The 144,179-nt window shown below is 30.3% G+C and overlaps 1 protein-coding gene across 1 annotated transcript; it reads left to right on the plus strand.

The window, feature by feature from the left end:
- Nucleotides 1-25,770: 25,770 nt before the first annotated feature.
- LOC124361206 lies at nucleotides 25,771-104,893 on the plus strand. Its single transcript, XM_046815247.1, has 2 exons — nucleotides 25,771-25,898; nucleotides 104,416-104,893. The coding sequence occupies exons 1-2, from the start codon at nucleotides 25,771-25,773 to the stop codon at nucleotides 104,891-104,893; spliced, it is 606 nt and encodes a 201-aa protein (XP_046671203.1).
- Nucleotides 104,894-144,179: the final 39,286 nt, after the last annotated feature.

Genomic DNA, 144,179 nt, shown 5'->3' on the forward strand with positions numbered 1-144,179 from the left:
GGAAATAAATTACACACATTAAACAAATACAAAATATAAATAAATTATACGCCACAATACATAGACAAAAATAATTACCAATAAATACTAATAAATATCAATACATTACCATGAAACAATATTAAGAAGCAATATATAATGTATACATAGACATTGAAACTATATAAAAATACTTTACACCTTATGACATCACGGTACTCAAGTAGCCAATGTTTTGCTGCAAAGTGAGCCAAACAATTACTTGTTGACAACATTTTCTCAATTTGGAATATTTTTAATGTGTAAAGGAATCTGGTTTAAAAAACTTTGGTCTTAAATACTGAAAAGAATAGCGAAAAATGGATGTATTTACTTTAAGTAGTCTAAAATTATTTCTATTTACATATCTAGTATAATAAAATATATCATCATTGCCTATATTCTCACTTCTAATTAAAAACAATCTTAGGACTTTGCACACAAAAATATGTTGAAGAGGTTTAATACGTATTTTTTGTAGAGGGGAAAGGAACTTTCCCTTTTTAGTTCTTAAACATGACACGTAAAATGTAGTTTTGGGTGGGTCTTAATTTGCCTATCCGATACTTATAATATGTCCCGCCCCAACATATTATACCATATTGCAATCTAGAGTTTATTAAGCCAAAATAGAGGGAATGTAGAAAATCACTATTACAAAAATTTCTTAAAAAGTAAAAAGTTCTAATAGAAGATTTTAATTTTTATTCAAACTATTATTATGTTGTTCAAAATGCATTCTTTCATCCAAAAATAATGGTGTAGATACCGAATTATTTCTTTATTATTCCGATGATTAGAAATATATTACTAAAAATTTGTTAAAACAACGCTAGAGTATTCTGCTAAAATTGTAATAACCACAAAAACGTGTCTATAAATTAAAGGAATCTTTCTACAAAGTGAGGGGTTTTCTCCTAAAAAGCACTTTAACGTCCATTATTCGAACCTGTCTGTAACGCTGAGGCTCTTTCATTCATGACAGAGAACAAAGGCTTGCAGGTCCACCTCTATTCTCTCGGTTGATTCAATTTCAGATGCCATTGTGATGTTATTGGCCTTAACTTTATTGCTTTAACTTTCGAAAGTTAAAACAAAATATAATTTATAAAAATTTGATATTGGTGGTGTGAAAAATATAACAATGATTTTACACTTGACTGTATTTTGAAAAGCCAGTAATTTTTTGCTACGTTTCATCTTGGAATTATCTAAATTTTATTCTTTTTTACAGTTACATAGAAAATAAAATAGACTTTTACTTTTTTCTAAAATTATTTTTTAATAAATTATTATTTATTTCTTAAGGAAATATTTTAGAAATATTTACATACAATAAGAAGCCTATTGGTACCAAATTTATATAAGTAATAATATATCATCTCTATATTATTCATTTGAAATATAAATAAACATATTCTCTATACAAAACAGATTTGGAATTTTTTCTTATTTTGCCTTTATTGTGTGCGTGATTTATCTCAAGGTTTATGTATAGGGGTATGATTTTGTTTCTTGTTACCTACACTTTACTCGATTTATATGAGGCTAATAGCTTAAAAACTTATACACTTCATTATTATAGTCATCATTACTTTCTGTTTATGAATATCATTAGTTTACTGCGTTGTACTGCGTTGTAAAAATATGAAGAATAATTGAAACATATATTTATACTTAAATTTGCTTTCAATTTTTAAATGTATGAAAATTTTAGTAAGTCATATACAAAAAAAACTAGTTTTCTAATTAAAATAACATTAATGTAACACAAAATTGTAACCAAGGTTCAATCTTGTGGAACAGTTTTCACCAGTACATATTCTCACTACTCTGGTAAGCTGATGAAGGGCACAGATCAATTACATCGGGGAGTTGTCGAGCTACTTGAGGGTGAAATACCATGAGCCTAAATAAATCCTGAATTATAGTAGGTATACAATTTATTTTTTAGCTATAACTCATAATATAATATTATCGTTCTTCTTAGGCTATACTTTATTATCTGACTAGTATTTCTGTATAGGTAAAATGCAACTTGGTTTAACAAAAGGTTATGTCGACTAAGCGAAAAGTCAGAAAGTCTTACTTTACTAGTAAATGTTTTTTTAAGAATAATATTTTATACTTCACTTAGATACAAATTGCAAATGTTATTATGGGCTAAGCGTTAGCGAAGCTTATCAAATTAATGGCTGGAAAGTTTTAATTTATGTATGTCTGTCTGCTTTATATCTCGAGAACTAATTAACCCTTTTGATTCCAGGCCGTTTTTCGCAATATAATATGTAAAGTGCCAGAGCCATTTTGCTATGTACAACTCAGTAGTGCCAAGCCATAAAACAGCTTTTTGACATACATTAGAGAAAACATGCATAACCAACTCTCTTATGGCAAATCATAGACTAACACTTTTTGTTTCGTTTTTAGGTAACATTATGGGTAATAATATGATATAAAATAATAACACAATTGTTTTACATAAAAATAATTGTTATAAAAAATTTAAAAAACAATCTCACATTTTTTTGTTACTTTGAATTTTAAAACTTAACTTTTATTTCATTTTTTGTCAGGTAAAATTTTTGTTTTGTGTTTAGTAATATGTTGTTAGTAAGAACACCAAATTTCAAACCAAAATATTCACGGATAATAAAAAAAATCTTTTGGACTATCAATGTTTTTTTTTGTAAATAGGCCAATGATGTCGGTTTCCGCTCATGGCCTTATTAGTCAACCGTTTGACAATATGTTTGGTAGCAAAAAAATATCTGAAACAGGTTTCTATCAAAGCAAATCAAATTAATTTAGTGCCCATTTTATAATTGTTTTATATAGGTACTATAAAATATTTATATAAGTTCAATTGTTTCTAACGAACTGTTGCCAGGATAAATGAATAAAGAAGTTCTGTAAAATTGCTTCATAACTTTGAAAATAATTTGTCCATATGTAACTATTAATAATAAAATATTGTCTTGTTATAAAACAACACAATAAAGTCTATACACATATGTAGAATATAATTAGTTTTATTTCATTGACACATTCAAATATTGTAGAGGCATCGACGTTGGGGAAAGCAGTCCAAGTGACACCCTTGTTTGCACTGTCCATGAGAGATTCGGAGAACAATAAATATGATAACAAACTGAGTACAGTACAAAATGTGACTTAGTAACACATGTAGCCTAACAATCTATTAAAAATATCTCCAGGTTAGACTTAAATATTTGAATTAATGTTAATTTTTAAATTGCAAGTATAAATTATATGATGTTGCATGTCCAGCCATAGCAATTGGCTAAGCGTTTATTAAATCTATCACTAAATATACAGGCACAGTTTGTTTATCTTATGTCTGACTGGGGTATGTTACAATGTTATATTTATTGTCTGTGTGTGTTTCTGCCTGTCCAGATGACTTATAAGAATGAAATGAGAATTGAATTTAAAGTATTGTATTTTTATGTGTAAACATGCTTAAACGTTTATTTCAAAATGTAGTGTCTTGCGTTCACGTAACTGTGTGAAATCGGAACAGGAGTATACAAAAATCTAAAAATCGTGAATATATTCTATTAATTGCTAAAGACTTATTTCTATAAAGTGGACTGATACTATCGTGAGTACATAACTGTATAAATAATTCAATCCTTATTTTATTAGATTTTTAACACGTAAAGTGGGAAGAGTAATTAATTAGAACAAAGATAGCGTGGTGCGATTAAAAGGCGAGAGTTTGGTAAATTGAATTTCTCTTAGATAGGAACATTGATGAATCAAGTCTCTGAAAACTATTTCCTACTGTTTCAACAAAATCAAAAATACTTTATAAGTACACTTAGACACAAGTAATGCATTACTACTTATGATTAAACTATTTAAAAATACACTGACTATAAATTTAGGAATAGGTGTAATTTTTTATTTTGTACATTAATGTATAACTTTGCCAACTCCCTTACTGATCCTAATAGAATCTCACTCATTCCTGTAATTTTGAGGCAGAATTACAGTAATGGTTAAATAAGTAAAATAATGCAATTATTATAAAACTATTTTCTATATTAGCATAGCCAGTCGTGAATACTGATTGACTACTTATTTCATCAATCACATTATGTTTTGGTAAATCTAGCTACATATTATACATAGACATATTCGTTTTAAGAAGAAAGAAAATTATTTTTTATATTATAAATGTCTAATTATAATTTTAATTACATAAGAAAAGCTAAAATTTTCAAGACTTTTTTTAACAATGTATTATTTAGGTGTAATTTGAATGAACTATAATGGCATTTATCAATGTTTCTTAATAATTGTGCTATGTTTTAGATCCCGTAAATATTTATAGCTTTTATATTGACTCTCCTTTGATTGAAATCATAGTTAGAAACTCTTAAAAGCGTTTCTTTTAACTTCTTTGACTTCTCTCAGGCAAGTCGACGAGGCCGTTCTAAAGGACATGCGGGCTTTCTGGACCTCTGCAAAATCAAGTAAATCTTCTGCCGATACCACCAGATCTATGCACTTGGACGACAGAGTTTCTGAGATCTCTTCTGAGAAATGTGCTCTTTTTGCAAGATTTTTTATCGGTTTATGCTCTACCATTCTTGACTGCACGGAGACGTGTATACAGTTGGACAGTTTATACTCTGATAAATCATGTGGATTGGATGGAATCTCACCCATGGTCCTTCGATATTGCAGTGATCTACTTGCGTTTTCTTTATCTGAGCTCTACAATGCGTCCATTGCGCCGGGAGTTTTTAGTTACGCCTATACACAAGACGGGCGATCGGAACGACATAAAAAATTACAGAACTGTTACTATACTTTCCAGCATAGCTAAACTATATGAAAGTCTCCTTTTGAAAAAATTTGAGTTTTCTTCAGTTCAATAATCCCAAATAGTCAACACGGCTATTTCCTGGGTTATCTGTTTCGACCAATCTTGTGCTATTTCAGGAAAACTTACAAGAAGCTTTTGCTATGGCTAAACAAGTTAGTTTTCGGAGGCATTCGACACGATAGACCACACAGTTTTCCTAAACAAATTAAGAAGCTACGGAGTGTAAGGGAGACTTTTGGGTGGTATTCCTCGTACCTAAACAACAGGGAGCTCTTTGTTGGCTACGATTCGGCTCTTTCGGAGGAATTCATTCCTTCTTCTGGAGTACCCCAGGGCTCCCATTTGGGGCCTTATGTATTTAACGTATACATGTCCGATTTTGTTGACCACTTGTCCTCCATGGTCCTACTTTTGCAGACGACTTGAAGATATTTAGAGAGATCGAAAATGATTGACCTTATTGCTCTTTAGGAGACATAATAAGTTAGTTGCATGGTGCCAGGATAAATCTATGACGGTAAATTCCGGAGATGTGTAAGTGAGCACTTTGTCTTCAAGTTGACCAGCTTGCTAGAGATCTTCTAGACTAATTTTTCCCAATGGGTCCTTCTGACTACGCTTGTTTTGCATCTCTTCAAGCGCCTTATCAACTGTGTAAATCCTTAAGTCACACTTTTTCATCGCCCGAACACAAGTCAATTCTACTTTGAAACAAAGTTCACATAAAATAAAACATTTGATGATATGCTATGTTTGCAACTAGTGATGGCTTCATACCATTATACATATTTGGACTTGCATACCACTATGCAACCTCCTTTGTAAATTTTTCATTCAGACAAATATGGAGAAATTGATTTGATTTCCTCCAGTATAATAATTAGTGTGTTAGTTATGATTGGAGCTAAGATCGTGCACTGGTTCATCATTGCAAGTAATGTAATAAATTAAAGTATTACACCCATTTTGCTCTTTTTTTGTTCATGTGTTTTAGTATTTTTTATTATTTCAAGTAAGTATTTAAACTATTATTGTGTTGATATTAGCCTCAGTATGGTAGCCCTGACAATTGAACAAATTTTGTATTTGCAAGTTTGGTTTACCAATTTTAGTATTCAGATCCCTCATTTGGTTACCCGTCCTCTTCTAAACATGGCCTACACAGTCAAGCTTTTATCTTAAAAGTCTGGGCCATATAGTGTAATTCAGTAATGGTTGGAAAGGCTTCAGGTTCTTCATCTCCACAACAATATTTGTAACATACATTAAGAAGTTCCTGTGCTCTTTGAATAAAATCAACTAAACTTTTTTCCCCCACTATAGTGCCCTTATAGTTTGTTGTATAGTCCTCAGAGTGTTAATTTTCACTATTTTCTTACACCTGCAGTACTTAAAAGAAAACTTCGGATTCATAACTTTTCCTGTACTAAGACTGGTGACAGTAACAACACCATTCTAGGATGATATTCATCTACTTGCCATTGACTTGAGGCGTAATGTTCATGTTCCCACCAGTGTTATGAACATCCTGCCCAAACAATTTCCTTAGCATATTCAGGTAAATATTTATTATGGAATCTCTACAACGGGCACTGTATAGGTTCCTTAAACCACATAATGTTTTAGTGTAATTTTCTCCTATTCCAATGCTATGTAATGTTTGTATCAAATGAGTGTCCTACCAAGACTTATAATTATTCACATTCCATTGAAAACCAGTCTATACACTTAAACCTAACATTTGGTGAGTTTCTATTACACTTATTTCAAACTGCTTTATCTGAAAGCGTTTATTAAATTTTATTTACTCGTATTATTATATAAACCTCTGTTTCATGAAGGTTCGCTAAAACCACTTCTTAAACCACTAAAATCATATAGATGTAAATTTTGCTTACCACTATTTATCTGTGAAGAATTCACTACAAAAACAATTCACTGTAATAAAGCGTATAAAACAATGATTGTACCAAGTTAGTGAGAATCATGCATGCCACAGAAATGACGGTTGTTTCTTTGTTTACACTATTGTCTTACTAAAATACAGCTAACATGCAGCAATACCAACTAATCAAACCAAATATATACTCTTAAGACTATGTAATACAATATAAAATAAGTATTTTCTCACTGAAATTAGAGTACTGTACACAAGATAAGCTAGTTTAGCACAGATTTCAAGCAAATATGCGTGTTCATAATTTCATAAAAGTCTAATTACGTTTCTTCTGAACATGTTTTAATAGTGCCAATACCAAAATAATCATAATACATATGGTAATAAAGACAAATAATAAGTAACAAATATATTTTTTGATACTTGTTGTCGAACGACTCCATAAATATAAAAATGAGATATTCTAACTAGCTTTGTACAGAAAAGTCTTTGTATGGTTATATACTTTTAGAACAATACTCGATTGAATTATAAAGACTCAAGAACAATCTTTCCTTTACTACATACTTTACATTTTGACCTTATATTTACTTTAACTTATCTATTTTGACACATATTGTTTATATATGGCAATATATAATACTAGTATAAATATTGCTGGAGTAAGAGTGTGTTTATTTTCTAATAAATTCATGAGGCATTCCATTAATACTAGTAGCAAACTCACCCCACAGGTCGTATACGCAGTGTTGAATCTCATAAGCCGTATAGATGTTGCTTTGACGATTCCTACACTGCGTGCGCTACAGTTAGTATTAATAATAGTTATGGTTAAGCTTTAATGTTATACTCGTATGACATTTCTCAGGAATCCGAATAGCTCGTCTACAAATTTAATTAGAGCCGAAGGTTTACAAACATATTAAGTCTTATTGTGATTTAATATTGTATTTACCAGTGTTCAGTGTTAAACAATGATTTATATGTAACACATTTCTCCATTCCCGCTGTTTTCGTTAAATATTCTTCATACGACAGTTCGTGTCATAATCTCCCCCCCCCTTGCTTTGAATTATGACCAATATAATATAGCATATTGCCCTCAGCAATAATGTGGACGGATATCACTCAGATTTGGGTCAAAAGGTGGATCGGACCACTTCGCGTAAATCAGAAATTAGGAGATGACGTAGCTATGTTGTAAGGGTCTCAACAAATCAAGGTACATTCCAATAATTTTAAAGCTGTGAAAAAGCATATCTATTGGCATCGGTGAAGAGTCTGATTTACAGTCTCCTCGATACAATCTCCGACCAAGGGTTGAAATGAACTATAAATGGACTTGATTTAAGGACTACAATTATGCAATTTATTATTGTATTTAGTTTAGATAAGACGCCTGAAATCTTGCGACAGATATTCTCCAAGTGGATCGAAAACTCCAGCCTATCATGCTCTCTTATGGCAGTAGATAACAGAACCTCGTTGTAATGACAAATCCGAAGACCATGCCACCCATGAGTCTTCCGACTGTACTTAAATAATGGAGTTTTTTAATATTGCATAACAATAATAAATAATTATGACAATAATAGAGAAACTAAACAGTTTTTTTGGAAAGGGAATGAAAATTCTCATAATAAATATTTATGTAATATCGTTAGCGATTTAAAACTGATAGGACTGGACAACGTAAAGGAAAAATATATAATCTCTAGTCTCCTTGATTTGTATAAATATGCCCCTCAGTTCCGACAAAACCACTGTACTAACAGCAGTCCACTCTGCATTTTGAAAATAGTGTGAAATTCAATGCTCATTTTTGCCTCGCTCTCAGGCTCAGCTACATCACAACTGTTGTGTCAAAATTGGCCATGGGAAACAGATCAAGTTGTAGTTGCGTGAATGTTTACACTAACATTCTGTTTGTTACATCCCCAGGATAAGTAAAATACCAGTTTATTACCTTATTATATTAAATAATGATAAACCTTATAAGACAATAATTAATCATCAAAAATTAAGAAAAAATATTTTTTACGTAATAAAAAAGACGTTTTGAATCTTTTTTGGAATAGTACGAGTGTTGTTTTTCTATTTCATATATGCATTTATCATGTTCCATTTGTTCCTTATCTACTCTCTATAACTATTTAAAAACATCTTCAAAATATATTAATTATTGTAGTTTGAATATTTGTGTTTTTATGTTTCTTGGTAAAATTAAACTAAATTTGTATGTGTCAAGTATGTTAAATAAATAAAATTACTCTTACGATCAAATCAATTTACCCATGATTTCAGGAAGTGTTTAAAAAATAGTGTATCATCTTTGCAACTAAATCAGACAAATTAGACTGCTTAGCACAAACAATAAACTAGTTACTTTTATCATAGAATAATTTCGACTTAATCATGTTAGTTCGTATTCGAGATAACGTGCGGAAAATAATTTCCAGTCCGTCGAATAATAATTTATGAAATTTCAGCCAAATGTAATTAAATTCAAGACCACCCAATGATCAACAAGTTAAAAAATTTCTTTAATCAATTAACACTTTTATATCTGAAAAATTGTATAGAATAATATATACAACATTCTTACCGTTCGTCGATTACTTCATGTTCGTTTGGGGCAGTTCCTATTTACGTATAAACCCACGCAGGCATATTTAGATGAGCAGAAAGTGGCCAGCGATATCTAGTTGAATATTATGAGGTTTTGAATACTATAGCTATCGAAACAAAAATGAGAGGTAGACAGTATTTATAAAAGTATTACTACTTTTATTACGTTACGTAGTATTACCTTCATAACAATTTAACCTAACATTCTGCATGAAAACTCTGAGTAGCCTAACCATATGGCACCCCAGTTCTCACATATTTGACAAAAACTTTTAAGTGATACATTTAATCTATTCCCTGGAAATTTTGCGTATTTTACAGATAATACAGGGCTTACAGCGTACTTTTTTGAGGTGGAACCGCTCTTGTACCACAATCCAACCAACATCACATAGACCGCAGCTACCGTGTCACAGCATCTGAACGATTGGTGTGACCCCAAAGTTTGGTACCTGTGTGTCACGTGTCGGCCGTCTCTGATATTTTACAATCGGATTTGGTAATCGTTTTGAAATACTTGTATTTTTTTAATATCAAATTTGCAGGTTAAATATTTTGCCAATGTTTTAAATATATAGTTACTAAGCTCTGAAATTAATGGATTTCGATTGACATTGAAAGAAATAAATAGCATAACTGATTAGAACCGAAATGTAAACTAAAACATTGAAAGCATTAAACGACAATTTTCATCAATTTATCATGACGCAGCACACAGTCATCACTGAGGTTTTTAAACTTCGAATAATAATATCTCTTTTTTGTATATAAGCAATTCTAAATCATTAGATATTAAGTAGATTTGAACATTATAATAGGCTGTTTGGCTGTCTCCCTAAAAGTTTTCATTTTTCACCCGTGTTTCAGATATTATATATATATATATATATATATATATATATATATATACCTATATATACTGTATATATACAATTTTTTCAATAAACATTGAATCACAAAAATTACTTGCTCCGCCGTACTTTTATCTTGAACACTTAAATGTTTTCCTATTTAAACACAGTGACACTGTTTTACATATACTGATAATCACAATGCGTTCAACAAAGTTGTAGTATAGTGATAAACACATATAAATAAGAGTTTCAACTTTCAGTTTGTGTTCTTAGTCACACAAGGAGTAGTAGAATGGAAAATCAATAGTTAAAACTTACTCTCTATGCTACTTCATTGCAGTAGATATATATATATTTCGCCTTCGCCTCTTTTACGAACGTTTAATTTTGTGCCTTTGGATAGTCTGCTTTTAACTGTATAAGATAACCTATCACTGATACAAATACTTTGACTTCAAACAGCTTTCTTCTTTGGGTTCAATTAGTTTTATTTGTAAAATATACTAATAAAAAGGTAAACTAGTACATTAGTATACAAAATATTCTACTACGTGTGTCTGGTTTTTTTTCAATAACATTATCCTACCTAGTTTTAAGTTTAGTATTATATAAAAAGTTTTAAATTTAAGTAAAAAATATTAGATAAGTAACTAAATAAATGTTGTTTACATAAATATTATTTTGTTACCAATAAATTTCAGTTATGTCAACTAACCAGACGTATCATCCTGTATTAGATTTCTAGTTATCTATTACTAATACACCGACGCCCAGTGTTCCGATAGCAAAGCAATCTATCAAGCATTGTTCCCCTGTCAATCACAGAGTGAAACTATTACATTAGCTCGAGCAATCAATTTAATAGATGCCTTATATTGAATCATTCATAATGGGAATGGTTCAAATATAAGCCCAATAAAACCGAAAACTGATAATTATTTGTATTTAATGAGCAAATTTTCAAAGAATGTACAACATTTGCTCAGAGAAAATTTATTTATTTATGCTTAAAATTCTCTAAGCAAACATTATTGCTTAGAGAATGAATTACTGTATTTTAATGAATGATTATGAACTGTTATATTATTATATATTGAAATATTACGATTTTGACCATTAATAAGCGTGTAATTTTAATAACACTTAAAACACACTCGTAAGACACACGATATCTTGCTGTAGCTGTTAGCACATTGAAGCAATGGTGTGAAGGAAATTTTTTTATCGATTTTTTTCTAATACCAAATTAGTTTTAATCTAACGTTACCGAACATATTCTTACGAGGTAAACATTTAATTTGACATTTTATCCTAATTAATCTTAATTTGGTTAAAACGATTCCAAATTCTCTTAGGTCACCGGCACACTATCAAACGTGTATGTATACACATATATATGTATATATGAATTTTCGTGTATCTAATTACAAGAAATTACAACACAATATAAATAAATACAATAGATTAACAACTGATGGTTCATGACACTGACGTGTGTTGATAAGTAGACTAAGATTAAAATGATCTTATATTAAGACCCCTCTAACGTCCTGTTTGAAGTACCTATTAATATGCTGTTTAATCTTTTTTTTTTACTTTCTATCTATTAATGTTTTGGTAAAAACTTTTAGGGATCTCGTTTATACCTTTGATGGTAAAACAAAATTATTATTGATTTTATTAGTGTACATGGATAGCGTAACTGGCTAATGGTTTTCTACGTCACTATTGAAAATGTCAAATCGATGGTCATATATTTTATATGCATGTAACCTAACTATAGTATGTTATTTATAGTATATTATTATTGTACTATTTGTCCATGAATTTAATAAAGTTCTAATATGCATAAGTACTCCAGTTCTCAAAGAAGGCACTTCAGGTGCCGTGTCAGTTTTCTGTGGATTTCCCCACAAAAACCATTAATTGAGTATCATTAGAGTAGATAAACTAATCGACCTAAGTGAAAATATTACTTTGCTTCAACCCTTTCAAGAATGACACTTCTACAAATTAATGTGACTCTATCGATAAAATCTCCATGCCACCATAACAATACAACTTAGTTAGTATATCTCTTAGTTGTATATAAGTCTAAAATGTTTAGTAAAGATACAATATTATCTACGACGATTGGGGCAGTAATGTTCAAAATTATAGGTATACCAGTTATTTTAGATGACACAAAAATATTCTCTAAGTTTCAAATGGCGTATTCGTGGTATTGTTTCATTGTGAGAATGATAATTGTGTTGTTTAGTTTACTAGTCTTCCTCAGTGGAGATATTCAAAAGCTCACACTTGAGGAGTTGTACACTAACGTGATGTTACTTGTGGTAGGTTGGCTGATCTACGTTACATCGTGTCTCATGTACTTTCGAAGGATGTGCCTCTCTAACATATTAGGGATGATGGGAAACATCAATAAAATGCTGAAGAATGTGAGTTCCCAAAAAAGGGGTAAAGGTATGGACATCCTAATTGTATTCATTTTTCTGGTGTTCATCCCTGGAATGATTATCAGTATTATAGGTGACAGCTCGATGATCCTGCTTGCTATGGGAGTTTCTAACCTGGCACTTCAATTTAGGTGTCTTGCAACATTAACCTTTTTGCCATTTGTGTTGGTGTACTGGACAATGATCTATAACATATCTCTGGTGTATTCCAAGGGAGTTTACTTTATCGGAAGATTATCAGAAAGTGTTTCTGAAGAGCAAGACAGATGTGAGATGATTCCAGTGTTACCTTTAGTTGAAAGAGACAGATCAGTTATCTACTCGATATCCGAACAAGAAAGTCCAAATTCCATTTACCCCTGCAGCACTCGGTACAAATATGTTTATCATTATCGAAACTTGCTTAAGATATTGTCGTTAATAAAAGACTATCATCTAAAAATCAATATATGTTATAATGCTAAGATAGTCTTGACGATATCTGCAGTTGTTTTCCTTTTGCCACTAATGTTTCTAGCGGTATACTACCCAAATGAAGAGTTAGCAAAACATACGAAGTATGTGTTTAGTCCATTAGCAAACTGTTTCTGGATCACTGTAAATTTTGCCCCACTTCTTTTCTATGAGTGGTACAGATATAAGAATGAATATTTGGCGTTGAAGACAACTAAAGTGATATACTCAGCAGATAAATTATGTTTTGGCAATTTACTTTCAAGACTGTCTTTGACCGCTCGAGACCAGTTCCCTGAGAGTCCTTGGAAGTTCATCAGTTTGGAATATAATCTCTTACCAATTGTAGTAGACTTTGTGGTTTTGATGGCCACAAACTTTATTATTCCCTAAATAAAAAAAAACTTAAAATACGAATAACTTGCTGCTAGTTTCAAACTTTATTACCTAACTCGTTTGGCTTACTTTAAGACAAAAATATATAATCTTAAAGTAGCCTAGTGATAGTAACTGTTTCTAATGAAAATTGGTTGATTATTTTTAAATTCACAAGTGCTTGTATCAGTCTAAAATTAACGCATTAAATTGCACACACACACACACACACACACACACACACACACACACACACACACACACACACACACACACACACACACACACACACACACATATATATATATATATATATATATAAAATGGTTTAAAAAATATAAATCAATTATAAAAGTGCATAAAAACGTTTAACCATAGAATTAAAAAAAGTATTCTAATCTATATTTGGAATGTTATTATAGAAATATCCGGCAATGTACATTGTAATTGTGTAAATTGGTTTATTCCAAAATTGTTCATTCTTTATCTAAAACAAATCTCATCCCGACCATCTATTATTATCATCGCTGAATAAATATAAAAATATAAAAGAGTTTTACACAGTATACTGAGGGCTGTAGAAATATTATAATAACATGTACTATTATAGAATTTTTCACATCAAATTACATTTATTTTTTTTTATTAAGAATCATTTAATGTTTTAAATTATAAGGTTAAAAAATTTCTTCTAATTTACCACTTAATTCAAACAAACGTTAATAAAACAAATAAATTATAATAATTATCGGTGGTCAGGTCTTATTCAGACTTAGGCTATTAAGCAACACACAATGGACTACAACATTACTATTGTGCTGTACCGTAATCATTACTGCTAAGTATACAACTGACTGTACTTAATGGTTTAACATAAAATATACTATTAATATACAAGGACAATTTTAATTTTGACTATTAATAAGGCTTCACAATTATCAAATCTTAATAACATACTCATCAGTCACTCATGATCTCAACTGAGCTATTAGTACATTTAAAAAAACATAATAAAAATTCCTAAGACTGGAGTAAAATAAAATCGCTATACTGTAAATGTTAATGTTTTTAAATATTTTCTTGATCGTAGCCACGAGCTAAAGTTAACGTAGTATTAATATAATTTATTTAACAACAACAAATTGCAAGGTCTACAATAACAGCTATTAGCAATTTTTCTTAAAATCTGAAGCTATCTTTGTAAATAAACGTAATATTTACTTAAAATGTGACTATTTTGTTTCTTAAAGATACAGAAAATCATAATTTATTACATCGAATATGTATTAACTGAAAAGCTAAGAACTTCGACTTTAAGACTCATCCACACTATTCTATATTAGTTCAATAATCACTTAAACCGCTCGATCTATTCAATACAATACAATGTTGGTTTGGTGAGAGATTCGAGATATTTCCTATGTACTTATTCAAACGCTTCATTCTTTGATATTAGGGTCCCAAATCTGAAACATTTTACCTAAAATGGATAAGAATATAGAAAAATATTCTAATGCACTATAATTTTCTCAGGACTATAATGTCATTTATAAAGAATATGCGGATGATTCCCTACTTTTCAAACCTAAATTACGAGTGAAAGCAAAGAACAACATGTATTATACTATAAATAAACCCTTTTAAAAGTGAAATAAGTGATATATTTACTAACAGGTTATAGAGAGAGTGTTAGCCTAAGAGATGAGCCAGCTGTCCTGCATTTATACATGGGGTAGCAGGATAACACTTGTTAGGAAGAAGCACGTAGCTCTCTGATAACATAGAGCCCTTTGAATAAGGCATATACTTAGCTCTCTCTTATTTCACTTGCATCTTCATGTAATGTAACTATTCTTGGTTTTATCCATAATAATGGAAACATAAGGTTCTCCTTTGGAGAATGTTGTAGGAGAAATTTTATCAGGATTTTACTTTGAAGATGCTTGTTTAAAAACTGATAAAATCCCGTACAGGAAAAAAGCCAGCGTGAGATGTAGCGGGCAAGTCTTTTATGCTCGAGGCTTGTGATTTTTCATTCATGGAACTTAATCCTACTTATGCCTTATGCAAATGCTGTATCTTCCAGCTCTAATTCTGCATTTTTCTTCCTTTATTTTTTATTTTTTTATGTAGTATGTAAAATTGGTCACATTAAAACAGACCCAGGATGATTTATCTAATGGATATATGCTAAGTATAGAGTAAAAGTTTTAAATGGAATTAATTTACCAGTTTCTAAGGTCAGATTATCTTAATATATTAGTGATCGTAAGTCACTAATATATGTTTAAATAAAACAATTAAATATTTTTGTTTAAAAATGTAATTTTTAATAGAGATATCATTCATATGTCTTATGTTTAAAAAATCTCTTTCAAGTGTAAGTCTAGTTCTAAGTAATATATTGTTTACATCTGCTTAAATCTAGATTCATGTTTATTACGTACCATAGTATATATAAGTATGAATAAATATTTCACTATGTTTAAGTTTTATAGATGTATAACAGGGGGAATTGACAGAGAATAATGTTTCTTAAAATCACATCTGAAATTTTAAAAAAAATTCTTTTAAAAGTTTTAAAAAAACGTGGTATACTACATGTCCTTTTTGTAATATAAATACATAAATATATATACATATATATATATATATATATAATATATATATATAATATATATATATATATATATATATATATATTTATATATATACAGGGTGAATTCAAAACTAAACGGCAATCTCTCGGGAGCTTATTCTATAGCTAAAAACAAGTAAAAAAGTTCATATAACCATATGCCCGGAACGCTTCGTTAAGCGAGTTTTACGCCTAGCGAAAGATTTCGCCCGGATTTCAGAACCCTTTGTGAAGTCAGGCCGTATAAAAAATGGTAAAGGTACAAAGATACAAATACGATTGTTTTTTTATGTGTTTATATCTGAAAAATCTATTAAAATTCGTCCCAGAGCTGTAAATGCAATACTTTTCAGAGATATATTACGTAAAACACAAGAATTGGTGCAAAGAAATAACACATTTTTGTGTTTAACGTAAGATTACTACTTCCCTCCATAAATGTTAAATAAAGGTAATTTTTTTCTTAAACAGATTTTTAGAAAATTTAATTCTGAAAAGATTCATGTGAATTACTTAGGAATAAAAATTAATAATAGGTATTGAAATTTAGCTTTAATTTAAAAATAAAACAGACGCACAAAAATGCATATTCTTATCTGCATAAAATATTAACTAATGTTTAGGTTGTGACTAACAGCTGATCATTTATTCTAGACTGAACATTAACATAAAATCTATTTACCTTTATAAAACTGTAATAATCACCTATAATAGTTGCTCAAAGTGTCCTCCGTTGTTAGCAATGCACGTTTTCGCACGACGAATCCACTCTTTTCTAGCGCGTTTTCATAACGTTTGGAGCATTCTTGATAGTTCTGTCTGCCGCCTCTGTAATGCGATTACGTAACTCCTCTATGGTGGTTAATTCCGTTTTGAATAAACAATTGACTTCCATCAAACCCCATAAGAAAAAGTCTGCTGCTGGCGTGAGGTCAGGAGAACGTGGTGGCCATTTACTGGTCCCATTTCGACCAATCCATTGTCTACCGTATGTATCATTTAAAATAGTTTTTCACATCATTAGAAAAATGTGGAGGTTGCTCCGTCGTGCATACACCATGCATTTATCTGTTTTGAACAGGAATATCTTCCAAGAGGGTAGGCAGGTTTGTTCTTAAAAAATTTAAGTACGCTACTCCATTAAGTCGATTAGCGAGGAAAAAATGGACCAATCAAATTATCACCCAGAACACCAAGCCATACATTGACTGAAAATGTAATGTTGAAAATGCCTCGTCGCAGTTTTTCATGTGGGTTGTCGTACGCCCAAGTAAGGGTATTACGAAAATTTACAATTCCATTTCTAGTAAAACAGGATTCATCAGTAACGAGAATACGCCGAAGAAAATACTGATGTCGTAAACAATTTCTTCTTAACCAGCGGCAGAACATCTTCCGTTTATTAAGATCTTGCGGTAATAAGTCTTGAACACGTGTTTATATGGAATGGGTACAACTGTGCTTCATGAAGTGTCCCGCCATACGCTTGACTGGCAAATATTTAACTGACGTGTTAATCGTCTGGTGTTGTGGTTGGTGTTAATTCTACAGCATTTATTATTGCTTGTTCATTATTATAGTTCCTTGCCGCTACGTTTGACGACCAGTATCTATTCGCTTCGGTTTTAAAGCTACCAGTTTCTCTAAGTCGTCTCTCCACAGCTTCAAATGTTTTGCGATCAGGTGTTTCTTCGATGAGGAAAAGTATCACAATATTCCCTGAAACTGCAGCTCAACCATTCTTGTTAACTTTGCCGTAAATCATTATCATGTCCGTATACTCTTCAAACTAATACATACCATTTACATTTATCTGCCATTATTTACTAAGATAAATTACATACACTTTTTATAAAAATATTTAATAAAATATTTTTAAAAATAAATATTTATATAAAATATTTTATACACTTGTATAAAATATTTCCAAATAATCACAGGATCTCACAAAATACAATCTTCACACGCGACAATACAAAAACCTCCATAAAGGTTATTTCAAATATTACTTCATGAACTTAATTGTTGATCAGCTGATATTGCCAACCTTGCAAAGAAAATATGACGATAAAAAGTGTTGAATAAATGATCAGCTGTTACTCACTCACAACCTAAACATTAGTTAATATTTTTATGCAGATAAGAATATGCATTTTTGTGCGTCTGTTTTATTTTTAAATAAAGCTAAATTTCAATACCTATTATTAATTTTTTTCCTAAGTAATTCACATGAATCTTTTCGAATTAAATGTTCTACAAATATGTTTAAGAAAAAAATGACCTTTATTTAACAATTTATGGAAGTAATCTTACGTTAAACACAAAAATTTGTTATTTCTTTGCACCAATTCTTGTGTTTTTACGTAATATAATCTCTGAAAGTTATTGCATTTACAGCTCTGGGAACGAAAATTTTTAAATAGATTTTTCAGATATAAAAACATAAAAAACTATCGTATTTGTATCTTTGTAACTACCTTTACCATTTTTATACGGCCTGACTTCACCAAGGGTTCTGAAATCCGGGCGAAATCTTTCGCTAGGCGTAACTCGCTAACGAAGCGTTTCCGGGAATATGGTTATATGAACTTTTTTACTTGTTTTTAGCTTATAGAATAAGCTCTCGAGAGATTGCCGTTTAGTTTTTGAATCACCCTGTATATATATATATGTTTTGTTATTTTATTCTTTATACGTGGTAAAATGCTTGTTTAGTTTAATTTAATTTGGCTTTTGAGAGAAATATACTTCAAGTATCTAAATATAAAACCTCCACTGCAACTCTTTACAAAGTAAGTAGTTTAACACCACAGCATTGCTTTCTTATATAAACTTGGCTTTTGTTTAAACATAACTTCTGAAGATTCGTTATTTGTGTTAAATTGGAATATTAAGTTTTGTTGATTTAATTTGCAGAGTTTCGCATCTCTGCCATTTAATGCGTTTGGATTTTCACGTTACTCTATATTTTACATGAAAACTATGTTCAGATCATATACTAGTTTTCTAAAAAAAGAGAAACCTCTATGGAGCATCCATTAAAGTTTTTTCAATATTACATAATTTTTGGTTTGGTAGTTGTAGAAAATCTTATCAAAAATGTATAATACATATTTATACATTGAAATTTTAACTAGTTTCCCCTTTTTAAAAACAATTAATACACTGCGGCCTGTCTATAGTTTAGGGCAACTATAACATGTGGATGTTTTAAACTGTAAAAGGAGTAGCAATGATAATGATCAGTTTCCTATGCATCATTTCGCAATGGTAATTTTATCAAAGGGGTACCTATTTGCAATATATATACCAAGGAGAAACTCATAGTTACAGACCAAGTGACCATTCAGAATATATGTTGCTGATTTAGGTCTAAAATTGTGAAATATACGAGATGGTATTTTATTGTATCTCGTACATTGATTTTATTGAGATGGCCTCTATATATTATCTGAAGAATGGTGCAAAGTAAGGCAATCCATAACCTGCGGAATCTTGTGTTCTTCAATCTGCATTTTTGCTCAGTAATCATAAGTGCCTTTAATTATAGACCTATAACAATTATGTACATAAATCTAATTACTTTCAATTAGAAGGTAACATTCCCTTCAAGAAGAAGAAGAGTAAAGAGTTCCTAACTGTCCTTTTTTCACCAATATATTCATGGAAAAAGTCAAGAAAAATGCTTTGGATTTAGCTCAGTTCAAACCGATTATCTGGTGGTTGTATGTGGATACTACCTATGTTGTAATCCTTCATGAAGACAATAAATTTAATAATTTCAAATCATATTAATATTATTTTCTTTCTAGCTTTACCACAATGAATTGGAAGTCCAAAGCAAGTTTAGGCTTTCTTTATGGACATGTATGTATTAAGAGATAAGACTACGATTTTCAGAAGTATCTATCAAAGGAGGAGTGGCATACTCTTTATTTTATGGAGCAAAGAGTTTATTATCATATAAATATGTATTAAAAGAGAAATTAGAAAAATTTAAATCGGATCGTACATGCAATGGATACCCTCAAGTGCAAACTAACCAGTAGAATAACCTTAATACGTCAATGACAATAGTCCTTATGCTCCAGAAGTATCGGAGAAAATTAGAAGATTAAGTAGAAAATACAATTTTAGAACTGTGTTTAAAACTCGCAATACTGTCACACAGTATAAAAAATAGTTGTGTCGTAAAAACAGCCTAACAATAGCACACAACATTCCACAACTGTATTTCCGTATTAGATGTACAGTATATATTATGTAGTTCCAATATGTAGGCTAATACATGGGCTAGACAAAAATACCATTAGACTTAATAATAAAATAAAATTATGGTTGCCTGTAAAGTCGGTTTTACGGGCGAAGATTTTACGTGACAACGTCTTTTTCTCGGTAGAATATTTATTGATATGAATATTATTAAATTGCACAATAGGAACACGGAATTGAATGAAAATAAGAATTGCACAAATTTTAACTATAGAAATATATTTTGTTTACTAAAACATTGTACATAATTTGAAATTAATTAAAATTTGTTATTGTAAATGGTAAAGTTGAAAAAAACATTTACTAAAATTGGAATTTGAAAATTCTTCCTAAACACAGTTAAATTCTAACTTCGCGCGTGGTGATTGGTCGGTTTAGTTCGTTTGTTTGGTCGCACTGTTATGACAGGTTAGAGGTTATAATTTGTTATTTTAAATGTTTGACTAGCAATACGCGCTGTTTCTTCTCAATCGACAGAATTACGATTGATTGCAGAGTGATTTAAACTAATAATTTACTTAACACTATCAACATTTGTCAATAGTATGACATAACCTATAAACTCAGTTTCTCAACTTTTGTGTCAATCTAACAATTAATCAATCAATCATAGTTTACGATAATGAAATATCAGTGTACAATTATTTACCTTTATTGTTGTAGTTTGTTGTAAATGACGAATCTAAGCACTCCACATTTTCACGAATAAACATAGTTATCTGCTTTATCCCGTGCGGCGGACCCATGGTTATCTGCTTTATCCCGTGCGGATCCCGTGCGGCGGGACCCACTGGACGGGCATCGTAACGTTACCGGGCGTTACACTTTTTCATGAGTGACTCCGAGCCGCAACCTAATTTAAGACGTTGTCACGTCAAAACGGAAAAAGCACGAGAAAAGTGCTAAAATATAGTCAAACATTGTACATAATTGTTGGTCCGAAGCCCATCATATGAATGGGGATGAAACTGACATAACCTCAATTTTAAAATGAAGTTATTTGAGGCTTCACATATTGACATGCCAAACTAACGAATTAGTCAACTTTCAGTAAAAAATGGTCTCTTTGGTTGCCAATTAAGAAAAATTAGATAACAATAAACCCAAAAATATCAAACAGATTAGTTATTTGTAATAAATCAATGCGGAGTTACGGTATGGTTTTAAGAAGTTAATCTAGAATGAACCAATAGAAAAGGTCTACTCCTAACCCGTTTCTACCGTTATTTTATTTATGCCGTAACTATCTTCTTTACTATTGGCCAGTTTTCTTTGGTTGGCTGGCGAGTCCAGACCTATTGTGATCTATAATTCTTAGTTCAATTTTAATAAAAAGTATTTTGTTTTTATTAAGTGCATATTTCAGAGTTTGTAAGCATAGAAGAGACACACACAACATCGCTGTTATGGATCCTGAAGTATGTGTTTTAAATTGTTCCAGTACGTATTGTTAACTTTAACCCAGATTTTAAGTTATTCGATAACGTGAGAAAGATATTAGATTGCAGACTTAGAAAAGTAGATGTAAATGTGCAATATCTTTATATAACCTCAAGATCTATTTGCTAATCTATTTGCTTAGTGGTATTGATAATCTCTTTACTTTGAATTCTATTAGGATCTTCATTGATGTTTGGTCAGTACAGATATAACAACTTGCCCTGCTTGTCTAGTCCAGGTACTGGTTTCGGTAGACGGACTTGGAGTTGATGATTTATATAAAGGCTGGTTTCATATCGAATGTGTTCGAATAATAGAAACAGAATATTCTAAATATGCAAATTATAATAATGAAAAAATGGCCTTACAGCCGTTTGCTTGAGAGATGAGCTCCAGGCAAAATCTACAACGGGGGAGGTCGACTTAACAGTTCAATATGTACATGGTGTTCCAGCAATCTTCAATACACAGGAAAAAACATGAATAGTTTCCAACGGTTAATTGTTTAAGTGTATAAGTTTTAGAGTAAAATTTAAAATTAAATCTTGTTATATTGGTGAGTTATTATGTCTCATTATGCATTTTTATTTTAAATTAGGTAGTTAGTGTCCATTGAATTGTTTATTTTATTCTCTTCCCGCACAAATTTATTTCTTACAAAATATTTTATCATTGCCATAGTGCTTGCTCCTAAAAATAATGTAAACTTATTCACAAACGCTTAGCCAGATTTCCTAGAGTGATTTGAACCATCAGCGAACCCGATGTGGGATATATAGAAATTACTTTTCATGCAAAATAAAGTTTTAAAATGATGCCAGTTCGTTTCTGAGATATCATACGGGAACTGTTGTAGCTATGCAAGTGAGAGGCATCACAAACGCTCAGCCAATCAATGAGTATCAATTGTCTTATAGAAGATTTGAATGCAATTTTTAAAAGACGCCCAAAAACGTCCCAGTTTTCCTGCTGAAAATACGTATCAAGCAGGTAGCATTAGTTAATTGAATATTAAAGTCATTTTTAGTTATTTCTTGCATATTTTATTTAGTTAATTAACGCTTTCTATAGAACTGTTAAGCCCATAACACCATTGCAAGTAATTAAAATATATAAAATGTCAGTTCTTCAAGTAATTATTAATAAAACTTCTCTTATTACAGTGTAATAATTTTGCATGCGGTGGATATATTGTAACTTTACAGACATGCCTACTATGTTCTGTAGGGTCACATTACAGACTGAGCCGGTTTAATTAAAAAGTCTGGTTCGTTTTCCTACCCATAAAGGAGTTTGCGGGCGTGTGTTCACTACCGTATGTTTACAATATTGAAGGCCATGCTGTGAAGTACGTGTTATGAGCTTTGGTCTCGGTTAGATTTTTCTGTTACCGATTTCAACATTATTAAATAAAAAAATTATTATTTGTTTAAACACTTTTAGTCATAACAACGATACCATACTTTTAATGATAATGAGATTGACATGTTTATTTATGACAATGTTTATAAATAAAATTTCAATTCCCAAAAAAGTTTTTTATAAGAGTGGTACGATATTTTAATATTGCATTATTTGCTTAGGCTGCAGAAGTAATGTAAGATTCAGATTTTGTAATAACGTGTGTAAATATAATATTTAAACACGAGATCCTTGGATATTTTAAACAGGCATAGTTGGAAGAATATTACACGTTCGAATGCTTTATCTTCTAGAGAGTTACACCGCATACGTTCGAGGATCTTTGCGTGCGGTCACTAACTTCAGACGTGATAGTTGGTGTCGATTCGATTGAATCGTTGGGGTTGCTGACATGATTTCTCTCCCTAGGACCCGAACCGAACGTAATCCCTTCTTAAAGAAGAGTGATGTAGTGGATGTTTGCGGATTGCATCAGCTATCAGAAAACAAAAAAAAGAGATCTTAGAAAACTTTCTAAGAGAGGAGTTGCCTAAATTCGAGGCTGTTAGGGGTACAACAACAGTAGTCGAACACAAGATTCGTTTGATCGATAATACACCTATTAAACAAAGATACTATAAGAGAAATCTGGCAATGCAGGCTGTACTGGAAAAAGAGTTAGAGCGTATGATCGAAGCTGAAATCGTCGAAGCGTCTTCGAGTCCGTGGAGCTCACCGATCGTAATTACCAAAAAACCATCTTGGTGCATGCAGAGTTTGTATCGATTTTTGGCGTCTAAATGCAGTCATGATGAAGGATGCTTACCCCTAGCCAAAATTAACCCAATTCTAGAGAAACTCAAGGAAGTCCGCTTATTTCCACTATGAAACTCAAAGATGGATATTGGTAGGTTCCTTTCTCGGAGCAAAGTCGGCCGCTGGCAGCCTTCACGCAAGCTATGCTTAACTTAGGACGCGAGCTGAGACTACCTAAAGTTATATGTGGACTTGTAATTTGAGTATTCCGGCGACCAGGAAAATAATACACCGAAAGAACGGCACGCAAAACGAATGGAAGAATTTAAAAGGATTTATCAAAGCTGTCACCTCAACTTAGCCGGTGCTTTCCAGACGCAGTCTCGATATTATGACCTCAGACGACGAGATCATAACTTCCACGTTGGACAGTTGACCTGGTAAAGATATCATACCCTGTCTTCTGCTTCTGACGCGTATGCATCAAAGCTAGCGCCTTGTTTTGTAGGCCCGTTTGAAATAATTAGGTTTGAAGGTCCAAATATCGTAGAGTTGAAAGACCGTTTGACGAACAAGACCCAAACGGCTCACGTAAAACTTATATGGGGTCCGACTATCAATCTGTAAATTTAAGTTACCATTTTTCGAAAAAGTCCTTTAGTTTGTACCGAATGGACGAACACATAGGGTCGGATACCACCAAGGTCGTAATAATGAATACTAGATTTTCTAAGTTTACTTATATGTTTAATTGTGGCAAATAAACATAAAAGCACCACTTCTAGACGTTAAATATAAAATAATGTACTGCCACGTCGCTGCCAAATAAAGTGATTATTAACTAAAGGATATAATAGGGGTGTGCCTAATAGTTCCATTCACGTTGATGTCGACTCACAAGCGCTGGCGTCAGCATCTTGTCTCGACAATTGCAGCTGTAGTTGGAAAAAGTGAAGATTAGTATGTTAAAACTCTAAAAGCACTCGAAGTTGTAATCAGGGATTCAAAATTAAAATCAGAGACTCGGTTGAACTCACCTAAAACAAAATCATGACCGTATTAGCCATTTATTGGGACAACTGAAGATTCATGACATCGTGGTCTCGTCAGAAGGGCATCACCACATTATTATCAGTATTACTCGGTCAAGTAAAACATAAATCGAGGTAAGTTACTTTACTATTTATAACATTACTTTATATTAAGCTACATTCGAAATTATACGTCTCGCATGAAAGGGCTAATTTATAATAAGAAATATAAATTTTACTTACGGACAAGGCGCGCGTGATCTTACTCGGCAGCAAGAACGGAGGTACAAAGTTCACTAGAGAAAACATTAATACGAGTGCCAATTAGGTTATTAATCCGCCATGAATTAAAAAACATGGGATGTAACTTATGTTAAGCAGTAACGAGTAACAGGGTTGCGAAAATATTTATTATATAAAATACAACTAAATAACGGTACAAGTTTAAGCTTATTTCTCTGAATTTGTTTCCCAAAAGTGAGTAGGGGATGTAACTTGTACATTTTTGTACAGGGGCTTAAATAGGAATAAGTTTTTTATTTTGAAAGGAAAATATTTTTAGTTTAATGACGTGTTACGATCTGTATTTCTTTTACCTTCACTTAATCTCTGGTAACACAACTTAAACGCAGAAGACGCCAGCTCGCGCGGTCCAGCTCGACCAGGTAATAAACACCACGGAGTTTCAGAATGGGTCCGCTGGAGATCGCTTCAAAGGCGGAGCGCCCTCTGCGGAGGGCTAAGGTCCTACAGTATGTAAGTACGCTGTGCCTGACTCGGGCAGTGTCCACCGCACCGTACGACGCGCGAAAGTGCACGTAAGTCCCAGCCGTATTTGGTATTCATTTTGCTTGTCTATGCTCGGTTTTTCTTGTACGTTCCTAGGCACTAACGATACGGTAAATAAATGAAATTCTGTACTTAAACCGCTAATAAAATATATCAAAACGTAAATCAGCACACGAATAGGGTACAATTGTATTGAAAGTGACGAGGATTTTTAATAAAGTGGCTTGTTGAACTAGTGTTCGCGTTTAATTTTTATATCGTTTATCGTATCATTTTGAGTACCTGGGTCGCTTGACGTAAGTTTCCACCAGCGTCCCTTAGTTTCGAGCTTGAGTTGAACTAGCAGCTGTAATTTAAGGGAACTTTTAGGTAGGGGGACAGTCATCTTAAAGCAAATGAGGACGCCTTCCCTTTATGTCCTTTTGTTTCCGAGTCGGCGATGATGAACGACTGTTGGCCCGTCGATCATTGGTGCTGCATTTGCTTCTGAATTTGCTTTTACGTTGGCTCGGGTCTAAGCTGAACTTGTAAACTACATCTCCCTTCCGAACCCGGGATTTTACCACTCTCGACTGTTCTATCCGGTGGCTTAGGGTTATATCGTATTAAAAAAACTGTTCCTCTCCAAATCTAACCGTTTTAATTGTTTTGACATTGTAAAACACAATAAAATATACTATGTGTGTTATCTAGTTTTTCAAAATGGTAGTTTAAGTTATATGAAAGTTGCATAAAACCCTTTGTATTAATCTGCTATATCTTCATTTAAATGTAGCTAATTTAACGAGATACGTATAACATTTTATAGAATAATATGATGTAGTAAAGGTGATAATGTAGCATGTACCTGTAACATACGACCAGGTTGATAGAACGTGCAGTCACGTACTCAGGTAATAGCTCAGCACACTTGGGACTGAAGGTGCTCACCGGGAAATTTCTTACAAGTTGCACTTATAAGTATTATGTCGTATATATGATTTAATTTAATTAAAGTCTGAAAATCACACTCATTAACTATTTGTTTTAAATATATTCAGTTCTAATAGAACAACTATAGCAAATTTTATCTTGAAATAGAATAAATCAAAATACCAAAGTTAGTGATGCGAGTGTTGTGTGGCAATTAATAAGTCTTGCTCTTATCGCTTTGTGCCATAATTTAATTACCTTACCTTTACATCCCTATATTAATGTGTACATGGAAAACGAATACAATTAATAATTTTTTAATAATTTTACTATTTTTATGCTACTGAAACAGTTAGTTATAAGTTAATTACAGTTTAATTTCACTAAAAATATTGTAAATTATATTTTATAATACATAAATGAAGTCTTCTTTTATTTCTTTTCACCCGAATCCATAGCTTTCTGGTTTGCTTCTACAGACAATCACCTACACGCAAACACACACACACACACACACACACACACACACACACAAACATATATTTATATATAACTGAAATATATATTCCATTATATCATTATTATTCGGTTTTAATAGTAGTATACTATGAATGAAGTTATTGCAAAACCATATGTGATTGGTATGTATGGAAATAAATTGTATTAACATGGGTTTTTGATCTTCAGCAGCAGTCATATCATAACAGATTTGTACTAGTGTTTCGTACACACTGCGGCTATAAAAATTCGTATATAAAAAGGTTAGTAACATATATTTACGAAGATGTTTGTTAGGTACAAGAAAACCGATCTATTTTCATTGACATGGATTACTCATCTTTCCCTAATTGTCGTGAATCGACTGCTATAAGAAAATATCTGGGTTATTATCTGAGATAAGGTATAAGACAACATCACCTATAATATTTTGGATGTAGGCATAGCTTTACTAATTTCTTTAAGGTCTGAAGATGGTATAAACAATATCTAGTAAAACAAATAATGGTTTCCAAGTTGAAATTACAATTTTGGTGCTCAAAGACGTGCCTGGAGCGCTTTGGAAGCTTCCGCGATGCCACCTAGCATGACCACTACCATCATAAACTATCTTTTTCCGAAATAGTATGTATGAATTATTGTAATTACTAGGGAATATAAACATTTTACATATATTTATAGCATATTGCTAGTTTATAATAATCAAATGATTAACAATAAAAGTGCGGTTTAAATCTATTATCTATAGCAATAAGAATAAAGGGTAGGAAGTATGCAGCTCTTGATTTAATATTACATAGCGTAATGGCATACCGTATGAAAAAAAATTTAAAAAAATGGAAAGCATTCAAAACGATTTTTGTGTTGAAAATTAATATGATGATTGTCTTTTTTATACAAATATTATGTTATAACGTAAACGCACATCAAATAAGCTTTACCATAATTTACTTATGTTCAGCTTACTTTTACTTTTGTACATTTACTTATGTAAAGAATTTAATATGTTCATAAATATTCTTTCAAAGTTTTATACTATAGTTGCAATTAAAACCCCCCATATCTTGAAAACGTGCGTGATATAGGGAAACTCATACAACTAAAATAGTATACATATATTGTTGCTATGGAGAAAAACTTATATAAAACTATTCTTTTACCAATTATTTAATTGGTGTAGCCTTCAAATCTTAAGACATAAAAAAGTAAAATGGATTATTTTCCTTAATTACCTATCCTAATAAAATCATAAATGCGAAAGTTTGTTTCTTTAAGTTTCACGTGTTAACAATTTAAACGAATTTAACTTGGACATATTTACGGTCCCTAAGACGAATAAAGGAATAATATTATTTCAAAAAATCCCTCCGAACCACTCAACCACTGCTCTCTAAAGTAGCGAAAATCCCGTCTTGGTGTCTTAAGATGAAAAATATTAATTACAAGAGTTATAGTTATAAATATAATATTATAATGTAGTATAAGAATTAGATACAAATATCTACTGTAATAACCTGTTTTATGTAAACATTGTTCATTAATGTAATTTTTTTTACATTTCTAGGGAATACATTCTTCAAGGAATAACAATTAGGTTTCAAGACGTTTTAGATTTCCTTAATAAATGCACATAAGACGGTCATAAGTTTACAGCAAAGACTACCTTTGAAACAGTCGGTAAGAACTATGCAATATGAAAGTTCGCTGGACTGTGATTTAAAAATAATGTACTAATTCCATCTCAAAATTTTCTTTAAATATTAAGAATATTTTTCGGTAACAGAGAAACGAACGCATAGTTCCATGTTTAATGCACTTTTTAACTGAAAATTTTAATTTAATATTTAGTATTACAACTAAAAAAAACTTTAGCCATTTAAAGTTTACTATAAATAGGAAAAACTGATATGAAATCAATATTAGTTCACTTTATTCATTTAAAGAACAAAATCAAGTATGGAAAAAAGCATACTAAGAAGAAATTCATTTACAATGGGCATAGACAAAAACTATTTGATGTGTTTTCTTCATCATGGCAACTAGTAAATTTCAACATTGGTGACTGAAGTATAATTACTCGAAAACGAGTGGTCATATACGTTCAAAGCCTACTAAATTGCGTGTAAAACGGAAGGTTACCGCTACCTGTGCAGATATGAGACCTTTACTTAACATTAAAAAACTGGATTAGTCTTTTGACAAAAGATGCCTTCTCAGATTTGTGTATGTATTCCTCCTTCTATATCTATATATTTTCTTGATCGGCAAATTAAGCTAATGAACAATAATTACTAGCATCGAAGTACATTACAGTTACAGTGCACAATGTAACTTCTTAATGCACATTCTTAAAGATATTTTATTGCTCGTGGGAAGAAGGAAAACTGAACACTTGGCGTCGGAAATATAATTTACTTCAATCAGAAGTGCTCATACAGGAGCAAAACATGCGAAAATGTGTACGAGACCGCGTTTTCTATTGGGAAATATTTAAGTTAAATTTTTAGCTCGATATGAATGCATGCCACCTGTCTAAGCTACTTTCAGTAAAGTGCCTTTGAAACAAATTACATTTGCATGAAAAAATACACTGATAACATAAACTCATAATTACAGTAGATATGATAAAATCACTCCTGGCGCACTTTTTTGACAGTCCATAAATAAATAAAAAATAAAAAAATTGCAAAATATAACACAAACCACTGGAGTTAAAAAATAAAGAAAGTTTAGCCAAAAGTCCAACGTTATGTTCTATAAATAACAAAAATTTAGAAACACATATCCTGCAGAATTTTACTGAAAAATGTTAACATCTAAACTAGTAACAAAGCTGTATGATAATGCTACATTGCATGATAAAAATCACAATATGCAACTTTTTATATTAATAATGAAACAATTATATTAAGAAAGGTGAAAAACTTTCTATTTATCTAATTATCTTATATATATATATATATATATATATATATAAAAGTAGTATGCTAAACAAAACAAGATAGTAAAGTTAGTATTTATGCTATTTTCAACTAATTAGGTCAAGAAATATGTTCTGAACGGTAGAATTTGTCATGATTAAAAATACTAACAGCTTACCACAGGTGAGCTAACTAAGAATTGTATACTCCACTCACGTAGCGTCACCACCCACTCTACTTTTCCAGATACACTTCACCAACTTTACAGCATTTTATTTGTGTCACGTAGGCGTTAACATGACATTTTCATTGTAAAACGCAACTCTAAGCATCATACCTCAGCTTAATTTTTTCTAATCTTTGATAAATTTTAGTGTTAGATTTAAGTATTCAGATAAACAAAATCTTAAAGAAAAATATACCTTATTAAATTACAATTCTTACCCATCTATTTTTTTATCAGACTAAAAATGGTAAATGATCTTTTTTTTTAAGTTTATTACTGAATATAAAAGGATTTTAAGGATGACACAAATTCAGATATTTGCTATGGTAATGTGTTATACTAACAAAACCCTGTGTTTTAAGAGCTTGAATACATCTTGTACAATTGCTACATACGTAAATACGATCTTAAAAAAAAAAAACATTTATGAGAAATATATAAGAACATATTTTATAATTTTAGTAGACTTATTGAACCATAAGTAATATTAAAAATATAATCTCAAGAAAGGCTCCGTGATGGTAGGAATGGTATAGAAAATAGCAATGTAGATAGAAATCAACCACGATAACTGATTAAAATAGGGTATGAACAGTTTACAATTCATTTCTAAAGCCTTGGTAATCAGAGGTGAATCAAGAGCGTCAGTGATAAGGTAGTTTTTGTTATTTTATCAGTATAAAAACTCCTACTCGTAAATCTCGGTGTGTAAAGGAAGAGATTTTAAAGGGAATTAAGAAGATAAGGAAAAGACTAAATAATTAACGCCACATAGCAAGAGCGTATGAGTTGTAGTAAGATTTGTTCAAATAAAATTTACAACTTAATTATTAGTTAAATGTTACTTAAAATAGTAAAAAAACCATATCTAAATTCAATAGAGAACAAGTAATGTTATTAGAAGAGCGAAGCATTATCTTAACGTTGTTCCAGTTCATTGCAGGCAATAGTTATTGTAGTGATTTCATTAAAAACTTAGTTGGAACTGGTAGGAAAACATAATGGCTTTACTAACAATATATTACAATATTAGTTGAGAATTGAGCATTTTCATAATTTTAAAATATTCTGTTTACGCCAAATATGCTAATGTTATTGTAATTTGTTATTTATGCAACTTTTAAGGTTTATTGAATAATAGTCATTCTGTAAGGAAAAAAACGTGAACTCTATAAGCAGTTGCAATTATCCACAAGCTTTGTGTTTTCACAGTCATCGAAATAAAACCTTGTATTTGTATTACAAACACTTTACATGCGCATTTATGAAATTTTATGGATAGCTCATTCACATACTTTTGCTCAAGTCCATAATAATAGACATAGATTTTTCTGAATTATAATATTAATTATTAGCAAAAAATATGTCATAGTTGTGGAAGCGGCTTTTGGAAGGATACCTGAAAGTGTCGTGCTTGCTTATACGTTGTCAATTTCAATGAAAAAAAAAAAAAATTTTCTGAAATTGTATAGCATTAAGAAAATTGTTTATATGTAATAAATTAGAAATTATTACACTTGGTTTTTTATTTGACTTCATACATTTTTAACACTCACTGCTTATGTGAGTATTAAAGCAAACCTTCATAAAAATTAATTATTACTGCATATGTGCAAAGTTTTAAATTACTAGTAGTGATGTATGAATACAAAGTTATGCCTCAGACAAATTTAGAACAATGTATGCCTGTGGCGGCGTGGGTTTACTGAGTATATTAAGCCTCCCACGTTCCCACCCGATTATACTTGAGATGGAACAATGTATGCCTGTGGCGGGGTGGGTTTACTGAGTATATTGAGCCTCCCACGTTCCCACCCGATTATACTTGAGATGGAAGAATGTATGTCTGTGGCGGCGTGGGTTTACTAAGTATATTAATCCTCCCACTTTCCCACCCGATTATACTTGAGATGGAACAATGTATGTCTGTGGCGGCGTGGGTTTACTGAGTATATTAAGCCTCCCACGTTCCCACCCGATTATACTTGACATGGAACAATATATGCCTGTGGCGGGGTGGGTTTACTGAGTATATTGAGCTGCCCACGTTCCCACCCGATTATACTTGAGATGGAACAATGTATGCCTGTGGCGGGGTGGGTTTACTGAGTATATTGAGCCTCCCACGTTCCCACCCGATTATACTTGAGATGGAACAATGAACTCTAAAATAATTAGGCAGAGATGAATTTGTGGTTTTAATGATTCTGCGTGGTTGAAAAGGTCAGACATTTTCTAGAAACCAGCTTTGCAGTTATATTAGCCAGTTTGCTTTTTCTTTCTACTACTCTCCACCCGTTACAGATTGTTGGATGACTAGACTTAGACAAATTAAATAGAATACGGGATACTGTACAAAACATTTTTAGATAAACATTATTTATTTTAAAGAAACTTATGCATATATATATATATATATATATATATATATATATAATAAAATAACAATATAATTTTTATTATTACATTATAGTATTGCATTAACGTGAAAATTTATTTTAAACGAATAATTGTATGTTTGTCAATAAAGTACATTGGTAAGCTAATAAATAAAAATACTATTGCAATATTTTAAAACATCTAAAACTTTTCGTAAGTAAATAAATTTGTTAAAAAAATTTGTGTGGTAGATATTGAAGCATTTATATTAAGTTATACTTACGTATGTGCAGTTTTAATGCAAATCTTAAATGGCCTAATCTTAACTTTTGTTAAATTGTCTAGTTGGTATGTTCTTATTAGGCATGTTTATGGGTACAACTTTTTATATTATTATTCTTAAATACAACTTTTTCTTTGGGATGGTTGGATTGGCTATAAATAGTACATGCTACTGTGCTTTGTATTTATAAGACAACAGACTGGAAGAAGTAAAAGTTTATCGAATAATGTATAGTATTATAAATTTTTATGTTACGGTCTATTCTATCTAAAGCAATTTTGTGGTTAAGTGTCATTTTTACACCTCGACAAGGAAAGAATATACACATAACATTATTTCAACATCATATTTAGAATAAAATCATATCTCAGTGAGTAATTTTGTAAATTAGAGTGAGGAATAAAGTTTGACTTGTGGATACCGGGTGTGGGTATTTCGTAGCGTTGGGACCAGGATATTACTTGATAAAAAATACATGTTTAATCCCCAGAGGATTACTTATTTTACATTCATGAATGAAAAATAAATTGTAAGAAAAGTTTTCTGATAAAGGCTATTAGGTAAATAAACAAATGCAACAGAGAATACTAAATACATCTAAAATGTTAAGGTAATTGTAACATATTATACCCATGAGTATAAATATGGATTTTATCTCGTTTGTTTTTATAATAGATGTTCATTGTTATTACAAAATGTCTAATTACAAAAATTTTGTGCATATGGAATATTGCATATGTATACACCACTTTTATATTGAATGAGGGTTTAGCCAATTATCTCCCACCAGTTTTGGTGTACGAAATACGATTTTCGCCTGTCTTTAGTTACGATAACTATAGTACGATAAATAGTATTAAAAATCATGGTGGTATTCTACATCTACCAAGTTTACATCAGTATGGAAAATTGTATATATTTGTTGTTTTTGGGTAATATGTTGTGATCCAGAACATATAGGATAAATTTGTTAATAGAGAATTGTATATTGTAAAGAATAATGGAATGAAATTTTCAAGCAAATAGGCAACACACGTGAAGAAATAAATTAATTGAGTACGTTTATCTTATACAAGCTTGGAAATATTTGGCTTATCCTGTAATGTTTTCTTCAATGAAAATTAAAGAACAAGAGATTTATACAGTCAACAAAATGGGATTATCAATGAAATATTGGCTGGATGGAGAAAGTATCTTATATGTTGTGGCTCAAAAGTTTCTATAATTTACTTTCTTGCATAAACTTTGTATAACTTACTTTCAAAAAAGAATGTTTGATCGATTTAAAAGTCACCCTCCAAAAATGCTGTAAACTTTCAAACAGTACAATAATATACAATTTACTGCTTTACAAAATAAAAACTCATATATGTGTTTGCACATGTTTGGAAAGCAAACAGAGTGAAAGTCTGTGTGGATTAAAAATTCATATATCTTTATCACTGAACGTATAATATAAACTAAAGATATCGATGCATTTTAAGGAAAGTTACTATAGATATGTATCTTTTAACAAATTTATTATTGAAATTGTTTATATATTACAGGCATTATGGATAGTTTGTAGAAGAAAGTACTTAATTTTAATACTACGGAAATATTGAATATTTTAGATAATTAAACCAGATATAGCTCGTGAGTAACATAATGGAAATGTAAAAATATAATTTAAAAACTCCATAAACCTGCTTTCCAATAAACCTGCATTAATTATAACAATGGGTTTAACATGACTGTTATTTTCTGCATTGCTCCCAGTATCTGAAACATCACTACTGTTGTGTCAGTATTGACCAATGACCATCGGAAACTGATCAGGATGAAGTTGCATGTACGTTTACACAAACATCTCCCTCATTACATCCCAAGGCTGAGTACAGAAACCCTTTATATAATACCTATTATTCACACATGATAAGAGATTATTAAATATGAGTGACTATACAAAAGAATATAAAAACACTTCTCAATGTTTCGACATTGTTTATTTTTATTAAATATACAGTGTATGAATTGAATATAAATTGATGTATTTCTCTTTATTGAATAGTTTTTATAACTACGTAATTCTTATCTACCATCTATAAAAACTTGTTTTAAATTATAATATTTATTTGTAGTTTTCCTGAAAAGAATGAACAATAGTATTAATATTTAAAGTATGTAAAAGTGTATTAATCTTAACATTATTTAGATGCCAAGTACTCAAAAGTTATAGAAAATATTGTGATAGTTATGGGAAATATATCCAAGTACACGATTAAGGCTAAACATATTATGAATTAATTTAGGATTTGATCAAAGAAAGTCTCACGTTTAAGATTCTTACAACTGGACTATCACACAAAGGGGTTAATTCCGGCTTAGCGCCTTCAACTTTACTCGGGGAAAAAATAGGTCACTGCAGGTGCTACATGTGTTTACAATTTAGTAAATGACCACTAACGGAACCACCTAATGTAATACGTTTATAAAGATTGAATGCCAAACCCAGAATCTTATTGTATAAGAGCAACAGGAAACGGTAAAATATAAATAAAATTAGAACAATATATACATTCTAAGTAGATAATACATATAATCTATTTGGTATGGGTTTATACATCTCTCATTTCTTTTCACTCTAATTTTTTCAACAGAGCCAAGGTAGATGTACGCAAAAGCTAGTTTTGCCTAAAAGTTTAGCTGAGGGTGCGTAACATTTTTAAAGAGTGCAGCCCCTTTTATTACGTTATATTACTTAGTATGCGAAATGTTAATATTACAAATTTTTCTTCACTTCCTCTAAAAATGTATTAACCTAACAATCGCTTTGCTATCATAATAATTAGTAATATAACTAATGTAACAATTTTCACTAACACTCAGGCAAATCCCATTGATTGATATTATGGGTCACAAATCTTGTATAATATATTGCTTTTAAACCAATGAAGCTGTATGAGTTAATTTATGTACATATTATCGTACTGACAGACATACATAAACGAAATTTAGCAGGCGACTCAACTTATGGGATTTTCATATGTCCAGGTAACTGTATTAGGGGCCTTTTTTGACTTTATAGAAGAGATAATTTATGATTTATTTAATGAAAGAAGGCAGCATTTTACAAATGTTCTAAACTACTCGTAAATGAGATTAAGCAATATGTGAATCATTTTACCAGTTTAAGGATATCTTATATTTTTTATAATTATTTGTTACGATTTTTTATCGAGGTGTGATTGGCACATGTGGTTTTGGAAAATAGTTGACAACCATGTAACACTCTCGCTATGTAATTGCACTTTTGTGGTATACCTGTATTATAGAAATCATGCAAATAGAAATAAAATACTTTTATTGCTATTATTTGACACTGTCTAAGATACTAAAAGGCACAACGTTATTCCTATATTGTGATGAATTTAAGACTATAAAAAAATATATAATTTGAATTTTTAATAATGGGTTTATTAAAAGAACATTTTTACTTCAGAATAATGTGATAGACGCCAATTCCATACTTTTTAATACATGGACATACTTAAAAGACCTTAATATACTTTGGAGATTCTTATCAAGAAGTTATCCAGCGTACGTCAATGTGATATGGGATACGGTATAAACCTTTAAAGATATATTAATTAGGTACATGTGGGCTATGACTAAGTGAACATGATGACTCAGGTACGGCCTTTTATGATAAGTTTAACATTTTCGTTAGTAATTTACACACATTTTTAATTGGTCTTTAATTATGTTGATTAGATAGAGTTTCATAGTTGTAACTTTAAATTGTTGTATTGTTATATATATATATACTCGAACGCCGGTTTGCTATCCGATAGAATTTGTTTGCATAATGTTCATTGAAGTTAAATATAAGATTAAAATCCTAAAACACACATTTAGAAAACTTTAAGTGCACACTAGATAAAGTTGAAGAATTAGGTTTTATCCACACACTCCAGCAAGATTGCCGGTTTGAGAGATGAGCCAGCCTTCCTGCATATATACATATGGTAGCAGGATAAAACATGTTAGGAAACAAGACACAGTTCTTTGAATAAAACCTTGGAATAAAGCATTGGCAAACATATTTAAGGTCGGATCAAACCTCAAGAGGATGGTATTTTATTCACAAGTACACGATAATGACTTATTGCAATTTCTCTATTCATGTATAATTTTTAACAATATAAAGGTTTTTGAACATATTTCTAAATCCAGCGACATTTTTTTAAATCCTAGTTTTGTTCTATATTTTTGTTAGTTAACAGCTTCCTTTACCAGCGTTAAACAGTATTAAACCATTCCAATTTTACCTACAATGGTAGTTTTGCTTCCTTTCAAATTTTTGTTTTATTTCTTTCATGTTTTAAACCCAGTATTCCTAACATTTTCATTCTTTCACTACGTTAAGTTCTAAAAATAAGTTTTTATTCTATAATATATAACGTTTGTTATCATGTCCACTTTTAATTAAATTGATACAATATAGTATAAAGAGAATCCATTAATGCACATCTAGGTTCATTTGAATACATTTTACAAAAGCAAATAAAATTTATGTTTTGCTAGATAAACATCGTAAAAAATCTGTTTCCAATATCTTTTAAGTATAATGATTATGATTTTTACATCGCTACATATATTAGGTAATTTAATCAACCATTTACCAAGGTTAAAAAGCACTCTATCAAACATTTTATTTTTCCGTATATTGCACTAAAATTTTTTCTACGTATCGTTGTTAAACGCGTGGCATGGGTTATACATACTTTAAAGATGAATATGTTAAATTAATCATTAATATTTGTTTACTAAATTTTAAATGTCAACGTTAGAGACACGGCATATTGCCAGCATTTGAGTTTTCATAGTAAGTATATCACAAAGATGTTACATTTTAGTCATGCTGTTTACCTGATTGTACACAAAGCTATAATTTGTGTCAATGTGAATCATCTGGTAAGGTGCATCAATAAAAAACTAAATAAAACAGGCAACAAATATTGGAGAGTTAAATATCTCTCAATATTTAATACCTTCATACGCTGGATACAGGGCGTGACATTGTAGTATAGTATGTAGTATGAATAGTAGTTTTTGTTTAGTATTTGTTTATGTTTTGTAGATACATATTTCAATACAAATTTACTTGAAATAAGTTTTTTACTGTTTACAAGAAACCTTTGCTCTCTTATGATTTTACAAAGCATACATAATGCAAATAATTTACTATTATATTTTACTCCTTTAATTTTAATTAAAAGTATTTCGTGGCGTACCGGCAATGTTTTAAAAATACATAATTAATATTTAGTACTAAATATTAATTAATATAATTAAACTAGTTAACGTGATTTTTTCAATATAATGTATATTACTACATTATAACCCTAACCCTACGATAATAATAAAATTATTTTAAGGGTAGGAGCCTGGTAAAAAATTTAAAGATAGGAATATAATTAAAAAAATGTTATTTACTGGATTGCTTTATATACCATCTCACGTTTTAAATTAACCAATAATTTAATGTTTTCTAAAAGAATATACCAGTAAAGAGACTGGTTAGCATAACTTTAGAATTACCCTAATGAACGGTATATTGTATCAATGGCATAACAAATGTATATTTGATATATCCTAATGTTGTGATGGAGACTAATAGACAGAATTAAAATGGTAGAAAAGTGTTTTTGAAACTGTTTTCAGATTTGCACAAACCAATCACCACAGCACCACGACTTGTGATACTCCAGATATCCTGGCATACATTCTGACAGTTGTTCAGCTGATTATTAACTAGTCTCAATTTGCTTAAAAGAATCTAAGGCCGTATAAAGTGTTGGTTAATCCGTCTAAGTGATCATTATTCGCAGCATAAATATTAAATAGAACTAATATAAGGTGATGAAAATGATGTAATAATTAATAAACGTAAAGTGGCTCTAAAATCAAGAAAATTGCCAAATAAATCAAAACCTTTTTTATTGCAGCGACAATATGTACATTGTATGGAAATCGTCAATACGGGGTTTCTAAAATTCCATGTATTTACACACACAATACACATTTATAAATACAGTTTTACAATCACGCCCGTTTCATTCATCGCCAATGCAACACACTTAGTACAGCAGAGTCAGTCTTCTAATTGGGCGGTTTTCTAGTCGAATGCCAAAACCTCGCCCGCATTATAGACTGCTTGAGACACCAAGAAGCGTTTGAGGCGAGCCTTTAACGCCTTAAGCCTTGGAGGATCTTTATTTGAATTAGGCTGTCTGTTGACGAAATGCACACCCGCTAGCGAGGGTAGACGTTCGTAAACCACCGTTCTGTGCCTCCCAGTCCAGTAGTTTGCTCTGTCACTTTTCTCATATATGTGTATTGATTTACATATAAAGAGTATGTATTGATAAATCATACAATGTAATGGCCTCTGGTTAAGTCACATTTACTCATACAAAATAAAGTTGTTTCCAAAATGTAGAGGCACAGCCGAGTAAACAGCTGCAATTTCTTTAAAGCTTCCCTGACGAATCTCTAAATTTGATTTTGGCGATTACTGGAACTGATTTTCTTTAGTCTGAATGCTCTGTGAAATTGAGTGTTTGCGCAAGCTCCCCAAAAGGACCACTCTGTAGGCCAGATGGGCGTAAATATAGCCGTAATACGTCATAATCAGTACCTGACTCGGACTGTATTGGGCTAAATATCTCAAAGCAGAAAAGCCTGAGCAGACTTTTGCGCACCAAGTCAGCCTTCGATTAAGGTGCATTCCCAGGAATTGTGAAGAGCTGAATTCTTCCAGTGTGGGTCACCCAACAAGATGACAGGCCCACACTGGTTGCCTGCAGTGCGTAAGAGAAATTTTGAAACGTTTGTTTTTGAAGATTTTGTTGTTATATTGAGGTTGTGGAAGTATTGGACACACTTGCTGATGTCAAAAAAACCTGTTGTTCCATAACTTCGTTTCAATCATTGCAATGAAAAAGAGAGTCGTATGCACCAATTTTCCATGACAAAGTAATGATTTTATATCGTTCACGTAAAGCAGGAATATCACAGGACTGAGAATACACCCTTGAGGGTCTCTTCGAGTTATTTGGAGATAAGTTATTTGACGCATATTAAAATTTAAATTATATCTATGCTCATGAGAGATTATCTTGCAGTGCAAATACACAGAGGTAAATTTATATATGAAAATATACGATGTATTATAGTTAAATGAAATTGCACTATATAAGAATAATTGTGGTATACTAAAAAATTGGCACTTGTGAAATACTCACTACAAAAAGAGGCTCATTCAATGTGAAATATTAAGCAAGGCTATTAGATTAAGAAAACATTGATGTATTTATATAATAAACTATATATGCTTTTCTGCAATTATTATTAAATGCACTGTATCTCTGTTCCAAAAAGTTTCCTTTACTAAAAATTTAAAGGTATTGAAGCGGTTTGTCTTACTTGAGTGAGTGAAAGTTGAGGACGGCTTATAATGTAAATCAATGGTAACTGATCTCATGTTTTCTGTGGTATATTTATGCAGAAATATTAAAAAAAATACCTAATGGTCGAAAACCAAAATCTAATGATTGAATATCCAACACATTCTTCTTTCACCGTCACCGACAAGATTTATTTCAATGATGATAATGTTTTTGGAACACGTTCGGTTATTTTAGTCTGCATCACATGAAAATAATTTTATGTAATATTTTCATTGTGTTTATTTTATGATTTTAGTTTGGTAATTGCTATTCATAGATATTTTTATTAGTTCATAACATGTCAATACAATTTAGATTCTGCGAAAAAGGTAGCGTGAAAATATAAAAAAATATATGGCTATTACCTAAAAGTTTGAACATGTTTAAAATCTCATAAGTGTTATTGTGCTAAATAAGATACGAAATATACAGGACAGTCTTTAAGAGTTCAATGATAAAACCAACATAATAATACATACGAGGCTACTTTGAGGATAACTGTAGTATTACGGTAATGATTTTAATAAAGTGAAAAAATATGAAAGATCTAAATTATCAAAATTTTAATGAAACTATGAAATAAAAAGAAAAATGAATTTTCTATAAATAGTTTATTGTACCAAGCAATAACAAAAACTATAATTCGCAAATGATATTGATAATTGACTACATAACTGTTAGATAATAACGAAAATAGAGTGACTATAGCTTTGTGCAAATCTTAAAACCTTACGTCAATAAATTAGTGTTTCTAATCAGCATGTAATCTGCCGACAGCGGTCCGATCAGGCCATGTCACTGATTAACATTCCCAAAGGAGTAACATCGTCTTGTAACTGATGTTTAACTATTGATATTGTATTGATTTAACTATATTAATGCATTAAAGACGACAAGAACATCAAATAAAATAATTCTGTTTAATATTATACTATTCGTACACTAATACGAACAAACTTAAAGACTAAATATATTCTTAGACTTATAAAATCTATGAAGAAGGCCGTTACAAAAGATTGAAATATCAGTAATAACAGTAATAACTGTACTAGAAATGTTCGCTTTCTCAGGAGAGAAGAGATTTTATATTTATTGTTTTATAATTTCTATTGCACCATTTGTATTGTAATATTTTTTCAAGAATTATATTGAACCAGACAAATTGACCGGAGATGGTTGTTCATATATTTTATACATCACGTGCAAAGATTAAATATATAATAAATGTTATAAATCTTTTTATATTAGAATATTACGTATTTATATTAGAATTATTATGACATTATTACTCATGTATTAGAGCAATACTCAAATGATGATTTATATTGTATATTATTAAGAAGTTATTTGGAAGAATAAAATAATCAAATTGTCATTATACAATGAAGGTGACACTATGAAAGTGAGTTAACTCATGTTCTTTTTTTCAATGAAAGTAAATAAATGAAACTTATTCTCTCCAACTGAGAGCGATTTTAGTAGAATATAAGGGTAGAGATAGAAAATGTTCCATCCACAGTCAAGAACTAAACAACATACTTCGGGCAGCTTACATGTCTGCTTCTCATACATTAAATTCTTTTGGTAATATTCTTTACTTTTATGAAATGAGTTAGAGACGATGTTCTTTTTAATAATATACATCAATATTTTCATTCTGAAATGTATCGCATTATTAAAATATATATACATGAATATAAAGTAGTGTTCGTATTAAAAAATAAATAATGCATTTATTATATACTAATTGATGTGATTACTGGTATACTATATACACTTACTGCTTTTAAATCTGATAGGATTAAGATGTAAATAGATAGTCGGGAATATTATTTTCTCATTCACTTGTTAGTAGTTTAAACTCATATTCTAATATATTCGTATATTTTTATAAAGATGACAACATAAATCATATAATTTTATATCTATCTGTGAGCACAAATTATTATATTTGTATTTATCCCACCATCAGAGTTTCAGTGTTAATTCATTTTGTTCTGTAATTATGCATAGTTAAATTTAAGATTAACCTTATTAAATCTGCTTTAACAAATACTTTTTATAACTACTCTCGTGAATACATTCAGTTGTGTGAGTGCAAAGATGAACTCATTGAGTACGAAAGGCCTCACAAAAAAAAACTTTATATTATTGGAGAGTTTTTTTAAATTAATATACTCTCGTGAAATTCGTTTTCGTGGAACTAAGAGAGATTATATCGCAGACAAACGAAATATACTTCTTGATTATAAGTTTGAAGTATATAGAACCAATTCGCTTATATTGGACTCGCAGTATCCATAAGTAAATACTCACTGTCTACATTTAACTAACTCTACCATTCTTTAGTGTCATTGGCTTAAAGTAAGCGAAAATTAAAAGTTGAGAGGTGGAGAAAATTTCGTTTGTTCTGTCTATTTGAATTCCTGTCCACGCGATATCGTTCTTGGTACATAGAATTGTATGGAATTCATATCATATCGTTGAGCGTTAGCAATGGTACAATGATCTAGAGACATAAAGTTTTAGTGTAAAATTACAGAAACCTGTAAAGCTACATGAGTGGCATAGTGTACCTCAAACATTGTAGGTAATGGAACATTAACGTTAAAGAGAAATCATCAATTTTATTCACGTACATACATAATCACAAAAAAGCAAAGTCAATGTATTACGCAGGTACATCTAGCACTCAGTTACACAGTGAGCTTGTTGGACAGGATGTATCACTCTAAACCCTAGCATTTGTCTCTACTACGTGCCTTGGTTAGTGATATATACCCTCCTCTGCAACATACATTACCATGTCATAATGTTCCGTGACGTAGTCAACTTTATGTAATTTTTTTCCGGCTTAGGCAAATAGTCATTCAGATACATTAGTGTTAAAAACCACATTCGAGCATTAGTCACATGTTAAAAAACACTTGATACAATAATTTATCACTTTCTCCAAATTAGTAGAATATATAAATACTATGTGTTTGTTACGAGAAATGTTTATCGACGCAAAAATGTACTCACCTACCATGTGTATTTCTATAAAAATTATATATAACTAATATATTTACTAAAGTTGTAAAATTGCAAAGAAATTAAGTCTGTTTTTGAATGTAACGAATATTGTATTTAAAATTTGGTCCCCACATAACATAATTGTTTATATGGTAAATCAAGTTATTTTTTATCGTGCCAAATGAAAAAAGAAACCTAGGAAATGTAGAAATCATATAAAATATTCAGTCACGACTTTTCCAAGTATTCGTATATTTTTACTGAACTTAACGAGCGATTGTTAATAGTTTATGAGATGAGTTGGTAACATACCCGTGGTAATATAACAGTAAAAAATAAATGGTAGACTGAAGGTGTAGTCAGGTCATCAGGTAATAGCTGCGTACAATTGGAATTCAAGGTGGTTACAAGAACATTCATTATCACTTGCAGGTATATGCACTATTGTTGGATATATATCTCCTTTTATTGAACGATTTTTTATCTATTAATTGTCAGTCATTTGCACAATTATCATTCACTATCAGTCAATTTATACAACTTTTTCAAACGTGTATGATACTAGGTACCTCTACAATAAATGACATCGTGGTACTCAAACTAGAATTGATCAAAAGGCCAAGGTTAACTGATGTCAGTGCGAAACGGGTGAGAGTGGGCTACCAGTAATTGCGCACCCTAACCTCCGTAATTACTGAGTCTGGCTCTCAACGCGTTGTGCCGGACAACCTTCAATATTGTGGTATATGAAGTAATTGCTAGACCTTCGAGTAAATACCACGTCATAGAATTGTCCTACCTCTAACTCTATATTTTATTCGGTCTGTGGAAGTGGATTAATATATCACTTATGTCGATTTCCGTAAAACATAATGGTTACTAGTATAGGTATTTGTAATCGTTAAATTTCTGTTATTATTTATTATATTTCCTAATTATTAAATGTAATATACTTTCTATTCTTGCTATCCGAATTATTAGCACTATAATATGTTTCCTATTTACACCGTTTAAAGTTTGACGAAGATTTTTTATTGTAATTTCTCAGCAAAAGTCTTAATGATAATAAAGAGGCATTTCGTATTAATGCATTAATATGCGGAATTTTTATTTTAATTTTATTAATAATATAAATTTATAGCAATTATGACTATCATGTATTATTGTAATAGTATTAAAACAGAGACTACATAACAATCTATCATAAAAATCTAGTCAACAAAAACATTGTATTGCCTGATCTATTGCATTCAACCGGCATATTAAAAAATTTACTTGCATCGTAAGATATAAAAAAGTATTCTTATACTTATATTTTTGAAAGGAATATCGTAATAAAATAAAATAAAATTAATTTTAATGTTAATTTTAAATTTTAAAATAAAGAAACTTTACAATTATAGCAATATTATGTATGGATTTAAATGTCAGACTCACATAACACTTGATACAGATTAACATACACATAAAATGGTAATAAAATAAAATTTAAAACTTTTTCAATGTTCGCTTATTCATCTAAAGTGAGGAAACTAAATTTGCTCGTTACCACATGTGAGTGGTTGGGAATAGATACAACGTATAAAGTCAATGTAATGTTTGATCCAATATGCAAACAAATCCTGCATGCGTTAGTCTAATTGGGGTTGCACAAGAGTTGTGTAATATATAACAATGTACCCTTATGTTTTACGTATTGTCAGATTTTCATTAATAAATCTAAATGCCGTGTTGTGTAATGCGTGTTTTCATTTCCATGTTAATGCTAGTAATTAAATTATTAGTTTTTTTAATATTTTGGGGTGTTTATATACATGGGTGTCTTACATATTGTAAATTTTTATTTTTAAACTAAATAGATTTAAGCTACAGATGTAACCCCGTGTGTATATTTTTTGCCATATAGTAAATGTGATTAATGAACGTAATTTTAAGAAGAGTGCTGAAAGGGGAAACATCCTCGTATCATTAGTGATTTTATTCCAGATCGATGCGATATGAAATATATTATTTAAATCCTTGAGTGGAAGATTATATTATGAAGGACATAATCAATCATAGGTGGGGGTATTTTAGTTACTCAATATAAATTATACAGACAGTAAAATATATTATATGCAATATTGCCGACCCTCTTAATGATAACGGTTTGCTATATTTTGGATAAATTGTAAAGCAGTGTCGAATATTCGTGTTCTTTCAAAAGAAAATATCCATTTACACAAAAATCCGCACATAGGCTACATTTAGTATATTAGTTTTTATGCATAGTACCTACTGAGAATTCAATCACGAGATTATCGATGTAATGGTCACAGCCCAAAGAGAGTTTGAATGTCATAGTCGTCAGAGATTTAAAAGACTTTTACGAGGTCCGCAGTATTTCGTTCAATAATATGTACCTTTATATACTCTTTTTGACCTACCAATATCTTTGAAACTCTTGATGGGCTATTCCTATCACCAATTCCTCTTTTTCATATACACAGACTTTTCAAGTGACCTGTTTAGTTTCTTCTCTTGTGTTCTTTACAGTCAACTATGGGGCTTACGTCAATTTTTTCTGTCAAACCGCTTTTGGACGACAATTCCAACCGCCATCAGTTAGACCGCAGCCACCGTTACATAGCATCGTGCCGTTTGATGACACAACATAATAAAGATAGCTATATGTTACTTGAACAGCTGTATTTGACGTTTGACAGTTGGGTTGGGCCAATTGTTTTCTAAATACTCGTACTTAGAGCGTTAGACTGAAATATGTTTTAACGTGTTTCGCAAAAAAGTTGCTAGAGTTTGTCCAACGTTTAAGGTAGATAATTAATTACTAAGTACCTATGTATTCACATTATAGGGAAGATATTCCTCATATATATATATATATATATATATATATATATATATATATGTGTGTGTGTGTGTGTGTGTGTGTGTGTGTGTGTGTGTGTGTGTGTGTGTGTGTGTGTGTGTGTGTGTGTGTGTGTGTGTGTGTGTGTGTGTGTGTGTGTGTGTGTGTGTGTGTGTACTGTATGCAGAAAATAAATGCGGAGAGGCTTTTTAAACAATAAAGGAAAGATTTTAAACATTTATCGAAATATTAAAAGATTATATTTAGTCTCTTTTATTGTATATATGTTAGTCAATTCTCATTACACTAAACTCTCTGTTTAAATTAAGGCTTCAATATTTAAAAATGCTTTAATATTGAACATTTTTCAAATTTCTTGAGTGTTAATTTTCCAAATAAGATACCTAATGTTGTTGATATGTTTTAGAGCTAAGGGTAATGCGGAAATAATGGCACATCTTAGAAATTGCCGCTTCTTTAAGTATTAATAATTTTAATATAGTGAAAGGTAAAAGGTATTAACGTAAACAAATATCACCCTACTAACGAAACTAGGAAATAAAAGGAAAATTAAGTGTCCATAAACAATATGATTTACCCAAAAAGATATTAAATTTTAAATATAAACAAAAGTGTTATGCTTTAAAATTTTAAGAAATGTAAATGTTAAAGTTATTAGTAATCGACTATATAACTGTTATATAAGAAGTAAAATAGAGTGACCATTGTCTGGTGCACATTTTACACCTTACATCGATAAATAAGCGTTTCTAATCAGCAACTAATCTGCCGGCAGCGATCTGATCAGGCCATGTCACTGATTAACGCTCCCAACGGAGTAACAGAACCTTGTAATTGCTGTTTAACCACTGATGCATTGAAGACAAATGGAACATCAAATACGATAATTTAGTTTTCATTCGTTAGATATTATATTATCCATACGCTAATACGAGCAAACAAGGTCTAAATCTACGGTTAGATATATAAAATATATAAAGAAGACCGGTGCAAGAGATTGTTATTACTAAAAATGCTAGCTTTCTCAGTTAATAAAGGATTTTATCTTTATTGTTATATTATTTTTATTTTACCATTTATATTTTAATATAGTATTTAGAAATATACTGAACCAGATTCATTGACCCTATGTGGTAGTTTATATAATTTATACATGACCTATATGAATTAAACATACAACAAACTAAAAATGTATATTATATTAGAATCGCTTAACTTATTAATTAACTCGGTGTTTTCGAGTAGTACTCAAATGACGATTTATCGCGTAATACTTAGATGGAAGAAGCAAATAATGAAATTGGCATCATCTGTGACAATCTGAAGGTAAGCTAACACATGTTCTCTTTCTAATAAACTAAGCATAAATAAAACTTATTATCTACAAGTATAAACAATTTGAGCTAAATATTTTGGTAGAAATAAAAATTTTCCTTCCCAAATTGAAGAAAAAAAACATTATACTGGCTGCTTACATGTATGCTTCTCAGGAATTAAATGTTCCTTTTGTAATATTCAGTAATTTTAACTAATAGGTTAGAAACGGTTTTTTTATTACTATACGTAAGTAATTTAACTCTAAAATTTTTCAAGTTACCAAACATATAAAAACACAGAGTATTAGTAATATTAAAAATGTATCATGTTGATGTTGTTATGAATACGCTACACACACTTCCTGATCTTAAATCAATAATAAGATGAGAGTGTTATTTTTTAATGACGTGGTTTACCTGTTTCAAACGCTTATATTTTAGAAACTCCATATTCAAATATGTACTTGTGTTTCGTATATTTTTATAAAGGTCGACAACAAAACATCAATCATAGACTGTAGTGTATATCTGTGAGCAATTGCGATTTTCTTTGTATTTACCTCACTTTAAGGGTTTTGCAGATAAATAATTTACTTCTGAAATCAGTCATAGTTCAATTTAAGATTAACCTTCTTTAATTTTTGTGTTTAATGTACATTTAATTACAGTATTATAAGCAGTTCGATTGTACTTTATTAAGTATAGATAGTTGCCAGAAATTGATGGGCGATGACTCCATACAGTCACTCTTGGAGTAAAATTTAATTACATAAGAGTCATTTATGTTTATGCTTACACTCACACATAGAAAATGTGTGCAACTTGTTTTTAATATATTGTATGATTTTGAAAGTAGTTTTTTTTGTTTTTTAAGAAGTTGCGAAACTAAACAATATGCGTTAATATAATAACTATCTAAAAATTTACGCCTAAAGTATTTAAATTTATTGTACCTGTATATTCAGAAATTGTTTCGACATAATGTGAAAAATTAATTTTGCATGATAATTAGGGTTTAAGCCTACGTACTACGAATACTCGTACCTAAAAAGGCAATATTCATTTAAACTCCAGCTCAAATATTTCTTTGCGTTTAGTTCACTTTAAACCCGCTGACATTCCCTGGTGTGTTCATGTGGGATTGGACGAAAATTTACCCATACTTGTGTAGAAACATAACTGTATTAAAAATGTCATTCATTTATAAGGTATATGGATTGCAAAAGGAATTTAAGTAGTATTTCTTCCTTTCAAGTACTGGAGATTATATTTTATCTCCTTTAAATTTATATTTTCATGTAAAGAAACTAGATTAGGTGGTTGTACTTTTGAAATAGTGGATATAACATTTTAATTTCAAAGCAATGATTACCAATAGTACAGTAACCTTGTTTCCATGTGCATACAGCATCAGAAATATTAAATTAATTGTATTACGGAGGCACACTCTTACCTTAATTACGCAGTAACCTTGCTGGATAGAAGGTATTACCTTAAACTCTAACATTTGTTTGTATGACATGACTTGGTTAGTGATATATATATATATATATATATATATATATATATATATATATATATATATATATATATATATATATATATATATATATGTAACCAATATATATATATATATATATATATATATATATATATATATATATATATATATATATATATATTGTTAAAGGATATATATATATAAAATACTTATATCATAATGTTACATGTTCCGTAATGTTGTCAACTCCTTGTAAAACTATTCTACTTGGGCAATTAGTTTTTCTAAGCGAATTATACATTGCATAGTATATTATGATCCAAAATACAAATGAGCATTGATTATACGTGTAAAAACACACAATACATTAATTTGTCACCATATATAAATTGGTTGAATGTATAAAAATTACTTATTTCTAACAGCAAATATTTGTGTGTACATACAGGGTTAGCCAGTGAAACGGGAAGATTGGAGATGGCCTTAACAGTTGGAATGTGAGTGGTGGGGGTAATAGTGGCCGGCTCCTTTCTACCTGCGTGTCCCGCCATTTAGTTGAGATGGATCGTTGGACGGGTGAACATCGCGGCTACGCAGTTAAAGCGTATTATACGACTGGTGAGAGTTTGGTGAAAACGCGACGTGCTTTTCTACGCCATTTCAACATACCACGCTACAGGCCTGTTCCTTCGGATAACGCAATTCGTTCGTGGATAAACAACCATGAACAAACTGGATCAACGTTTAAAAAACGAGGTGGGAGTGCAAAAACCATTCGAACCCCTCAAAATATCGCTACTGTTCAACAGGCAATGCTCAGAAGTCCACGCCGATCTGCCAAACAACATGCTCTACGCCTTGGAATAAGTAACACTTCGGTGAGATGGATTCTTTCATCAAGATTTAAATTTTTACCCATACAAAATACAGATTGTGCAATCTCTCAAATCAACTGACCATCAGAAACGATTACAGTTTTGTGAGGAAATGGCCAGAAGACTTGAAGAAAATGTCGACCAAGTAAACAACTTTTGGATGAGCAATGAAGCGCATTTCCACCTCTATGGTTTTGTTAATAAAAAAAAAATTCAGATACTGGTCTGAGGAAAACCCTGGTGCACTTCATGAAACGCCTCTTCATTCTGAAAAAGTGACGGTTTGGTGCACAATGTCAGCAAGAGGAATCATAGGCCCATTTTTCTTTGAGGATAGCAATGGAAGTGCTGTGACTGTTAACTCTGTGCGTTACGTTGCAGTGATCCAGAACTTTCTTACGCCACAACTCTCCCGTTTTCCAGTAAATGAACACACAATGTTCCAACAAGATGGGGTAACAAGCCACACTGCAAGAGTTGCTATGAATGCTGTGAATGCTTTGTTTCCAGATGGCGTCATTTCCCGAAACGGGGATATCCCTTGGCCCCCTCGCTCTCCAGATTTGACAGCCTGTGCCTTTTTTCTATGGGGTTATTTAAAAACAAGAGTGTTTCAGAAAGATCCACCTAGAACTATCCCTGCCCTAAAAAAACGAATTCCGGACGAAATCGAAGGAATACCAGTCAATATGCTGCAAAATGTCATGAGAAACTTCCAGGCCCGGCTGCAGCAGTGCATAGATTCCAATGGAGGACATATAACAAGTGTTATATTCGAAAAATATTTTTTTCACTTATTGTACAGTAAATGGCTACCTTTTTTCTTTGTATTTATAACCATTAAACAACAAAATTAATTTTCTTAAAGAATTAGTTACTTATTTAAATCTTCCCGTTTCACTGGCTAACCCGTTAGATAAAGGTTTAAAATTGCAATGAATTATATCTGTTTTCAAAACTACTCAAGGTGATAAGTATTTAGTTCGGATTAAGTTCCCCAAAGAACATATATAATCAGTGGTTAATTATTTAGTATAATTTTTAAAACGTTTTGTCTATGTCTATCTGTGATTCATTTAAACAGACACTTTTCATAACAAATATAAAGAATACCAATTGTTTTTCATAAATAATAACGAGAATAATTTACGTCATTATTTCACAAATTTCACAACACTCCTAGGTTGAAAACAATATCAATATTTACCATATCACAAGAAAGAAGAAAAATTAAATTAATGATTCTCGATATTGATACTGTTAACAAAAAATAAAAAAACAATAAGTGCACAACCTGTTTTGTGTTTAAATTTCAAAACTATAAAACCGCCCTAAACTAGATGTTTATAAGAAGAATAATTGTGAAGTAAAATTTAAAGCTTTGGAATAAATACATCTGTTGAAATGTTTTATTACATAAGATCGCTATAACGTAATATTATAACTAGATATTTTAAAACGAGTTAGTCTCCCATTATTACAAAATAGTTATCTATGCATATTAAGAAGTGGCATTACATATGTTATTTATTGAGTCGCATTTGATTCAAGAAACCTGTATAAAACATATCATATCCATGTATAAAACATATAATAACATATCAGCTTAAAAATATTTAACCTCAATATGTATTTATTACATTAACCTCATTTGTTTCTTCTGCGTAAGACTTGGCAAATAAATACATAATTTCGTTTCAAAAATATTATATTTGTGAAAATTACATGATAAAAATAAAACATTTATTATGTTTTAAAATTATTTCAGTAACGTAGTGAAGTCTAAAAGAAATAAAAACACAACCATCTTACCTGCCCAGAACCCACAGATTAATGCAAACTTTTATTTTAATTTGATGCAAAATTTTCCTTTAAATTGTAAAAGAACTTGAAGTACTGTATATAATAGTATGGAAAGTATTATTGAAGATTATTATTAACAAGTCACAAAAGTACTAAATGGCAAGGTAACATATGTTCCAGCAATGTAGACGATACAAATGGGAAAATTCAAAACATTTGCATGTCTTATTATGTTTTATATACTTTTTGTATAATATGGTCCATCATGCTATAGTATTATGTGGAACATAAACGGAATTAAATAATATTTAAAGATTTTCTATGCGTTAATATATTCTTACCTATTGTTACGAACGACTGAAAATAGTTTAGGAAATAAAATAACCTTGCTAACTTGATACTGCAACATTAAAATACGACTGTTGGATAGAAACTTGTGGTCACGTCTTTCGGTAATAGCTGAATAACACTTGGAACTTAAGGTGCTTACGAGAACTTAGCAGTAGCAGGTATATGTACTCCAAGTTGGATATCTGACTCCATTTATTGTAAGCTTTTTTAGACCACTGATTAGTAAAAATTATTTACAATTTATGAAATGTACTGTATAAAAAACTAACACCACAATATATGACAAAACTATATTGAAATATAATTTATCAAAAGGCCAGAATACCTAACGACAGTGAGAAGCGGGTGGGAGAAGCCTGCCAGTAATTGCGCATCCTAACCACTGCAATTACTGGGTCTTACCCACATCACGTTGTGTCGGACAACATGCAAACACGTGGTATAACAAATTACACTACACCTAAGAGTAAATACAACTTACTGAATTATGTTAGATTTTTTTTATTCACATCGTTTAAAGATATATATTTGTGATTTCACACAAAAATTTATAAATATGGCGAAGAGGCATTCTGTATTAATACATTGATACACAAATTCACTGTTATAATACAACATACAATAAGCTCTAAATTAACAATGCAAAATTTAATGTCAAGAAGAAATTGCCGAAGATAGTGTTCTGCATTTGTTTTAAACCTATTGCATAAAATACATAATGATTAACAGATTCCCTTCACATACAACAATACATTGAATAAATTACCTATAACAAGATATACCCTGTGATTAAGATACCTAATTGAGATGTTAAAAATGTACTACTGAAAGAAAAATGTCAGAATATTTTTTAGTTGCATTCTGAAAATAGAAAAAGTTTTATCACCTGTGCACCTTACTACAGTGGCATTATCTAGTGTATTTAGTGTTCGTTTTGTTTGAATGTTTTTCAAGCAACCACACACACACACACACACACACACACACACACACACACACACACACACACACACACACACACACACACAACACACACACACATACTCGTATTATTATCAAATAAACACCCCTTTATATATTTAAAAACAACCATTTAATCACTAGCATTAAAATTGGAACGATAACACGCATTGCAAAACATTGCTTTTAGGCTTGGTAATGAATATCAGGTAATAGGGCAAACATAATGGTACATTGTTATATATATTAGACAACTCTTGTTCAACCACAATTAGGCCAATGCATATTGCATACGGGATTGTTCGTATTGAAACAGTACAATGGCCGTATACGATGTACTTATTCCCTACCGATTACATGTGGTAACGAGCAAGTTCTGTTTTCTTATTGTAGATATCCAAGTGAATATTGAATAACTATGAAATTTTATTATATTACCATTTTAGGCTCAGACGTTTCTTCATTATAGTACTGACCTGCATACTTAATATTTCCTAAATTTTATAGTTAGAAGTATATTACTACTACAACTGAAATTTTCTTATATGCATATTTTCTTGCTCTATGCTTATCAGCGATTGCAGAAAAGCTACAAATACGTTGATTTGTTACTAACAAGCTTACTATATACTCTCAAGACTATAAATAAAAACAATTTGGAAAAGTGGTTCAATTAAATTAACATATGCATGTCGTGTATTAAAATAATATGTGCACATAACATTTGTTTATATTTATTGTGTATTTCATGTAATAATATTAGTTTGCTCTAATGCAAATTTAGAGGGCATGATGATATCTTTGAAATTTTAGGAATATTGGTTGAATAGTTTAAGAGTGAAAAAAAAACAAAAAAAAACAAAGGAACTTTCGTACTTATAATATATTGGTACATTTAGGACACGTAGAATATATTTGTGGCTGGTATCGAATTTTTATCATGCATACAAAAACAACAAACAAAAGTATTACTTTATATACTGTGCTCAACTAAGTGGATGAAGAATAATATGAACGGTAAAGGCGTTATGATTGAAAGAACTAACAGCTTGTCCTGGTGACTTAAATAACGGTCACACATTCTTCACACGTTGCCACACTGCCAACTCTACTTTGCCAGACACACTTTCGCAACCTGACAATGTTTTATTTGTTTCACGTATTTGACAATGTGGCATTTTATTGTTAAAAAACAACAATTGCTGTTAGTGGTTGCTGTTAGAATGGAGTACATGACAAATTTACAATATGTTCAGTAAATCTTAATATGGTAAAAGTTTATTTTTCGTATATTAATTTCGGTGAATGATTTAAAAAGATGACTTTGATGCTTGCCATGATTAAATGTTAAAAAAGTAAATAAAATGTAAGATTCCCATTTTAACCCTATACGTTCTTGAAAACATATTGGTATTAAAAGCAAAAAACGATTATGTTTAAAAACTACAGAATAAATCAATAAAAAACGGATTACAATCGAATGAAATTCAAACGTGTAGTGAATGCAATTCCTAGTCGTGTATATATTTGTAGTTATATATGTTTATGGTAACTGTATAGTAACCATTAAATAAGCTATACTATACATGAAATTCTGTGTGCAAAATCGGTAAAGCCTGTTACGCGATAAGATGTGCCCGTAATATTTCCATGTAATTTATTTAGACAAAAGATTTAATTTAATACTTTTTTTGTTACAATAAAATCAATAGAAAATGATATTGTCAACGAGATAAAATTATTCAAAAGACGGGGATTGAATATCTTTTGTATAAGGGTATATACTTTATATATTGTAGATAACTGTGACTTCACATATTGATTAAAAACAAAAGTTTTAAAATACGCTGGGAGACTAAACCCTATCGTCAAAAATTTATTCCTATGTATTTAGATTGATGTGGTATTTAGCTGGATTCTAATTAAAGAATCAACAAGCAAATAAATTAAGCGATTTCAATTAATATATCTATAAATATAATGGATATAAATTGTATAAATGGCAATAGCCTTATTTAATGTCAATAAACATTGAATCGCAAAAAGTACTTGCTCCGCCGGGACTCGAACCCGGATCTCTCACTTGCCGGGTGAATGTGCGGGTGAATGTGGGGAAATGTGCACCACAGAGCGCTTACTTTTTCCGATTCAATTGTTTTGTATTTGTATTTTAAATGGTAGCACATTCACCCGGCAAGTGAGAGATCCGGGTTCGAGTCCCGGCGGAGCAAGTACTTTTTGCGATTTAATGTTTATTGAAATTAATATAATGGATATAAAATATATGTAAAAATTATTATTATAACATCTCAAAATGATAAGCATTACCTACCAGCCATAGTATAATTTATATGTACAAGAATTTAGTTTACACTTTGCCGCAATGTATAACAGCAGCATCACTGAGCCGCATAAATGACCATTTCAATCGTCAAATCATATTTACTATTGTACGTATGTATACGTACGTCTCACTAACTAAAGTAAACACATACTTTTTCATATTAAAAGTTTCTGTATAAACTGCAATGTATGCATATCAGTAGTCTTAACCCCCTATCCTCGAGGTAAAGGTTTGTTTTCAAAATCACAATCATTAGAATGAAGCCAGAAAAAGATCTTGTGATCACTAACATGTAACACAATATTATATTATTGGATATATGAATTATATTAATGGATTTCGTTTGAAATTAGTACCCAAATTTGTCTTTCAGATATCACAGAAAGATTTATAAGGCAAACAGTATTAATATACGTCGGCTATAAAATGTTTACAATTTAATATAACCAGTTATATATCCAGATTATTATGTTTTAACTCCTTCAATTGTCAAAGGATAAAAACGTAGTTAACTACAATAACTTTTAACTAAAATTTCGTGTAATGAAGCCGTCAAAGTTAAACCTAACTTCTTTTAGTTACTAGGTGAGGCACGAGGAAATATTTTGGGTATTTTAAAACTTAGTCATTTATATGATTTATGTACGAGAAGTATCCATTACCATTTACTATACATGATTTACATTCGTTATAATATTAACATGTGGCTTGTTTTTTATTATTTATACTAAATTATATACCTACATAAATGATCAAAATATGAACGTATATTATTCATCTTTAGCTGCAGTGTTTTACAAATTGGATGTATCCATAAAAAATGTTAGTGCTCTATTTTTATATGTGTTTTTTGTTTATTATATTTGAAGAGTATTATCTAGTAATTTTTACATGTAGAATACAATGAAGAAGCAGGAATTCAAAGTAGTGAATGTTGCACATAAACGGTAACTGACCATAGTATATACTGGTCGTATAAGTTACAGTTATATCAGTGCTAGAAATATACCTCTTTGATCTCGTAATTAGAAGTAATATGATTACCTGCACAGCTTTTTCCTATGTTAAAAGACTTATTATTTAATATATAATATAAAACACATTTTTTCTGTATTAACATGCAGACCAAATAGAGTATATACTATACCAGACTAAATAACATAATGCGTTTATAAATAAAACTCTATATAACATCAATTATTTTTATTTCAGTAAATGCTACAAAAATGTTAAAAACCTAAACATTAGGTTTGAAACTATCCTTTATATTTATTTACCCCAAAACAAACTGATTTAAAGAATTGTTATAAATAAAATAAATATCCACTAAAAACTTTCTCGCATAGTTAAAATTGAAAAATAAGTTTAAATTACAATTTTTTGAACCTTTCACCAGTTATTTGTATTGTATTTTACCTCTAATTTAGATTAAGCTTTGAAAGACATTTTTATTGTCATATAGTACGTTAGGAGTATAGTAAAAAATAATATTAAAATCTTATTGGTGCATTTTAATTAAATGTTCTAACAATTTCCTGTTTATTACATTTAAAGGTATTACCCTGCATAGAAACAAATAACTAGATGACTAGGGTAAGCCAGTAGATTTAAATAACGTAGAGTTGTTTACATATTTAAGTTATAGATTCATGTTTGCATTATTTTTCAGATTTACATTTGCAAAATAAAAGCAATTTATCTATACTACAAAATGTAATAAATTGCATTAGTATAGATTGATATTTAATTATGTATACATCTAATCCAAGTTGGTAATAAACATAAACTAATTTTTTAAACGGAAAAAGTAATGTTTGACACTAGATAGGTATTAAAAGAGCAAAGCATTATCTTAGTTGTGCCAGTACAGAAAAGCCAATAGTTGCAGTAGTAATTCCAATAAGAGCTCAGTTGGCACAGGCAGGGAATTACAATGACTATCTTCACAATATTTACAATCGTACTTCTAGATTGTTCCATTTTGTAGAATATATAAATATTCCGTTTCTGCCAAATATGCAAATGTTAGTACCTACACTACTTTTCATGCCATTAACAAAAGAAAAATCTAGATGAAAATCCTTTACATTTGCATAAAAATAATTTCGTATAAAAAAATTTTACACCATTAGTGCTTCACTTGAATGATTAGCTGAACGTCAACGAAGCCTATTACTTGGGATGTTGTAAGAGTTTTATATCTATCTTCCTCTGTATCCGAATGGTATTTTGCCGATTAACACAAATACATTTTTCCTATAGCTACATTTTTATATAGAAGACATAAATTTGGATGAAAGAATATTTCTAGGTGTATTAATGACCATGTTTTCACCGAAAATATCAGTAGAGTTATGTGATATTTAAACTGTGAAGATAATGTATTTACTGGATTTTACTGGGAATCATTGAAGTCTATCCGTCAGTAGGCTGCTCTATTTTCTATTCCACTTGCTTGAAAACTATAATGAATTATTTTGTGTCTGAATATATGTCTGACCACAGTGTGTCTCGAAAATGAAATGATCTTTAGTAATAAAATTGCACGAATACTTAGCTAATTCTGTTACGTGTGGTTAGCCGTAGTACTTCCCACACTGTAATTATATATAAATAACTAGTACTTCTCTCATAACTTAAGATCACAGAATAAATTAAGCCTATGTCATGTCTTTGTTTGTAAGTTATTAGATTCACAGGAGATAATCATTCATACGAATAAGGTATATAAGCCACTCACTCCACAAATGGCATTTCCAGTTCTCACTTCATTCTGTACCTCAATTTATAGCATTTCATAGGTAATATCTTGTGAGAATAATATAATCAATGTTTAATAGTTTCAATAATATTATAATTTTATAATAGTAAAAATAATTATTTACAGAAATCTGTGTTCATTTCCTTCATTACTTCCGTCCTCTCGTAATAGTTCACACTGAAATGGCTCATAAACATTCCGATGTAATTGAATTGAATTGTTTACTGTTGAGGCGAAAGATTCTATGTCGTATTATTACATCTTTACAAGAATTACTTGTTTTCTGGTTTAAAACGTATGATTTATGTTACAGTGACCGATAGGTAAAGTTCTATCAGGAAACTTACGCTTTTTATGTATTGAGAAGTTTGGTTTTATATGTGGAAGATTTCTAGGTTGAGATATCAGAAAATGTTAATCGCATTGTTAGTACATGATTAACATTAACAATCTTAGTAATTGTGGTTAATTGCATACCAACACTACAGTATGCCTTAGGTAACATCCGATTACAAATCTGCTGGGAGTTCAATAATGGTATAATGGAATTTTACTGTTACCATTTAATTAATTGTAAAGGCCTAGTATTAAAATCTCACATAGATATAAATACCAACCTTACATAATAATAACATAAACCGTCTGAGAAATTGTAATATGACTGTAATTATCAGATAATGCTCTGTTCGAGTCAATAGAAAATATAAGTAATCGGAAGTTTCGCTGATTGATAGAAATACTGCAGTTAGGTATTATACTATTTTTAAAATCATACTAAAGGTAAACGAAAATAATTATATCGTAACAACGATTCTATATAGCATATAAACTATATAAAGAATATCTAAGCCATTTACTCACCGTTAGGAGTCCATTTAATATTTTTCATATGTAGACTATTTTAATAAGTCATCATTAGTTTCTTCGATTTGTCCAAGACGTGGAATCTGGCAAAACTACGGATATATTCCAACATTTTCAATTGAAATAAATATTATGGCGTATGAAGAAAAAAGACATGATAATAAATCAGCCATATAATATCAACTACACTGGCACAGGATGTACTCATACATGTACTCTATATCTGGCACCACATTTTTTATCAAATTATCTTTTTGGAAATGAAACCTGTCAACTGAAACTTCAGTCGCAGACTCTATCTTAGAATCTTTAATAGTAATTTGTTAGCCATTGGAGATTCCAATTATTATATTTTCCTGTTAAACATTCCAGGCAAACAATTCATATTATACTACCAGTTTCCCGCGGCTTTGAACGCATTTTCATGTTGTTAAACAGTACACTATACTCACTTATTCTTTTTCTATCACATACTAAACATTCCTGACATAACTAATAGTCTTTTCTTCGTGAGCCTCAAGGGGGCATTATGATGGTATGTAACATATATTTTCCTGTCTCCATCTTTCGTGGTTTTTGCTAGGTATTTTTGAGATATTTGGTACAATTACTTTATATGGATGAATCTCGATAAACTAACTAGGTTATAAAGAATAAAATTCGGTCTGTTAACATTAATTTTCTGTCTACGATATTTACGGTATTATTGAGGAATTTACCTTGTGCTCCGATCTGAAGAAAGACCAATTTCGATCATAAAGCATCCTTTTTAGACTCTTTTCATTTACCTATGATCCAAACAAACTCGATTACCTTATGTGCAAACATTCACGGCTTTATAAAATGAGGTGGTTTTTATAACAGCGTTTAATAGTATTTTCAATGCATTAGATATTTTATTGACCATTGGTGCAATGTAAATTTAAAATTAGGCAATAACGTCTTCTAGGAAATCTGCAATACACTACTGATAAATCATTTTAAAAGAATAATTTTCTAAATTTTAAAACGTAAACAAATGTTTCTGCCTCTTTGATGAACTTCAGCTGAAAGTATTAACAGATGTTAAGTATCAGTTCACTTTGTATTACGTGTTGTAGTGCGGTCTGCCGGATTGAAGGTAAAACGTTCCAAAATCAACAAAAATTTCTAAATAAAACATTAATTACATAAACTATTTAAATTTGACAGAATTTTCAAACACACACAACATTTCGTCAAAATCGGTCCAGTCTTTTAGGAGTTCAGTTCAGTAAACATTAACACTGATATTAGTTAAAAGTGCAATATTGAGGGAAACGTAAAAATATTGTTGCTGTGGTTGATCGTTTGGCGAAATATTAAATATTACTCGGAGAACAGATATATGGGAAAGATTTACTTATATTAACTTTTCGGCTGCTGAAAGATGTATGAATTATAAATTTATCTTTTTAAATTCAAAAAACAAACACAATTAATTCTAAAGATTTAATAGATGTATGAAGTCGGCACAACTTTATCTCCCACATGTGGTATTTCTATAAACAAAACCGGGCTCAGTAATACGAACACATCGTATTGTTTCTCTGTTGTTGTTACCTTTACTACACTCGTATACTTTTTTTCTGCCACGTAGGACGAGTGTGCTTGTGGTTACCTGGGTTTAACTGAGGATATTTTATGCCTCTCACATTCGTCACTTGAGAACCCTCTGTGTGAGAACAAAGAAATGCGGCTTAATTAGGCAGAGGTTTGTAGAGAGTATGATGCAGATTGTTCTGGTTGAAAAGGTCAGGTATGTTCAAGGACATTCAACGTGCATTCAGTTGTCCGTAGAATATAACTGGATAATTTTACGATGAATTATAAAATAATAGGTGAAAAACCGCATTATCAGATGTTTTGTATTGATATAATTCTGAAAGTGTTTAATTGGAGTTATTTATAAATTAAAAGTATTCAGTATAACTGCATTAACAATTTTCAGTATTTTAGTATTGTGCTATGTAATAAATGTATTTTTATGTATGTATTGTTATGAATGTAATAAATATGTATCTGTTTCTAAATGATCATGTATATCAAAGACATAATCAAAATAGTAATCTTAATGTAGGTATAACTGTCTATTTAATTTTATATAATGTAAACGCAATTATGCTTACAATATTCCAGTTTTTTCAGACATCTGATTGTAGAGTGTGGACTGTTTCATACAAAATAATAAATATTATATTTTATGGAAATAAATTATTGCTTACTTCAACATTATTTACTGGTAGGTATTATTTATCTAGCCTACTGTTTATTAAAGCATTAACTTATATAATCATACGTACGAGCAAACTAAATCGCAAATATCAACTTTTTTATCTAGTGTATCTAGAGTTTCTATGTTAAATAAAGACCGTTTACATAACAGATAGTAAAATACAGAATTTAGTATTTTAATTCAATGGTCATATAAATTGAAAAATTGTACACTATAAGTATATGCACGATTGCGTAATAGTGAGAATGATACTTTTATAAATAATAACACTAGGATTTTGTTAAGAACCCATTATCCTAATATAAATGTATTGAGACAAAACAGTAAATAATTGCATTTATATCCTTAATTACTGATACGTTTACAAAGCGTAGTCTATATTGTTTCTATACGATATTTACCGAAAATCAAAATTCTGGTAAAGTACGATATACACTCTTAAAACCAAAATATTAAACTTACCTTGAGGTATACGCCTAGGTAAAAATGGAATATTTCCGACAAAGTTTACGATCAACACCATTCCCACGACTTGAGATATCGCATAACTCGTCTTACCTGAATTTACCTGTGCCATACACTCCAATGCTATTTTATAGCTATCTATATTATCAACATTGTCGTCCGCTATTTTGCAATACTTTGCTGACAAAATAAATATGACTCTTACTATCTTTTACGAAATACTATGTATACCCCGTATTTATTTAAGAGACATGACTAATTGAAAGTCTGCCTGCGATAAGTGAGTTCAGGATCCAATTTCACACTCCATAAAAACTTTTGAATCCTTATGACAAAAATCTACTTTTTGATTTTAAAGCCTTCATATCCAATGACCGGATCCAAAATAATTAGCAAGGAACATTTCGGGACATCTAGATTTATATCCCTTTAATAGAAGAAAACAAAGAAAACTATCTCGCATTTTCACTTCTTTAGCCTTTTACTTCAACTATATCCATAAACACTCACTCCACTTACGAATGTAACTTATTGAAACAAAAACAAAACTAATACATCAGTGCAATTTATTTTTTCATTACAGATAACCATATTAAACATGTCATATTAAGATGTTTTGTGATAAAATATCTGAAAGCACTGTATCCTGTCTCAGATGCTATTATATATAGTCCTTTAAATACAATAGGAGAAAAATATTACCTATAATTTTGACAACAAATTAAAAAGAAAGGGTTTTTTCAGCCTTTATATGATTTTTTTTTGCTGAAGTTAATTATGTAACTCTTCGTGGTCACTAGATATATTTCAAAGCCAAAATAATAGTTTGTACGTTACAAATCAGAGTGAAAACTGGAGTATCCATTTATTCACAACAGACAAACACGTGGGCCTCAATAAGGATCCTTAAAGCACTTATTAATATAAAACGATCCTATAAGGATAATATTTTGTCAGAAGGCTTAGGCGAAAGAAAGAAGTATTGTACTATGTACATTACTATATTTTCAGAAATAAGAGCGAAGAGTTCTTTATTTTTTTAATGTTATGCTATACTTTCTCAACTCATAAATAATAGAAAAACATAAAAAAGAGTTCCACAGTTAAGTCCGTTTTTAATGTATCGTGCGTACAGATAAACACAATTTTTAGTGCCTTGAGTGATAAGAACCGCTAACGATTACACAATAAACCAAAATTTACTGGAGGTATGAAACACAATAATATTTTGTAGGATGACAATTTATAAAATATGATTCTTTCAGGAATTATGCCAATGTCTACAATGTTATATAATGTTGAGGTGAATGTTAGATAATGTATGTAAATATTTTTTATTTTAAAAGTTGTGTCTAAAATTGAGAACACACCTTGTATTTTCATTGATCTATACAATTCAAATAAAATACAGATTATTGGAAATTGTTATGAGACATGAAATGAATAATTAAATAAAATATTTTTGACTTTCAAGAGCAAATAAGAGTTCATCATAAAGCTAGTAGTATCATACTGCTTAGCAAAAGACCCTCGAGGCTTTGTAACTTAAAATATAAACTGCCTTAGGTAATATTCTCGAGAGGCTACAACTGTTTTTTTTTTTTTTTTTTTTTTTTTTTTTTTTTTTTTTTTTTTTTTTTTTTTTTTTTTTTTTTTTTTTTACTAAAATTTTGTCACTGTAAGTGAAGAGAGCTGTAACTATATAAATAAACTAGCTATTAAATTAGGTTAATTTTAATTAGGTAAACTGTTAATTTTGGTTATTGTTACGCTACCATACAGATCATGAATGTTAATTAAATATAGTTATAATTTTTGTAAGTGTCATAAAATATAAAGCAGATTATAATATGAATAAAAGTAATTACTTCATTTGCATTCATCTAATTAAACAATAATAATATTCATTAACATGTTGAAATAATTAGAATGTTAATATAACTGATTTTTTCAAATACGAAAATTGGAGTCAAATATTTAATAGTAAATGACCATTTTGATTTTTATCTGTAAACTATTAACGAAATGTACACCTTACATTAAGTTAAACTTTAACAAATTTAACTTCTTCTTTCCATTCTAAAGTGCCATTAATCTGAAGCCCGTTTAGAAACCATGTGCGTAAAATACATTGGAGAGAGTTACTGGAAAAATTAGAGATGTTTGAGTACACCTTTATTTCTCCCGTATGTATAAATGTATATAATTAACAACGGGTTAAATCAAACCTAATTAGTTGACCGAGGTGATAAGCTAGATTTCGTAATTCTACACACACACACACACACACACACACACACTCACTCACTCACTCACTCACTCACTCACTCACATGTGTTTATATATATATATATATATATATATATATATATATATATATATATATATATATATATAATATATATATATATATATATATATATATATATATAAAGATCATTCAAGTTAAAATTAAATAAATGTAACGTATTATTGTTTAGGTATTTTTTATAAATTATTTTTGTTTTTAATTTTGTATTGTTTCAAGTGCAACCATATGAGTTTATCAATTAACAATTTGTTGCATTTAATGATTTCGATTTTCATGGCTTCAAGGATCATATAACTTAAGGTAATGGCATTGTAATATCACAATACTAATTGATATAGATTAAAATAAAACTGAAAATAATATATTCTTATTAAACACTAATATAAAGTCTAATTTTGTAAAAAAATCATTTAGTTTAATACATTTCATAACAATGCAGTAAAACAACTGTACTCAATAATTTGATATTAAATGCAAATACTTAAATTAAAGTCGATTGATATATATATATATATATATATATATATATATATATATATATATATATATATATATATATATATATATATATATATATATATATATATATATATATATATATATATATAATTTTTTTTTGCAATAGATAAGCTGAAACTTCAAATTACTGTAAATAACATAAAACAGGTTTTTATTAGTTTATTATGTAATGGCATTAAATTATCAGAAAACAAAATTATGTTTAAAAAATCAAAACAAGTTAAAATAATATTTTCTTCATGGAATAAGTTGGAAAGGTCAATATTTTATGTAAAACATTTCGTCGAGTCAATTTCACATAAATAAATAAATAAATTCAATCTATACAACATGCATAGTTTGATAGTAAATTAAAAGAATGAACGCTATCAAATTATTAAAGTGTATAGGCGTATAACGTTTTTTAAGATGGATAAACCAAAAAATCCAATAAATTTAGAATCCTAAATTGGTCTTAGTTTATAATAAAATGTATTTAAAATAATTCTATTTTTACATTAAATCTAAATTCCAAATATTCAAATTTCGGCTAGATAAATATAAAAGAAATAACATTCCCTGTATAAAATGAATATATCTGATCAACTGTGTCAGGATACTTCTGTTCCTGTTATATCCCTCTGAAATACATTTATTTTACTATTTTAATATTAAAACAAAATTGGAATGAAATTCTAATGTGGCTTTAGCTTTTTCAGTAAAATAAATTTTGAAAATTTCACCAAACTATTGCTGTATGGAAGTTTAATAAGTATAAATCTTATTATATTAGCCATTATTCTGTTATTCAGATATTAGCACATTTCTGCAAACATTTATGTTAAATATCATGTGCAGAACAGTTATCCTCTTTACGTCTACGTTATTAACCCTACATCGGGCGATAAACGGAGTTTTCCTCCGTGTATTTTTATTATTAAAAATAGTACTACTTTTCTGATGTTGGCAGTCGTTTCCCGCAGTGTATTTCACGAGCATCTTTCGGGGAAGCGAAACAATAGCCTCCCGATTATCTTTGTCAAAATCTGTCAGTATGAGGTCTACTTCCGTGCGAGACTGGACGATTCCTCCGTGAGCGCCCGATGTTGTGTTTGTAGTGCTTGGACGAAATCTCTGTGAGCGCCTTATAGTGTTTAGATTTTATGGAGTAATAATCCGTGTGCGCCTAAATGTGTGACCTGTGATGGTTTCTTTTTAAGTTTTACAATATATTTTATTTGAATTTTGTGAAATGGAGAATGAAGACGAGAGACTTGTCAGTACAGTACCCGTGTGCTAGGGAACATTTCAGTACTGTTTATGGAGTGAACATTGTCGTTATAAGAACCAGAAGGAAAATGTTTTGAAACTTTGTGTAGTGTTTAAAAAAAATTTTGAGTAAAGAATAAATTTTGATTTTAGAGTAATAATTGACATTACAATTTATTGTATAATATCTCAAGAATTGAAATAAGTTGTTTTTGTAAGAAGTTAAAAACTAAGTTAATTTCCATATATTATTACAGTAGGTTAAACATTTTTACAATTAATTGCATTATTCCTTAAAATAAATCATCTTGTTATTATACAATAAAATGTTTTTAAATTTTGAATTTATTTTTTGGAAAATTCATTACATAAGAGAGTAATTTTTATTTAATTTCTAAAAACGAATATATTACATTGTAATTAAATCAGTATGAATATTTAAACAAATAAAAACAGTTTAAACAACTATGATATCCATTATTTGCTAACCTGGAGGAAACCTCCGTGAGCGCCTGATGGTGTTTCTAATTTTAAGCGCCTGATGGAGGGTTAAAGCCTTTATACTGAATATAATTTATAACAACAAATACCTTAAAGCTCAATAATGTTTGTTATTCATTAAAAAAGATTAAGTGATTTGAAAAGTAACTAACCATTTTATAAATATTTAAAACGCCGATTAAGGTACTCACTAAAAGTCAATTGTAAACCTCGCTTATTATAGAATGATGACTACTTATGAATCATTCACGAAGGCAATAAATGAGACCAAAAATTTCAATTCAAACCTTTAAAATAAAACCTCTTTTTTATGACGTTAATATCAAACCAACGGTTACGTTAGTTTGCCCTAACAGAGTGTAAATAGCCATAATAATGATGGCTTAAATAGTTCGCCTTCTTTTATGCTAAAAAAAGCACAAATCTTTTTTAATAAAGCTAAGACTGAAAAAACAAGTGTATAAATAGTTCATTGAAAATAGTAGAAAAACTCTGTTTTATAGCCACTTACATTGGTGGAGATAATCATTCGTCTCCCATTGTTAATAGTTAGGACCAGGATTATTTGTGCTCTGATAGTTTACTCACAGAAGCTGGAGATGATGTGACCCAGTACCTTCCTCTTGTTAGCATTTGACGTAGATTGATGAACCTCTACCCATTAATCATCTTTTGCACACACACAAGTACTATCTGAATTTTATAATAGGTAGTAAGAAAGTACATACTTCATGTCGGTTCTGACATACATTTAAAATATAAATATATCAGCATGAGGATACGCTTATTAGAGGATACTACACCGCATATTGACTTTTGTATCGTTTTTAAAGCTACATTGATTTATTTTTTTGAATTAAAACTTAAATTAAATAAAAAATTTTGGATCGAAATATTGGGATTTAATTTTAGATTAGATTGTGAAATGTCAGGGTAAAAACGAACATGTAATCCTTTGGCAAGTTACTACTGGTAGTTTTAAATGGTTAGGAAGGCAGGTTGACTGCCTTGAATTGATTAGAACTTGTCTTGTTGCGAGTATTGTTCTCCTTGTTTGATACAGCTGGACCAATGAGAGAACACCGCGGATGTCCTGTAAAGTTGCTTGGAAAGGGAAGTATTTAAGCGCCCGCTCATAATTTTCGCCCTTCTTTTGGTTATTTTCGTGAGTAAAGTTAATTACAGTGCGCCGTGTTTCTTAAATTTTTTCCGCGAGTGATTTTGAGGTAAGCAACAAATTTATTGTACGTTTTATTGAAATAGTCTTCCTGATTTGATATTAAATTAATTTTGATGTCTTTTTTATAGGAAAAAAATTAAATTCATAGAAACTACAGAGCAATCCGAATAACTTATTCTCGAGGAACAATAGAGCATAATAGAATCATACAAGTTACATTTGGTTCATGCTTGCAAGAGAAGTGAATTAAAATTGAACTTTGTTAATAACTTTAATTGAGATTTGGAAAAGTAGTAATTTATTAATATTTAACTGGAACTGTTTTATTGTGAATTATTAATTGGAGATTAATTGAACATTAATAATTGTTTGAGAGAATTGTAATCTGGATTGTAGAGACTTGAAAGTTAAGGTTCAACTAGTGTAAAGAGAAGTTTAAATTTTTATTTTTAGAATTGTGAGTGTACTTAGAAGTGAACATTTTTATTTTAGGTTTGAACATTTCCAAGTGGTATTTTATTTTTGTTTTAAAACTTTATTATTTAATTTTAGAAGAGAGATCTGATTTTTAGTTTGATATATTTGATTAATATTTTTATTTCTTGCCAAAGGAATTTTTAAATTTACTAAAAGGTTTGTCAATTCCTTGTGGAAAATAGAGTGATAAAATTCTGAAACGTTGAACTTATTAGTTTTCCAGTTTAAAATAAATCCATTATTTTATTTAGAACTGTGATTTTTATTTTAGACAAACCAGATAGTATTTAAAAGTTAACAAATTTAGTAATACATTGTACTTAATATTCACTAGGAGCTTACTAATCAAAAAATATTTTATATCGTCATGGATATCTTATTGATAATTTAAATATTAATACTCTGTAATATTAATATCTACAATCCAAGTCGTTATAACTTTCTACTGTATTATTTTTCTGTTAGAATAAGCTACATGTATTAATATGGCACATTATAAAGGGATATATGTCTGTACTCCGTTTGTTTACAAATTTATGTTCTGATATTTATAATTTTGTTGTCATCCATAATTAATTATCCATATTTAGATATATTGGATATGGATGGATTGACATGGACCGTCATCAAACTCAGTTTTGTATGTACATAAATGACGCCTAATGCAAAATTTCATGTGTGGATATTAACTTTTTTCCGAGATATCTTATATACAGACTACTACGAGTGTAGTATTTTCCATTCTCTTAGTTTTCCCGTTGGCTTCGCTAACGCTTCTAAAAAATATAACAATTTCACAAATATTATGCCAAATTGGATATTTTATAAATAATAAAGTCTTGCAAAAAACGGACTTTTTAAATCTAAAAAATGTGTCTATTGTGAGCATTTAATAGTGAACATGTGAACTTGTATTTGTAAACTTCTAACAATTGCCAAGTTAAAAAGTAATCATTACCGTCTAGAAGATTGACACCGGAAGAAAATTTAAAGTTTTCCAAACTTACCATTATTAAGCAGAGGATTGTGATTAGATTATACTTTCTTCTACAAATACATTTTGTAAAATTTTTGTATATTATACGAGTATACTATTTTTAATAATATGTTAAGTGACGTTATTAGTTACTGAAATTATATTGTAATCAACTTTATGCTTGCATTAAATGCAAAAGTAGTCGGTAATACATGTTTGATATAAATGAGAAAATATGTTCCTTAATAACTGATACAGACAATTTGAATGCACTATTGGAGGCAAACCACATGCATTAACCTAATTTCGTTACCACAACAGAATTCAAATCTAGTTTCTCAGTTAGTCTGCACCAATTAGAGTAAACGTTGTAACGGTCTCTTAGCACTTTACAGCTAGGTTTTTACAACTAAGCTTAAAGGTTTTCATGATATTGGTTTTTATTCGACCGTAAATTAACATATCACAGCTTGTTTGATAGACTAAGCGTTTGCGAAACGTATCGCTCGAGAGGCTAGTGAAATTTAATTTCTGACTGTGTGTTTAGCTGTATATCTGCTTACACGATGTCTCGGAAACAAAATAAGTTATAGTCTTGAAGTTTGGCATGAAGTTTAGTTTCTATATTATGAAACGTAAACTGGATTGTAGTGCATGTCACCCTATACAACTTTGTTGGACATTAAGACACTTTTTTGCATTTCACTTATGATTAACAGTGATAGCAACAAGATATTAATATATAATATTAATATAATGTAATTATCTAAGTATTAGTGAAGGCCCTCACTTGAGAGTCTGAAAAAAAATAATTGGTCATAAGTTATGTCTAAAAGTAATTGACCTCAAACATCCCAACTGACTGTATTTTTGACTGACCATAAATTTTGCCTAAGGCTTCTATTCTCTATGACCACGGTAGAGTTTAATGATGATACCTGCCACTTTAAAAGATTTACCTAATAGTTAGCTAATACTTTACAAATTGGTCTGAACGGAAACTTAAGATGTGATCGAAAAATCGGAAAAAGTAAGTTTTTAAAGAATTGAGTACTATCATGTCAGATTGTAACATATGGCATAGTAACCATTATAACATAATATAATCATAATAATATTATAAGTGTGAATGTGTCTCTCTTTGTGAATGTGAATGTTGACTGATTTGATTTCATACGTAAACTATTAAACCGATTGCACTGAAAATTTACTTGAATACTTTTACGGCCCTGTGGATATAGGCTTATTATTATTTCTAAAATCCCTCCGAGATACGGCCCAATGGTCTTTAAACCAACAAAAAATCCCATCGTGGTATCTACAATTGTAGAATATTAATTTAAACTGCTCAGATGTAATGAAGTTTTCTGTGTGAACATTATATTCTAACAGCACAAGCATATGTTTCAACAGTTAACCATTATTTTCTGTTTTTTTTTATACATTTGTTACTTTTATTTCACCTTTAAGTAACACTTCAATATATTTCTAACTTTTAACCTACAATTTAATATGTTTATATATTTCAGATTAGTTGTCAAAATCTGTATATTTATTTTACTTCTCACGAAGTTTTCTGTTTAATTTTAATTCTTTTATTGCCTTGGAAGCGTAAATCTAACATGTCTAGGAACTTATTATAGGCCCGGGCAGCGAAGATTACTCTTTCAGAAGAATCCGTTGATCGTGAAGAAAGAAGAAGATAACATCAAGCAGGGTGTCAATCTCCTATGAGAGCTGAGATAATAGCTGTAATAGTGAACTCATAATAGTGAATCAACTTCTCGGAGGCAAGAAAGGTTAGATACGCAAGCACAACGCCAAGGTACGTTAAGAGCATCAGAAAATATCCCTCAAACTCATAATTTAAGAAGAGGAAAGCACTCAGCCATTGATCCGAGACAATCTGCAAAATATTTGCAGGTGATAGGAATCGGTGATATAGGAATATCACCCTTCGTCGTAATTTAATGGATAGCAATTGATAATTCAGGATTTCCATATGGTATCATTTTCACTGCACTTTCATATATTAATCAGCCTTTGATATTTATTGTAAAAATTCAAAAATTTCAGTTCGCGATGTTTTTAAATGGAAAGACGAAATCCCCGGAATATGCTGCGCTAATAATAAAGTTTAACTTTATATACTTTTTGAACTAAACGAGCTTCTATGAACTTTTTATTTATATGGTACAAACGACTCGATGTGAGTCTTTTAAAAATCTGAAAATATAACTGTTTCTCCCAAATGACGTCATTTAGTGTCGACAAAGTGATAGCCCAGATAGAATACCCAGGTACATGCAATAACTGCATGTTGAATTAAAAAATAATTAATTAAAATAAACTCTTTAATGCGACATCATTAATCTATATAAATTGAGTAATAAGTATAAAAGAATAATTATTACGTGAATAATAATCATATGAGCCTAGAATATCGTATTCTATTTTGAAAGGAGCAGGAGAAAATATTATATTCAAAAGCGTTGTGATTGAAAGAAATAACAGCTTGTCGCAGGTGAGATAACTGAGAGTTATACATTCTTTACACGTAGCCACAAGGCCCACTCTACTTTGCCAGACACACTTTACCAACTTAATAATATTTTATTTGTGCCACGTAGTCGAAAAAGTGGCATTTTCTTCCTAAACTAAACTACCATTACACACGACCCATTTTGTTCTTTTATCCGATCATCTAAGTAACGAAGTAACATTACCATATAATGGTATTTTTTTAATATTAAATTAATAATATTCTTAATCTCATGTATTTTTGAGAAATTTCTTTTAATATTCAGCGAATATAAAAAATAAAAGGGACTTTAAATTATAGCTATTCTGTTCAAAAACCAAAGGTAGTAACAGTCTGAAATTCTCTTTATTTATGCAAGTTTTCTTTTACCAATATTTTTAAGACGTCCATTTATAATTTCCTTTGTAGATTTTAGCTGTAGGTCGTACTAAATTTAGCTTATGACCAAATCAATACTATAAAACTATATATGACTATATATTGTAAAAGTACATCCAGCCTAGTTTTCTGCCACTATATTACAGAAAGTTACGGTAGTAGCCGCAGTAAGAGCTCAGTTGGCGCGCAGAAATACAATGATAATGTTTTAATAAAAAGTGCAAATGCATTTTTCCCTTCCTTACAAGTCACACTTTCTAAAATGTATTATTTAATACAGTTCTTATAACTTCCTCAAGAAAAAAGTATTTTGATGTTATGAATTATGTTCAGAAGAGTTATTAGTTTAGTACCAATATAATCCAGTAGAAACATTCCTATTCTGCAAATCTAACGGATCACCCTATTACCAAAATCGTAATTGTAATTATTCTCTCTCCTTTAGGATCATGCTAAGCAGTAGTCATACATTTTGTTTTTGTTTAATCTATCGATGTAATAAGTTATTACGTATAATGCATAACATTTCTCGTCTATTAGCCCGCTTTATTATGTATCTTATGGATATTCTGAAGACTCTAGAATTAACCCTTTTAAAGCAAAATTTTATAACTGCTCTTGCACAGAAACTTCTCCAAGTTGTTGCTTACAAAAGTGTTGATACTTTATGTTTATATCCCTATATAAAGCAGACATACATTAAAAATCAAACGCGAAAAGTTATACCTGATATACAATTTAGAAAAATTTAACTTATTATCACTAGGCATAACCTACAATGCAATCGAGTTTTGGGAAATTATTTTGTCCAGTGAGTACAGTTGTTCCGTAAGATGTGTAAGATCGTTTTTCAATTTGCATGCACTAAAGATTATGTAAAACGCACTTTATAACTTGATGCGACGAGGACTAGTGACAGTTTTTTCGTTCTTATCAAGTTCGTAAATACGTTATTTTTCGCTACTATTACGGCTTTAATAAATAATATAATATTTTATACTAAATTAGTGATGCAATGTTGTTACCTTTTATGATATCTGTTGGAAATAATTTGTATATACTAATAAAAAGCTATAAATGCATTTTTCAAAAATATTTTTTTCGTTTATTAATAAATAGCTTTATTAATAGACAATTCTTAACAAATTATGAGATACTAAACAAAAGAGTACTTTATTAAAGTAGTAAAAATTACTTCGCGTGATGTTGTTAGTTAATCTTTGGTCGTATGAATGAATGAATGAATGAATGAATGAAATCGTTTTATTCGCAACCACAAGTATAGTCTATACATGGTGCATACCTAGAGAAAGAAAAGAAAAAAAAAATAAGTATATTGTTGATTAATTTTTTAAATTAATAATCTTAAAATAAGTGTAACTAATTATAACTAAAAACACCTTGATATAATAAAAAAAAAAGGAAATAGTCTACATGGGCAAGAGCCTGTGCGTAGACTAAGTTGCAGTGTGAGCTAAGGTAATAATATGGGAAATGATAATGAAGAAGTTAAAAGAAAGTTTAACTAACATATTACGATTAAAAAAAAGAAAGAAACAATAAAAAAATAAATAAAATAACAATGATAAACATAGTTTATTATAATTTAGAAAAATTAAGTCTGGGTTTCAGCTTGGAACTGTCTAATATGTAATATATAACTATCTCATTCTAATTATGTCTGAAGAACTTGTGCCTATTAATAGTATTTGATTGGTGATGGTATGTGGGGGAGGGGTACAGTAAGTGAGTCGGTGAGAGTGTATTGTATTGTGTTATGTTATGTTGTGAGGTCAACGGTCAGGCCGGCCCAGAGAGATAACAGCCTCGGTGTCCTCCGAACTCAGCCCAATAAGCCACTCTGTCACTTGCTTTTTGAAAATAAAGAGAGAGGGTAAATTGAGCAAATCAACGTTTCTGGTATTTTTGACACATATTACGATAAATAATTTGAGATAAGTAAAAGCAGTTTGTTTTGGAAAAGGTTTTAACATATTGCGGAACAACTATACCAACATTCTCAGAGAAGCGGGTGTTATGAGGATGTGATACTCTTTCGAAAATGTTTTCTGAGTGTTTATACATTATAAACTAAAATACATTTTACAAACAACTGACGAATTGTTAGGACACCAATTTCTGAGAAAAGATTATCAGTTGGATATCTCCGATGTTTTTTAAAGGCTACTTTAAGAATAGATTTTTGAATTACACAAAGCGGTTTGTAAAATTGTTTTATAAGCTCCTCCAAAAATGCAATAATACCAAACGATAACAAAGACTGAATATAAGCATGATAGGCCATTTTAATTTCTTTTTCTTCTAATATTGCACTAAGCTGATTAAAAGCAAAGATATATTTCCGTAATTTATTTTTTAAGAATTGTACATGTTCAGTCCACTTCATATTTGAATCAAATAAAATACCTAGGTATTTATACGAATACACTTTGTTTATTTCACTGCAAAAGCACGCGTTATTAAAGGGACTTCCACAGACATGAATTTTTAAAATTATCGAGTTGGTAATCAGTTGTTTTTACGTAACGAAATAGGCATGAATTTGGTTTTTGATATATTTAAGGATAAAATATTTTGGTGTCAAGCCAATTTTTTAGTAAGAAAAGGTCTGATTCTGCCTTGTTTTTTACCTCCTTCCACGTTGAACCAGTAATGAAAATAAGAGTGTCGTCTGCAAATAAAGTTAATTTACCATTGGTTTTGAAGCTTTGAAATATTATTAAAATAATTAAGAAAAGAACAGGGCCAAGATTCGAACCCTGGACTACGCCGTAGTCCACTGGCAGAACATCGCTTGGACACCTCGCCTAGCGAGACAATCTGTAGCCTATCTGTGAGATAGCTACGGAACCACGCGAGGGCGCCACCCCGCACCCCGATGAACTCAAGCTTTCGTAACAAACAGTTCCTATCAACTGAATCAAAAGCATTTTTTTTAAATCTAAAAAAATTAGCATACTACGTTTATTATTCGATATTGCCTCATTTATACCTTTGTTAATGTGAAATAAAGCATCAGATATGTCTTTGTCATTTCTAAAACCCATATTGAGAATTGCAAATAATTTGAAACTGTTGGAGATAGAAAACCAGTTGGTCTTTGACAATTTTTTCTATGATCTTAGCTACAACACTTAACAAAGAAATTGGACGGTAATTATTCATGTCTGTGAAGTCATTGGATTTATGCAGTGGAATAATTTTTGCTAATTTTAAATTATCCGGAAAAAACACCGAAGTCAAGCTCAGGTTTACAATGTGCAAGAGAGGTATATTATATTGTTATCCGTAGGTTATGCTGGTTCGAGCATTAAACAGTCATTATAGTCATAAATATTACAAGTACAATACAATTTTCATACAAAATAACCTTTTACTTATACACATATAAATACAAGGTGGGAGGACATCACACTACGTGTCAAGTAACAAGCTTTCCTAAGGTTTTCTTTAATTTTTTTGTCACTATGATAAGACAAAAGGCCAAAATTTTAACTAAATTTCTTCAATTCCCTAACATTGAACTTAATGTTTGCTGCATAAAAATTAATCTTATTGCTAAATTTAAAGTTTACAGGTTAGTTGGTACTCCATATAGATATAGATAGACAAGTAGACAGCAATTAAAAGTATCCAGCCTCTTGAATGGTAAGCTTTGGTAATGCTCAGCAGCCAGTATTCTAAGTTAAAAGGCAAAATAAAATTTAAAACATATAAAACATAGATAAGGTCTCAATTTCATTTTCAAAATTCTATTACTTGAGAATTAAAAATTAATCTATACAATTAAACTTTAATAAATTTCAAGTTAAATCTACGTTTCATTTAAGGCACGAAACGTTGCAATGACATCTGAAATTGAATCAAACGGTTGATGAATCGGCCTTTGTTCTATATCATGAATGAAAGAGCTTTCTGTTACAGACAGGAACGAACAATGATTTGTTAAATGTGCTTCGCTGGATCACACACTACAGTTGGAAACGTCTTATTTAATATAGAGAAAACATTTTCATAAATCCATAGCAATTTATTAAAATACTATGAATTGTGTAATATTATGATTCTCTTTCTGAGTTTATTGAATTCCCCCCACTATATAATTGCTGATAAACAAATTAAAATGTCTGCACGCACGAAAAATTTCAATCAAATTGACCTATTTAGGCAGTTACATTGTAGTGCAGGGGTCTTTTAATCCTGCCGCCACATCAATACTGAATATTGTAAACTTCGCTGTATTGGGAGTATAATTTTCTCTCTGTAAAAAAATGACTGGTGACATTGCACTTATTTAAAACTATGGCGGGTTACATAGATTGTCGAATATGGAAAATTATAAAAGCTAACATTTAACACATTTTTTTTACACTTACTTGATATTATAAGGCCTATTAAGATCAGTTACCCGTACATTGTAATAATACTAATTAGCTACTATATTATTCACTACTGTATTTAAATATTTAACAGTTAAATACAAACAAAAACACATGTATAATTTACTTTTGGGAAGTATCTGATGAGAACAGCTTTGATTTCGAAAGACACCCCAAATAAATAGGGTAGAGTAGTTGTTTTTTTTTTTTAACTATTTAGTTTTGAAAAGATTACACTGTATTAGCTCAATTCTTTTAAAACTATTTTAATTCAAAATATTTAAAAAAATATTTAATGTTTTATATACATATAAAAGGCTTGATGCGTCTCAGTGAATGTTGGTTGTAGAAGCGGGCAACAGAGAATGTTGAAAAAGAAGAAAGGACTTAATATTGCACAATAATTTAAATAAGATTAGAATTCAGAAAAAGAAGTGGTACGAATTAATATTTTAAATTATTAATTTAAAACACAAACAAATAATACATTTAAGAGGAATCAAAATTTGATAGTGCTTATATTCGGAATTATTTCAAGAATATGTCCGAGCTACCGTGGCTACTAATCGAAAAGTGGTAAAAGACCTTTATACTTAGAGGAAGTACCATGAGAAAGGGAGGTTCATAAATATATTAATTTAATGGCTGGTTTTATATTATTAATGATTATTAAATTATTTATATTTGTTTGCAGTTCTTTTTGCAACGAATCTACATTTAATGCAATAAATTATATTTATTGATAAGTCAAATATATAATATATAACCATTTAAATTTGCTTTAGGCAATGAAGGAAATAAATTATTATCTCAGATCTATATGAAAAGGTAACCGCAAGGTGTGTTCTTTACACTTATAAATTAGGAATGAATATGAAATATGAAATAAATAAATCATATTTCGGTTTTGCTAGATATTTTGTTTAGATGGATAAGTTAAAAATAACACTATAAAGACTGTATCCTTGTTAATTTTTATTACTTTTGTTGGACGTTTTAACAAATCATTGACCTTTTCTTAATTGGGTCACTACTGCGACCAGGACAAATATTTTATGTAGATAATCACTGTGTTTGTGTTGTAAACATGTGCTTGTAGTAAACGCCATTCATGCAGTCAACGATGTTGACGTTTCATCACCGTGTACCTTTTCACACCCTTAAGCTGTTATAACCTCCTCTCGTTTCACAAAACAAAACATAGCCAACGACCCGTCCGCTTAGTCTTTGTTTACCCGTCGGGATTTAATAATGTACTTCATAACCAAAGCCATTCCCCATACTTATATACTTAATGTTCTTAATACATTCTCAAACCTCTTTTCCATACTAATAATTCTTTACCAATATAATTTCCATTAATTTTTTAACTTTAATGATTTCAAAATAATCCTCATGTAATATTAACAAAAAATAGCGCTAGTGCACTGATATAGGTATCAAGTCAAAAGTGTTATGCACAATATGTTTTACAAAATACAGAATAGTTACGTAGTGACAATATCCATTAAAAAGCTTGTCCAATGATATAAGGAAGTTGACATGTAATGTGTAAAAAAATATTAAAATTTACTACATCATTGTCACTACGATAATCGAGTAGAGTGGTCTTGGACCAAGAACCCCGGCATATAGCATAGTGTTGAATAAATTTAACATATGATGAAACAACTTTATTTTTGGAGTTCGGTTCATAAGACAAATATTCTTAAATAAATAATGGTATAAATTTTATGAACAATCCTTCTAAAACTGGAAAAGTTTCCTAGTATATTTGTATACATATTTATACATATGACACAAATTTTATTTTCCATTAAGTAGGTTTATTACAGCAGTTTATAATCGCGAGAGACGTAACATGGATAAACCTGGTTGTACAAGTGGTATTCTTAAACTTTTTACGATCTATTGTATTTTTAAACGTATTTGGAAAACCAATGTATAGGTAGCCATGCATTAAAATGTAAAGTTGCGAAAACAATTACATTTATTAAAAAGAATAGTGTAAATTTTCCAGAACTCATCCTACAGCGGTGTAATAAAATAAATAATGAGTATTCCAGTTCCAAAGTTCTTTGTTTATTAAAAGAAAGTCCTCTATTTGGTTGCAGAAAGGTAATAATTAAATATGTTTTTGTATTATAAACCTATTTTTTTTACTTTTTTATGTTTTTGTTAAGTCTCTAAGTAAACGAATGTCCAATATTAAATGATGATAACTGAGTTATAAAAAACATTGCATCTTATTAGCTATTGCAGGAGTTAATTGTTGAGTTTAATAAAGTGGTAAACATACTAATAAAACTGTACTCTTAAACTTATATGATTACTTTCTATTTTCGCTTAGTAGCTACTGTTCGTAGTACCTACTGTGTACAGTTGTACAGTTTTAAAACATTAATTCTGGTACAGTATTAATTTTGACTCTGTTATAGTAACTTTAAGAATCTGTACAAAATATATTAGGCAGTTTAATTGTACAATAAATATTAACGCCTCATAGTTATATCAAATATCTATATGTTTTCAACTACCTTGAATATAGATTCTATCACGTACGAGATAATTGTAGGAATTATCTGACTAAAAGGAAACAGCTCTCTGAGGATAGTTATAATCAACTGAGTGGTTTATTTTAAGCCTGCACTTGAGATTGAATGTAGTTTCTCAAGTAGGATTGACTTCCATGACTAGCATAATTAAATTAATAATGTCAACTACTATTGCTCCAAACACATCGAATGAAACAGAGAAAGTAGCCATGTCAGTTAAAGACCAAACACATCTAATACAAGTAACCTTTAATACTTCAATAAAGAATTTGTAACTGAAAGTAAAATAATCTTGATTATTTTATACAACCGAATAACTTTTTAAAGATGTACATCAGATAATAACCACATTATTCAATGTAATCAATTTATTTTAAACATAACATTATGTATTTGTAAATATATTTCAACGAATATTATAATCTAAGCCAATATAAATAAACTACCCATATATCAGACACTAACTTTTGCAGTGAGACATATACAGGGTGATTCAAAACTAAACGGCAATCTCTCGGGAGCTTATTCTATAGCTAAAAACAAGTAAAAAAGTTCATATAACCATATGCCCGGAAACGCTTCGTTAGTGAGTTACGCCTAGCGAAAGATTTCGCCCGGATTTCAGAACCCTTGGTGAAGTCAGGCCGTATAAAAATGGTAAAGGTAGTTACAAAGATACAAATACGATTGTTTTTTATGTTTTTATATCTGAAAAATTTATTAAAATTCGTCCCAGAGCTGTAAATGCAATACTTTCAGAGATATCTTACGTAAAACACAAGAATTGGTGCAAAGAAATAACACATTTTTGTGTTTAACGTAAGATTACTTCCATAAATGTTAATTAAAGGTCATTTTTTTCTTAAACAGATTTGTAGAACATTTAATTCTGAAAAGATTCATGTGAATTACTTAGGAAAAATATTAATAATAGGTATTGAAATTTAGCTTTATTTAAAAATAAAACAGACGCACAAAAATGCATATTCTTATCTGCATAAAATATTAACTAATGTTTAGGTTGTGAGTAACAGCTGATCATTTATTCTAGACTGAACATTAACATAAAATGTATTTACCTTTATAAAACTGTAATAATCACCTATAATGAGTTGCTCAAAGTGTCCTCCGTTGTTAGCAATGCACGTTTTCGCACGTAACCGAATCCACTCTTTTCTAGCGAGCGCGTTTCATAATGACGTTTGGAGCATTCTTGATAGTTTCTGCCCCCCCCCGACCCCCCTCTGTTAAATGCGATTACGTAACTCCTCTATGGTGTTAATCCGTTTTGAATAAACAATGACTTCATCCAACCCCATAAGAAAAATGTCTGCTGGTGTGAGGTCAGGAGAACCGTGGTGGCCACTGGTGGTGTGTTGTGGTGGGGGTCGGTACTGGGGCGTCCCTGTGGTCCCGGTCCATTTCGACCTGGTTTTGGAACATTCCCATTGTCATATGTTTAGGTGATGGTGCCGTATGTATCACCTGGTGTGGTCTGTTTTGAGTAATGGGTCAGTTTTTCGGTATCATCATTACACAACAATATGTATTCATTTAAATAGTTTTTCAACATCATTAAGAAAATGTGGAGGTGCTCCGTCGTGCATAAACCATGCATTTATTCTGTTTTGAACATGAATATCTTTCCAAGAGGGTAGGCAGGTTTGTTCTTAAAAAATTTAAGTACGCTACTCCATTAAGTCGATTAGGGAGGAAAAATGGACCAATCAAATTATCACCCAGAACACCAAGCCATACATTTGACTGAAAAGTATGTTGAAAATGCCTCGTCGCAGTTTCATGTGGGTTTGTCGTACGCTCACAAGTATGGGTATTACGAAAATTACAATTCCATTTCTTGTAAAACAGGATTCATCAGGTAACGAGAATAAGCCGAAGAAAATACTGATGTCGTAAACAATTTCTTCTTAACCACGGCAGAACATCTTCCGTTTATTAAGATCTTGCGGTAATAAGTCTTGAACACGTGTTATATGGAATGGGTACAACTGTGCTTCATGAAGTGTCCGCCATACGCTTTGACTGGCAAATATTGTAACTGACGGTGATAATCGTCGTTCTGGTGCTTGTGGTTGGTGATAATTCTACAGCATTTATTATTGCTTGTTCATTATTATAGTTCCTTGCCGCTACGTTGACGCACCAGTATCTATTCGCTTCGGTTTAAAGCTACCAAGTTTTCTCTAAGTCGTTTCTCCACAGCTTCAAATGTTTTTTGCGATCAGGTGTTCTTCGATGTGGAAAAGTATCACGATATTCCTGAACTGCAGCTAAACCATTTTTGTTAACTTTGCCGTAAAATCAGTATCATGTCCGTAATACTCTTCACAAACGAATACATACCATTTACATTATTCTGCCATTATTTACTAAGATAATTACATTACACTTTTATAAAAATATTTAATAAAATATTTTAAAAATAAATATTTTTATAAAATATTTTTATACACTTGTATAAAATATTTCCAAATAATCACAGGATCTCACAAAATACAATCTTCACACGCCACAATACAAAAACCTCCATAAAGGTTATTCAATATTACTTCATGAACTTAATTGATGATCAGCTGATATTGCCAACCTTTGCAAAGAAAATATGAACGATAAAAAGTGTTGAATAAATGATCAGCTGTTACTCACAACCTAAACATTAGTTAATATTTTATGCAGATAAGAATATGCATTTTTGTGCGTCTGTTTATTTTTAAATAAAGCTAAATTTCAATACCTATTATTAATTTTTTTTCCTAAGTAATTCACATGAATCTTAAATTTTACTTAAATTTTTTAAGAACAAACCTGCCTACCCTCTTGGAGAGATATTCATGTTCAAAACAGAATAAATGCATGGTTTATGCACCGAACGGAGCACCTCCACATTTTCTAATGATGTGAAAAAACTATTTAAATGATACATACGGTTAGACAATGGATTGGTTTCGAAATGGACCAGTAAAATGGCCACCACGTTCTCCTGACCGTCAAAACACCAGCAGCACTTTTCTTATGGGGTTGGATGAAGTCAATTGTTTATTCAAAACGGATTAAACACCATAGCGGAGTGGAAGTTACGTAATCGCATTACAGAGGCGACAGAAACTATCAAGAATTCTCCAAAACTTATGAAACGCGCTAGAAAAGAGTGGATTCGTCGTGCGAAAACAACGGAGGACACTTTGGCAACTATTATAGGTGATTATTACAGTTTTATAAGGTAAATACATTTTATTGTTAATGTTCAGTCTAGAATAAATGATCAGCTTTACTCACAACCTAAGACACATTAGTTAATATTTTATGCAGATAAGAATATGCATTTTTGTGCGTCTGTTTTATTTTTAAATAAAGCTAAATTTTCAATACCTATTATTAATATTGTTTTTCCTAAGTAATTCACATAAATCTTTCAGAATTAAATGTTATACATATCTCTTTAAGAAAACAATGGGCCTTTTATGTTAACATTTATGGAAGTAATCTTACGTTAAAAACACAAAAATGTGTTATTTCTTTGCACCAATTCTTGTGTTTTTACGTAAGATATCTCTGAAAGTATTGCATGTTACAGCTCTGGGAGGACGAATTTTAATAAATTTGTCGAGAGAGATTCGCACTGGATATAAAAACATAAAAAACAATCGTATTTTGTATCTTTTGTAAACTACCTTTACCATTTTTATACGGCCTGACTTCACCCAAGGGTTCTGAAATCCGGGCGAAATCTTTCGCTAGGCGTAACTCACTAACGAAGCGTTTCCGGCATATGGTTACTATATGAACTTTTTTTACTTTTTTTTAGCTATAGAAATAAGCTCTCGAGAGATTGCCGTTTAGTTTTGAATCACCCTGTATAACTACAACACTCTTATTGCAATTTATCAATTATGTTCCTTTCAGATTTGTATCCAAGTATGGTCTCACATACTTAGACGACTAGCCGCTCCTATAGTCTATTGCAGTGCGTAGGGGCTCCCATAATAAGGGCTGTTGTTAGCCTAAAACCGAGGGGTTACTGTTCCTTACCGAGCAAGAGAAACGTTTTTAACTAACCTTAAATTACGCTACAATTTAGATAATAAAACGGGGATTTTTAAATAAAATGCATCAATTCAGGTGTAAAATAAAAAGTAATAAGCCGGAAAAAACATAATTATACACCTTATTAGTGTGTTCAGCAGTAAGAGGCCATTGAGATGTGGGCATCAGTGTTCGTGTGGTTTTGATTTCACTTGGAAACACGCAAACGTCGTCACGCAAACTGAGGGACATGCCAGTCTTAGAGTCTTTCTATAAAACCTTCAATAAAAACGTACCCATCAAAACACAGTTTGTACGAAAAAGGATATAAATTGAGGTAGTCATGGTTGAAACATTAGTGTTTCTATTCAAAATAAACACGGTGAAAAGGTATTAAAAATTTCTAATACACCACATTATATGGAGGACATAATATTTAATCCTTTACAATATTCCTTGCGCTATATTTAAATCAAAAGAGAGTGGATAAGAATGGAATGAATATGAATGACATGATTTCGTCTGGTACCAACATTCTGTTTAATTCATCCAAACCACACACGTGAATGGAGCGAGTAAATACCTTCACAAAGCTTCTGTTATTATAACCTTAGTTATTTATCCCCTAAATGGCAGTTTTACAGTCGTCTTGTTATGGCCACTCTGACATAGTAGATATTCAGCCTAATCTTAAATATAGTCCAGCTTTAAAACGAGTTTATTACGAGCTAACTGATCATTTTCACTCAATTACATTGTTACATTTCACTTTATATAATTATTAGTGTAATATACCAAAAATAGTGTTAAAATATAAATTAAACCTACTGGTACAGTACTTCAATCAATAAGTTGTTTGATAAGTTAGAAGCCATATACTAAATTCTTTTAAATATATAGTGTCTTTGTACTCCAAAATCTCTATAAATAAAAAATATTATTTTATTTTAAATTAAACTACAATGATTATATAGTTTGACATATGGTACATCTACTTCTTTCCATTTCGTTACTTGTCATGAATATATTAGTTAAGTGTATTAAATCGAACTTTCATTACTAAGCACGTTTATACAATATTTTACAACTAGCAGAATTGTTGAATAACGTGTATAAAATGAAAAAGGTACAACCAAAAAACCAATACCGGCTGATTGCAAAATATTTACAGTTTACTAATGAGGTTACTATTGAATAGACGACTTAGTGCAATGTAATTCAATCTCTTTAACACTAAAAAAGCAGATTTTTTTAGTTTATTCACTTTAAGCATAGTACGGAAATATTCTTGGTTAAATATTTTTAATAGTCCTCAATCAGTGACACTAACAATTGTAGCAAGGTCATATCTCATTTAATACAGGTTATATACTACACGTATCTTTGTTTAAATGCCTAAATCATTAAATTATACCTAATACATTTTAGTGCCAATACGTGCTATTTAAAATAATCTGTAATCTGCATGTTTTGTGTAAATCGGCTTCTCTGTTCCGAGAAACCAATGCTTTTACGGTCCACTCTTTATTCCACCAACAGGACTAGGTTAACTGTTCATTTCTGCCTCGCTCAAAGGCTCAGGTATATAGGAAATGTATCAATACTGACAGTCGAATACAGATCAGGATGAAGTTGCATATGTATGTTTACACAAGCATCAGCATTATTACATCATCAGACTAAATACAACACGCATTTATATTGTGCTTTATTACTCATACATTATCTTTTGAAAACTATCAAAGATGTGACCATTGCAATAACTAACCCGACCTTTTATACACTTATATAATAGTTTTATTTTTCAAATCGATTGAAATATCAAATATCGTGTCCTTATTTTTTTAAAGTCAGTCATGTTCTGTGTATTTTCTTAACTAGCCTACTTAATAAAGTTAGTTTTCAAAAAATTTCAAAATATATTTAATGAAGGTGTTAATATCTTATTGCTACCTTTCTTGATAAGATGAAACTTTTTAGGCATGTTAGAAATATTAGATTATTATTACAGTAAATAATGCAATTTGCATATAGTGTTTAAAAAAATAGTGTAATAATTTCGAAAACTGTACTCAAGAAAACAAGTCTGTATGACAAAAGTGTACAAATAAATTATTAATTTGAGAACAGGATATTGTACGTTTCTGGGATAATACTTTTTATTTAAAGTTACAGTTTTTACAATTGGACTGTCATACAAATATAACTATCTCTATAACTAACTCAAACTCGGGACAAAACTAGGTCACTGTGGGAGCTGCATAAGTTTACAATTTAGTTAAGGAGTAGTTAGCTCCTTGAATGTTGTTGATTATACTTATTTTCACGTAAATAATGGACATTGATCACTGCATCGATATTTTTCACTGCTTATTTAATTTTTCTTCATGTACATATTTCTGTTCTTTTGGCACATCAAAACGTTTTTGCTTAAAAAGATATTTTATGCGTTATATGATACTATTTGAATATGACTAGACGATTTAAGTTTATAAAACACTTTGTTAAACAAACATATTTTTCCCATCATCGTTATTGCATATTAATTTCCAATCATATGGAGTAATACCCCCCAGTATACTATTTTAAACCTATACGTTTAAAATCAATACTCAATACTGCTTCAAAGTCTGCTTTAGTCAGTACCTTTATATTTTATAGAGGTAATGGCGTAACGACTGAACTCAAATTTGATGTTAGGCTTTTTATTGAAATGAGGTATCTGCTATCTAGAGCAATAAACCATTTAGTTAAAAAATTGAAGAATTTACTAACCGATTCCGCTAATATAAATCCAAAACACAACGTAACGATGGAGCTATTATCGTTTTCATGTTATAAGTAATTCGCGTAAAATAATAAAAAAGTCTAATCAGTATCCTAGCCAATTCAAACTATTACTTTATATTCTGATCAAATAACCCTTATTAATAAATAAATGTTGTTTAACTATTTTGATAAAATGATGTGCAACAATGTCGAAACTTAGCATTTAATTTATAACTTTAAGAAGTTAACGTTATAGAATTATAAGTGTTTTATAATATTCGCTATTATAAATATGTAAATAAAAGTTGAATAGGCAGGTAAAAGCGACAGCCATAACATAAAGCTGGAATGGGACTTCAGGCGATATCTCTGGTCGTGTGAGCGGTGTTGCTCGTAAACTGCGACTCTTCTGTGCCAGTTTTTAACCGGAATGATCTTTCGAGAGAGGGATACAGTTTTGGGTCTATGACTACGACAATAAGTCACAGATATTCTGTTTGATTGAAAAATTTTACAAAACTATTTGTTTAAATGATATAAATATGTTTGTATAATACAAACAAAACACCGATTCAAAGATACCAAGTATTAAAACCTACTATAATTTAATGCTATTAACAACCGTATATTGTTATATATATACAGGGTGTAACTGAAATACACCGACAAACTTCAGGAGGTTGTTCCTGAGGTCAAAACGAACCAAAAAGTTCCTATAAATGTATGTCCTAAAATGCATCGTTTTCCGTCTGTCCGTCTGTTTGTGTTTATTACATTAAATTTTTTTCTAAACAACCATTAAAGGTACAAAGTTAAACTTTTCAACATATGTTAATCTAGTAAAGATTGTCAATTTAAAAAAAAAATTGAAAATTTGTACTCAACAAAATTCAAAATGGCGGCTAGTTAAAATCTTTGATGGTGAATTTCTCAAAAACTACTTCCTGTATAAAAAATTTACTAGAATATAAAAAAAATATAAATTTATTTATAAAACGAACGGTACCTCATTTTTTGAAATCGCTCAATAAAAAAAAGTTATGGCATTTTTCTTAACCTAGTAACATATCACATTTACAAGTTTTTTTCTTGTTTCAAAAAAGCTATTATTGTTTAGAACATTCAACAAAAATATCTCACATTAAACAAAAATATCTCACATTAAACAAAAGAGTTTTAAGCTGTCATTATTAAGAAATACGGAATAACTTAACAGAGCAACATTTATTTCAAAATATTAGGGATCACTTTACAACAAATGTTCAATATGCCTTCCATTTGATGCGATGCATGCATTAACACGTCTGGTCATTGATTGCCGAGTTCTTTCAAGTATTCCTGGTGTATTCCTTACAGTGTTACAGGCTGCAGTGATACGCTGTAAAAGGTCATCCCTGGTATTAATTGGTCTTTCATAAACTAGAGTTTTCAAATGGCCCCAAAGGAAAAAATCGATTGGATTTAGATCTGGCGACCGAGGCGGCCATGATACAGGTCCCCCTCTGCCTATTCATCTTTCCCCATAAGTTTGGTCCAGAAATTGCCTGACATCTAGTCTGAAATGCGCGGGAGCTCCATCATGCATGAACCAACAGTGCTCTCTCACACCCAAGGGAACATCATCTAAAATTTCAGGAAATTCGTGTTGTAAGAAATGTCTGTAGTTTTCACCATTTAGTATGTCAGGTAATACAAAAGGACCTAATAAACAGTCTCCAATGATGCCTGCCCAAACATTTATTTTAAACTGCTGTTGATGTCTCCCTTCATGAATGGCTTGTGGGTTTTCATCAGCCCATTGATGCATATTGTGGTAGTTGGTTATTCCATCTCGATTAAAACAAGCTTCATCTGTATACACAACTAATGATGTAAAACCAGGGTTGTTAGCTTGCTGATAAAACCATTGGCAAAACTGTAAACGTAATGGAAAGTCAGCTGGACCAAGGGCTTGTACACGCTGATAATGGTACGGATATAACATCTGCTCATGTAGAACTCGCCATACTGTCATGTGATCTACGTTGATTATTGCTCCTAACTGCCTAGTACTTACGCCTGGATCTTCCTCTACTCGCTGTAAGATGTTTTCTTCCAAATCAGGAGTTCTACGCTGTCTCTGTACACCTCGGTCTGCAGTAGAAGGTAACAAAGTGCCAGTCTCATGAAGTCGGTTGAAAACAGCAGCAAATGTTGAATGAGTAGGTTGTTGTCGATTTGGAAATGATTCGTAATACAGGCGGGATGCTAGGCGACTATTACCGTTAGCTTTTCCATACATAAATATCATGTCAGCTTGATGGCTAAATGGGTAACCTACCATCTTCAATAGAATAAGAGCACTATCGACTAATAATGTTTCTACAAGTGAAAGTAACAGATCATATCTTGTCAAAAATAAACAAGGAAATGACTTACTTATCTGAATTCATTGTTGTTCTAATCAGCTGTGTCTCAACATGAAAACATATTCAGCTGTTTAAACCATGAAAGTTGAGTCATGTAGATTTCTTGTTACAATGTCGTTTTTAAAATTTAATACTAATTATCATGTTTAAAGTTTTTTAACCCAAAATATCGTTTTATTTTTATACTGCCTAAATACTTACATTAACTTTTGAAACAAGAAAAAAAACTTGTAAATGTGATATGTTACTAGGTTAAGAAAAATGCCATAACTTTTTTATTTCTTGAGCGATTTCAAAAAATGAGGTACCGTTCGTTTTACAAATAAATTTATATTTTTGTTATATTCTAGTAAATTTTTTATACAGGAAGTAGTTTTTGAGAAATTCACCATCAAAGATTTTAACTAGCCGCCATTTTGAATTTTGTTGAGTACAAATTTTCAATTTTTTTTTTAATTGACAAACTTTACTAGATTAGCATATGTTGAAAAGTTTAACTTTGTACCTTTAATGGTTGTTTAGAAAAAACAATTTAATGTAATAAACACAAACAGACGGACAGACGGAAAACGATGCATTTTAGGACATACATTTATAGGAACTTTTTGGTTCGTTTTGACCTCAGGAACAACCTCCTGAAGTTTGTCGGTGTATTTCAGTTACACCCTTTATATTAATCTTCAATAAGAAATCTTCAAATGTATAAGATATATATATATATATATATATATATATATATATATATATATATATGAGTCGACCAATTCCAAAACTCACTAACTCCACTTTCCTAAATTTTACAGGATGAGCAAAAAAACTATAGTGGTTAAAGTATAACACTCAAAGTAATTATTTTATTGTTATGAATAATAAATCCTACTACTAATTGGTTAAACAGTAAGAAATTAAATGTATTTCTTTTGTTGAACTAGAAAACAACAGTTAAATATTGGAGTTAGAGAGTTTTGGAAATGGAGATTGGTATTAGACAGTTTTGTTGCAGTACGGTTTTGATTTAGGTAGTTTTGTTGCAACATTGTGTTTTAGGGCAACAAGGTTGGGTAAATATTATGAAACTTGTAATAATGAATAAATATGTATTTAAATTAAACAATTTTGTATGCAATTAAACTTAAATACATTTTGTTGTTTTAAATTCATTTTTTACAATGCAAAGTTGCCCTCTAAGATTAAAACTTCATCCTCCATTGGATCTTCATGTTCATTAGGATCATCTTGATTAAGTTCCTGGTTTTCCCCATCATTGGTAGTAAATAGATCAGCGTAGTACCTAAGAAAACTCCAGTTGATCCCATTGTTCCCCATAATGTTTTCGTAGTAGTGTTTTTACATCCTTAACTTTTGCAGGATTAACCTGAACAGAATTTGGTTTCATCTGGGGGTTTATGTTTCTCAGACTACAGCCTTTCTTGGCTATTCCTCTGGACGCTCCTATATCGTTTTTATAGGCTACCTCACCCCTTACTAATCCATTTCCTTTTTTGCCTCTTGTTAATATGAATCGTTTACAAGTGGGAAAAACTTAAAGTGCCATTGACCTGGCTTCTTTACTGTTGATCTGCATACTTCCATCCAGTTTTCAACATCAAAGTCCAAACCTAATCTATTGACCGTTCCACTTTCTCTAAAAATGTCAAAGTATGTGTTTTGGATGGGTGATGCTTTCAACTTTTCTGACTTTTCTCTCTATTACCCCAAAAACTCTATCGGGTGGGATGTAAGAATGTCCTGGAACCGGATAGTGAATTACAATTGTCTTAATGTGCTGAGGTGCTTTAGTCAATAACCAGTTTAGTAAAGCTGTAATAAGAATGGTATTTTTATTTTGTCCTCCAGCACCATCTGCAAACAATCTAATTGTATGTACATTTTCTGGATAGACTGTTTCTGATAATCGATGGCGAACACAAGAAGCTATTTCGCTTGAACCTTTCGCACCTTCCATTTCAGTCCAAGCATAAATGAAAGTGTTTTCAACTGTCTGCTTTGACAGAGAAGAACCGAGACACATTGTAAAATTATATACATAAAACTGTCGTAAGAAATAAGCAGCTTGATCAGTCAACTTAGGAAAAATTAGATTTTTTTGGCAGTCGAATGAAAACGTGATTGTCCCAGCCTCTTCAGATTGCAATAGCTCAAAAAACATCTTACCTCTTTTTTTGTGAACTTGTAATTCTATTTTCAGTTTCCCCTTTTCTTCAAAAATCTACCACAGATAGAATCTTCTCTTTCAGCTTAAGACATTGAGAACACTGGTCTGTTGCTGGTGACCCAAACCCTACATTATAATTCTCTACAAATATTTTCCTAAAGTACTCATACTTGACTTTAAACTCATTTTCAGTAGTGTTGTTGTACGATTTCCACAGACTAGAGATACTTAAATGACTTGCTAGGTACTGCCGTCTGGATTTCCCTCGGCAATAATGTGACTCTACAGGTTGTAGAGCCTCAATAAAGGTTTTTACTTTGGATAGTTTTTCCTTAGACTTTTTAGAACGATGGTCTCCACCTCGAATGTGTGTGTTCATTATATAATGAAAATGTTGTTCAAACTACACTAGAAACTATTGTTTGTCATTTGAAATTAAAATATAAATGTTCTTCATGTTGTTAGAAATGTATGAAATGTATTTACTATATGTCTTAGTATCATTATAACCTATACAATACTCAATGTAAAATATAAGGATAGATGAAAGGGATAGCTGAAAATGAATGAACGTTTACGAAATAAATACAGATATCCCTTCCGGTTTAACCTGAAGAAAGATTTCACATATTGCTGTCATTTATAAAGGTCAAAAGAAGATGTATTATTAATGTTAGATTTACACAACTCTTATAGGACAATAACTCTAGTTTTTTGCATGTTGATATAATCGTAACAGGTAAAACTTTTGCATTAAGCTTCATATAGAAATTAAGATACACAGAATTGGATGATGATGCCTCATGTTACTCCATGGGATTTTGTTCATCATTAGTGAATATTGTTTCGTTCATTTCATGATGGTAAAGAGAAAATAGCGTGATAAATAAATAAATTTCTAAAATAACATGACTTTTATTTATAGAGTAAAAAAGGCGTGAGAAGTCAGTGTCATATTTTTCGCAGAATTCTATGTCTTGCGTTTAGTACCTCAACGGAACTTTTATTATTCGAACACTCGCATGAAACATAATTTAATAAACACAGATGAGATTTCATTTTGTTGCGAATATCTCCAGAAAGTTTTAAATTAAAGAAATAAATATTCACGCAAAATATGCAGTAAATGTTTGCGTGAAACTTAATTTCTATAAATACAAGTTGTAAAACGGTACATGTAAAGTCTATTCCGCTGAGCACCTTTATAATAATCACTCAGGAGGCAGCAAAAATCACTTTTGTCCACGGAAGCTTATGAAAATAAAACTATACTTTATAACTGTCCGTCTCGCTATACGGCCACAGGACCTGTCGAAAATGAAATGATCTATAAATTACAAAGTATTCTTCCAATCTCATCGAAGCCTATTAAGCGAAATGCGATGTGGTGTATATGTATCTTGTACTAACTTTACATATATGAATAAAAAAGAAATGGTTGCAGTGCCTATCTTCAGGATTAAAGTTTGAAAATTAATACTCAATCACAAAAGAAGCAAATTAGCATCACGTAGTTTTAGAGTCTACTAACCTATACACTAATATATAATTTATACATACATATATAGAACATAGATATAAAAGGATATAGGTACACGCAGAGCAGTATGTAAAAAATCTGTAACTCTGCATAAAAAGGCACATCGTACAAGCACACATGCTACATGACCTAAGTATGGTGAAGTATAGGAAGGATAAATATCGCCTTTTGAATATCTTTTACAACAAAAGGACACAATATGAGTGGTTAGGACGTAGTGTAAATAACAAACGCGTAAGCCTAAAATTCTTTCCTTGATCGAAATCAGCAGCTGTAAAATTCCTTGAGTTTCCTTGAGTCCTTACTTTTGGTTTTAAAATATTTTTTTCGATGCATAGCTTCGATGTTTTTACCTTCTACTATAGGCATTATGTGCTTTAGAACTACCAACAACTTCAGAAACGGCCAGATAGATAATATTTTCTTAGAGCCGTCATGATAGCTTCCGAAACTTTCTTATGCACAAATGCTGTAAGCTTGGCACTAAATTTTGTATACTTAGTTTTTGAACTTCATTTCTCAGTACTGACCTTAATTTTTCAATGCATACTCAAAGGTTTGAGACTATTCATAGTAATCTGTTAAAACCCACATTTAGATTAAACTTTGAAGCAATCCATTCCAAGCCTTGAGACCGAGTAGTTTTATTGTCTCCCTTAAACAATGAGTGTGAGAGTATATCCTTTTTCAAAAGGACGCTAAAAGGTTTTGAAGCAGTAAAATCTATTTCTAAATAATAGGTTATTAAAGCAACGTAGTTTGCATTATTTGCATTATTATTTACTTGTATATTACAATTTTAAATTCAGTTTTGAGAGCACATTATCTTAAATAATAGTGTTATAATTTAAAGTATACAAATTAAATAGGTATTATATTATATTGTCTGTAAAGCATATTATCAAGGAATAGCAATCCAAGGTCTTTCTTAATTTATTGTATGAGCAGACACACTAAATGCATTCTATATAAGATAGTGTTTACTAACACTACGCCTATTATTGCATTGAAGTTAAAACATTTCTTTAGGCTCAGCTCATAGAAAGATCTCATGAATACTATTTAAGTTCACTTTTTAACTTATGTTCCCTAACTTAACTATATAACTTACACATGAGAGAATATTGTTATTTTCTGTGGTTACCAAGAATTCTATTTGATTTTTAATTGAGAACATTATTCATAAAATGTGAACCAATGGATGCTTTAATTAGTATCTACCTTATATGTTTATCTTGCATATATGACTTTAAAGAAATTTCGTCAAATTATACATAAGCATTCAGAAAAGTTCCCATATGATTAATAAAAACAAAAAAAAACTTTCTACGCTTTTTAACATTGACTTTTAATATTTAAAAAAAAGAATTAACTATTATTATAAGTTGTGGAATAGACGGTTGACATTGATGATTTGAAAATCTGTAAGACGTTGAAGCAATTATACAGTTTAATCAGTTAACTTCGTTTCTAGAGCAGTAGCATTTTTTGCTAATTGGTGAAGCTTATAGCAAAACAAACCATGATGCAAAATAATAGGTGATGTACAGTAAACCGTGTACAAAATTGTAATAAGAACATTCATGTTTATCTAAATATTACGGAATGTGTGCCGGCTTGAGAGATGAGCCGACTGTCTGCATGAATACATATGGTAGCAGGATAATACTTTTTAGGAAAGAAGACGCATATCTTGAATAACACAGAGCCTTTTGAATAACGCATAACATAGATCAGCAGCAACTATATTTTGCGAACCTGTTTTATAGTTTTATCTGGTAGGAAGAATTCTATTTCTAAATCGTCTTTGTTCACATTTTGAATTACAGATAGCCTGAAATGTAGCAGTCCTGTCTTTCAGACACAAAGTGTGGGGCTATGGTTAAGTTTTCCTATCTGATTTGAACAATAGACAATGGTGTCTATTCCTTCCTACTCTTAATTCATTATTTGTTATCTTTTTACTTAGCAATATGTAGTGAGTGTGTGCAACTGGAGATTTTGCACAGAGTCGGAACACGTAACTAAATAATTTCATGCTAAGTAAAGGTTGAAACTCCTAAGCAGGATTACTTGACAATTTACTGCACATGAAAGTTGCAACGATGGCCATTCAGGAAATATCACTAAGCTGCACAAGAACATAACCGAATTTTTATGGATAGGTTAAAGGTACTCGATTTAGGTAAAAGCCTGATGGTACATTTTAGACAAATCAGTATGTTTCAACCATGGAGCTATTTCTGGTGTGATTAATGTGTAAGTATTAATTATACGTTATATAGCAGTTATTAGTCGAGTAAAGTAAAATAAATCTAAATATAAACGTGTTGTACAGTAAATTATAGTATACGTGTGATGAAAGCCAGTAAAGTGGTGGCACGTGCCGAAGCCTTCTAGAAAATCGTTTTATATTATATTCATTAGTGCCTCTGCTTAATGCTAGTTAGTTTTCCGTTGTTTTGGGTAGGTTTTGGCCAACATTCACGGTCGACAGTTTCATTCCTGGTTATCAACATTCATGGAAATTATACTTACCTCATGGAGCTTAATATTTGCGATCATCTACATGTGGGAGTACTTTTATGAGGAACATTTATTTTGAAACTTCTAATGAAGGAAGTTTAAAATATATGTATGTGACTATGTTTTAATTTTAAGATCAGTCAGCGACTGATTTGGTACTCAGTCAGTACGTAACACACATTGTTGCAATTAATGGTCTAGAGCGAGCTATAAAGGCAAAGATTTATTTATTGGTGTACTGCACTATGAATTTTTTTTAATAATTAAAAATTTTATTTTCCATTAAGCATCCGGTTTTAAAGTAATTGATTGTTTTTATCTTCAAATTGAGATTATGCTATATTATCATAGAATATTTTATAATTTTAAGATTTTATATAAGTATTTTAGGGGAAAATGTCAATAATTTTACAGATACTTTCAATTGAATCAGATATCTTTGAAAACGTATTCAAATAATTGTTTCAAAATGTTACAAGCGAAGAATTAAGGTTTTAAACCGAGAGAATTACAATATAAATGAACGGTTCTTTTCTGTACATAGACATTTAATTGGAATATTTAGATTTCATTTAATTTTTACGTGAAATATTTTAAATTTATACCACTTATTACAACTTCACTTCACTTCTACACTGAGTAAATAATATTAAAATTTCACTCTGGCATCTGTTTCAGTAACGTGTTTAGGGAATAGTTATGTACGTGACAAAGCTTTTGTTTGAAGAAATTATGTACCGTATGTTTTTGTTATAAATAATATACAATACTACTAAATGTTCTTATGTTTTAAAATTATTTTGAAATTAGCATCCCCTCAAATTTATTTATATTATATGTCTTTTATATATACTCAGATTATTCCTTTTTTATAGACTTATATAAAGACTAGAAACCTTTCCCCTATATTGTAAGGCTTTTAGAACATGATGGTATTGTAATCCGTAGGTGGAGTAGAAAATACAATCAGTTTCCAAACCTTATAGGTTAAAACGAGTATTCCAGCAAAGGAACTATGCCATGAAATATATCTTCGAAGTACAAAATTTCAAATACAGACTAGACAACTGGCGAATAGTTTTTAATAATACCCTCTATTTAAAGTCTTAAAATTACATTAGTTTATTTAAGAGCTCATTATTTAATATTAACGTGTAATTAATTTAGTATTCCTGCGTCCTGTACTTAATATCCATTAAGGAAAGTCATATGATAGTAAGTGAGTAATTAGTTGCGATCTTCAAAGTTTAATTCATCACGTACAGTACCTTGTGTTTTCTGTGTAGTACTTTTGCAGAGTAAGGCGGGTTTTGACGCAAGAATTAATGATTGAAAAACAGAATATCAAATCAATATAACTAATAAATTTTTCATCCATCATATTTTTACAGCTGCCAAGAATTGTTTGAATGATTATTATTTTTAGATATTTGATATTTTGTGTCATGAACGAACTACATATTATTCTGTCATTACACGAGATCTTAATAAAAGTCAATCTCTTATAATTCCGTATGCAAAGAAATCTTAATTGAAAGTGGTATGTATCAAAGATATATGAATATTATAAGTAATTTTCATCCACACGTAATATTTATATTTCAAGAATGTGGAGATTCTTCATGTAGAAATTAGTAAGGATTATATTAAAACGCCTACATTGATGGATAATGTTCCACCAGAGTTATGAAAACTAAATACCTACAGTAATAATGCATCTTCAGTTTGACATTGCGAGATGACAGATTCAAATGAAATCTTCCTATTTTCCGACTTAACGGAAAAGACATTTTACTGTTATTAATACGTGGAATAACACATATTTGGTGATTTTATATATGTATAATTTTCAAATAATGCACGTGTAAGTTATTGTAACATTGATGTGGTGACGTTTCACGTAATTAATAATGATTTCAAAATAGAGCGTTGTAGAAAAAAATTTTGAAATAAATGTGTAATACATTTTTGTAAAAAAAAGAACAATAACCATCTCTAATTCTAACTGGAAAAAAAAGTTTACTACGCAACCCATATTTTAAAAACTTACCATATGTTGTGTAATACATGTTTAATACCTCAACATTGAAATAATAATTCTATGTCAGCGTACTAGCTTTTTTCTTATTGCTATATAAACTATAATTAATGTGTACTTATATGACAATCATTTAATGGTGTACATGAGTAATATTCCATAAATTAAAATTAATTTTTTATATAATAAGTACAAAAGTGCACAGTGCTCAGAAAAATGGTAGATTACGTTGGTAGTGGTTATGCGGGCCGGCATCAAGACCTCATCACAGAAGCTTCTGAATGGCTGAATGGCTGATACGCCTTTAAGCGCCGCCATTATAATTTTCTATAAACATTAATAATTATGTCTACTTCTAGAGATTGTGTATACCATTCTCACACGTAAAGAAGGTTGGTAGACCTATAGATATAGGTTATATATATATATATATCCATTATTTCACCTATAACTATTATTTCAGTTGATGTAGTCTTCCACCTTCCACCTAATCTATGACTACGCCTTCCAGATATCTCCTTATGACAGGCAATTCACTGTAGTGAATGTTTTAAGGAAAGGTTAGTAATCTATCATCTTCTAATGAAACTAGATCGGTTTATTGGCGTCTTTAAAAATTTTCGTAAACATTCCTATTTGATTTTTCATATACACTAGTACTGCTATGAACGATAGAAGAACTATATTCAGTACATTTTATTTATAACGTATATACACAGAAATCAATTCTGATTTAGACTACGTAATCATTCAGAATATAAAAGTTTAATGTCTTACAACAGAAAAAATTATGTTCCTTTAAAATTGTATATGGTGATGCAAGGTTAAAGATATAGTCACAATCAGCTGTTCTGAGCTAATAATATGTTACCAGCTGATCGGCTGGGTGAAATATGCAAGACATGCAGCTGGAGAGACTGAAAATCGAGCATTATTAAACATATGTCTAAAGAAGTTTTTATAACAATTCTCGTTGAAGATTGTAATCTATATGGAGACACTTTGTATGAAATAAAACTTTCTATTATCAAGTTTACAAAGGGTAACCCCAACCAACACTAAGACCTAAGTTTAGAGTTAATAATAATATTTATATACAAATAGAACCTCCTATAAATTATTTAAAAACCATTTGATAGTTTTATGAAAAATTGTAATTTTAATGGACATAATATCAACAAAAAGCTTTGTTGCGAAATATTTTTACTCAGCGAGATACACAGTGTGGTACATTATTGATTTTATTGAAAATATAATTAGAGGAATAATTACTATAGATTGCTCTTTTTAAACAACAGTCAGGACAAATTAGTACAATTTATGTGGGATTTGTTATATTTCAAACAGTACAATGGATTTTATCCCTTGAATATATTACCAACCCATCACATGTGGTAACTAGCATATTGTCTCATTTATATTCACTATATAGTGCTGAATATAAGCTTATATTTTATACTAAGACCCAACAACAATGTAGTATAACTAATTTATTTAGTAATTCACGTGCTATAAATGTGAGAAACTCATGTCTGTAAATATATACATTTTAATATTTTTATAATGTAACACATAATGTTATATGACATAGTGAAATATGTCAATGGAATGATTAGGTGAGGAGTTTTAAACATGTCTACAAAGCGTATTCCAACAATACGCTAGGATATTTGTCCTGAATTTAAAAAATTTTATGGTAGTCTTTGTGAAACATTCCCAATTTATATGTACATACTAACAGGTAACCTCGGCTTCAAACGCAATTTCATTTTATAAAATGGAAACCATTTGCATATTATTTTAAAATATTATTTTGTTTCTTAGAGTACACCTTTTAAATGTTTTATAATATTCCTGTTTTACAGATAGATTATACTATAGTATTATATGTGAGGTAATCCAATAATATGTTATCTACTTTAATGACTAGCAATACTTGTTATAGCACATTATTCCATATTTTCCGGCACAACGCGGTGAACTCCAGACCCAGTAATTACTGAGGTTATGGTGCGCAATTACTGGCAGCCCTCTCCAACCGGCTTCACACTGACAACACTAAATGTCTCAGTGTCTCTTGATCGATTATATCAAAAGATGAAGCTTTCAGTTATTGTATTGTTGTATCACAGACTAATGAAAAATTATAATGATTCAATTTAAATTAGTGTAAAAGTCTCAGTAAATAAAATAACAGATCCACCTTAGTACATGTACCTGCAACTGGTCAAAAAGTTCTCGGAAAGCTCCTTGTGCTTCAAGTCTAGTGTGCTTACCTATTACCTAAGGACGTGTTCACACGTTCTATCTATCAGTCGTATATTATTGTAACATGCTACCTTTTCGCACTAAACTAGTAAAATTGTTTAAAGTCAAGCAGATCCAAATCTGAAAACGTTTTACACTGGGTGATTACAGCCATGCCCATTCGTCCTGGGATAGAGGAATTGAAATTGCACGGAAGTGAGTTTGCAAGCAGATTCGACAGCGTGGCCTTGGAGTGTTATCGACTTGTTATCCGCCAGTCAAGAGTAACTTCGGGGTCTTCAGATAAACCAAAACCTTATTGACTGATTTCCCCTTCGGCCGTTTGGGCTCCTCAGCTTTAAACCAAATCCCGAAATATTGTCGTTCCGTTTAGCCCCTTTTGGGCCCCTCAGGGTCAAGATGATAAACCAAGTCCTGACAAAATGAGTTTCCGTTTAGCCCCTAGTGAGCCCCTAAGAGTCATGGTAATAAATACAATTCTGAAAGATTGATTTTCCGTTTAGCCCCTTCTGGACCCCGCAGACTCATGGTGATAAACATGGGCCTCTATGTACTATAAATGTGTATATATATATATATATATATATATATATATATATATATATACAACATAAAGTTTTACGATTCTAATATGATGGTATATAAGAAAACGTTTTCAACATTTTCAAAACGATAGTGTAGTTTTGAACAAACTCATATTCCCAGTTTAAAAACAATGTCACAAGATTTGATGTTATCCTTGATATCATTAACATGGCAAAGGATGAGTGTTTGATATTGCAAACCTTAATAATAACAAATATAATGTATACTACTATTCAATAATAATTATAATCAATATAATTCGTACTTTCAATGTAATAGTGGCTGATTACAAAGAAAACTTGTTTAAATATTACAAATAAAATTAGTGGCATTTTTTGCACAAATATAAAGGAAGTGCGCTTTTTTATAGTACCAGTACATCTCTTCAAGAGCAAAAAAATCAATCAAAAGTATCATCCTTTGTTATTTCATAAAATCATATAGAAGTCGTATTGTTCGTATTGTCTTGATGTCATATTTCTTTTTAATTTGTGTTTATTGAATTATTTATTTGTTAGTGTAAAAATACATAAATTTAAAGTTATATTAACTGAAACCTTCTTATTATTTTTAAAATAATATTTCTTAATATTTATATCCAAATAACGTATGAATTTACTTTTATTGACCAACTAGTGCAGTTAACGCCTTCATAATACAAAAGAGGTTAGCATAATAGAAGAATACACGCACCAATCATCCCTCAGTCCGGAGTTGGTATCATGGAATGGATCTAGCTTGTGTAAACTGTAAAACATAAAAATATAAAGGGTTGAGATAAATGGTTAAGTTCCCCCTTAGAGCATAACATAAATCATCTTAGATGGTTACATGTGATGCATACCGTTTCATATATAATTTGCTCAAATGAATAAATTTAAATTAGTACATGGAATTGTTTATGCAAACCAAACAATAAAGTAAAACTATTGTTTTATATATAATATTCAACTGAATTGGTGAAGAATAAAGTATGAACAGTATTTCGTTATTGAAATACTAACGGCTTTCCACAGATGAGTTCACAGTGATACGTACAATTCTCACGTAGCGTCACCGCCCAGTCCGCTTTGCCAGATACTCTTTTTCAACTTGACATCATTTTATTTGTGTCACGTAGTGGGCAACGTAGCATTTTCTTGGTAAAACACCACTGTTAAGATATTATTTTAATTAATTTTTGTGATCTTTAGTCAAACTTTAGTGCTAGAACTATACATACACATTAATTAATTAAGAAAAATTTACATAATTAAATGTAAATGTAAACATTTACAGTCTGGTCCCCTCAGACTGTTCCTATTACTTATACTTTTTACCCTCTACAGTACTACTTACGTTTTTGCAAAAACCAAACTTCAATTAACTTACTGTACCTTTAACCCTGTTGCGTTTTTTTTTTTGTTTATGTTCGCGTCTTCTTGCGTTTTTCTGTCAAAAGCGTTTACGTCCAGCCATTGCAATCTACTTCATGTGTCATTACTGGTATTTATAACTTGCCCAGATTAATACAAAATATTACACTCTGCTGTGAAAATACTAATTTGACCAAATTGTCTACTTTCCCTCATTGCAATTTACCGCCGCTCCAAGGTATTTTTTAGACGTATAGCGTTTTATTATTTGTCCTGATCAATAAAATTTAGTATATACTGAAATATAGGTCTGAAAGGTCTCTTTTGATCATTGCTTGAAGATACATTAAGATAAAATGCTAGCTAATCTGTAATTTTTTGATACAGAAGAATGGTCTAAAAAGTCCTCATTGATCAAATAGTTGCTGATTCCGTTCGTTTGAGTCCTCTCTCGGTTGAAGTCTGGAAAGTCAATTAGAATGAAATTGGTAATACTTTAATAGCTTCCGTACTAAGATATTCTGATGCCTAAGGACAATTTTTATTACCATCTCGATCAAGAAATTTTGTTCGGAAAGTTCTACGGTTTCAAAAAAAAGCGATACAGTTCCGGCACCATTTTTTTCCCATCATGAAAGTATACTAGTAGGTTTGTTTAATAAGTTTACTTGGTTTATAAAGTGAATAGTATCGACTAATGTAATTTACTTCCGGTTTAAGGTATGTCCATTGTGAGACTGCGTTTATGGCGTAATATACATGTTGTCCAATTTTACCTTTCTGAAAAGAGGGAAGATGAAAAACAAAAATATACTTTTTATATTTTAAAGCTTATTTTATTCCCTTTGGGTATTTCATCGTCATGACAATGCGGTCGCGATTATAAACAAGTTTTAAGGTTCGAAATTAAATAATTGTATCCATCTAGAAAAGTGGGAACTAAATTACAGTTCTTCTAGCGACGCACATCTCTATGGGTAGTTCAAGTTTAGCAGAACCATTTTATTTTTGTGTTCTGGAACCCCGAGAAGAGTACGTGTTATATGATTCATCTTCCTAGGGCAGCAAAAAGTAAAACAAATTATACAAGATTAAAAGAACATCGCTCTCAAAATAGAATTATCAGAGAAAAATTCACACAACACTGTAATAATAGGACACACCCTACCAAAGTAATACAAAGAGTTATAAAAATATCACAACACAGAATCATTAAATACACATAAATCATGAAAACACTTAAGATTTATTAAATCAAGAAGATTGAATAGTTCAAAATTCTATAATACCTTTACGAAGATTACAATAATATAGATTTATACATTTCACATTGTAAGTAATAATTATTTTTATTTTATACACTACGTCTCACGTGCAAATTACAACTCAAAATCACATATGTGTAACTATTATTACAAATTTGCTATTGTGACGAAAAGATCTTACCTATCGAAAGGACTCAAAAAATAAAAGGTTGCAAACGTACTGGTTATTTTGATTTTCCAATGTTTTGATAGAACTTAGAAAACCCAAGTAGCCTCCATTTTATACATGATAATATTTTTCGCAGTAACTAATGTAATAATACCGCGTTAATTTTGTACACAAGGAACATTACTGCTCGACTGCAGTTAAGACCAAGTGTCAGATAAAGCCTGATGTACAACACTATTATAGTATGATATATTTAGTTAGAAGTTCACTGCACTAATTAGATTAAGCAGCTAATATTCATTTTATAGTTTTGAAGCATTTCATACGTCTTACAGTAACCAACCTCTCTTACTATGAAAGTACCAATACGGAGTTATAATTAGTATCCTTAATAGTGTATATTGCACATAAGTATATTGTACATTATTTATAATGTATAGTGCACATTATAAATAATGTTTAATTGCACTATTGCATAACGGCAAATTAAATCCATCAACAGTGTGTACTGCACAAAAGCCTTTATTTAGGTTTGTAACATATATTATTTTAATTATATTGCAGCATAACACATCCAAGTAATATTCTAATATTACATGCAAACACAAAAGAACACAAACGGATTAGAAGAGTCGTTCATCGAAAAATTTAATGGTACATTATATCTAAAATTTATTGACACCGTGTAAGATTGAATAGATCTATTTGATGATTCCACGATGTACTGAATATTTAGGGACACTATGGTACGCAAATCAAGCCAAACCAGTTTCATTTTCCTATTCAGACTTTACCAGATTTTTAAAATAGGCGATTTTATATAGATTTTCTAAATTAATACAAACATAGAGAGAGGATTTTAAAGTTAGAAATTAGAAAAATATTATTATTTAAATATGAAGTCATTCAAAAATGCCGTGTTGCAGTAACGAATAGTAAGTACTGTGCATTATTTTAAGTTTAGTTATTTACTACCCTAAAATTAATATCACATTTTATTGAATGCATTTCAAGTACAAATTAGTAGTAAAGATTACATATATTACTACTTCCCGTTCGTATAAACACAAGCTGAACGAATTTAAATATAACAAATAAATGGTACGATTGTATATATTATTTAAATGTATTAACTACTGGTCAAAATGATTTTAAAATCTTTAAATAAACTTACTCTTACTCTTACTCCCATGGCCATGGATACCCTAGGTGGTATTTGGCCTCGCCAACCAGCTGCTTCTATCTCTCCCTGTCTTCACAATTCCCCTGACCCGCTCTCAATTTCCGCTCAACCCGCTCTCTTTAAATAAACAGATTATTAAAATATTTGAAAAGGTTTTAATAAACTACAATTATAAAAATAAACTCCATATTCATGACATCAAGTTTTGAAATTCTTACTGTTTGGTTTTGCCAGCAGTTTATGAAATTCAGACTTGGCTTTTATAGGTTCATCCGTTTTCTTCCAGAGTAATAAATTCCATTGAACGTGGAATGTACAGGATCATAACACAATGGAAATGCAAAATAATATATCATAATTTTGCGCCATAAATTCGATCAATAGATGTAAACCATATACATATGCATACCCAATACGTTGTAAATGAATATGTATATACCTTATGTTATGCAGTCCTAATAGTAATTAATTATTCTATGGTTTCCTTACAAAATGATAGCAGTAATTAAGAATTACTGTTTGGAGCTGGGTATTAGTAAAGTCAATTACTCTAAGTTCTGGCAAAAAGTTAGTACTGTCTGTATATTTTTGTTTGTCGTAAGAAATTTAGAAAAAAAATCATTTACAGACTTAAAATTTTGCATAAAGCTTAATTTCTATTCAAGTAACATCAGGTTTATTGGTGGAATTTGGCTCAACTATAGTTAATTTTTTTATTATTTGCCAACCTAAGGCCAATATAAAATAACATAATAAGTGAGGGAAAGTGAGAAACAAAATAGTGTTTCTTAGGGTTAACCCCACATTTCAACTCCTATGCGCCTTAGAATGTTCTGAAAATATTGTAGATTCTATGGTATTAGTGATGAGTAATTTATTTATTGTATATATTAGTATCTTTGTTATCTAAAAATACAGTGTCAACCATAATCTATATATATATATATATATATAATATATATATATATATATATATATATATATATATATATATATATTATTGTTCTATCCAGTGAGGTTCGTGAGCTTCGTGAACGACTAAGAAACCTGGAGCAGTACTCTAAAGTTAATAATGTAGAAATTACCGGTCTGCCAACTACAAAAGAAGAATGTGTAAAGGATCTGCTCAAGGACTTGGCCGCAACTTTCGGAGTGGAGGTGCAAGACAGCGACATCTCCGCAGCGCACCGTGTGCCATCCTTCAGGAGGGACCGAGACCCTGCCCTCATTGTACAGTTCACCAACAAGACGAAGAAGGAAGAGTGGATCAGCAAGTACCGAACGAAGAGGCCAGCGTTGACAGCTCAGCAGGTAAATCGGCGGTTCCCGGCTCAGCGCGTCTATATAAACGATCATCTGTCACCCGAGAACAAACAACTCCTCTCCCAGCTTAAGAAAAAATGCCGTGAGATCGGCTACACCTTCGCCTGGTGCAGGGACGCCAAGTTCTTCGCCAGGAAAGATGAGGGAGGACCTGTAAAAAGGATCACCAGCTTCGAAATTATTGAAAAGCTAAAGTGAAGCTAAGTCAGAGTTTGTTGTTATTATGCTAAAGTAGTTTTATGTTTTCCTCTTATAGTTTAGTTTTCTTTTTTAATTTAAAATTAAATTGTTGTATTTTCCTTAGCTAACATAAATATTTTTAATGCCGGAATATTTATTTTCACTGAGTAGTTTTTTTGTTGACGAGGAGGGTCATGACTTAGTATATGCAAATATTAGAAGTTTGAGGAAAACTTTTTTACATTTTTGTTGGAATTAAGTCGATTAAAAACAAAAATCATTGTAATAGTTCTTTGTGAGACTTGGATAAGTAGTGATGAAGTGGGGTTATATCAAATTCAAGGGTACAATACATATCATTGTTGTAATAATACATATAGAGCAGGTGGAGTGATTTGCTACGTTGATATTCAATTACGGTTTACCATTTTAGACATTAAATAATAAACTGCAGACATGTTAGCATTAAAAATTCAGATGCATAAAACTTTTTTAAATTTATTATGTATGTATAGGCTACATAGTTTTCCAGAAAACAATTTTACGCAGGAATTGCAAACAAAAATAAGTACTTTAGCGAATAATTCCATTTTAATCGGAGACGGGAATATAGACCTACTAGGGGATTCTTTAGCAAGCCAAAATTATATTACCATGCTAAATGGTTTGGGATTTTCACAAATCGTAAATTGTCCTACTAGAACAACTTCCCAATCTGGGACTTGCCTTGATCACATTTTTATAAGACATAAAAATTTAGAACTTTTTCATAGTGCAGTTTTTGATATCGCATTGACTGATCATTGTTTACTTGGTTTAAAAATCATGAACACAAAATATGATGAAGAGAAAGTAGATAACAATGTTCCATTTTCAGACAGTAAATTTGTTATTGACTGAAACTTAGTAAAAATTAAACTGCAAAAAGTAACGTTTGCGGAAGTTTACAAAGAAAATAATGTAAATATAGGTTTTAATATTTTCCATGATATGTTGTGTGATGTGATAAGTAGTTGTAAAAAATCTGTAAATAGAGTAACCAAGTTACAAAGAGCTAAAGCCATAACTCCATGGATAAATAACACACTTTTGTCAAAACTAAATAGAAAAAAGCAGCTGTACAAAATTTTTAAACGAATGCCGTATAACAGAACTTTTAAGGAATACTTTTATCGTTTTAGTCAAAATCTTAGGAATGAAGTAGATGAAGTAAAAAAAGTGTACTATGCAAAAAAAATTTTAGATTGTAAAGGCGACTCAGCACTTCAATGGAAAATTATTAATGATTTGACAGGAGTTAGCAAGAACAACAGTATTGATCGAATTGAGTTAGATAATGGAGAAACCGTAACAGACCCGTGCCTTGTTGCTCATGAAATAAACTAACATTTTATTTCGGTGCAAGTAGACTGTACTCAGACCGGCCATATTAATTTGAGAAACAGATTAGCATCTTTTTTTATAGAACCAACTACATTATTTGAAGTGTTGGAAATTATAAAAGGCTTAAAAAATAAGAAATCCTCCGGATTTGATAATATCAATACGAGTCTTATCAAAAGTATAGGTGAAATAATATCTCCTGTTTTAGTTTACATTATCAATCAAAGTTTTAGCTGTGAGATTTTCCCAGATAAATTAAAGGCATGTGTTGTAATTCCAATATTTAAGAAAGGAACTTCAATAAAACTGGACAACCTGCGTCCAATCAGCCTTTTATCGGTTTTCTCAAAAATTTTTGAAAAAATAATGAAATTAAGGCTTGTAAAGTATCTTAATGATTTCAGTTTTTTTAGCCCAAATCAATACGGTTTCAGAAAAGGTAAATCGACGGAAGACGCCCTTGTTAATGTAACGGATTTAATTTATAATAGTTTAAATTGTAGTAATAAATCGACCGGTTTATTTATTGATTTTAGGAAATCTTTTGATTTGGTAAATCATGAAATCTTATTAACCAAAATGCAGGCCGCGGGTGTGAGGGGAGTGGCTCTCAGCTGGTTCCGTTGTTTTCTCACGGGCCGGGAGCAGCGAGTCCGAGTGGGCGAGTGTCTCAGTGAGCCGCTACCCATCACAGCCTGGGTTCCCCAAGGATCTGTAATTTCTGCTACATTGTTTTTAATTTTTATAAATGACAAGTTAGAGATAAATTTTAAGGGAAATCCCAGTGCTTTTGCAGACGACGTGGCTCTTTTCTATTCAAATAAAAATATCGAAACCTTATCTAATGACATGACTGACGATTTGAGGTCACTTAGAAAATGGTGTTCAATAAATAAAATGTTCATTTAATGTTAATAAGACAAAGTATGTCAATTTCGACTTTAAGGGATTTGACTTGGTAACAGATTTAAAATATCACGATACGGATTGTTTATAATAATGTTATAATATTATTCCTGTAAAATCTACAGAAACAAAGATATAAAAGTTGTAAAAATTGGATTTTAGGTGAAATATTTGTTCTTATACTAAAATATTACAGTACCAAAAAAATTATTATTTACTTCTATAATTGAACTCATAGCTCTATCAGAGATAGCGTCAATTACTATTATAATAGTTGTTTGTGGGGCTTTCTTTTATATAGTATAGATTGTTAAAACGCATTACTCTAAATATTACCTATTTACAAAATGTATAGCGTAGTACATGTTAATATAGATAGGTATTTAAAGTGTACTATCTCTGTGATACACTTACTGTGATATGAAATTGAAAATATAACATAGTCATGATATGAATCTTTTATTACTCCAAGAGGTAACTTTGAAGTGTTTAGAACACATGATACGGATTTCATACAGAGCTTTGTAAATATTTTGAGTACTATTCTCTAAGAATGTGAAGTTTTATAATGAGAGTTTTTATATATCTTCGTAATGGTTGTTTAAATTAAGCTATGTATTTAGTAATGAAACATAAAAATAAACGAATGTTTTTATTGTTATTATTGTTTTTGTTGTTTTTTATGTTATTATTTGTTTTATGTTTGTTGTTTTTTTGTTTGCTGTTTTTTGTTGTTGTTATTTCTTAAAATTTTTATTCAGAACAAATAAAATTATTTCATATGTGTATTTAAATTAACCTAGTAGTGCACCCTTAGACACTCTATATAAAAGAGTTTTATAAATTTATTGAAATTTGAATGTATACAAGTAACGAAACTTACTACATAATGTAAAACAAAATACCAAGCAATATGTATATGAACGTATGCTAGTGAAAGAATAATAGTGTTTAAATTTTTGTTTAAAACGCGGTGAAAACTAAAAAAACAAAAGCGAACAACGTTAACGGCATAGATTTGCAAGTGTTGGTAGAAATGTTCAATAGAGTGCAATGCGATTTACAATATCGTAGCTATAGTAGGAATGATAGATTCAATTTTAATGTTGAGATTACCTGAAAACAAATGTTTAAGCAATATCTAATTTATTAATTTTTTACGCGTCTAGTAATATACAAGGGATATTAATGTTATGCAGGAAGTATCGTGATCTATTGCATATGTTTCTCCAACGCCGGTTAATTGAACATTTCTCACCTTCTCAACCACTTAGAACAATCTGACTCACATTCTCTAGAAATCTATGTCTATGTAGGCCACAATTCCTTGTTTTCGTCTTAATTTTACACAGGTGAGGAATGTATAGTATTAAAATATTCTCAGCTATACGTACGCAATCACATTCACTTTTTTTCCTACCTTTGTCAAAGAGGTTATCAATTTTTACGATTAGGAGTAGAGGTTATCAATAGTGACAATTGAAGTACACTTTTTATAATCCAACTTATCACTATTCATTACAACAGTAAAAAGCTCAATTCAGTTACAACGGTAAGGTCACAAACCACTTCAGGGTGAAAAATTACGAGTGGAAGAATGTACCGTAGAAATAGTAACAAGATAACTTTTGCAATAATGAGGTTTCTATTTAAATAACAACAATAATATAAATAAAGTTTAATAAAAATTGTTTTATTTTTAGTTATTCCGTAAACTAAAGTTCTGTACAAATACTAATTTTTCTTATTTAATTGCAAAATATAAAGCTGTAAACCACTGCATGCGTCGTGTAATAGACTATAGTGATGTTACATAAAACATTATGTTTGCAGCTTCTTTCAATCCCAATATTTTATGCTTCAGACTAATAGACAGCCAGAACATAAATTTACATCTTCCAGCAAATAGAAGAGAAAATCAACCAGCCGAATGAATGACAATCTTCACTAACACTCAGTAATTTCCATGAAATTTCTTGTCTAGGTAAAAATAAAGTTACCTGAAAAATGTTCTAGTCTACAGATGAAATCGTTCCCCGATAATACTGCGGAAATTTAGGTTACGTAAAGGTTTAGCAAGTTACAATATTTGAACATGACCATCATCATACATGATGTTGACTACGTAAGAATGACGTTACTTGAAATTTCTCTGACGTTGTAGACACGATATTTAAGCACGGTGGAGCAACTGAGTTTTCTAAACATAATGCAGCTGTTGAGGAAAGTGATAATTTAATGTAAATCTTGAGTTTATTAACTTACCTATATTAGCTATCGTATCTAAACATTGTAGAGAATTTAATCGTGAACCAGATGAGATTATGCGTACGTGTCTCTGATGTTGAAACAATATTGAAGTTTATTTTCAACCTCTTCATTGCCGGTTTTTTATGTCATCAGACGGACATGACTCAAGATCCAGAATCAAGTTTGTCACAACTCCAGTTACCAAACGCTGTATTTGATCTACAGTCCCACCACATCTACTACCTTATGTGCATGGTATTTCTTTGAACCTTAATCAATGAGTAGGTTAGCATAATTTCTATTGTTTCCGCTGGTTAATAAGCACATTTTTTTCTGCGTAAGTCTCTGACATCAGAAAATTATGTTACGCGATACGTGGTAGACCGTACTTCTATATTGTATTACTATCTTTTTAGACATTTATTATCTGGTCTAACTTCTATATAAAAGAGTTATAAAAAGAACCTTTTCTCTCTATTTCAGTCAAATTCTTATACACGATAATCATGTAAGTATAATCATTTTTTATACATAGCTTAACACTTACATAATTTCCAGGAATAAGGGAATATCCAGTTAGTGGTATAGTAATTTATCTACAATGAACATTAGTGCTCTACTGCAGTTAAGACTAAGTGTCAGATAAAGTATGATGCACGGCACTACTTTAATATGATATATTTTGTTAGGAGTATACTGCACTAATTAGATTAAGCAGTTAATGTTCTCAAAACATAGTGAAGTGTTGAATCATTGTAAATGCTTGAAATTCCTATGAATTTCTACCTATGAAAGTATTATTACGGTGGATTTTTTGTATCTCTCAATAGTGTATACTGCACATTAGCCTTCATAGAAGGTTGTAATATACTTTTCCTGAATGGTTAAATTACTATATATATATACATATACATATATCTATTTATTCAATTAAAAACGGGTGGAAATTGTAAGAATATTTGAAAAGTCGTTCATCCAAGTATTTATATATAAATTTGTAAATTATTGGGACTATCTAGTATTGACTTGAATTATTCAATTTATCTAAAATGAGCAATATACAACCCCTTAGAAGCCCTTTAGTATACGCAAATTGGAAAAGCTAACTCAGTTTATTTTCCAGCTTGTGAATTTTAAAGATTTCATATGGTTTAAAGAAAATATTTTAACCATATAGGCAGAATTGCAAACTTCAAGATATTTTATTATTATTATTAGTAAGAATGCTCTATTTTTACATTACCATGTGATAGTAAAGTGTGTAAACATATTATAATATAATAATCTGTATACAAAATAACGTTGGCTTTAACATGAGTGACGGCATCGAAGAACTATTAAAAATAAATTCAGATATTCGCTATCGTTAAATTAACTTCCAATGCGTTTCTTTGGTTTTTAAACGTTAGTATACGTTAAAAATGTTACAACATGGTAAGGATTAAAATTCAAATTGAGCAGACGAATAGTAGTATGCATTGTTAATACTGTTAAATTATTACAAGTTTTATATAAATTATAAGTCTGAAAACCCAGAAAATTTAGTTAAAACAACTTTTAAGTTTAAAACTATAACAAATTTGTCAAAATAATTTTGCTGCTATAAATGAAAATAAAGCATATATTTATAAACTAAAATTATAAAAAAACACACCTTATTTATGACAGAATTTTCTGTAATTATCTATTATTTAGAATATAAAAATTAACTTTTTTAACTACAATAATTTTAAAAAATCATATAGGTCTATTACAGTTTGTGAAGGCAGTTTATGAAAATGCTATTTTATTTCCGTACGTAGATCTACTTTATTGTAAAAAAAATAAAAGACAATATACAGAATCTAATCACATCGCAATTTCAAATTAATATATCGTAACTGTACCCCATAAATCCAATCAATAGAGGTGAACTATGTACATTTGCATACTCAATGGTTTATACATGAATATGTATGTCATCAAGTTATACAGCTCGTAAAAACAAGTAACTATTGTATGTTTTACATACAAAATTATAGTTTAAATTCAAAATTATTGTTTAAAATATCCTAATGGGTATTTTGTATATTTTTAATTTGTAAAGATAGTACGGTAATATTGTTTAAGAATGAACTTAAAAAATCAATGTAAATATAATCCAACATTATTTAATGAAATATATATACCAAAGAAGATTTTTCTTAAGATAATAAATTCAGGAAACCCTTTATTGCACTGAGTCCTAAAAAATCTTGCTCCTGCTTCTAAAGTGAAAGAATCTTCAGGATAGATAATATTCTTTCGATAATAACGACACCTGTCGAGATCCTATGAGGAAGGATTATAAAACCTCAGTCAATATTTCATTCTTGTAATATTGGATCGTGGGAAGGCTGGCTCTATTCTAAAATTAGACAGTAGTACAACATTCCATCATATACATTAAAAAAGGGGGTTTTATCCACTCCAACAGCCTTTCTGCTCTAAACTAGACCTATCGATCAACCATTTCACCTAAGATCTTAGCATTTATAGTTCGTGATTTTGTGTTCCTGAAAATCCTGGCATTATATGTGTACCTGGATGTAAGTAGAACATTAAATTTTGAGAATATATTCTACACTAGTGGGTTCAACTGGAAGTATAAACCAGCCGTACGTATAGCCGCGATGAAGTCCTCTATAGTCATCCTAGCAGAATCCGGAGCATTTTAATCAGTTAGGTAATATACTGTTGTGCTAGCACAGGGTACTGACCCTGTGGACATACCTAGGTTAATGATGGTTTGTTTTGTTAACTAGTGCACTTGGTACATAAGTTTAAGTAGGTTTGGAACTAAACATGATTTTAAAAATAGGAAATACCTTTTAAAACTGGTATGAGATACGACAGTATAACGGTTCCATATTAAAATATAGTTTAAGGTTATTTTTGTAATTTTTTACTAGCTAATTCGTTTATAAAATGTTTAATAGTTTTTTCCCATTGTTTTAAAGTATAATTTATGGAATATATTGTAAATATTATTCCCTAGTTCAAATTATATCACAGCGATTTTAACGCAAATTGATATAACGTACTTATAATTAATAGTAATACATTGTTTTATCGATAATAATTGTCCATTTTTAAGTACGAATAATTAGAGTTATACTTCATATTTTATAAATAGCATAATGATTTCTGACTAGCAATATCTTTTAATTTATACATAGCAGGGGCGAAATAATAAAGATAATGCTACTTGGATTGTTCCCAAAGACATTAGTTTCATTTATTATCATAAATTATTATAGCTTACGGATTGCTAGGATATTAAGGACATCTTTACAACATTACTAAAATAAATGTGAAAAAATATAGGCAATAATAGAAAATGTAAAGTAACATTACTAAAAAGTACGAAGTCTGCATTTTATAGTCGTATTCTACACATGATGTAATAGCCTAACAACTACAGTAACACCAAATTTTGCTGCAATTCATGTTGCCTTTGAAAGAATAATAATCACTCTGGCCTATGCCATTAACATTTCTGTACCGCATGCATTTAAATCAATCTTTAAGAGTACACTCCCTCTTTAGTTTTTAAGATTAAGATTTGAGATAGTTCTTGTAGGATTAAAATCTATACCAGTAATTGGCTGAGACTTAGCAAAGCCTATAAATAGAAGGGCTGGAAACAAGTCATATGTATCTAACTATTTGCTTGTCTCTCTGCACGATATCTTAAAAACAACTGATCCAAAGATTTAAAATTTAGCTTGAAGCTTAATTTCTGTAAAAGCAATATCTAGTTGATAGTGGAGATCGATCAAAAACTCATAGAATAAAAGCAGTAATTATTTCCAAATATGTTTTACAAGTTATAAGCATAAATACAATAGCTGGGTTGAAACAATGGTTGTTGAAATAAAAAGGAGTACAATAAAAATAAATCAAATTGACATTGTCATTGTTGAAAATGGTATTATGTTTAAAGTTACAAAACATTTTCATTGTTATTAAACCTAACCTAAGTTATAGAAGAGCCTACCTCAGGCGCAAAATTAGTTTTGCGTATTCCTACCTTGTTCAAAAATCCACTTGGAACTAATATTTGTTAATAATAAATACTAACGGTTATAAATGAATCAAACCCGAAAAAATAGTGTACAACATTATACATCCTAAGTTAGCACTATGTAACACAAAATAAATGCTTAAGAATTTTCAAGTCACCGGGACTATTGCATGTTGTGAATTTCAATAATTTTATCAACATAGAGCAATGACAAGTCAACAAAAGGGTGGTGTGCCACTGGAATTGAATAGTCTAATTATACCTCTCTCTATATTGTTATCTGTAAAATGGTGAAGATTTTTAGGTCTTCCATTATTTCTACTTGTAACAACAAGTATTAAATATATAACGTTCCTTATTATTCAATAAAAATTCTAAAGTATATCATAGTGCTTGTGTATTAATTTTTTTGATCTTCAATCTACATACTTCTATAAGTGTCTAATTTAAATAAACTCATAACCCTTAAATACGCACATCAACTACTGTTAGGGACACTTTTTGTTGGAATGTGAAGGTTTCGTAGATAGACATGTATATCTTGTCAAGTCTTGTTTATTTTTTATTTTAACCTTTTTTTGTTTTTAAAATCAGAGGTTCGTGCTTACTCCTATAAAATAGTACTGGCAAATTTAATGAAATGGATGTAATTGCATCTTATTGTAAAGAATTATCAATACAACTCTCATCGCGAACACATTTATTTAGCAATAAAACTTTAGAAAAATGTACACACAATTTACTACATTCCAATTCTTCAATTCATGATACGTTACAGCGATGTAATGAATAATTAACGACAATTATATTGCTACATTATTAGTACACCCATATTAATAGTTAGGTACATATAATATTTCATTATACATAATATATAGAAGCATTATATACATTATGGCTACTGAACTGTAATTATTTACGATACCAACAAGAGATGGAGAACTATTGCACACTAAATAGAAACAAAAGAATAAATAAAATTTAGCAGCGTTTCCTTAGCCAATACGTTCATTTCAAACTTTGTTTAGATAGAATGTACTTATTAACTTGATTGTACAAGCTGATTGCAATAGTTTGACTACTTGATTAACAAGCAAATAATTGTTTATGGATTGCTTTGATTTTCGTAACACAGGACATTACAATTTTAAAAATAGGATAATTATCAGACACTTATATCTTTAGGAAAAGTTATACTAGACGACTAATAGAGAAAATAGGGATAGGTAGAATTTAACACCGATTATACGTAGTAGAAGATTTGACATTGGATTGCAATAATTCATCCTTATCATCCGGTCCATGTATAAAAAGAGAAATAAAATAAATTTAAACTAGTCTTTAAAACGTGATATTGGAAACTTTTAAACCGTTCTAGCCACCAATGACAGATTAAACCTTAATTTAGTAAGTAATTACAGAGAAAAAGGTTTAATTTATTTTTCTTACTATCATACTACTAATGTATAAAAATGCAATACAACGAAATATTTTGACTAAAAATACAAGCACCCAACTTACACTAGCAGCTCTTATTTTCTGTGTTTATTAAATGATCGCTTGTGTTTAAATTTGAATTATATTTGGAAATACAAATTGTTTCAGAATATATAAAATATCAAGTACGTGATAACACAGAATACCGTCAATTTGAAAATATAATATGTGTACATAATATGTGATTTGTTATTTACACTAATATTCCGCACAAGCAAAAAAATCATTTTTTATGCCTAATTGGTGACTGAATGCTGCGCCATGATGAATGGTGCAAAATTTTGTCAATTATTGTATCATAATACTATGGTTTAAAAAGTTAACTTTCTGGGGGATATCTTTTTAGTGCTTGAAAAAGGAACGTATTTACCACAGAGTCAAATTAAAATTGATTTTCTTATGTCTAATAGCGTTTTACATTCATACTTTACACGGAAGACAAATATTAAAACTACCACCAGGTTTTAAGTTATTATTATAATTACTAGTGTTTCGAAAACAATTATGCGAACCACTGTCAGAGGCAGCTGTTCAGGTAAAATATAGGTATCATTAACGTTGTGGTCACATCATATGTCATGATGCTGTCACACGGTGGCTGGGGTTTTTGATAACATTTGGATTGTGACCAAGAGCGATTTTATAGAATAAAGGGCAGCTTAGGCTCAATATGATCAGATACAACGCAATATGTGGAGAAAGGTAAAAAATATATCACTTTAAAAGATGTAACATTTTACTTTTTTTAACAAACAAAATTAAATTAAAATTAAAATATTCATTAGTAAAATTGTAAAATTATAACAGAAATTTTTTTTTTTTTAATTACGAATAACGACTTGAGTTTTATAATTATCATTAAAAATGAGCGAAATAATTATTTTACTGACGATGAGTCAGACACTGTCTGGCAGGTTCGTGCCCGCACGGATATCGCCGCTTCCCCTCCGATCACGGCGAGAGGAGAAGGCTTCCCCCACCCCCGCGATCGCGCGAACCTATATAACGACGGCCGATTGAAAAGTCGACACACAGAGAGACAGACAGTAACCGCGACCCCGCCGCCGATGGCTGCGTACACCGACGACTGCTCGACCCCTTCCCCCGACCACGCTCGCTGAACTACTGTACATCGCGACTCGACGCCGCCGATATCCAGCACCAGGTAAGGGACAACGACCCTGTTCCTTACTAAAGTGTTTATCTCCGCCATCAACAATTCTTCCAAATTTTTTTTATGTGAAAAAGAATTTAATATTTTATTTGTCATTTAAGAAAATTAATTGATATATTATTAATGTTTGATGGTTATCGATTTATTTTTATAAGATAATTATTTGATTTTAAATATAATCTTAATAATTTATTTGCTATTTAAGAGTATCAATAAATTTAAATAGAATATATTTGACTTTCTAAATTTACTCAAATTTTACTTACTAATTTCAACTTTAATTACTCAAGTTATTTTTTTCTTCAATTTAACTTATATTTTGAATTCCAATTACTCAGATAACTTTTTTGTCATTTCGACTGAATCTTAAATACTGCATTAAAATTTTCCTTCCTAATTTTTCAGGTCTCGCATTTCTTTTCCTGGCGATTGATCTGACACCTCATCCCGAGTTTCCTCTACGAACTTTCCTACCAATTATCTCCTACCCGGAAAAAATATAACAGTAGGGACTCGCTTTACCACTGATTTCTTTCCGGCGATTGTACTGGCATCCTACACCCACGACTTCCTTTTATAAATGCTTTCTTCCCACCGACCCCGTCCTCATAAACTAAATCTTATGTCCAATCGATGTAAATTTTTATATTAGGTATAAAATTTTCTCGACCATCATTCTGTTGTCAGACTATTATCACATTTCTTGGCGAATTTCTAATCTACTCGGAAATATTTTTCTCTCTTATTGAAATTCAATCTAATTTTCATGTTACTAACTAATTGTATTTATATTTTTGTAAGTGATTATTTTTATTTTTCTCCTTTATATATTTCGGGACTCGCAATCCTTTCTTTTTTTGCGAACGTCCTGACACCCTCACCCCGATAACCTCCTTCAAAATATTTATTTAACGATTTTAGCTTATTTTTCTGGTGAACTGTGCAGAGAGGGTAAGTGTTGAATTTTTCTTTAATATTCATAGAGCCCTGATATCCATAGTAATTTAGCTTAGTAGCCTTACTGCATGGTTCAAATCATTTACCTTTATCTTAGCTTGCATATGGTAGGGTGATTCTGCATGGTGTGTTATAAGTGATTATTTTGTTTTTCTTTTCCAAAATCATATGCCTGAGAAAGTAAACTTGATATTTTATTTTTGGAGCTGTACACTTGCCTACAAAATAAATACAGTTTCGTCTAGTTCTGTATTTATGCAGAATATTGTAAATTCATCTAGCTTTTGCATCCCTTAGAAATATTTATTTTGTTAACGGTTAGTGCTTGCTTTATGTATATAGTAGTTGTACTGTGATATTGGTGCATGGCTAAGCTTTAATTTATAAGATTTTTTATTTGCTATTGGTGTTATTTAAATATTGCTTTTGTTTGCCATTGCTATTCATATTTTGCTTTAATTTTGTATTTTGCTTCTACTAACCATCATTATTTAGCCGATTGATCATTCCTACCCCGGGCTCATACAATAATTACTGTATACGACTCCCCGACCAAGTTATCAGTGGAGACTACTCGGCTTACTAGTAATTACTCACTGACCGACGTATTAATAATTAATACAGTATACTGGTGTAATTTTGAAAATAATAGGATTACAGTTTGTCTTCGAAAATCGAACTCGCTTAAACAATAACTTTCCTAAACCAAGAAATTTTATTTTTTGAGCAAGATTATTGTTTTTATTATTTACTTTTTCAAAATTTTATTGGAGTTGACGTGATGAAGTAAGCCCAACATTATTTTGGAAGTATCGGTTTCTTCCGCAGGGCCCTCTGATTCGACTCCTAACAATGAATAATGGTTGTATTAAATTCTCGAACCCTGGAAATTTCTAACCCAGCTCGACTGGCTATCTGGCAAGTTGCAAATATTTTCGCTTGTCCCGAAAATAACATCGCAAATCCTCTGTTCATGATAGAAGAAAGTTAAATAGGAATAACCCACCAAACGTATCGAAAAGATTGGTAGATAAAAAGGTGAAGATAATAAAGAATTATCGGAATTTGAAATAAAATATGTGTAAATGAAAATTGTTCTGAAATAATACTAGTATTCAACACTTCTATACCATTCATTCTACGGAAACAGAACGATCAAAGGTTTACAAAAAGATTTACAGTACTGAATAAGGATTATGTTATTAATTGTATATATATTGCGTAATTAAAACGCAATAAATAATAAATATATCCTTCCCGCACCAAATAACCTGAACTATTGATTTACAGCCGCTTTTGTACAGTGTTATTTTATTCTAGACCGTTGAAGAAAGATATCAATTACTGCTCATTGTGTAAATGTGTAAGCATTAATTTACTTTACTGCTATAAATTAATGTTATGTTAGGTACCTAAGCATTAATTATGTTTATTTGTTAATAGTTATTATCTTGAGTAAGATTGTAATGTATATTAACTGTACGGTAATTTGTGTTGTAAACAATTGTGTACAACAATCACATCCTAAAACTGTATTAACATCAGTAATACGATATTTACTGTTGCATATAACCTAGCAGTTTATTTGCATAAATATTTCATCAAAATATCAAGTATTCAATATGAGCATAAAGAATGGAGTCTGGTAGTAATTATTTATTCCTTTGCCTAAAAGTAAATAAAAACAAGTTTATACTTCAATATTGTAGTTTATATTTAGGTTATAGAACATGATGCGCTACGTATTAGTTTGTCTCTCCGTACCTTCATTGTGGCAGCCTGTCTGATAGAATGCAGTACCTCTGATTTGTTTTTTGTAAATCGATGATAAGATTGCGTGTGGATGATAGGATGAAATGCGTGTTTTAACTGAATTAGCTGATGTACAGTGTACTGTTAATTAAAAAAGTCAATTCTCTACATAAAGATAACTTATAGACTGATATTATTTTAAACGACCTTATGTGTTTATAAAGAATAATTATTTATTTTTTGGCTGCCTTTAGAAATGTACACACGTGGGTGTAAGACCAAAACAAGGTAAATAGGTTATGAACTATTTAAATCAATTATTGGGAATACATTATAAAATAACTACACTTACCTTATTTACTACTAGTTGTAAATATTAAAAGAGTATATTAGAGATATTTCATAGAAATGTGCCTATTGCAATTGTTCTCGTGGTGGAATTTCTAGAAGTTTTCTTCACTTTCTCCGATTATGAAGGAAAAAGAACCAAAATGGAAACTTTTATGTACGGGCTTATGCAGTATAACACAATAAATAATATATTTTTATATGTAGGCTAACATTTCCCATAGTTTGGATGTGTTCGCAATCAAGCCTTAAGCAAAACTATTTTAAACAGCGCCCATTCAATTTATAACTTTTAATCGAGTAATCCTTAACATTGGACTAACACAGATTGTTGGACCGAAATATGTTTCATAATTTTAAATCATTGAAATTTTTTTAAACACTATATGAAAAATTGTGAACCCAATAAGTACCATTTATACTTATAGATTCATCCTAGACGAGGTGCAAAGTATTTATACATGGCTTTGTTGTGTTTCTTAGTTAGTAGTAACAGGTAAGATTTTAACCAATAAATCGTTTTATGGTTGTGTTCAGTCTCATTTGGAAAAAAATTTGTATGTCAAATTTTTTTATTGAAGCTGTTCTTAAAAATTATTATCAAACAATTCAATCCATCATGTTTTCTTACTCATTTGTAATAACACTTAAGGATTCAATATAGTGGCCGTATAAACATTAAACCGTTATATTTTTGTATGTTTATAAATGTATTTTTTTGTCCAACTCTAACTGTTTGGAATAAAAGCTATATGCTTATACATGTATTTTCCTTATAAAGATTCAAGATTATGATGTTTATAAATATCTTAAAATGTTCAGATTAAAAAAAAAAACAAGGCAAGAAAAAGAGTTGTTGCTCTTTAACATTTGGTAAAATTAAAAATCGAAACTAGTAATACATCTTCCTTTTGACCTTCAAAGATGACGGCCAATTGAGAAATCTACGTTTCTTCATGTAAGCTGGAAGGAATATTCCTATTTATGTCGTCATTTTTTATTCATTTAGAGCTGCCCTTATCATTTATCATTATATTTTATTGTGAAATTACCAGATATAACCATACAGAGGGGTATATTAAACACAATCCGTATGTTTTAAGTTAAAAAAATAACTCAATATGATATTATGAGAGAAATTTATACCTATCTTTCAGATGAAAAAACAAAAATTTTTAGTGTAGCCTAAACATAAACCACACACACACACACACACACACACACGCACATGTTTTTAGTGTATTTGGTAATGTTAGGAACCATTTACCAATTACTGTATAATTAATAAAATTAATGAAGTATTAACAAGTTTAACTTCAGCATTTATTCACTAGACTTACAAAATACGGTTTTCATATTATAGTAGGTCTTTATACTCGGTTTTTTTTATTTGGGGTTTTGTTTATTTTACACAAACATATGTATAACATTTATGGAACTAGTTTTAAAAACGATATTGAAAAAAACTCAAATAATACCTTAATTATAGAATAAAAAGATCGTTCCGTCCAAAACATGGCACGAATGAGTCGCAGTTTGCGAACAGCCCCGCTTACACGACCAGAGATATCGCTTAACTCGTTCTGCCTAAAGTCCCATTCCAGCTTTATGTTATGGCTGTCGCTTTTACCTGCCTAGTCAACTTTTATTTACATAATTATGATCACGAATAGTATAAAACACTTACAGTTATACGATGTTAACTTTCCAAAAGTTATTATAATGTAGTGTGCACTTTCGGAATGATTGCAATAAATTATCTACAAACCATGAAGCAAGATCCTTTGTTGAATAGGTTAATTCGATCACAATATATTAATTTTAATTTGTAAAGAAACCTACTAGACATTTTATATATTTCATGCCATAATTCTTGCAACACTGAAAACACTAATAGGTTCCTTTGTTATAATGAAATAAAGGTGTTTTAGATTTATATTAGCATAACCTGTTGGTAAAATGTCTGTTTTTATTTGCAGAACTAAACGTGTTATTACTTCAAAAGTTGAGACATATATTACAATAAGAAGACGTACATCAAAGTTTAGAGATGCGCCATTAAAACATCAAAATATATATATATTATATAAACTAGAGCCTTGAGGCACTAATGAGTTGGTAAGGACCATATTTATTTACTCCAATACTCATAACCTCCATTTGTTATAAAACTTAAGTCTTAGGATAAGGTCAGGATAAGAATCGAATAAGATCATGAGAAAAATAATAAAAAAAAAAAAAAAAAAAAAAATAGGTACTGACTGGGTTTGAAAAACGCTATTTTGAGGTCGGTTTAGATAGTATATTCTGTACTCGCGTACCAAAACTCTATGACCTGCTATTGCTAAACCTCAAGGGCGTGAAAATGTGCTTTATGTATCATGAAGATATGGCCATACTATCTATAAATAATTTGATCAGTAGTATATATATATATATATTTAGTATGTGATATTCAACAGGAACTAGTCTAGAAATAGAGTGAGTTTTGGAACCCCCCTTTAACTTGGAAACATTTTCCTGTATTAAAACTTTTCTTTTAATTAACTTTCATTTAAATTAAAAATAATTATTATTATGTTATATAACTACTAAAAATGCTTATTTAAAATTAATATCACACAAGTAAGCACAGTACTTGATGGTACATTGGAAAGCGTCAACCAGTAGTAATAAACTAGTTATGAAATATTTTGTTGAAGTAGATTACACAACTGTATTGGTGTACTTCAAACCTTTTATTAATAAAGAGTTTGATGTACGGTAGTGACGTATTCTTGTATCCCTAATCATACAATAGAGGTCCCAAACAATGTTATGTAAATAATCGTGATTCAAGAACCTCTAAAAATAAGCAGAAGATATTGTTCAGTTAAAAATAAAATTAGCTTAAAACTAATATAAAATGCTGCCTTCTGTATTGTTACAAATCTAAAATTGTATGTTCTATGAGGCCAAACTTATTACATAATACGAGGGGCTAAACGTTTTTAACATAGGCCTACAATAAGGATAATGGGTGAAATACGCGTGTTTAATAAGTCTTTAACAAAATTAGGTCTCTTAGACATGTTAAAATAATATGAGATAAATTGTATATTTATCCTAAAGCATTCAAACGTATTGATGTACGAGCAAGAGAACTTAAAAGTGTAAATTGGGAAAAAATCAGCTTTACGGATGTAGTCTTCAATTACCAATATTTAAGTGAATATTAGTGATTTTTAACACCGTTAGAGAAGCTAACTACACCTTAACTAAATTATAAACTCATGCAGCGCCTGCAGTGACCTAGTTTGGTCCCGGCTGGAGTCTGAGGTGGTTAGGCGGAAGTAACTCCTTTTGTGTAGCAGTCCAATTGTAAAAACTTTAAATGAAAAAGTATTCTCCCAGAAACGTAACATATCCTGTTCTCAAAGGCAAGCATTATTCATTTGTACACTTTTGTCATAAATGTTGTTTTTGTTTGCTACACATTACGAAACTATTACACTGTTTTATTTAACACTTTTTTCAAACACTGGTAACTTTGAATTACCATAATAGAAGTATAATAATATAAACATGATTAAAAAGTTTAATGTTAGCAAAAATATAGCAATAAAATATTTTACCACCTTCATTCAATATATTTTAAGTTTTAGTAGAAAGGATTATATTGCAAGTAATACATAGAACATAACTGAATAATAAAAATTAAGGGACACAATATTTAATTTTCAATGGAGTTTAAAATTACAACTATTATATAAGTGTGTCAAACGTATACTTAGATATAAGTATACAATATAAATGGGTTTTGTATTTTAACCTGGGGATGTAATAAGGCTTATTTTTTTATAAATATACACGTAAATTCATCCTAATCAGATTCCCTGGGTTAATATTGACACTGAATTCGCTAGGTACCAGATCCTTTGATCGAGTCAGAAATGAAGAGAAAAACTTAAACCACTTTGGTAAATTATGCGTTGAGCATAAGTGCAGTGGTTTTTTTTCTGAGCGGAAAATGCTGATTTACACAAAACATGCAGATTATAGAGATCATTTCAATTAACTCGTATTTTAGATAACCTTAAAATTTAAACATTTTAATGTTATTTGCTATACATATGGATAACATTTAACACTTTGATCAATAACCATCTTGAAACCCTTATCGATGTTCTGAAATGGATGAAAATATAACAATTAGTGATGAATATAAGTAAATGATTTCAGCATTTAAACAAATACACACGTGTAGTAATATGGTATGGATAAAAATGTCCTTGCTACATTTTTAGTGATTGTGAATGAGGATTGTTAAAGATATAACCAAAGACCATGTTAATTCTAAGTGTGAAGTGAACTAAATGGAAATTATCAGCTTTTATAGTGTTCACAAGATGATTGTGTTGCATTAGATTAGCTGGTTTATTCACTAGTAACTCATTCTTAACACTGTATACTTTTTCATGTCTCAACAGGTTTTTGTTTTATAGCTTTACAATTTTTTTCGTTGTAGACATGTTACAATAGTTCGGATAAAATAGAAATGGTTTTTTTTCTGTTTTTATAATGTGTTATATAAGTTTGATTGATTATTAATAAAGGTTAGGATTAATGCACTGAACTCATATGCTCATGATTAAAAGAATCTAAAAAGAAGAAGGTTTACCTTATTTAAGATTATATTACACTTGTGGATAAATAAAACAATAGTGTTGTTTGTTTTTTAATATAGTAGATTTCCAATACGTTTATAAATAGATATATTATACGATATATTTTCTTATCATATAACTTATTGATTTGAGTACTATATAATTAGGTTAAATAAACATTTTCTTATTGATACAGTTGGTATATTACCAGCATATATAATGTACAGGCTAATAGCGTTATAACTTGAAAATGCACGGTCGGATAGCTCGTAATGTAGTCCTTTCAAAGCCGATTTTTATTTAAGCCTGGCACAAATATCTACCATAAAAGACCTGGTCATAACGGGAGGATTTTAATGCTGGCATATATAGGGAATAAATAACTACGGTCATAATAACACAAGCTTTGTGAAGCTAAGTAGTTGGTCCATTAACTTGTGTGATTTGGATGAATTAAACAGAAACGGGGGTATCAGCCGAAATTCCTTTTATTAATACTTCTTTTATTTTTGTTGTCAATCTTTTTTATTTTTAATCTATATTAAAAACATATATACCTTATATGCATATTTACTTTATATATTATATACATATATACTTTACATATATGTAAATTACACCTCATTTTAGATAACGTATTTTTTGTACTAAAATGTGTTATGAAGGATACTTTGCTATATAAAGTTGCAACAAAGAGTCTTAGACTGGCATGTCTCTCAGGTTGCGTGAGGACCTTTGCGAGTTTCCAAGTGAGATCAAAACTACACGAACATTATGATCCCCACATCTGAATGTTCTCAAAATGCTGGACCCACTACTTAGGTGTATATTATGTTTGCTGGTTTAAAATGGCTTTTTATTTTGTAATTTACTTTTGTATTTTACTTAAAACAACTTGTTTTTATTATGCACGTAGTAGAGTAACCTTAGATTACTTTACATGTATGTATAGTAATGTTTACACATATTTATCACTGCAATTTTCTAACAATAGTACTAAGTGTTAACAAAACAATACTTTTTCAATACGTATTATTTTTTTGGACGAGGCCTTCCGAAACTTTGGTTTCATCAGGACCACAAAAAGGCCCCTGGAGGTTTCATCATGAAGCAACTCCACAAAATAGTATTACTTTTTATCTTTTGGACGTCTTTGTAACACAATCAAACTAGTTTATAAATCACTCAATATTAAAATATTATGTATTTATTTTTTATACAACAAAGTAAAATGAAGAATCTTTTGCAAAGTGATAACACTGAGGCCCTAATTTTTGTGAGCAGCATATCAGCTTGTGTATACTTTATGCTATGTTCACTTATGACAAGAAGATGAGGAATCTCATTTATTGCACTTGCACAACTTATCATGAGAAGATCCTTTACGCTGCTTCCGGAGTGAAAGGTTATTCCGGTTAGTAAATTAGGGTTAAGGGTTATCTCTTTTGAGAACTTATGACAAAGTATAAATGGAATTATCTTAGTAATGTCAGCTTGAGAGAAGGGAAGACTAGCTCTGTTCCCGCTTGTCGTATCAAAGTGGGTGGGGAACAGTAACTCCTCATGTGCAGGCTAACAACACTTTGACCTTCAGTGTAGGTCTACAATAAACCAGTCAGTTGATTATACCTTCCCTTAGACAGTTTTTTCTCTCTAGTGAAGATTTATTCTTACAATTCTCTCGCACTTGATAGAATACATATTAAAGTTTTTTGAAACTCAAAAAGATTATAGATATAACTGTTACTAGCTAACGCTTACTGTTTAATATAACTGCCTACCTAATACGTTTTTGAGTTTTTCAACACAATCACAGATTCAAAAATTAATATCTGTGCAGGATCGAATGTTTAAGGACTCTATAACCCAAAAAACAGTAGCTACTACCTGACTTTATCAAATCGGTTCTGTTTTAACGAAACAATCAAAATGATTCCGGGCTATCACAATTGAATTATAAATTGATAGTATAAAACAATAAACTATTGAATATTACTTAACTAATTAATTTTCGGTAAAACTATTTTTTTCGGTTTCAATTTACTGTATTTTACTTGTACAGTAAATTAAATTGAGGTATTAAGGTTCATTCGTGTATAACGTAATTGAAAGCAAAGAAAATAAAATATTATTAAATGAAAACGTGAATTTGTTGCTAACAAAAGTCCGTTTCTTTGTTTTTCAACATACCATTAATCCTAATAAAAATTGTACTTTTTTAACAATATATTTTTGTTGAATGAAAACTCCCCCCCCCCCACCCCCCCCCCCCCCCACCCCCCCCCCCCCCCACCCCCCCCCCCCCCCACCCCCCCCCCCCCCCACCCCCCCCCCCCCCCACCCCCCCATTTAATTTTTTTGTCACTATGATAAGACAAAAGGCCAAAATTTTAACTAAATTTTTTAAGTTACCTAACATTGAACTTCATGTTTGCTGCATAAAAATTAATCCTTTTGACTTAAATTTAAAGTTTACAGGTTAGTTGGTATTCCATATAGATATAGATAGACCAAGTAGACAGCAATTAAAATGTATCAAGCCTCTTGAATGGTAAGCATTTGTTAAATGCTCAGCAGCCAGTATTCTAAGTTAAATGGCCAAAATAAAATTTAAAAAAACATATAAAAACATAGATTAAGGTCTCAATTTCATTTTCAAAATTTCTATTACTTGAGAATAAAAATTTAATCTATAAAATTAAACTTTACATAAATTTTCAAGTTAAAATCTACGTTTTCATTTAAGGCACGGAAAACGTTGCAATGACATATGAAATTGAATCAATCGGTTGATGAATCGGCCTTTGTTCTATATCATGGAATGAAAGAGCTTTCTGTTACAGACAGGAAAGGAACAAATGATTTGTTAAATGTGCTTCGCTGGATTCACACACTACAGTTGGAAACGTTCTGTATTTAATATAGAGAAAACTTTTCATAAATCCATAGCAATTTATGACAATACTACTTGAATTGTGTAATATTATGATTCTCTTTCTGAGTTTATTGAATTTACGCCCCACTTTATAATTGCTGAAAACAAATATTAAAATGTCTTGCATCGCGACGAAAAATTTTCCAATCAAATTTGACCTATTTAGGCAGTTACATTGTTAGTTGCAGGGGTCTTTCTTTTAATCCTGCCGCCACATTCAATACTGAATATTGTAAACTTCGCTGTATTGGGTGTATAATTTTCTACTCTGTAAAAAAAATGACTGGTGACATTTGCACTTATTTAAAACTATGGGGGGCTTTACATAGATTGTCGGAATATGGAAAATTATAAAAGCTAACATTTAACACATTTTTTTACACTTACTTGCTATTATAAGGCCTATTAAGATCAGTTACCCGTACATTGTAATAATACTAATTAGCTACTATATTATTCACTACTGGATTTAAATATTTTAACAGTTAAATACAAACAATAATAGACACATGTATATAGTTACTTTTGGGAACGTATCTGATGAGATCAGCTTTGATTTCGAAAAGGACACCCCAAAATAAATAGGGGTTGAGTAGTTGTTTTTTTTTTTTTAACTATGTAGTTTTTGAAAAGATTACACTGTTATTAGCTCAATTCTTTAAAAAATATTTTAATTCAAAAATATTTATAAAAAATATTTTATGTTTTATATACATATAAAAGGCTTGATGCGTCTCAGTGAATGTTGGTTGTAGAAGCGGGCAACAGGAGAATGTTTGAAAAGAAGGAAAGGACTTAATATTGCACAATAATTTAAATTAAGATTAGAATTCAGAAAAAGAAGTGGTACGAATTAATATTTAAAAATTATTTTTTTTAAAACACAAACAAATAATACATTTAAGAGGAATAACAAAATTTGATAGTGCTTATATTCGGAATTATTTCAAGAATATGTCCGAAGTACCGTTGGGTACTAATCGAAAAGTGCGTATAATGACCTTTATAACTTAGAGGATGTACCATGATAAAGGGAGGTTCATAAATATATTAATTTAATGGATGGTTTTATAGTATTAATGATTATTAAATTATTTATATTTTGCTTGCAGTTCTTTTTTGCAACGAATCTACATTTAATGCAAATAAAATATTTATTTATTGATACGTCAAATATATAATATATAACCATTTAAATTTGCTTTAGGCAATGAAGGGAAATATATTATTATCTCAGATTCTATATGAAAAGGTAACCGCAAGGTTTGTGTTCTTTACACTTATAAATTAGATATGAATATGAAATATGAAATAAATAAATCATATTTCGGTTTTGCTAGATATTTTGATTTAGATGGGATAAGTTAAATATTAACACTATTAAGTCTGTATCCTTGTTAATTTTTCTTACTTTATGTTGGGTCGTTTTAACAAATCATTTGACCTTTTCTTAATGGGGTCACTACTGCGGACCAGGACAAATATTTGTATGTAGATAATCACTGTGTTTGTGTTGTAATAAATGTTGCTTGTATGGGTAAACGCCATTCAGACTGTCTCGATGTTGACGTTTCTTCACCGTGTACCTTTTCACACCCTTAAGCTGTTATAACCTCCTCTCGTTTCACAAAACAAAACATAGCCAACGACCCGTCCGCTTAGTCTTTGTTTACCCGTCGGGATTTAATAAGTGTACTTCATAACCAAAGCCATTCCCCCAACTTATATACTTAATGTTCTTAATACATTCTCAAACCTCTTTTCCATACTAATAATTCTTTACCATATTAATTTCCATTAATTTTTGTAACTTTAATGATTTCCCAAAATAATCCTAGTAATATTAAACATAAAATAGCGCTTAGTGCACTGATATAGGTATCAAGTCAAAAGTGTTATGCACAATATGTTTTACAAAAATACAGAATAGTTACGTTGGTAGTGACAATATCCATTAAAAAAGGGCTTGTCCAATGATATAAGGAAGTTGACAAGTAATGGTGTAAAAAAAAATATTAAAATTTACTACTCATTGTCACTACGAATTAATCGAGTAGTAGGTGGTCTTGGACCAAGAAACCCCGGGCATATTAGCATAGTGTTGAATTTAAATTTAACATATGATGAAAACAACTTTATTTTTGGAGAGTTCGGTTTTTCCATAAGACAAATATTCTTAAATAAATAATGATATTTCTATATTTGATATACATATTTATAACATATGACCCAAATTTTATTTTCCATTAAGTAGGTTTATGACAAGCTGTTTTTAATCGCGAGAGACGTAACATGGATAAAACCTGGTTGTACAAGTTGGTATTCTTAAATTTTTACGATCTATTGTATTTTAAAACGTATTTGGGAAAAACCGAATGTATAGGTTTAGCCATGCATTATAAATGTAAAGTTGCGAAAAACATTTACATTTATTAAAAAGAATAGTTGTAACTTCCAGAATCATCGTTCAGAGGTTTAAATAAAAATAAATAATGAGTATTCAGTTCAAGTTCTTTGTTTTATTAAAAGAATGTCCTCTATTTTTTTTTTGGGGTTTTTTTTTTGGGCCAAGTAAGGTAATTATTAAAATATGTTTTTTTGTGATTATAAACCTATTTTTTTAAACTTTTTTATGTTTTTGTTAAAAGTTCTATAAAGTTAAACGAATGTCACAATATTAAATGATGAATACTGAGTTATAAAAAAACATTGCATCTTATTAGCTATTGGGCAGGAGTTAATTGTTGAGTTTAATAAGTAGTAAACATACTAATATAAACTGTATCTTAAAAAACTTATATCGATTTACTTTCTATTTTCGTTAGTTAGCTACTGGTTCGTAGTACCTATGGTGTACAGTTGTAAAGTTTTTAAAACATTAATTTTCTTGGTTTACAGTATTATTTTTACTCTGTTTATAGTTAATTTAAGAATTTCTGTAACAATAATATATTAAAGACAGTTTAAATTTACAATAAATATTAATCGCCTCCATTGTTATATCAATATCTATATGTTTTCAACTACCTTGAAATATAGATTCTATCACGTACGCAGATAATTTGTAGCGAATTATCTGACTAAAGGAAACAGCCTCCTGGGTAGTTATAATTTCAATAATGGAGTTTGGTTTATTTTAAAGCCATGCACTGAGAGTGAATTTGTAGTTTCTCAAGTAGGATTGGACTTCCATGACTGCAAATTTAAAAATTAATAATGTCAAAATTACTATTGCTCAACACATCGAATGTAAAAGAGAAAGTGGCCATGTCCGTTTTAAAGACCAAACACATCTATATGCAAGTAACCTTTTAATACTTCATAAAGGAGAATTTGTAACTGTAAAGGTAAAATAATCTTGATTATTTTATACAACTCGAATAACTTTTTAAAGATGTACATCAGATATATAAACCCACAATATTCAATGTAATCAATTTATTTTAAAACAATAACATTATGTATTTGTAATATATTTCAGACGAATTTTTATATTTAAGCCAATATAAATAAATAACCCCATATTTCAGGACACTAAATTTTGCAGTGAGAATATTAAAGGGTGATTCAAAACTAAACGGAATCTCTCGGGAGCTTATTCTATAGCTTAAAAAACAGTAAAAAAGGGTTCATATAACCCATATGCCGAGGAAATCGTCTTCGTTAGTGAGTTCCGCTAGGCGAAAGATTTCCGCCGGATTTCAGAACCCTTGGTGAAGTCAGGCCGTTATAAAAATGGTAAGGGTGTTACAAGTATACAAATACGATTGTTTTTTTATGTTTTTATATCTGAAAAATTCTATTTAGAATTCGTCCCAGAGAAAGACTGTAAATGCAATCTTTCAGAGATATCTTACGTAAAACCCAAACAAGATTGGTGCAAGAAATAACACATTTTGTGTTTAATACGTAAGCATTACTCCATAACAATGTTAAATAAAGGCCATTGTTTTCTTAAACAGATTTGTAGAACAATTTAATTCTGAAAGATTCTTGGAATTTCTTAGGAAGTAAAAATATTAATAATAGGTATTTGAAATTTAGCTTTATTTTAAAAAATAAATATAGAACGCCAAAAAAAATGCATATTTCTAATCTGCATAAAATAGTTTAACTAATGTTTAGGTTGTGAGTAACAGCTGATCATTTATTCTACCACTTTTTTATCGTCATATTTTCTTTGCAAAGGTTGGGCCCAAATAGCCATGATCAACAATTTTAAGTTCATGAAGTAATATTTGAATAAAAGCATGTTATGGAGGTTTTTGTATTGTGGCGTGTGAAGATTGCTATTTGTGAGATCTGAAGATTAAATTTGGAAATAATTTTATACAAGTGTACCACGCCAATCTGAGGGGACATGCCAGTCTTAGAGTCTTTCTTAAAAAACCCCTTCAAAATAAAAAACGTACAACATTCAACACACAGTTTGTACGAAAAGGAAATATAAATTGAGGTAGTCATGAGTTGAAAACATTTAGTGTTTCTATTCAAAATAACCCACGGTGTAAAGGGTATTAAAATAATTTCTAATACACCACATTTATGGAGGACGTAATTATATAATCCTTGGCGCTATATTTAAATCAAAAGAGAGTGGATAAGAATGGATATGAATATGAATGACATGATTTCGTCTGGTACCAACATTTCTGTTTAATTCATCCAAACCACACACGTGAATGGAGCGTCGTAAATTTTACCTTTTAACAAGCTTCTGTTATGATAACCTTAGTTATTTATCCCTAAAGGCAGTTTTTACAGTCGTCTTGTTATGGACACTCTGGAAATTTAGTTGTTATTCAGCCTAATCTTAAAATTTATAGTCCAGCTTTAAAACGAGTTTATTACGAGCTAAACTGATCATTTTCACTCAAATTCATTGTTACATTTCACTTTATATATTTTATTAGGTGTAATATACCAAAAATAGTTTGTTAAAAATATAAATTAAACCCCCTTAATGGTTAACAGTACTTCATTCATTTATCGTTGTTTGAATAGTTAGAAGGGCCATATACTAAATTTTTTTAAATTATATTGTGTCTTTGTACTCCAAAAAATTCTCGTTATAAATAAAAATTATTTTATTTTTAATTCTAAGTACACATATGATTTAATAGTTAGACATATGGTACATCTACTTATTTCCATTTCGTAATTTGTCATGAATATATTAGTTAAAGTGTTATTAAATCGAACTGTTCATTAAATAAGCCACGTTTATTACAATATTTTACAACTAGCAGAATTTGTGAATAACGTGAATAAAATGAAAAAAGGTTTACAACCCAAAAAAAACCAATCCCGGATAGATGCAAATTATTACAGTTTATCTAAAGAGGTTACTTTTGAATTGACGATTTAGTGCAATGTTAATTTCAAATTTCTCTTTAAACACTAAAAAAAAGCAGATTTTTTAGTTTATTCACTTTAAAAGCATAGTACGGTAAGATTCTTGGTTAACATATTTGTAAATAGTCTCAATCAGTGACACTAACCAATTGTATGCAAGGTCTTATCTAATTTTTAATACAGGTTTATTATACTCTGTATCTTTGTTTAAAATGCTAAATCATTAAATTATACCCTAATACTTTTTAGATGCCCAATACGTGCTATTTAAAAAATAATCTGTAATCTGCTTAGGTTTTGTGTTAAATCGGCTTCTCTGTTTCCGAGAAACCCAATTTGGCTTTTACGGTACTCCACTCTTTATTCCCACCAACAGACTTGGTTAACTGTTCATTTCTGCCTCGCTCAATGGCTCAGGTATATAGGAAATGTATCAATACTGGACAGTCGTATTTTCAGATCTGGATGAAGTTGCATATGTATGTTTTACACAAGCCCATCAGCATTTTCTACATCATCTAGACTTATAATTACTTCACGCTTTTCTTATTGTGCTTTATTACTATACATTATCTTTTGAAAACACTATACAAAGATGTGACCATGGCAATATAACTAACCGGGACATTTGTTTAAACTTACTATAAGTGTTTTTTTTTTCATATAGATTTGAAATATCAAATATCGTGTCCTTATTTTTTTTTTAATAAGTCATGTATTGTTATGTGTTGTTTCTTTAATCTAGTCTTCTTAATAAAAGTTAGTTGTCAAATTTTGTCATATTATATATTTAATGAAGGTTGTTAATATATTATTGCTACCTTTCTTGTTTTAAGATGTAACTGTTTAAGGCATGTTAGAAATATTAGTTTATTATTACAGTTAAATAATGCAATATGCATATAGTGTTTAATATAAAAATAGTTAATAATTTCGAAAACTGTACTCAAGGAAAACAAGTCTGGCTCATGACTAAAGTGAAAATAAATTAATATTTGAGAAACAGGATAGATATGTACGTTCTGGGATAATACTTTTTATATAAAGTTACAGTTTTTTCACCAATTGGATTGTCATACAATATATTAACTATCTCTAGATACTACTCAAACTCGGGACAAAACTAGGTCACTGGTGGGGAGGCGCATCAAAGTTTACAAATTTAGTTAAGGAGTTAGTTAGCTCTTGAATGTTGTTGGGATTATTACTTATTTTCACGTAATTAATGGACATTGATCACTGCATCGATTATTTTTCCATGCTTATTTAATTTTTCTTCATGTACATATTTCTGTAGTCTTTTGGCACATCAAAACGTTTTTTTTGCCTTAATAGATTATTTTATGCATTAAATATGATACTATTTGAATTGACTAGACGATTATTAAGTTTAAATAAATCACTTTGTTAAAAACAAAATATTTTTCCCCCATCATCGGTTATTGCATATTAAATTTTCCCAAATTCATATGGGGTACCCCCTGTTCTACTTTTTAAAAACCTATACGTTTAAAAATCATACTCAATACTTGCTTCAAAGTCGCTTTAGTCAGTACCTTTATATTTTATAGAGGTAATGGCGTAACGACTGAACTCAAATGTGACTGTTAGGCTTTTTATTGAAATGAGGTATTTGTATCTAGAGCAATAAACCCATTTAGTTAAAAAAATTTGGAAGAATTTTTACTAAACCTGATTCCCCGCTAATATAAATCCAAAAATCAAACGTAACGATGGAGCTATTATCGATTTTCTTGTTATAAGTAATTGCGCCGTAAAATAATAAAAAAAGTCTAAATCCGTATATCCTAGCCTATTCGCAAACTATTACTTTATATTCTGATCAAATAACCCTTATTAATAAAATAATGTTGGGTTTAACTATTTGAGTTTATAAATTGATGTGCTAACAATGTCGAAACTTAGCATTTAAATTTTTATGAACTTTAAGACAGTTAACGTTATAGATATTATTAAACGTGTTTATATATTATTCGCTATTTTTATAATATGTAAATAAAGAAAGTTGAATAGGCAGGTAAAGGCAGCCTTAACATAAAGCTGGAACTGGGACTTCAGGCGTTATCTCTTGGTCGTACGTGAGCGGTTTGTTGCTCGTAAACTGCGACTCTTCTGTGCAGTTTTTAAACCCGGGAAATGATCTTTCGAGAGGAGGGTTACAGTTTTGGGGTCTATGACTACAGACCAATAAGTCCACAGATATTCTGTTTGATTGTAAAGTTTTACAAAAAACCTATTTGTTTAAATGATATAAATATGTTTGTATAATTTACAAACAAAAACCCCGAATTTCAAAGATACCAAGTATTTAAAACCTACTAGATATGTAATGCTTTTAACAACCGTTATATTGTTATAATATATATCAGGTGTAAACCTGAAATACCACGACAAACTTCAGGAGGTTGTTCCCTGAGGTCAAAAAACGATACCAAAAAAGGGTTCTATAAATTTGTATGTCTAAAATGCATCGTTTTTCCGTTTTTCCCGTCTGTTTGTGTTTAAATTACATTAAATTTTTTTTTCCCTAAACAACCATTAAAGGTACAAAGTTTTAAACTTTTCAACATATGTTATAATCTAGTAAAGATTGTCAATTTTAAAAAAAAAAAATTGAACAAATTTGAACTCAACAAAATTCAAAATGGGCGGCTAGTTAAAATCTTTGATGGTTTGAATTTCTCAAAACTACTTCCCTGTATAAAAAATTTACTCGGAATATAAAAAAAAAAATATTAAATTTTATTTATAAAACGAACGGTACCTCATTTTTTTGAAACGATTCAAAATAAAACTAGTTATGGTGGGGGGGGGGTGTGGGTGGGGGGGGACATTTTTTTAACCTGAGTAACATATCACATTTAAAAGTTTTTTTCTTGTTTCAAAAAAGCTATTATTGTTTAGGAACATTCAACAAAAATATCTCACATTAAAAACAAAAATATCTCACATTTAAACAAAAGAGTTTTAAGCTGTCATTATTAAATGAAATACCGGAATAACTTAACAGAGCAAACATTTTATTTCAATATATTAGGGATCACTTTACAACAAAGTTCAATATGCCTTCCATTTGATGCGATGATATGCATTAAAACACGTCTGGTCATTGATTGCCGAGTTCCCTTTCAAGTATTCCTGGGTGTATTCCATACAGTGTTACAGCTGCAGTGATACGTGTTCTAAGGTCATCCCTGGTTATAATTAGTATTTCTTAAAACTAGAGTTTTCAAATGGCCCCCAAAAGGGGAAAAAATCGATTGGATTTAGATCTGGCGTCCCGAGGCGGCCATGATACAGGTCCCCCTCTGCCTATTCATCATTTCCCATAAGTTTGGTCCAGTAATTGCCTGACATCTAGTCTGAAATGCGCGGGAGCTCCATCATGATGAACCCAACAGTGCTCTCTCACAACCAAGAGGAACATCATCTAAAATTTCAGGAAATTTTGGTGTTGTAAAGAAAGTCTGTAGTTTTCACCATTTAGTATGTCAGGTAATACAAAAGGGAAACCTAATAAACAGTCTCCAATGATGCCTGCCCAAACTTTTATTTTTTAATACTGCTGTTGGGATGTCTCACCTTCATGAAAGGCTTGTGGGTTTTCATCAAGGCCCATTGGGTTGATAATTGTGGTAGGTTGGGTTTATTCCCATCTCGATTAAAACAAGCTTCATCTGTATACACAAACTAATGATGTTTTATAAACCAGGGTTGTGTTAGCTTGTCTGATAAAAACATTTGGGCCCAAAACTGTAAACGTAATGGAAAAGTCAGCTGGGACCAAGGGCTTTGTACATCGCTGAAAATGTACGGATATAACATCTGCCTCATGTAGAAACTCGCCATACTGTCATGAGTGATATACGTGATTATTGCTCCTAACTGCCTAGTACCTTACGCCTGGATCTTCCTCTACTCGCTGTAATGATGTTTTCTTCCCAAATCAGGAGTTCTTTCGCTGTCTCTGTACACCTCGGTCTGCAGTAGAAGGTTTAAAACAAAGTGCCAGTCTCATGAAGTCGGGTTGAAAACAGCAGCAAATGTTGATGAGTAGGTTTTGTTGTCGATTTGGGAAATGATTCGTATACAGGCGGGATTGCTTAGGGGCGACTATTACCGTTTGCTTTTCCATACTAAATATCATGTCAGCTTGATGGCTAAAGGGTAACCTACCATCTTCAATAGAATAAGTCAGCACTACGACTAATAATGTTGTCTAAAAGTGAAAGTAAAAGATCATTTCTTGTCAAAATAAAAACAGGAAATGACTTACTTATCTGAATTTTCATTGTCTGTTCTTAATCACGCTGGTGTCTCAACATGAAACATTTATTCAGCTGTTTTAAACCATGTAAGTTGAGTAATGTAGATTTCTTGTTACAATGTCGTTTTTAAAATTTAATACTAATTTTATCATGTTTTAAAAGTTTTTTTTAACCCCAAAATTATCGTTTTATTTTTATACTGCCTAAATTTTCTTACATTAACTTTGAATCAAAGAAAAAAAATTGTAAATGTGATATGTTACTAGGTTAAGAAAAATGCCACTAAACTTTTTATTTCTTGAGCGATTTCAAAAAATGAAGGGGTTTACCGTTCGTTTTACAAATAAATTTATTATTTTTGGGTTATATTCTAGTAAATATTTTTTATGACAGGTAGGAGTTTTTGAGGATATTCACCGTCAAAAGATGCTAAATTAGCCGCCATTTTGAAATTTTTTGCTTGAGTACAATTTTTTAATTTTTTTTTTTTAATTTGACCAAACTTTACTAAATTAGCAAATTTGTGAAAAGTTTAACTTTGTACCCCTTTAATGGTTGTTTAGAAAAACAATTTAATGTAATAAACAACAAACAGACGGGACAGTACGGAAAACAATGCATTTTGGGACATACATTGTATAGGAAAACTTTTTGGTTCGTTTTGACCTCAGGAAAAACAACCTCCTGATAGTTTGTCGGTGTATTTCTGTTACACCCTTTATATTAATCTTCAATAAAGAATTCTTTTCAAATTTGTAGATGAATTATATTATATTATTTAAGATAGTATTTATATATATATATTGATATATATGTGTGTGTGTGTGTGTGTGTGTGAAGGTGTGGTTCATTTTTATAAATGAAAATGTTGTTCTAAAAACTTTACCCTTTGAAAACTATTGTTATGTCATTTGAAATTAAATATATAATATGTTCTTCCCAGTTGTTAGAAATGTATGAAATGTGTATTTACTATATGTTTAGTATCATTATAACCCTATTACAATACTCAATGTAAAATATAAGGTAGGATGAATAGGGATAGCCTGAAAATGAATGAACGTTTACGAAATAATTTACAAGATATCCTTCCGGGTTTAAACCATGAGAAAGATTTCTAATATTGCTGTCATTTATAATGGTCAAAGAAGATGTATTATTAATGTTTAGATTTTACGCAAACTCTTATAGGAAACCATTAACTCTAGTTTTTTGCATGTTGATATAATCGTATCAGGTTTAAAAACTTTTGCATTAAAGCTTTCATATAGAAATTATAGATACAACAGAATTGGATGGATGATGACTCATTGTTACTCCAAAGGGATTTTTGTTCAATCATTGAGTGATATTGTTTTCTCGTTTTCATTTCATGATGGTTTAAAGAGATAACTAGCGTGATAAAATAAATTTAAATTTCTAAATAACATGAATTTTATTTATAGAGTAACAGCCGGCCCGGTGAGAAGTCAGTGTCATTATTTTTCGCAGTAATTTCTACGTCTTGCGTTTAGTTACCTCCAACGGAATTTTATTATTCGAAACACTCGCATGAAACTTAATTTAATAAAACACAGAGAGATTTCATTTTGTTGCGGAATATTCTCCAGAAAGTTTTAAATTAAAGAAATAAAATATTCACGCAAATATGCAGTAAATGTTTGCGTGAAACTTAAATTTTCTATAAAAATACGAGTTGTAAAAACGGTACATGAAAAGGGTCTATTCCCGGGCTGAGCACCTTTATAATAATCAACTCTGGAGGCAAACAATTTCACTTTTGTCCACGAAGCTTATGGAAAAATAAAAACTTATAATTTATAACTGTCGTCTCGCCTATCTCGGCCAAAGGACCTGCTCGAAAAATGAAATATGGATCTGATAATTACAAAGTATTCTTCCAATATCATCGAAGCTAATTTAAGCGAAATGCGATGTGGTGTATTATGTTATCTTTGTACTAACTTTTCATATATGAAATAAAAAAGAACATGTCTGCAGTGCCTTTCTTCAGATTTAAAAGTTTGAAAATTAATACTCAATCAACAAAGAAGCAAATTAGCATCACGTAGTTTTAGAGTCTACTAACCTATACACTAATATATAAAATTTATAATACATATAAAGGGAACATAGATATAAAAGGGAAATATAGGTACACGGAGAGCAGTATGTAAAAAATCTGTATACTCTGATAATAAGGGGCACATCGTACAAGCACACATGCTACATGACCTAAGGGTTTGGTGAATTATAGAAGGAATAATTATCGCCTTAGTGAATATCTTTTACAACAAACAAGGGCACAATTATGAGTGGTTAGGACGTAGTTTGTTAAATTTAACAAAAGCGTAAGCCTATATTTCTTTCCCTTGATCGAATCAGGCAGCTGTAAAAATTTTCCTTGAGTTTCGTGAGTCCCTACTTTTTGGTTTTAAAATTTTTTTTTCGATGCATAGCTTCGATTGTTTACCTTCCCTTACTTTAGGCAATTTATGTGCTTTAGACACTCAACAACTTCAGGAAAAACCGGCCAGATAGATAATATTTCCCTAGTGCCGTCATGATAGCTTCCGAACTTTCTTATGCAACAAATGCTTCGTATGCTTGGCACTAAAATTTTTGTATACTTAGTTTTTGAACTTCATTTCTCAGTTATCTGACCTTTAAATTTATCTATAATGCTTACTCAAAGGTTTGAAGACTATTCATAGTAATCTGTTAAAAACCCCACGATTTAGATTAAAACTTTGAAGCAATCCATTGTCCAAAAGCCTTGAGACCGAGTAGTTTTATTGTCTACCCTTTAAAAACAATGACGGGTAGAGGAGTTTAAAATCTTTTTCAAAAGGACGCTAAAAGGTTTTGAGAAGCAGTAAAATCTATTTTCTAAATTTAATAGGCTTATTAAAGCAACGTAGTTGCATTATTTTGCATTATTTATTATTTATGTTATACTTACAATTTTTAAATTCAGTTTTGAGAGCACATTATCTTAAATAATAATGTGTTATAATTTAAAGTATACAAATTAAATAGGTATTATTATTTATTGTCTGTTTAAAGCATTATTTATCAAGGTAATAGCATCCCAAAAGGTCTTTCTTAAATTTTATTGTATGGAGCATGACACCACTAAATGCATTTTTTATAAGATAGTGTTTACTAACCTCACTACGCCTAATTATTGCATTGAAGTTAAAAAACATTTCTTTATGGATCAGCTCATAGAAAGATCTCATTGAATACTTATTTAAGTTCACTTTTTAAAAACCTTATGTTCCCTAACATAACTATATAACTTACAAATTTGAGAGGAATTATGTTATTTTTTGTGGTTACCAAGAATTTTCTATTTGATTTTTATTTGAAGAAAATATTTATTCATTAAAAATGTGAACCAATGGATGCTTTTAAAATTAGTATCTACCTTTAATGTTTATCTTGCATATATGACTTTAAAGAAATTTCTGTCAAATTATACATAAGCATTCAGAAAAAAGTTCCCCATATGAATTTAAATTTAAAAACAAAAAAAACTTTTCTACGCTTTTTAAACATTGAATTTTTAAATTTTAAAAAAAAAGGGAATTAACTATTTATTATAAGTTGTGGAAATTTAGACGGTTTGGTACAATTGATGATTTGAAAATCTGTAAGGGACGTTGAAGCAATTATACAGTTTAATCAGTTAACTTCCCGTTTCTAGGCAGTAGCATTTTTTGCTAATTTGGGTGAAGCTTATAGCTAAACAAAAACCATGTTGCTAAATAATAGGTGATGTACAGTAAACCCGTGTGCAAAATTGTAATATGAACATTCAGTTTTAAATCTAAATAATTACCGGAATGATGTGCGGCTTGAGAGATGAGCCGACTGTCGCGCATGGAAACATATATGGTAGCAGGCTATTATACTTTTTAGGAAAGAAGACGCATATTTCTTGAATATCACAGAGCCTTTTGAATAACGCATATAACAAGATCAGCAGCAACTATATTTTGCGGACCTGTTTTTAGTTTTATCTGGTAGAAGAATTCTATTTCTAAATCGTTCTTTGTTCACCATTTTGGAATTACAGATAGGCCTGAAATGTAGCAGTCATGATCTTTCAGACCACAAAGTGTGGAGTTATGGTGAAGTTTTCGATCTGATTTGAACCAATTTAGACAATGGTTTGGTCTATTCCTTCCTAACTCTTAATTCATTATTTGTTATCTTTTTACTTAGCAATTTATGTAGTGAGTGTGTGCAAATGGAGATTTTGCACAGAGTCGGAACACGTTAACTGAAATAATTTCTGTAAGTAAAGGGTTTTGGAAAATCCTAAGGGGCAGGATTACTTGGACAATTTACTGCACATGAAAGTGTGCAACGAATGGCCATTTCAGGAAATATCACTAAGCTGCACAGAACATAAACCGAATTTGTATGGATAGGTAAAAGGTATCGATTTAGGTAAAAAGATGATGGTACATTTTAGACAAACAGTTAGTTTCAAACCATGGAGCTTATTTCTTGGTGTGATTAGATGTGGGCTAAAGTATTAATTTATTTCGTTATTATAGACAGTTATTAGTCGAGTTAAAGGGTAAAATAAATCTAAATATAACGTAATACGTGTGATGAAGGGCGAGTAAAGTGGTTTGGCACGTGCGAAACCGCTTCTAGACAAATCGTTTTATATTTTATTTCATTAGTGGCCTACTTTCTGCTGTAATGCTAGTTTGTTTTCCGTGTGTTTTGGGTTAGTTTTTGGGCCAACACATTCACGGTACGACGAGTTTTAATTCCTGGTTATCAAACATTCATCGGAAATTAAACTTAAACCATCTATGGAGCCTTAAATTATTTGCACGATCATCTACATTTGTGGGAGTACTTTTTATGAGGGAACATTTATTTTGAAACTTCGTAATGAAGGAAGTTCTATAAAATTATATGTTATGTGACTAATGTTTTAATTGTTAAGATCAGTACAGCGACTGATTTTGGTAATCAGGTCTAGTACCGTAACACAGCATTGTTGCATTTAATGGTCTAGAGCGAGCTATAAAGGCTAAAGATTTATTTATTGGTGTTATACAGCACTATGAATTTTTTTTTTAATCAATTAAAAATCTTTTTTTTTTCCCATTAAGCATTCCCGGTATAAAAGTTAAATTGATTTGTTTTTATTTTCAATAAATTGAGATTATGCTTATATTATCATAGAATATTTTTATAATTTTAAGATTTTATTTTAAGAATTTTAGGGGGGAAATGTCAATAATCTTTACTAGATACTTTCAATTAGCAAATCAGTTTATCTTTCGATAAACGTATTCAAGATAATTGTTTCAAAATGTTACAAGCGAAGAATTAAGGTTTTTAACGAAGAGAGAGAAATTACAATATAAATTGAACGGTTCTTTTCTGTACATAGACATTTAATTGGGAATATTTAGAGTTCTAATTTAATTTTTTACGTGGAAATATTTTAAAATTTATACCACTGTATTACAACTTACTTTCAAGCTTCTACACTGATGTAAATAATAATTAAAATTTTCACTTTGGCATACTGTTTCAGTAACGTGTTTAGGGGAAAATACGTTATGTTACGTGGACAAAGCTTTTGTTTGAAGAAATTTGTACCCGTATGTTTTTGTCTATAAATAATATATACCTACTACTAAATGTTCTTTTGTTTTAAAATTATTTTGAAAATTAGATCATCCCTCAAATTTATTTATATTATATGGTCTTTTTATATATACTCAGTTTATTCCTTTTTTATAGACTTATATAAAGACTAGAAACCTTTCCCCTATTATGGTAAGGCTTTTAGAATTTTGATGGGTATTGTGAATCCGTAGGTTTGGAGTAGAAAATAAAAATTCAGTTTCCCCAAAACCTTATAGGTTATAAAACGAGTATTCCAGCAAAAAAGGATCATATGCCATGTAAATATATATTCGAAGTACCAAAATTTCAAATTACAGACTAGACCAAAGGCGAAAAGGGTTTTTAATAATCCCTCTATTTTGAAGTCTTAAAAATTATATTAAGTTTTTATTTTGAGCTCATTTGTTTAATTTTAACGCGTAAATTAAATTTTAGTGATTCCCTTGCGTCCTTGATACTTAATTTTCCATTAAAGGGGAAAGTCATTTGATAGTAAGTGAGGTAATTTAGTTGCGATCTTTCAAAGTTTAAGTCATCACGTTTCAGTACCTTTGTGTTTTCTGTGTAGTACATTTTGCAGAGTTAAAGGCGGGTTTTTGGACGCAAGAATTAATTTGATTTGAAAAACAGAATATCAAAATCAATTTATAACTATTTAAATTTTTCAATCCATCATATTTTTTACCCAGCTGCATGAATTGTTTTGAAATGATGTATCTATTTTTAGATATTTGATATTTTTGTGTCTATGAACGAACTACATTATTATTATTCTGTCATTACACGAGTTCTTAATAAAATCGTTCAATCTCTTATAATTCGTATGCAAAGAAATTCTTAATTGAAAGTGGTATTGTATCAAAAAAGATATATGGAATATTATATGAGTAATTTTCATCCACAACGTAATATTTATATTTTCATAGAAGGTGGGAGATTCTTCATTGTAAGAAATTTTAGTAAGGATTATATTAAAACGCCTACATTGAATGGATAATGTTCACCAGAGTTGATGAAAATTAAATACCTACAGTAATTTAATGCATCTTCAGTTTTGGACATTGCGAAGATGGACAGATTCAAATGGAAATCTTCCCTATTTTCCGACTTAACGGAAAAAGGACATTTTACTGTTTAGAATCGTGGGAATAACACATATTTTGGTGATTTTATATATGTAAAATTTTCAAAAATTGCAGGTGTATGTTATATTGTAACATTGATGTGGTGAACGTTTCACGTTAATTAATAATGATTTCAAAATAGAGCGTTGTAGAAAAAAATTTTGAAAATAAATGTGTAAAATACATTTTTTGTAAAAAAAGAACAATAACCATCTTCTTTATAAATATTTAACTGGAAAAAAAAAGCTTTACTAACGGCCAACCCCAATATTTTAAAAAACTTACCATATGTTGTGTAATACTTGTTTAATTACCTCAACTATTGAAATAATAATTTTCTATGTCAAGCGTTCCTAGGCATTTTTTCTTAATTGCTATATAAACTATAATTAATGTGTACTTATATGACAATTCAATTTAAATGGTGTACATGATGTAATATTCCATAAATTAAAATTAAATTTTTTATATAATAAGTACAAAAGTGCACAGTGCTCAGAAAATGGGTAGATTACGTTGGTAGTGGTTATGCGGGGCCCGGGCATCAAGACCTCATCACAGAAGCTTCTGAAATGGCTTGAATGGCTGATACGCCTTTAAGCGCCGCCATTATAATTTTCTATAAACATTAATAATTATGTCTACTTCTAGAGATTGTGTATACCATTCCTCACACCGTAAAGGGAAGCGTGGTCGACCTACTAGATATAGGTTATATATTTATATATATATATATATAAATAATATATATATCTTTATATATCCATTATTTCACCTATAACTATTATTTCAAGCTGATGTAGTCTTCCACCTTCTCCACCTAAATCTAATGACTACGCCTTCCCAGATATTCCTGTATGACAGGCAATTTTCACCTGTAGGTGAATGTTTTAAAGGAAAAGGTTAGTAATCTATCAATCTTCTAATGAAAACTAGATCTCGGGTTTTTGGCGTCTTAAAAATTTTCCGTAAACAT

The sequence above is a fragment of the Homalodisca vitripennis genome, chromosome 4 (genome assembly GCF_021130785.1).
Source record: "Homalodisca vitripennis isolate AUS2020 chromosome 4, UT_GWSS_2.1, whole genome shotgun sequence".
Classification (NCBI taxonomy): Eukaryota; Metazoa; Arthropoda; class Insecta; order Hemiptera; family Cicadellidae; genus Homalodisca; species Homalodisca vitripennis.

What these genes read in the sequence shown, in the direction of transcription:
- LOC124361206 (XM_046815247.1), top strand. Translation starts at nt 25,771, where the DNA reads ATGGGTCCGCTGGAGATCGCTTCAAAGGCGGAGCGCCCTCTGCGGAGG. An exon ending in TACGACGCGCGAAAGTGCAC is followed by an intron (nt 25,899 to 104,415) that starts GTAAGTCCCAGC and finishes TGAACGACTAAG; the next exon opens with AAACCTGGAGCAGTACTCTA.